The sequence below is a fragment of the Prionailurus viverrinus genome, chromosome F1, assembly GCF_022837055.1.
Source record: "Prionailurus viverrinus isolate Anna chromosome F1, UM_Priviv_1.0, whole genome shotgun sequence".
Taxonomy (NCBI): domain Eukaryota; kingdom Metazoa; phylum Chordata; class Mammalia; order Carnivora; family Felidae; genus Prionailurus; species Prionailurus viverrinus.
The window spans coordinates 64,989,060-65,122,887 of NC_062577.1; the positions used below are offsets into that span (position 1 = coordinate 64,989,060).

The 133,828-nt window shown below is 59.0% G+C and overlaps 6 protein-coding genes and 3 long non-coding RNA genes across 24 annotated transcripts in view; 3 read left to right on the forward strand and 6 right to left on the reverse strand.

The window, feature by feature from the left end:
- Nucleotides 1–12,704: 12,704 nt before the first annotated feature.
- Nucleotides 12,705–17,886, reverse strand: HAPLN2 (hyaluronan and proteoglycan link protein 2). Its single transcript, XM_047841499.1, has 8 exons — nucleotides 17,308–17,886; nucleotides 17,093–17,188; nucleotides 16,695–16,795; nucleotides 14,578–14,689; nucleotides 14,011–14,364; nucleotides 13,746–13,862; nucleotides 13,436–13,618; nucleotides 12,705–13,232 (listed from the first exon to the last, which is right to left on the reverse strand). Exons 4-8 carry the CDS (start codon nucleotides 14,663–14,665, stop codon nucleotides 12,952–12,954), a joined length of 1,023 nt encoding a protein of 340 aa, XP_047697455.1. The 5' UTR covers nucleotides 14,666–14,689; nucleotides 16,695–16,795; nucleotides 17,093–17,188; nucleotides 17,308–17,886; the 3' UTR covers nucleotides 12,705–12,951.
- A 5,206-nt stretch (nucleotides 17,887–23,092) lies between these two features.
- Nucleotides 23,093–30,138, reverse strand: LOC125155543 (uncharacterized). Its single transcript, XR_007148262.1, has 3 exons — nucleotides 29,395–30,138; nucleotides 24,866–25,572; nucleotides 23,093–23,311 (listed from the first exon to the last, which is right to left on the reverse strand). It is a non-coding gene; the product is annotated as an uncharacterized LOC125155543 (long non-coding RNA).
- LOC125155540 (G patch domain-containing protein 4) lies at nucleotides 30,129–36,282 on the forward strand. 3 transcript variants are annotated; one of them, XM_047840970.1, is made up of 8 exons: nucleotides 30,129–30,268; nucleotides 31,964–32,102; nucleotides 32,551–32,624; nucleotides 32,728–32,820; nucleotides 32,903–32,989; nucleotides 34,361–34,452; nucleotides 34,711–34,761; nucleotides 35,176–36,282. In XM_047840970.1, exons 2-8 carry the CDS (start codon nucleotides 32,024–32,026, stop codon nucleotides 35,909–35,911), a joined length of 1,212 nt encoding a protein of 403 aa, XP_047696926.1. In that variant the 5' UTR covers nucleotides 30,129–30,268; nucleotides 31,964–32,023; the 3' UTR covers nucleotides 35,912–36,282. The 3 variants fall into 3 exon arrangements, with proteins under 3 accessions (XP_047696926.1, XP_047696927.1, XP_047696928.1); XM_047840971.1 differs by lacking the exon at nucleotides 30,129–30,268 and adding an exon at nucleotides 30,312–31,169; XM_047840972.1 differs by lacking the exons at nucleotides 30,129–30,268; nucleotides 31,964–32,102; nucleotides 32,551–32,624 and adding an exon at nucleotides 33,753–34,003 and having other exon boundaries at nucleotides 32,772–32,820.
- A 203-nt stretch (nucleotides 36,283–36,485) lies between these two features.
- NAXE (NAD(P)HX epimerase) lies at nucleotides 36,486–38,785 on the reverse strand. Its single transcript, XM_047840974.1, has 6 exons — nucleotides 38,558–38,785; nucleotides 38,333–38,441; nucleotides 38,117–38,227; nucleotides 37,928–38,041; nucleotides 37,151–37,298; nucleotides 36,486–36,793 (listed from the first exon to the last, which is right to left on the reverse strand). Exons 1-6 carry the CDS (start codon nucleotides 38,737–38,739, stop codon nucleotides 36,591–36,593), a joined length of 867 nt encoding a protein of 288 aa, XP_047696930.1. The 5' UTR covers nucleotides 38,740–38,785; the 3' UTR covers nucleotides 36,486–36,590.
- A 7,420-nt stretch (nucleotides 38,786–46,205) lies between these two features.
- Nucleotides 46,206–53,993, reverse strand: TTC24 (tetratricopeptide repeat domain 24). 7 transcript variants are annotated; one of them, XM_047841354.1, is made up of 6 exons: nucleotides 53,750–53,993; nucleotides 48,308–49,026; nucleotides 47,910–48,113; nucleotides 47,174–47,302; nucleotides 46,965–47,077; nucleotides 46,400–46,648 (listed from the first exon to the last, which is right to left on the reverse strand). In XM_047841354.1, the coding sequence occupies exons 1-6, from the start codon at nucleotides 53,764–53,766 to the stop codon at nucleotides 46,541–46,543; spliced, it is 1,290 nt and encodes a 429-aa protein (XP_047697310.1). In that variant the 5' UTR covers nucleotides 53,767–53,993; the 3' UTR covers nucleotides 46,400–46,540. The 7 variants fall into 7 exon arrangements, with proteins under 7 accessions (XP_047697306.1, XP_047697308.1, XP_047697307.1 ...); XM_047841355.1 differs by having other exon boundaries at nucleotides 46,482–46,686; XM_047841350.1 differs by lacking the exon at nucleotides 46,965–47,077 and having other exon boundaries at nucleotides 46,206–46,648.
- Nucleotides 53,994–54,068: 75 nt separating this feature from the next.
- IQGAP3 (IQ motif containing GTPase activating protein 3) lies at nucleotides 54,069–89,689 on the forward strand. Of its 6 annotated transcripts, none has more exons than XM_047840261.1 (38): nucleotides 54,069–54,174; nucleotides 56,832–56,919; nucleotides 61,052–61,208; nucleotides 61,728–61,805; nucleotides 63,072–63,148; nucleotides 63,806–63,873; nucleotides 63,963–64,076; nucleotides 64,295–64,473; nucleotides 65,134–65,212; nucleotides 65,766–65,929; nucleotides 66,348–66,435; nucleotides 68,013–68,176; nucleotides 69,556–69,713; nucleotides 70,976–71,094; nucleotides 71,173–71,336; nucleotides 72,803–72,893; nucleotides 73,694–73,861; nucleotides 73,947–74,086; nucleotides 74,185–74,355; nucleotides 77,170–77,253; nucleotides 77,411–77,482; nucleotides 77,577–77,646; nucleotides 78,874–79,082; nucleotides 79,660–79,812; nucleotides 80,069–80,232; nucleotides 80,562–80,786; nucleotides 81,617–81,757; nucleotides 82,487–82,571; nucleotides 83,162–83,394; nucleotides 83,685–83,817; nucleotides 83,934–84,036; nucleotides 84,568–84,694; nucleotides 85,596–85,683; nucleotides 86,356–86,568; nucleotides 86,960–87,126; nucleotides 87,341–87,439; nucleotides 87,772–87,880; nucleotides 88,731–89,689. In XM_047840261.1, the coding sequence occupies exons 1-38, from the start codon at nucleotides 54,138–54,140 to the stop codon at nucleotides 88,842–88,844; spliced, it is 4,893 nt and encodes a 1,630-aa protein (XP_047696217.1). In that variant the 5' UTR covers nucleotides 54,069–54,137; the 3' UTR covers nucleotides 88,845–89,689. The 6 variants fall into 6 exon arrangements, with proteins under 6 accessions (XP_047696217.1, XP_047696215.1, XP_047696220.1 ...); XM_047840263.1 differs by lacking the exon at nucleotides 88,731–89,689 and adding an exon at nucleotides 60,487–60,554 and having other exon boundaries at nucleotides 54,117–54,174; nucleotides 56,832–57,666; nucleotides 87,772–88,721; XM_047840262.1 differs by lacking the exon at nucleotides 88,731–89,689 and adding an exon at nucleotides 60,487–60,554 and having other exon boundaries at nucleotides 54,127–54,174; nucleotides 87,772–88,721.
- LOC125155229 (uncharacterized) lies at nucleotides 72,514–73,636 on the reverse strand. Its single transcript, XR_007148095.1, has 3 exons — nucleotides 73,502–73,636; nucleotides 73,088–73,413; nucleotides 72,514–72,832 (listed from the first exon to the last, which is right to left on the reverse strand). It is a non-coding gene; the product is annotated as an uncharacterized LOC125155229 (long non-coding RNA).
- Nucleotides 89,690–99,345: 9,656 nt separating the features above from the next.
- Nucleotides 99,346–106,443, reverse strand: LOC125155030 (uncharacterized). The gene is made up of 4 exons (XR_007148032.1): nucleotides 106,324–106,443; nucleotides 101,556–101,646; nucleotides 99,488–99,576; nucleotides 99,346–99,397 (listed from the first exon to the last, which is right to left on the reverse strand). It is a non-coding gene; the product is annotated as an uncharacterized LOC125155030 (long non-coding RNA).
- A 4,406-nt stretch (nucleotides 106,444–110,849) lies between these two features.
- The window catches only part of MEF2D (myocyte enhancer factor 2D), a 29,796-nt gene continuing 6,817 nt past the window's right edge, over nucleotides 110,850–133,828 (forward strand). Inside the window, exons 1-9 of one of the 3 annotated variants that reach the window (XM_047839821.1) lie at nucleotides 110,850–111,192; nucleotides 127,177–127,251; nucleotides 127,806–128,009; nucleotides 129,103–129,240; nucleotides 130,153–130,363; nucleotides 130,542–130,598; nucleotides 132,091–132,281; nucleotides 132,707–132,727; nucleotides 133,780–133,828. The exon at nucleotides 133,780–133,828 is cut by the window's right edge and continues 81 nt beyond it. In XM_047839821.1, coding sequence (XP_047695777.1) covers nucleotides 127,198–127,251; nucleotides 127,806–128,009; nucleotides 129,103–129,240; nucleotides 130,153–130,363; nucleotides 130,542–130,598; nucleotides 132,091–132,281; nucleotides 132,707–132,727; nucleotides 133,780–133,828 — 925 coding nt within the window. In that variant the 5' untranslated portion in view covers nucleotides 110,850–111,192; nucleotides 127,177–127,197. Of the gene's footprint in view, nucleotides 111,193–127,059; nucleotides 127,252–127,805; nucleotides 128,010–129,102; nucleotides 129,241–130,152; nucleotides 130,364–130,541; nucleotides 130,599–132,090; nucleotides 132,282–132,706; nucleotides 132,728–133,779 lie in introns of all 3 variants that reach the window. The other 2 variants (XM_047839819.1, XM_047839822.1) reach the window with 2 other exon arrangements.

The window sequence follows — 133,828 nt, forward strand, 5'->3', positions numbered from 1 at the left end:
TGCGCGGGGCGCGAGGAGAGGCCGGGCCCGCAGGGCGCTCGGGAGAGGGCGCCGGGCCGCCGGGCGCCGCACAAAACCCCCTTTCTTCCCCCCGCCCCCGTCCCGCCCCTCCCCTCCCTTCCCCTCCCCCTCCCCTCCCCTCCCCGGGGCCGCCCCCGCCCCCTGGCCGGGGACGCGGGGGGCTCGGGCAGGTCACGCGACCCGCTGCTTCCTCTGCGTCCGTTCCCGGCGGCGGCAGCGAGAGCAAGGACGTGCGAAGTAGGACATGGTTCTGGGGAGGAGAGGCCGGGGACTTGGAGTGGGGGGGGGGGGGGAGGGCTCGCGGAGCTGGAGCAGGATGTTGCAGCGGGAGGGATGGGCGTTAGACTGCCGGCGGGACTTCCCGCGGGCAAGGGGCGAGGAGGAGGGACTCAGACCCGCACAGTAAGGGAAAGGATGACGGGAGCGTAAAAGGGGGGGGGGGGCGCTCATTCGGAGGCAGGAAGAGGTGCAAACGACCACGACCAAGGCCGCCTCCCTGTCGGAAGCTCTGATTGGGTCCCGTCTGCGGGGTGCTCCCACCGCCTGCGCGGAGGAGGGGCTGACTTTGCAGCTGGAGGGACGGAGGTTAGACAGCAGACTCGTGGGTGAAGCCGGGGCAAGTCAGGGGCTCTCTAGACGGGCTGTGGGGGAGCGACGGCACGGTGCGTGGACATACAGGTCATGCCAACCAATGTGCGAACCCCCGGCGTTGCCGGGAGCCCACAGGGCCCCCTGAGCGGGGCTGTGGCTGATGAATGTGCAGCCTGGTGCCAGGGGGGGGGGCCTCGAGGGCTGCCCAGCCGTGGGGGACTCCTCGGAATACCAATGATGCCCCCTCCCCGTCTCCAGGGCCTCCTCTTTCCTCTGCTTTCCCAGGCTCTCTCTGCTCCTCCCTCTCTCTTCCCCCCTCCCTCCCGGGACTAGAAGCAGAGCCCCTGGCACGGACCGTGGGCAGGACAGCCAGATGCCTGGATTCCTTCTCCTGGACACCAGTGGTGGCACCAGGGATAGCTTGTTGGGGGGGCGGGAAGGGGTTGACCCCCATCATCTCCAGCAGCACCCCCAAAATATCCCCAGTAACGTGGGGTGCCTGCAATGCGAATCAGCCTCAGGACAGGTGTCTGTCCTTCCATTTAGACTGCACCCAAGTCCCTCCTTCCTGTGCTGGAACCTGGACCGCCCTCTGCTGATGCCCCAGCTGCCCCAGTCACCACTGCCTGGATTCTACGCCCAGTGCCGTAGACTTGGTTCCAAAGGGCTTTCGAGAAGCTCACAAAAAACTGCTCCCTGAATCCTTGAGGATCTAAAGGTAGAATCCGGGCCCCTCCCTGGACGCCCATCTACTGTAGAGACAGGACAGGAACACCTGGGGGTGGTGGGTGGGAGGGTCCTTTAGTAAGAGAAATGACCCAGGCAGGGATGTGAGTCTGGAGAGGACAGAATAGGTGCCTGACAGAGTCTGGGGAGGGAGAGACCTCCGTTTATTCATTTCATTAAATAAATATTCACTGAATGTCCACTATGGACCATGGACCGGTTTAGGACCGAGTCCTCCGGTGGAGAGGGGGGGTCTGGCCTTGGGGCAGATCCGGGCAGCACCAGGCAGCCCTAGGCTCCCTCTGCCCCCCTCAGGCCTTGCAAGCCCGAGCCGAAGGATATCCCGCCTCCCCCAGGGCAGCCTCAGCACGGGGGCATGCATCCAGCCTGTCCCCACAAGTGCCTGCTCAGCTTCACATGGGGCTTGAGTCCAGCCAGGCGGGGCCAGGCAACCAAGGGGCTGAAATTCAATCTCAGTGGTGGTTTGTGCGTAACTACAGCTCTTTGCCACGGGGAAACCTGGCTGTGATGGAGGAGGAGAGAAAGTGACCTTTCTTGCCATCTCCCCTCATGACTAGAAGTGTGGACACACGTTTTGGTGTCTCCTGGGGGAGTCCAACCTTGACCGAGGCCAGCAGCCTCTGGGTCTGGACCAGGGCTGGTAGCAGACAGTCTGTTCCAAGAGGCAGACCCCTGGTGGGAAACCAGACGCGGTGCGAGAACAGGCAGCCGCTGCCGAGCGGACTGACGAGGGCCAGGCCTCCGCAGGCGTGGGCACCGAGGTCAGACCCCGGCTGGCCATTTGCGGCGGCCAGACCTCGGGACGGGCTTCGTTCCTCAAACCGTTTCCTGTTCTGAACGGGCCGCATAGTATCTATGGCACTGGGTAAAGACTACCGCCCCTGGCCACGGGTGAGCTCAGCAAAATCTAGTTCCTTTCCTTTGCTAGCCACACACGTGCACGCACACACACACACACACACACACCCCGTAATCTGCACCGATCTACTGGCCAGGAGGTCGGCAGGCCACTCCCCTGTGGATGGGACGGAGGGCTCATCGTTATCTGAGAAAGGAGTCCTTCCTGAGGATTGCCCAGGGGAGGAAATGAAGGCCTCCCCACATTTCCAGCGCTGAAGATCCACGCTGAAGTCTAACCAGCACCTGCCGATCAGGGGCTTTCTTTACTATCTTTACTAGCATCTTGTCCCTGGCCACACGATTCCTCCCCCCCCTCCCCCGACTTCTGTCCCTTTCTGAGAAGAGGCAAGAACCAAGAGCCCCTCGAGGTCTCCGAAAGGGACCCTCAGGGACTGGCTGAGAGCAGGAGGGTCAGACAGAGGCAGGAGGAATTAAAGTGAGATTTCAGGGAGAACTTCCTGCCCCAGTAACAGAAGGAGAAGGTGTCAGAAGTCGTCGTACCTTCTGGACAAGGAAACACACCCAGAGGTGAAGCGACTGCCTCGGGTCACACAGCATGCGATTGGCTGACCATGGCCAAATGCAAGTCTTCTGACGGACGCCCAGGCCAGGGTTCTCGCCCGGGCCCCAGCTGTCTCTCAGGGGACAGAAATGGTGCAGGCAGAGAGAGAGAAAGAGAGAGGGGAGGGAGAGCGAGGGCAGCCCAGCTGGCCGGCCTCCCAGCCTCCTGGGCCCTGGGGACTTTTGCAATCTCTCTGGATGAGAACAATCCATCTCCTGCCTCTCGCCCTCCCCCTCCCCTGACATCCCCTCCCCCTCCCCTCCCCCCCTCCAGGCCAATGCTGAGGCCGTGACCCAAGTTGAAGAAACAGAGTTCCCCCCAGTATTAGCCCCCAGCCTTCCTCAGTGGACTCCCTGCCACGGTGGCCCCTGCAGCCCCTTGGGCACCTGGCCCCACTTTCCCAGGCTTGGAGGTGGGGCCCGGGCAGCTCAGTTCCTCCCCAGGCCCTGCAAGTCTTAGAGGCACCTGGGCCCTCTGCCGTGGGGACGCGGGACAGGGGCTGTGCACACGCACTCCGGACGCTGGCACAGCTGTGCTGGGAGAATGGGGCTTTGATAACTTCTGAAAGGGGCCAGGAAGCACGGGACCCCAGCCAGACGGGGGAGCGGCCAGCAGTGTTCTGATGGTTCCTGCAGCTGAGGGCCGGGGGGCGGGGTGCCAGGGCAGGCGGGGGTGGCGAGGGGGCAGCAGTGGGACCTACAGGCTGAACAGCATCGGGGGAGAGCCCTTGAGCAGGAGCGGACAGATCTCCGCCCGGAGGGGAGCAAAGTCCTGTGTTCAGAGGGGACCACCAGACTGTTCCCCAAAGAGCAGCGGAAGGGACTGGAGAGTTGGACCCTGAGACCATCCAGAGCTCCTTCTAGAGAAAGGGGTCCCGTAGGCAGAGTCCTCGCAGCCCCTCTCCCTGCTCCTGGGAGGGAGCTGGCGAGAGATTGTTCACTTTTCTGTGGTGCTGGGGCAACGCTCGTGTCTGTGGGCCTCAGTTTCTTCACCTGTAAAATGGTAACAGCATCCTGTTTATGGTTTTGACATTGGTGCCACATAAACAATTTATACAATCGAAACATAAAAGCAGGGCACCTGGGTGGCGCAGTCAGTTAAGCATCTGACTCGTGATTTTGGCTCATGTCATGATCTCACGGTGTGTTGGGATCGAGCCCCGCTCCGGGCTCTGTGCTGACAGCAGGGAACCTGCTTGGGATTCTCTCTCCCTCTCTCTCTGTGTGCCCTCCCCCTGCCCCACCGTCTGTCAAAATAAATAAACTTTAAAAACACATAAAATTAAACTTGAAATAATTAAATTAATTTTGGATTAAATTAAAAGGAACACAGGGATGCAATCCCTATAAATCTGAAACAAAGTGGGGGCGCCTGGGTGGCTCAGTCGGTTAAGCGTCCGACTTCAGCTCGGGTCACGATCTCGCGGTCCAGGAGTTCGAGCCCCGCGTCGGTCTCTGGGCTGACGGCTCAGAGCCTGGAGCCTGCTTCCGATTCTGTGTCTTCCTCTCTCTCTGCCCCTCCCCTGTTCATGCTCTGTCTCTCTCTGTCTCAAAAATAAATAAAACGTTAAAAAAATAAAAAAAATCACCATGAAAAAAAATAAAATAAAAACATAAAATTAAATTTGAAATAATTTAATTAATTTTTGATTAAATTAAAAGGAACACAGGGATGCAATCCCTATAAATCTGAAACAAAGTGGGGGTACCTGGGTGGCTTAGGCGGTTAAGCATCCGACTCTTGTCAGACCCAAGCTGGTTTGACTCAGGTTATGATCTCATGGTTGGTTCATGGGATCCAGTCCCGTGCTGACAGCGTGGAGCCTGCTTCAGATTCTCTCTCCTTCTTTCTGCCCCTCCCTGCCCCAAAACAAATAAATAAACTTAAAAAATAAATAAAACAAAGTGAAACCAGTGTGCATAATTGTGCATAAAAGATGACATTGGAGGCAAAGCCACGTGGGGGGAACTTTCTTTCAAGTGACTATAAAACGCACCATTTTGACTATTCATCCCTCAGGACAAAAAGAACCACGAAGAAATCATAATGTTGGCATTGTTGTTTCAAAATGCATTATTCCTCTTAAGAAAGCAAATAAGTAATTATGGTAACGGTGTTCGGAACTAGGAGTTTCAGTGCGAGAAAAGGAAAGTCAAGCAAAACTGCCAATGTTTTCTGTGAATTGGAAACAACAGCACGAACTCGCGATTTGTACGGACAGCTCCCGTCTGCTGAAAAGGCTGAGCAACAGTGACCACCCAGTAACACTGCGTGGCCCCGGTGGCCAGATTGTGGTCTCTAAAGAGTACTCTCCACTCACAGGAACCAGGCCTCCTGGACGCATTCCAGTCAGGGACAGGATAGCTTGTCGTACTTGAGAATAAAGGAAGTTTTGAGACTCAGGCCAGGCTCACGTCAAAGGGACCCATGAGCCAATTTGTGAAGATTCCTGTTAGCCACGATGAAATGTCAGCTGTAAAATGAATATCGACTGCAAGGGATTGACGCACATCAGATATATAAAACCCAAGAGTTCATAATGATTCCAAAAGATAAAATCCCTGGGGTGCCTGGGGGCTCAGCCGATTGAACGTCCGACTTCGGCTCAGGTCATGATCTCACGGTTCATGGGTTCAAGGCCCGCGTCGGGCTCTGTGCTGACAGCTCGGAGCCTGGAGCATGCTTTGGATTCTGTGTCTCCCTCTCTCTCTGCCCCTCCCCCACTTGCACCTTGTCTCTCTCTCATAAATAAATAAACATTAGGGGCGCCTGGGTGGCGCAGTCGGTTAAGCGTCCGACTTCAGCCAGGTCACAATCTCGCGGTCCGGGAGTTCGAGCCCCGCGTCAGGCTCTGGGCTGATGGCTCAGAGCTGGAGCCTGCTTTGGATTCTGTGTCTCCCTCTCTCTCTGCCCCTCCCCTGCTCCTGCTCTGTCTCTCTCTCTCTCTCTCTCTCTCTCAAAAATGAATACATATTTTTTAAAAAATCCATGGGCACTTGGGTGGCCTCGGTCGGTTGAGTGTCCGACTGTTGATTTTGGCTCAAGTCATGATCCCAGGGTCATGGGATTGAGCCCCACATTGGGCTCTGTGCTGAGCATGAAGCCTGCTTGGGATTCTCTCTCTCTCTGCCCTTCCCCTGCTTGTGTGCACCCTCTCTCACTCTAAAATAAAAAAATTAAAAATGAAATAAACAAAATAAGGTCCCTGGTCACCCTTGGGCATTGATGGGGCAGCAACTCACAGTTGTGAGAATTAATAGGGTCTAGTGGGTCCTGTCAGTGTCCGCCTGTGTCCCCTTAGTGGCTACCCTGACAAGACAAAGGCTGCTGATTGGCCGAGGACTTTTTCTGAGCGTGCGGGTACGTTTGGTCCAAGTCATACGTGCGTGGGAGTTGGTGCCCTGGAAACAGGCCTCAGCCAGTGACAGAGGGAGAGTTGGTAGACTAGAACCCTGGTCCCCCTCAGGTGGGGACACCGTGAGGCAAGTCCCCCTGTCCCCCCTCACTCCCAGCAGCTTTGGGCTCCAGCTGTCCACAGTCATCACCTGCTCCTGTTTTTTGGGTCATTTACTCAATTTATGGGATTCCTTCCCTTCCCTGTCTCACTGTCCTATTAGATCTGGGAATTCAGGGCGCCCAGGTGGCTCAGTCAGTGAAGCGTCCGACCTCGGCTCAGGTCACGATCTCACAGTTCATTGGTTCAAGCTCTGCGTCCGGCTCTGTGCTGACAGCTCGGAGCCTGGAACCTGCTTCGGATTCTGTGTGTCCCTTGCCCACTCGCACTTTGTCTCTTTTGCTCTCTCTCTCTCAAAAAGCAAATACACATAAAAAAAAAAAAAGATCTGGGAATTCAGAGCCACCAAGTCATGAGCACGCGTGGGTGAACGTTTGTGCTGGGGCGTGAGTGCGTTCAGAGAGCACAAGCAAGCCCGCCTCCCATGTGCCTGGTCTGTGTCGTACCCGTGACTCTCTCTCAGCTCACCCAGAGCGTCGCGGGGCATCTCTGTGACCAGGCTTCAGAGGAGGAAGAAGTCCAGGCCTGCTTCGTGGATGGGTCGCTTTGATGCCCTGATGGGAGCTGATGGGGAGGAGGCTCCGCACGCTAGCCACGATGGTTTGCAGGGGGTTTGGCTCAGGGGAGGGGCAGAGAGAGGGAGACACGGAATCCAAAGCAGGCTCCAGGCTCCTAGCTGTCAGCACAGAGCCCGATGTGGGGCTTGAACTCAGGAGCTGTGAGATCAGCACCTGATCTGAAGTCGAATACTTGACCGACTGGGCCCCCTAGGCGCCCCGGATTATGCACATCCTGGATACGGATTTGCCTCCCTGCCCAAGTGCCTTGGCCAGCACCTGTATCCAAGGACATAAAGGAAACAATTTATCCCTATGAGATCCCATAGTATCACCTCTAACCAAGGGGATCCACTTTATAGTGAAGGAAAAGTGACGAGGACACAAGAGCACGGCATCCGTTTGCCCCTCGGCGTACCAGCCAGGTGAGGTGGCAGGGGACGTCCGTGTGGCCTCTTTACAGCACGTCTAAGTACCAGCTTGGGGAAGACATCCTCTGGGATTGGGTCCCGGACGTCGACACGCAGTATCCGTTTTGAGCCAATGGCCATTCTATGGCGCCATATGCCAGACGGCTGGGAATCGTGGGAAACGAGAAGGAAGCAGGAACAGTCCTGTCAGCATCAGCCCCGGTGGCCCAGCTCGGGGGGGGGGGGGGGGGTCTGTGCTTCTGTTCCCGTACATTTAGGCCCTGAGGGATCAGAAGCCCTAGCTCCCAGGGTGGGAGGTGGGTCGGCCAGCAGCCTCTGGTCCCTTTGGGCAGCTCACTGCCAACTGACCCACGGGCCAAGAAGAGAATTCTAGCGCCAACGACACTTGCTCCTGACCGTCCCCTGTCCGGTGGTCATCGTGAGCGGGCAGTTGCCACAACGTTGGCCCTTCAGGGGCGTGGTGATGAAAGGCCCTGGGGGGTGAGGGTCTGGGTTCTCCTGTGAAAGCCCCACAGACCAACGGATGAACCGTGGAGGAAGGCGAGGCGGGCTGCTGGGGACAGCCCCGGAGCCGACGCCAGCTGCCCCGCTCACCCTCCTGCCGTGACTTTCCTTCCTAGGACTAGAAATTGCACCCAGCCGCCGCCTTGAAGAGTTGGTGACAGGACAGAGCGAATATGGGGACACAGGGTGGACAGAGGCTGTGACCCCATCCTCCGCTGTCATCTCCACAGCCAGGAGGCTTCTCCGTGGCCTCTGCGACTCTGCCTGAGGGCGTGTCTGTGCTCAGGGCTCCCAGAAGCGGCCATCGACTTTCAGACAGGACGGTGACGAGTATGACCCTACTGTCTTTGCCCTGTTCTGCTTCACACCCTTCCCTGCCTCCCCTCCCCACCTCCTCTCCGGTTCTCTACCTCTCAGCATGACCCTCCCCCCCAATAAACTGCTCCTACTCAAAGCCTTGCCTCAACATCTGGCTTAGGGAAGCCCTCTGGTCTTAGTTCAGGCTGCTGTGACACGTCACCACAGGGGCACCTGGGTGGCGCAGTCGGTGGAGCATCCGACTCTTGATTTCAGCTCAGGTCAAGATCCCAGGGTCGTGGGATCGAGTCCCGCCTCGGGCTCCGTGCTGAGCGTGGAGTCTGCTCAGGATCCTGTCTCTCTCTCCCTCTGCCCCTCTCCCCGGCTCGTGCTCTCTCTCTAAAATAAAAACATAAAATAAACCAACCACCACAGACTGGATGGTTTCAACAACAGACATTTTGCTCCTGTCAGCACTGGAGGCCGGCAGATCTGTGTCTGGTGAGGGTCCCTCACTTTCTCATTGGTTTGGCACAGGGGGGGGGGGCGGGGGGGGCGGGGTGTTGCCAGGAGAGAAGCCAGATGCCCCAGACCTCTCTGATAAGGGCACCAGCTTCATCCTGGGACTACCTCCTAAAGGCGCCGTGTCCAAAACCATCACCCTGGGGATCGGGCTTTAACACAGGACTCGGGGAGGGGGCGCAAACATTCACCCCGTAGCACCTGTCCCATTATTCCTACCTTCCCTGAGTGCTTCTAAGCCAGGGTAACAATAATCGACAAGGGAAACTCTTCTTTTTTTTTTTTAATTTTTTTTCAACGTTTATTTATTTTGGGGACAGAGAGAGACAGAGCATGAACGGGGGAGGGGCAGAGAGAGAGGGAGACACAGAATCGGAAACAGGCTCCAGGCTCTGAGCCATCAGCCCAGAGCCTGATGCGGGGCTCGAACTCACGGACCGCGAGATCGTGACCTGGCTGAAGTCGGACGCTTAACCGACTGCGCCACCCAGGCGCCCCGGGAAACTCTTCTTTAGAGACAATTCACAGCTAATAATAAAGGAAGGAGAAATGACACAACTGGAGGGTCTCTGTTTGGGGCTCCTAACGATTGATAGGTCTAGACAATGGTCATCAGCAGCCATTAGATTGAAGGCGATGGACGTAGAGGGCTGCATGGCGGCCACGAAAAGATACGTCCGCATCCTAATCCCTGAAGCCCCGAGAATGTTAACTTGTTTGGAAAAAGGGTCTGTGTGGATGTAACTCATTACATGAATTCATTCCCGAAATTCAGTCGACGGTTTTGAGATGAGATCACCCTGGATTAGCAGGTGGGGTAAATCCAGTGACAAGCGTCCTCGTGAGAGACAGATGAAGAGGAGACAGACACTTGAAAAGGATGAGGCAACGTGACCTCAGAGGCAGAGACTGGAGCCGTGCAGCCGGAGAAGCCAACGAGGGCCGCCTGCCACCAGGAGATGGAAGGAGCAAGAAAATTCTCCCCAGAGTCTGCAGAGGGAGGACGTCACCCCCGGTGTGGACGTCCGGCCTCCAGAACCGTAGAACACATTCCTGGGGCGCCTGGGTGGCTCAGTCCGTTAAGCGTCCGACTCTTAATCTCGGCTCAGGTCATGATCTCACGGTGCGTGGGTTCGAGCCCCACATCGGGTTCTGCACTGGCGTTGTGGAACCCGCTTGGGATTCTGTCTCCCTCTCTCTCTGCCCCTCCCCTGCACATTCTCTCGTTCTCTCAAAATAAATATTAAAAAAGAAAGAATACATTTCTGTTGTCTTAAGCCACCACGTTTGTGGTACTTTGTTACAGCGGCCGTAGGCACCTAACGCAGCAAGGAGCTTTATAATGAATGGACCAGGCTGAAATTACCAGAACTTCCTGATCAACCACGGCATCGACAATCAGACACCGCGTGCCCCCTGATGGGATACACGGTACTACTTATGAAATATTCCTGGGAAAAAAAGAATGTATGTTTAAATATTTTTAAAGAATATTTTGTTTATTTGAGAGAGACAGAGACAGCACAAGGGGGGGGAGGGGCAGAGAGAGAGAGAGAGAGAGAGAGAGAGAGAGAGAACCCCAAGCAGGCTCTGCACTGTCAGTGCGGAACCCCACGCGGGGCCCAAACCCACGAAACCATGAGATCATGATCTGAATCGGAACCAAGAGTCGTATGCTCAACTAACTGAGCCACCCAGGTGCCCCTAAAAATAAATGTATGTTTAATCAAACTTCTAAATATAATTAGAGGGGACAGAGGACCACGTGAATTGTCATGACAGGGACACACTCAACTGAATCTAGAACATGGGGAACCTGACAGGGAAATAACCCAGTTTCTTTCAATATTCTTTTTTTTTTTTAATGTTTATTTATTTTTTTTTTGAGAGAGAGAGAGAGAGACAGAGCATGAGCGGGGGAGGGGCAGAGAGAGAGGGAGACACAGAATCCGAAGCAGGCTCCAGGCTCCCGCTGTCGGCACAGAGCCCAACATTGAGCTCGAACCCACGAGCCCTGAGATCATCACCTGAGCCGAAGTCGGATGCGTAACTAACCGAGCCACCCAGGTGTCCTAAGTATGGTTCATTTTCAAAGTCATCCTACGTTAGAAATACATAGTGAACACGTACAGGTGATTTGCTTTGAAATACTCCAGCAGACATGAACACAAGTGAGGGAATTCGTGGAACAAGGAAAGAATTTGGGGATGGTCAAGCCAGATGATGAAGGGTTCCAATGTTCTATTTTTTGTGTATGTTTGAAGTTCTCAAAAAAAAAAAAGTAGCAGCAGCACGGAGAGTAGTTGTAGAAATGAGCGGTCATGTGTATGCGTTTTCCGCGCGGGAAAGAACAAAGCGGTGCTGGGCCCAGCATCTTGGCTTTCTGACTCCATGACAGGGCAGAACTTAGAAAAGCCAGAAGGGCCTGGAGGAGTGGATGACTGCTAGCATGTTCCAGAATCTAGGCTGCCCTCCCGGGTGCTTGTGGTGAGGCTGCTGCCAGGTGCGGAACAATTAATTAGTTGCAATTTTAGGTCTAGGCCCGAGTAGGGTTGCTCTCTCCTGCCCCCTTGTGGTTGAGCGAGGTCTGTAACTAGTTCTAGACAAACAGCTGTGAACAGAAAGGGACAGGTGTCTCTCTGGGCGGCGGTGGCTAATTGCAGAGACAAGACCCTCCAGAGCTCTTTTTATCTTCTCCTCCTGGTGTGGGGACGGGCGGCATTTGAGACAGCGGCGGCTCTAGCAGCCTGGGTCCCTGAATAAGAAAATGAGAAGAGCCCCCTTGTTTGACCACCATGCACAGGTAGCCTAAGGGAGAAATGATCTCGTCTTAAGTCCCTGATACTCGGAGGTCGTCTGTTACCGCGGCATAACCGAGCTCCTCCTGGTGAACACAGCACCATACAGCAACCAGTCCTACAGGCTACCTGGTAAGAGCCTGAATAATTGCTGCGGTTGTTCTCTTACTGTTAGTATTCTTGTAATAACAACCGTCCATCATCACAGGTACCATTTACTGAGCACCTCTATGTGCCCCCAGGACGTGCCACCCGTCGTCTCAATTCCCGATCCCGGCAGACCCTGGAGGCAGATCTTCCTGCCCCGTGACCAAGATCAGAAAAGCAAAGCTTAGGAACTGCCACAAACATTCCACTTGCTGTCTGAGAGTCATCGAAGATGCCGTTCATTTGATCATTCGTTGTCCTTTATACAAAACCCCATGAGATGACGTCCCTTTAACAATTACAGCCAAGAACCCTCACGGAAAGCAGTTTTACAACATATATATCAAGCACCATTAGAAAGTTCATACCCTTTGCTCCAGTGGTTAGTCACCAGCCCAAGCTTGTTGCGGTGCAGTTAGATTGCTTGAGCAGTTAAATGAATAAACAAACGAATTAGGCAATTAATTAAAATAGTATACATATTAAAGAAAAACGAATTAATGAGAGTTGAGCTTGTGTCTTGAGTTCCCGGTCTGTTTCCCGCAGCCGGATGTTAAGCATGCTCCCGGTCCAGCTCCCCGCTTCGCCTCGCGGCTGCCGGACACACAGTCCCCTCAAGGCTCAGCCCGGCAGGTGGCTGGTGGCCTTAGCTGGTGCTGGTGTTGGCCGCCTCCTCCCCGAGCACGGGTCAGCTTCCCGTCGGCGGAACAACGCTACGAGTTTCCTACACAGGGTAGGAGACTGGCAGGATACAAACACATTGTGAAATCTGTGTAGGCTCATCTTTGCTCGTTCCGTGGTGCCCAGCGGGCAGGCCTGCGGGTTTGGAGCGCTCGGGCAGATCTGAACCACAGTCTCCGGTGGGTGCGTGGCGCCCCCGCGTGGCTTCCGGCGCAACAGCACCCCGCGTTCTCCCGCGTCGTCCCCGGGTTCTGCCGCCCGCGGTGCCCGCAGTCCCCCTCGACCTTTGGGGCCCCCTCCTCGCGACCCCCGCCGTCCGGCAGGCTCGCTCCCAGCGGCAGGGGGCGCACCTCTGACTGTCTCCCCGGGAGCGTGGTCGGCCGGATGGGCCCAAGGCCACCCCGTGCCCACCCCCACCCCCGCCCCGCCTCGACACACAAAGTCCTCAAGTTACTTAACTGCTGTGGACAGAAGTGGGTTAATGCCCCGGGCGCTCGCCTTCCCCCAGCAGCGACCGCGGGAGCGCGCGAACGGCCGCCGGTCCGGGTGCGAGCATCCGGGGGGGGGGGGTGTCCCCCCTCTCGCAGGGCGCCGCCACCTCCCCTCCCCCGCCCGGCCGGGACCCTGGGACCCCGGGACCCCGACCGTGGCAGGCTGCGGGACGGGGGCCGCGGCGGCCCTACTCCGAGTAGCAGTACGTCCCGAAGGCCGCCTGCTGCGCCCGCGGGAAGCCGAAGCTGCGCACGCCGGGGTCGGGGAGGCCCCCGCAGCGCGGCCGCGGCGAAGTGATGGGGAAGCGCACGCTGCCGTCCGCCAGCCAGCCGCCGTCGCACTGGTCCAGCCCCGAGAACTTCCAGGCGGCGTAGAGGTGCCCGACCTTGGCCACCGTGGCCCCGCGCCGCCGGCACGCCGCGTGCGCTTCGGACAGCGTCAGCCGCCCGGGCACGAAGAACACGTGGCCTGGGGAGCGGGGCGCGTCACCCCCTCCGCGGCCAAAGCCTCCCCGGGACCGAGGCCGGGCAGCGGTGGGGGTGCCGAGGCAGGCGCGCGGGAGGCGGGGGCGGGAGCCCGGCCCGCGCAGTGACGCAGGGACCACGCGGGTCCAGGTCCCGCCCCCCGTCACCCCTCCCCCCTCCCCACCCCCCCGCCGCCCGCGCGCTCACCTGCAGTCACCGAAGTGAAGCAGAAGGCGTCGTAGCGGTCGCGCTTCCGGTCGCGGGGCCCGTAGCTGCGGATCCCGGGCCGCCCCGGGCCACCGCACGGGGCGCGCGCGGTGAGCACGGGGTAGCGCACGGAGCCCTCGAGCAGCCAGCCCGCGTTGCACCAGTCCAGGCCCTCGGTCCACGCTGGCGGGCAGGGGGAGACGGGGCGGGGGTCAGAGGGGTCCCGGCAGGAACCTGACCCGAGCTCGCCCCCCGCGGAGCCGGGTGACAGCCCCGACAGGCCCGGGCGGTGCCCAGGTCGGGCGCTCACCCTGGTACAGCTGGGCGTAGGTGGCCAGACGCCCGTCCTGTTCCTCGCACGCCTGTTTCGCCTCGTAGTAATTGAACTGGTACCGGCCCCGGCTGGGCTGGTACGGGAACACCACACCTGGGGGGGGGGGGGGGGGGGAGGGGGACGCCGGCAGCCTGAGGAGGGCCGGCAGACGGGGGAGAGGGCTGGGCGACCCCGGGAGACCCGAGCTGGGGCGGCCAAAGCCCCACAGGAGAAGAGGGGGGCGGGAACCCAAGGGCCTCACCCTCCAGGCGCAGGGTCAGCGCCACGCTCTCGTCCTCGATGCCGTTGATGAGTTCACAGCGGTACCTGCCCTCGTCCTCCAGGCGCACGTCCGCGATGACCAGGGAGGCGTCCAGCCGATGCCCCCTCCGCATCCTGGCGCGCCCCCCCAGGGGCCCGTAGCCCCGGGCGTGCAGGCCGTTGGTGATGAGGATCAGCGTTTCCCGGAGCTCCCCGGGCTCCACTTTGCTCCAGCGGACCTTGTAGCTGGGAGGCGGGGCGCCCAGGACGCAAGGCAGCGTGGCCGTGGCCCCACGACGAGAGTGAATGACCTCGTGGATGGGGGGCAGGAGGTAGTGGGGGCCGGGGTGGGGTGCTGAGCAGAGGGGGCCACAGTGGCAGGAACCCCCTGACCCCCACTGCAGGTGCCCGTCCAGACGCTGCTCCCCAGACCCCCCCCCCCCTCCACTGCGCACTCAGCAAAGGCTCTCACTCCCTGAACACCTCAGTCGGCTGCCCTATCCACTTTACCCACCCCTGGAGCCGCTCCCCCACCGTCCCCAGAGTCTGGGCGGGGCTGAGGTCTTACCTAGGTCCCCCAGCGCTTTGTGGAAGATGGCGAGGGCCCAGGGGAGAAGGAAGTGGCAGAATGTTGGGAGACTAAGCAGGCCTGGCATGATGGAGAGTCAGCCCAGCGCCGTCTGCGGGGCACAAAGCAGGGAGGCAGTGGGGTTGGAGATGAGCTCCCATCTATCAGGGATCCCTGAGGGGTCCAGCTGGAAGGCGTGAGGGCAGAGAAGGGGGCTGTTGGGGGCAAAAGGTGATGGGGGAAGGGGCAGTAACACACTCCCTTCCCCCAGGCCTGCTGGGCCGCCCCTCTCAGACCGCAGGGCCAGACTTGGCGCCGCCTCCCCTCTCCCTCCCCTCCCAGGGGCCATCCCATCTGGGTCCTGAAACCCGGATTGCCTGGCCGGATTGCCGCCGCCGCCGCCGTCTCTCTCCTCTCCCAAAGCTACCCGCCAGCGGAACCAGAGTAACCAACGAAACCTTGTCACTCTCCTGCTTAAAGCAGTCGCTCCCTTTGCCCTAAGGATACAGTCTGGTCTGCTAGCCAAGGCCCTCTGGGATCCAGCCTCTCACCGTGCCTTCAATGTCGCCTCCCACCCGCTGTGCCCTCTGCACAGTCTTCCAGACACTTCTGGCTCCAAAAGTGCCCAGATTCACTCTCACCTGGTTCTCCCAGGCGTCACTGCGGGCCAAACCGCCTCTGGGAAAACCTTCCTCTTCCCCGGCCGGCGGCAGTGCACTGTGGCCTACCACACTGACCTGGACACTTGGTCTTAGAAGGACTTTTATTAGCCACTGAATTAACAGTGTGAATTTTAATACATATGCGCGTGTAGGCCGTATCAGTGAGGTTTCTGGCAAGTACAAAATTATAAGAACTAATTCCAAACACAATTGTCTATTTCAATAGTTGATTTTCCCCTTCTTTTTTTTTAAATTTTTTTTTCAACATTTATTTATTTTTTTGGGGGGACAGAGAGAGACAGAGCATGAATGGGGGAGGGGCAGAGAGAGAGGGAGACACAGGATCGGAAACAGGCTCCAGGCTCCGAGCCATCAGCCCAGAGCCTGACGCGGGGCTCGAACTCACGGACCGCGAGATCGTGACCTGGCTGAAGTCGGACGCTTAACCGACTGCGCCACCCAGGCGCCCCAGATTTTCCCCTTCTTTTTAAAAAAAATTATTTGACTTTAGTAAGTAGGTTCTACCCCCAACGTGGGGCTAGCACTCACGACCCTGAGACCAAGCGTCAATGCTCGGCCAACTGAGCCAGCCAGGCGCCCCAGTTTCCCCCCTGCCTTATTCTATCTGTTCTTTATCACCTTGACCATTTTTTAGAAGTTGGACTAAGGACCCCTTAGCCTAGCTTGACTCATTTTCTAAACCTGATTCCTCCACGCGCTAACTGCGTGACTCTGAACGAGTTCTTTAACTTCTCTCGGCCTCAAAGTCCTCATCAGTAAAAAGCGGGTAGTAATTCCCATCGACCTCACTGAAGTAACGTGTACAGTGCTCAAAATCGTGTCTGGTATGCAGTAAGCGCCATGCATGTGTTAGCTATCATCCGCAGCATCCAGCCTCGCTTCTGGCACACAGTGGGTGCTAAATAAGTGTGTGTGTTAGTGAATGAGCCCACACGAAGGATTCTGGGAAGGCGAGCCGGCCGGGACGGAGAAGGAGGAGACAGAGCTGGAGTCGGAAGAGGTGGAGCCGAGCCCCTCCTCCTCCTCCTGCAAACGAAGGCCTCGGCCGCGGGAGAAACGGGGGTCGGGCACGCAGGGCCTCGCGGTGGTTGGAGGGCAAGTGCGTGGGCCGGGGACGCGCCCAGGGCGGGAGGGCCGCGTGGGCCGAGGGCGGGTGGGAAGCCACGCCGACGCACCTGCGTGAGAGCGCGCCCGGCCCGCCCCTCGGACGTACGAATCCCCTTTTACGCATGCTCAGACAAAGGGCACAAATTCTAGGCGACTGGAGGGAGGTCGCACAGCTGGTAACAGGAGGGTTTGCTGGGATTTGAACGCGTGTTTGAGGTCAGGCGCAAGCCCACCGGTCTGTACTTCTGTCCTGGAAAGCAGGCGCACACATAACCCTCTTCGTAGCCCTTACAGAGAACCAGAGAGCCGACAGCCCCAGTTGCCTACCTGTTAGAAGTCGCTCTCTTCACAGGGACGGGAGCGACAGGGACTGGCGGCGTCTTGTCCTGCTCCCGGAAGAGGTTCCGGTGAAGGCGCTGCCTGGGCCCCTGCGAGATCCAAGCACTTCAGGGCCCTGGGACTTGGGCGCCTGATCAGCGGGGTCCCTCCTCTTGCACCTTTGAGGAAAGGCTTCTGCCCTGAGCTCGCAGAAGCAGCCAAGGTGCCGAGAGCATTTTTCCCCTCGCCACTCCACTAAGCCAGGCTAAGTGACCTGTGTCCAGCCCGTGACCCGGCACTGTATGCGCACTGCTCACGGTCCTGGGCCTGGGGAAGATGCGGCGCTTGGGGCCAGGGGTGGGGACCCCCAAAGGGATGCAGTAAAGGAGGCACCCGGGAAGGATTACCTGGAAGAACGTGGAGGAGGTGGTGCCTCGTTTCTTCCTGATGCTCGAGGGCCAGAGAAGGAGCAGACTGCCTGATGGGTATGAAGATGCTGGCCGCTGGGTGTGCGGACGAGCTAAGGTGAGCTCGAGGACCTGTGGCCAAGCCCCCGCTGTCTCCGGTTTTCCCCGAGGGCCTCCTCCAAGCAGCACCCTCCCCTCCCCCACCCAGTCCTCACCTCTGTCCTCCGGAGCCCGGGTGCGCATTGCCTGTGGGAGGAGGCTCTCAGGGTGGGACCCAGACTTCCAGGACCTCCAGCTGCTTCAAGAAACCTGACCCCTTCTGTCCAGCCCCCTGTCTGTCCGTCTGTCTGTTCTTTCCCGCTCCGTCCCCACCCCATCGGAAGCACAAGTTCCCATTGTCTCTGTCTTTCCCCCTATTGTTGAATAACAGGGGCCCTTTCTTTATCCTGTGGGCAAGGGCAACGAAATGTCAACAGCTGGGGATGTGGGATGCGGGACCGGCTGGCACACAGCACCGGAAAAAGGGCCGGGGTAGGGGCAGGCTCAGAACAGGACTGGACATCCCCAGGGAGAGGGGAGTGGGGGCGGGGAGAGCGGTGGTGAGAAGGTTGAAGTGGGGGGGGGGGTCCCCTCCAGGCCAGGCTTCAAGCCTCGGGAGAGATGTGGTGTGAGGCCAGGGGTGGCGGGGCCCCGTGGAGGGCAGAACGCGTGGTGGGAATAGCACTGGGAGCGAAGGCAGGAGGGCTTTCTGCGCCCGGGAGGGTAACGGGAGTATCCGAGAAGGACTTCGGAAAGCTCTCCAAAAGAGGGGTCGGTTTATTTGTCCCGCCTCCTCCTAGTGCCAGTGCTCCGGAGAAGGGAGGTCCTCGACCTCCCTGGGAGGACATACGCTTCTCCACAGCGCCCCCTGGAGTCTAAGCGGCTGGAGTTCACACGCCCAGTCCGGACCTTTCTGTCGAGGTACAATCTGCCCCCGACAAGCAGCAGGGACCTCCAGTGGACAGCTCACTGCACTTACCAGTATACACGCCACGGAACTAAGCCCCGGATCAGCATATAGAACGTTTCAACGCCCAGGATAAGCCTGTTTCTTTTTTGTTTGCTGTCAGGGCAGAGGGAGGACTCTCTCCAGAAATAGCCATTTAGGAAGGTTCCAGCTTCCGGTCCCTCTTAGCCTTGCTTTCTGTCTGCCCGGCAACCCCACGTCAGTAGCTTTGCGTTATTGGGATCGCGCGCTTTTTGGAACCGGAGGGGACCTCAGGACGCCCAGCTTCTTCAGTCACCGACCAAGAGGACCTGGTGAGAGAGGGCCTTGCTCAAGCCCGCACGGAAGGCAGCTGTGGAGCCTGGGACTTGCTGCTGTTCCCGCCAATCCCTCTTCGGAGCCTCAGTCGGATTCTCCGAGTCGCGGGCTGCGGGCTTTTCCGCTGGGGCCGCATCTCCCTAACAGGGAGCTCACGCCACCTGCTCCCTTCAGGGCTTTGGAGGGCAGTCTCCACCGTCCTGCATCACCATCCCCGTCCTGAGCCCTTCCCTCCTCCTCCCAGAGGAAAAGGACAAACGGCCCCTGTCTCGGGCCGAGGACACCCGGATCCGATCCCGCGCATCTGACTGGCCAACACCCAACTCAGACAAACAGCCCCCTGCAGCGGCTCGGAGGGGGACACGGCGGCTCTGCCACCGGCCTGCCCTCCCGCTTCCCCAGATCGCTTCTGAACCGTGGTTTGCAAGTCTCAGGTGTGTGAACCCACGAGAGGCTGAGTTTGGCAGGGAGGAAGGCCTGGAAACAGTTGATGGAGGCGGAAAGAGCCCTTTGAGGATGGAGCTGGGAAAGGGATGGCCCGGTGAAATGTGCGGTGAGCCAGACTGCACTCCCTTTGCCCGAGGTCCTCTCACCCCTGGTCCTCAGTCTGCCAGACACTCAGCAGACCGGGAGGGTTGGCTGCTGGGCTCGCTCTTCTGGGTGGAGGTCTTTGCCACCCACTGCCCGCAGACTCAGCAAGGTGACGGGAACGAGCCCGCACAAGCCCTGACTTCTCTTCCTCGAGCACCCAGACCTGGCGTCAGGCAGCCGGCCGACCAGCTTCTTGATCCCGGCTGCGCACAAGCAGGTCCCGTTGACTGTTGCATGAGGGACGAGGACGGTTGGCAAGGCAGCCCTTTAGGCGGTTGCAGGGAGAGGCTGTGGGTGACTGGCAGGACCCCCTGTCCTTCCAGCGAGGTTCACACACAGCTGCCTCCCTCCTCCACCCTGCGAGCCCCAGGCCACGCTTCTCTCTGGCCCAGGCGGAGCCTCCTGGGGGACTGGATCCCTGCATCCCTGTGGGAGGAGGTAGGGGGGAGGCTGGGGACGCGTCAGTCTTCAGGAAAAGGCACTTTTTCCATTCAGGACCGCTGCCTCCCACTCTCTATACTTCTGTCTGTCTGCGGAGCGTGAGGACGTCACCTCCGTGCCTCAGAGGCCCCACGGAGCCTTGGCAGGAAACTGTTCCTCATCCTGGTGGCCCGGCCCCACCTGGACGTCCTGGACGGAGCTCAGTGTCTTGAGCCCTTTTAAAGCTTGGGGCTCCTGAGAAGTGGGCGTCCCGGTGCCCACTTCAGTAGGACCGGGACCTCGAAACTGGGACTGACCGTGTCCAGGGGGAGGACTGGGCTGGCCGCGTGGGCAGCTCCTGCCTGGCTCGGCAAAGTCTCAAGGGAATGGAATGGGGGTGTCACCTGGTGCTCACCCAACCTGGCCAGTGTTCCGGTCCATCAGCCCTGTCTATTCTGAGGGCCTGCTGGGGGGCAGGGGGAGCTCCTCCTGTGCGGGAACCTTCTCACGGCACCAGAGGGCTGTCAGAGGAGAGCGGACAGAGCCTTAGAAGGCATGGCTGTCCCTGGCCTTTCCCTGAGAGACAAAAGGCAGCAGTCCTCAACTCAGCATTCTGCTCAATTCGACCCCTCACCTGGATTCTGCTCCTGACCACGGATGTACCCACCAGCTAGACAGACACCTGCCCTGTGTGTGCAGGACAGAGCTCCAGGGTCCAAACGTTACAGCCGCGGGGCACGGTTGAGCCTGCATCTGAGCCGGCCTTGGGGTCATGATTCTGCTGCAGGCTGTGTGTCCCCGGGGCGCGGCCTCTTCACTGGGCCTGTGTCCTCACCTAAACAACGGGACTGCGATCCATTTAAACTATTTTCTGGGGGCGCCCGGGGGGGCTCAGCCGGTTCAGCGTCTGACTCGATTTCGGCTCAGGTCATGATCTCGTGGTTTGTGGGATCGAGCCCCGTGTCAGGCTCCAAGCTCACAGCGTGGAACCTGCTTGGGATTCTCTCTCTTCCTCTCTCTCTGCTCCTCCCCAGCTCTCTCTCTCTCTCTGTCTCTTTCTCTCTTTCTCTCAAAACGAATAAACAAACGTTAAAAATAAAATGACAATTTTCTGAAGGGCCTCAGTGTGCAGAGAATGCTAACGGATGGAAGTTCCCAGTCTGGGGGTGATGTCTGGTGGAGGTGAGGGTAAGGTCAAATGGCAGGAAGCACAGAGAACAGTAAAAGACAAACATCTAGAAGCTATTTTCATGGTGGCAAAGATTTGACAATTATATTTTACTTTTTATTTTTATTTTTACATTTATTTTTTATTTTTTGAGAGACAGAGACAGAGCACAAGTTGGGGAGGGGCAGAGAGGGAGGAAGACACAGAATCCAAAGCAGGCTCCAGGCTCCAGGCCCCGAGCTGTCAGCAGAGCCCGACAGGGAGCTTGAACTCACGAACCAGGAGGTCATGACCTGAGCCGAAGTCGGACGCTTAACCGGCTGAGCCACCCAGGTGCCCCCTACAATTATATTTTACTTTTTAATAGTCATGTCACCTGTCATTCTGTTTGTTAATAGTCTGTTCGCCATTGTGTTCAAGGGGGGCATTTATTTATTTATTTATTATGTTTATTTGTTTATTTTTGAGAGGGGGAGGGGCAGAGAGAGAGAGAGAGAGGGAGAATCCCAATCAGGCTCCACGCTGTCATCACAGAGTCCGACACAGGGCTCAATCCCACGAACCGTGAGATCGTGACCCGAGCCGAAACCAAGAGTCAAACGCTCAGCCGACTGAGCCACCCAGGCGCCCCACGAGTGGACCATTGAAACTGTATTTCTGTTCAACTACCTCCTGCAAGTACCTTGAGACCCCGACTCCCAATTCATCAGCCGTTCTCATGGTGCGGGGCCTGGGGCTCTCCCACACCCCTGCTTGTGCTCTCTGCCCAGCTGGTCGAGGCTAGGTCCCACCGCACTGTGTGCAGACCCCCACTCCCAGGCTCCCGTGGATCAAACTGAAACCCAGAAGGACGTACCCATCTACCATTCTCAGACCAGAATTTGAATAATTTACAGAGTGAGCCCCATCCCAGAGCTCCCATCCTTTCCCACGGGAGATATACTGTCACAGCATCGTTCCCGTCTCGTGGACACAAAAACCAGTGTCCAGAGAAGGTTAGTAACTTGTTCGAGGTCATCTAGCCACTAGGTAACCCAGGTAGCTTATGTCCAAAGCTAGAGGAGTTCCTCCCTTCTGTGACAGAATAATTCCTCCAAACTTGGAAAAGGTAAACGGACAAGTGCTTGTTCCGGGTGTTTTTTTTTTGGTATCACTCTGGAGCATCGTCAAAAGCTTGCTTGACAGCCACCGGACTCGCCTGGAGAATGTACCTTTGTTGTTAGTCTACTTGATAAATGGTCCACAACCAGACATTTACAGTTCCGTCCTATTGGTGGTTAACCCGCAGAAGTGGATAAAGTAATCGGCTGTTGTTGCCCGATACAGAAGTTAACCATAAAAGTGTTTCCGTTTGGTTGCCTTAGAAAGTCGACCAGTCTCATATGTAAATTAGTAATCTTACTTTGAGATTCCTTTTTTGCCTTGTTCCCTCATTAATGAGTTAAATCAATGTTTGTTTTTTAAGTTATTTTTAAGTTTATTTGAGAGAGAGAGAGAGAGCAGGGAAGGGGCAGAGAGGGAGAGAGAGAATCCCAAGCAGGCTCCATGCTGCCAGCATAGAGCCCAATGGAGGGCTTGAACTCACAAACAGTGAGATCAAGACCTGAGCCAAAACCAAGAGTTGGACCCTCAAGCGACTGAGCCATCCCGGTGCCCCTACATGTTCTTATTTTCCTTTTATTTTTTTTATTTTTGAGAGAGACGGAGTGTGAGTGGGGGAGGGGCAGAGAGAGGGAGACAGAATCAGAAGCGGAAGCAGGCTGTCTCCAGGCTCTGAGCCCTCAGCACAGAGCCCGACGGGGGGCTCGAACCCACCAACCGTGAGACCATGACCTGAGCGGAAGTCGGATGCTTAACCTGCTGAGCCACCCAGGTGTCCTGCATGTTCTTTTTAAATCTACTTGAGATCATATCCTAGGAGCTGTTCCCTGCCTTGCTCTTTTCGCCTAATAGTGCATGGCATGTGTCCCATCAGCATGGGACATAAAGCTTCCTCCTTTGATTCTGGGTCTGAACGGTGTCCCAGTGGGTGACTGCAGCATATTTACCCTGACGCCCCCTGGTGGACATTCACGGTGCCACAGGTTGGGACAACTAGTTAGACATCTTGAGGGAAATATAGATGTATATGAGCCACAACCCTCTCCATAAACTAAATCAATTCCAGGAATCTTAGAGAATTAAATGTAACAGTGAAGCCAAAATGAATCCCAGACTAATCAATTTTTCCATTGGAAGGCAACTTTTATTGCTTTTTAAAAACACGATCACACGATGATACTTAATTGTATACAACTTAAAATCAAAACATTAAAAATGAAAATCTCCCTCAATCCCACCACATAGAGTAAATTGAACATTTTCTTGTTTGTCCTTCCAAACTTCCAGGACTGAGATCACGTGGGTTGAGTAGGGAGTCTGGGCTGCGGTGCTAGCGTGCAGGGCGCCCGAGGGCCAGCAGGGGGCGCGCGCAGGTGTCCGCTCGCCCTTGGGACGACCCTCGCTCTCTCGCGAGCCCGGGGCGCAGGGGGCGGAGTCCCGATTTCTCAAAGTCTCTTTCCGAGGCGGGGAGTTGGGGGCGGGGGCTTGCGGGGCCTCCCACGCCATCCGTTGCAGGACCGGTCCCACTGCTTTTCCACAGAGGTCTCTGGAAGGACTGCACTCTAAAAATTGAAAAAAAAGGCAGCTCTTCCTGCCCAGGGTCCTCCCTGTGCTTTAATAAAATCACCTTTTGCACCTAAAAATAAATAAATAGAAAACAAGCAACCCAAATGTGGATGCATCCGCTCCCCTGAACACTGTGCTTCTCCAGGGTGACTCTAGAGGTGGCCGAGAGCTGCAGAGGACAGAGGGCCCCTTGGCGCCTCCCCCCTCCCGCTCTCCGGGCTCACCCCACCCCAAGGCCAGCATTTCCGCGTTGGGGGTTCAGGCCCCTTCAGGGGGGACATGAGGCCAGGAAAAGGTCCACAGAAGCACTGGGGAGACAGCGATTGGAGTTCAGGCCTTGACCCCGAAGGGAGAGGAGGACGGTACCAAGGTCAGGTGACAGTGGCGTTTCTGGGATACACCTGTCTCCCCCTGAGACCGCGGTCCTCTCTCTCCATCCCCGTTTTGTGTGCCCTCTGGCCCTCCGCTGACTTGCCTGCAAATAGGGACAACTACATCCAACGCGGGGTCACGGTGGGGATCAAATATGATAATGTTTGTGAAAATGGCATTTTAAACTGTAAACCACCATTATAAAAACCATTAGTTTTCAATAGCAAAGCGCTGTACGCACAGGGTTGTAATGTGTTTATTGTCGCGAACTGGGTCAATGAGGTAGAAAAACGAGAGACTGCCTAGGCGAGGGATTAGGAAGTCATGTCGGTCTAAGGAAAACTGAGACCTGGCGCCTTCTTTTCCACCCGGAAACAAAAGTGAACAGAGGCTGTTCTGTAAACATGCGAGTGCTTGCGATACAGGCTTTTCAAAGCCCCACATTGTACTTGCGACCATAAGCTGTTTTGTCTGAGCTCGCTCTCAGGTTTTGTTTCATTTATTTATTTACTTACTCATTTTTGAGAGAGAGCAAGAACGCAAGCAGGGAGGGGCAGAAAGAGGAGGAGGAGAGAATCCCAAGCAGGTTCTGCACACGAACCCTGAGATCATGACCTGAGCCGAAACCAAGAGTTGGACGCTTAGCCTGCTGAGCCACCCAGGCACCCCAGTTTCAGGTTTTATCTGCAGGGGGAAAAAAAAGGGGTGACAAGAGCTGGGGAAGAGAAGTGACTCAGGCATTCATGAGCCCTCAGGCTTTGCTGGGGGAGCTTAAGCGCAGTACAGAAAATTAACCCAATACCTTGAGGATTTCACTCGAGTCCAGAAACACAGAAAGGAATTCGAGTCGGTAATCCCAGGGCCACGCCCACTTCCTCTATGTTTCTCTTCTCTGTGCCAAATCCCTCAGCACTGACTTCGGGCTGCACCCATTTGCTGCTTTAGAGTTATTTTCCAAGGGGCGTCTGGGTGGCTCAGTCGGTTAGGCGTCCGACTTCAGCTCAGGTCATGATCTCACAGTCTGTGAGTTTGGGCCCCGCGTTGGGCTCTGTGCTGTCAGTTCAGAGCCTGGAACCTGCTTTGGATTCTGTGTCTCCCTCTCTCTCTCTGCCCCTCCCCCACTCACGCTCTGTCCCTATCAAAAAATGAATAAACATTAAAAAAATTTGTTTATGTTCTGATAAAATAATATATGCTAACTCCAGAAAATTTGAAATTCAGGGGAAAGGTACAAAGAGGAGGAAACTCTTACCCATAATCCCTTCACCTAGGAACGGCTGCTTATAACATGTTCGTGTTCTTCCTTTGTTCTAGTGTGCCTGTGCATTTTCTAAAGGTATAATTCACATGCTGTAAAATGCAGTTCAGTTGTTTTTAGGACATTCACGAGTTTAGCTGCCACCACTATGTAATTCCAGAACAATTCATCAATCTAAAAAGAAGCCCTGTACCCAGATCAGTCACTCTTCATTGACCTCTCCCAAACGGACTTGTGTCTACAGATTTGCCTGTTCTGGACATTGTGTGCAGATGGAACCACACAGGATGAGGCCTTTGTCTCTGGTTTCTTTCCACCTGGCACGTTGCCAAGGTTTCTCCACATTGTGGCGAGCACCGGCCCTTCACTGCTTTTGACGGTCAAGTACTATTGCATTGCGTGCGCCTCCCATGTTTCATTTATCCATCCAGCAGTTGATAGATGTTTGGGCTGTTTTCACTTCTTGAATGTTACAAATGATGCTTCTGTTAACAATCACATACAAGTTTTCATAGGACATAGGTTTTCAGTTCTCTTTGGGCGCACGCCCAGGATGTGGGATGGTTGTGTCCTATGGTAATTCTATGTTTAACTTTCTCAGTAACTTTCAAACTGTTTTCCAAGGCAGCTGCCCCATTTTACATTCCCACCAGCAATACACGAGGGCTCCAATTTTTCCACATCCTCTCCATGTTGTTATCCTTAAAAAAAAAAAAAAAATTAGTTATCTTAGTAGGTGTGAAATGGTATCCCTTATGATTTTCATTTGCATTTCCCTGATGACTAATAAAGTGGGGCATCTTTTCATGAGCTTTTTGCCATGTGTAGATCTTCTTTGGAGAAATGTGTATTCAGATCCTCTGTCCACTGTAAAATCCTGTTGTCTTTTTATTGTTGAGTTGTAAGAGTTCTTTATATATTCTGGATATTAGAACCTCAACAGATATATGATTTGCAAATATTTCCTCCCATTCTGTGGATTGTCTCTTGAATTTCCTGGTAATGTCCTTTGGACCACAAAAGTTTTAATTTTAAGAGATTTAGAGAGGGGTGCCTGGGTGGCTCAGTTGGCTAAGCGTCTGACTTTGGCTTAGGTCACGATCTCACTGTTTGTGAGTTGAAGCCCGGCGTTGGGCTCTCTGCTGTCAGCACAGAGCCTGCTTTGGATCCTCTGTACTCCCCTTCTCTGCCTTTCCCAGGCTTGTGCTCTCTCTGTGTCTCACTCAAAATAAATAAATAAACAAAACATTTTTAATTAAAAAAAAAAAAAGAGCCTTAGAGATTTAGCTCCTCCATTGAGTTCTCTGATCCATTTGGAGTTAGTTTTTGCATGATATGAGGGAAGGGTCCAAATTCTTTTTTTTCTCTTTTTTTTTTTTTTGCATCTGGCTATCCAGTTGTTTCATCACCATTGTTGAAAAGACTATTCTCTTGGGGCGCCTGGGTGGCGCAGTCGGTTAAGCGTCCGACTTCAGCCAGGTCACGATCTCGCGGTCCGTGAGTTTGAGCCCCGTGTCAGGCTGTGGGCTGATGGCTCGGAGCCTGGAGCCTGTTTCCGATTCTGTGTCTCCCTCTCTCTCTGCCCCTCCCCCGTTCATGCTCTGTCTCTCTCTGTCCCAAAAATAAATAAACGTTGAAAAAAATTTAAAAAAAAAAAGAAAAGACTATTCTCTCCCCATTGAATCCTGGCATTCTTGTTGCCAAAAAATTGTCCATAAATTTATGGGTTTACTCCCGGACTCTGGATTCTATTCCATTGACCTGTACATCTATCCTATACCAGAACAACACTCTTGATTACTGTAGCTTTGTAGTAAATTTTGAAATAGAAAAGCATTAGTCCTTCAACTTTGTTCCTTCTCGAGAATGTTTTGGCTATTCTGGGCTCCTTGGATTTCCATATGAATGTCTGGATCAGCTTGTCAATTCATGCCAAAAAGCTGACTGGGATTTTGATAGAGACTGTGTTGAGTCTGCAGATTCATTGTGTTGAATTTGGAGAGTATGGTGACATTAAGTCTTCCCATTCATGAACATGGGCATCTTTCCATTTATTTAGATCTTCCTTATTTTCTTTCAGCAACATTTTGTTTTCATGTACAAGTCTTGTACTTCTTTTGCTATATTACTTTAGTGCTTAACTGTCTTATTCCTTCTGATGCCGTTACTTATGGATGTTTAACAAGGATGAGCCCTTACCTATGGACGCTTAACAAGAATGAGCCCTTCTGTTAAGTTTCTCAAGATCCACATATGAGTGAAAACCTATGTGGATCCTGGGAAACGTAACAGAAGACCATGGGGGAGGGGAAGGGGGAAAAAAGTTACAGAGAGGGAGGGAGGCAAACCATAAGAGACTCTTGGATACTAAGACCAAACTGAGGGTTGATGGGGGGTGGGGGAGGAGGGGAGAGTGGGTGATGGGCATGGAGGAGGGCACCTGTTGGGATGAGCACTGGGTGTTGTATGGAAACCAATTTGACAATAAATTACATTAAAAACAACAACAAGAATGAGCCCTTACCTATGGATGTTTAACAAGGATGAGCCCTTCCTATGGGCGCCATCTTGTATCTGCTCTTTTCAATTCAATTACAGCATAGACATTTCCCCCAAGTTATTAAGAATCCTTCTTCAACATCATATTTTAAGGCTGCATGTTAGCCCACCGTGTGGTCACACTAACTTACTTGGCCATTCTGTTGTGGGCTATTTAGGTTCTTTACAATTTTCCCATTTTTAGATATTACTGTAATAAGTATTTCCATGTACCATGCTATGTCTGCAAGTCAGATTACCTCCTTCTAAGTACTCGCGCATTCTTGTTCTAACAGCCTTTGTTTCTACTCTTGTGAGGAGGCGTGAGACTCCACGTCACTTGGAACTCCTTGAGGCCCACTTCCCTTGCGATCCCACACCGTCCCCAGGGCCAGGCCTGCACCTTCAAGGGAGGCTCCTTCAGAAAGCTTCGCCCGGGGGCCCCCGAACACGGGCAGGTGCAGCCATCTTACTCCCCACCCCCACCCCAGTACTGTGTCCTAACCTCACCAGAGCTCTTGTTCCTGTGATATAAATGCTTGGCAACTTGTTGTATCTCAACAAGACTGTGAGGGCCAACAAGACAGAGCACTTTTATACCTCCAGCCCTTGGTCTATAGAAAGCCCTTAATGGGGGCACCTGGGTAGCCTCCATCAGTTGAGGGTCCGACTTGCTTTTGGCTCAGGTCATGATCTCACAGTTAGTGAGTTTGAGCCCCGCATCGTGGTCTGCGCTGACAGCGTGGAGCCTGCTTGGGATTCTCTCTCTCTCTCTCTCTCTCTCTCTCTCTCTCTCTTTTTCTGCCCCTCCCATGCTTTCTCTCTCTCAAAATAAATAAACTAAAAAATATGTTTTAAAATATTAAAAAAAAAAGAAGACCCTTAATAAATGTTTATTGAATAAATGAGTCAGGCAGAACACAGAGCTCAAGGCCTTAGACCAGAATAGGGGCCCTGGGTCAGGGAATTAGGGCCACTCGGGTTTTAGAGTGACCCACAGAGTATTGTGAGCTGGGAAGGGCCCCTGCGGTTCCCTCATTCCGGAGTTTTCAAACCTCTTTTATCACCACAATATGATGTAAGACATTGGATAGGGAGAGGAGAGAGAAGAAATGGAGAGGGAGGTGGTGGAAACTGAAGCCCGGTCTGGGGATTCCCTCAGTGGCCCCCGAGAGACCACAAAAAAACCAAGTCTGTAAAGATGATTTAACTAGTCCAACATTCTAATTTTCCAGACAGGGAAAGGGTGCTCTTGAGCAGAAGTGACTTGTTCAAGGTCCCACAGTTAGTGGCAGAGAAAAGGACTCAGAAGTGACTCCCATTCACAGAAGATTCCAAAACTGAATCCAGTGTCTGAGGAGCATCTTCGTAGCAATCACGAAGAATTTCACTAGGCAAGCATCTAGAATTCCACTAACCGAGCGCCATTGTTTAAACTAGTGTTCCCATGTAGCATTTTTTAAAATGTTTATTTATTTTTGAGACAGGAGGAGACAGAGCGCTAACGGGGAAGGGGCAGAGAGAAGGAGACACAGACTCGGAAGCAGGCTCCAGGCTCCGAGCTGTCAGCACAAAGCCGGATGCGGGGCTCGAACCCACCAACCCTGAGATCATGACCTGAGCCGAAGTCAGAGGCGTAACTGACTGAGCCACCCAGGCGCCCCTCCATGTAGCATGTTTAAAAAAAAAAAAATGTGTATTTATTTTTGAGAGAGAGAGGGAGAGGCAGAGAGAGGGGGAGACAGAGAATCCCAAGCAGGCTCTGCGCTGTCAGTGCAGAGCCCAACGTGGGGCTCGAACTCACTAACCGTGACATCATGACCTGAGCTGAAACCAAGAGTTCAACGTTTAACTGACTGAGCCACCCAGGCGCCCCCCTCCTCCCTCCGCACCACATTTAGCATATTTTAAAAGTAAAGTTAATTTTACGGAGAAAATGTGATGAAGAGGAGTGTGACAAAGTGAGCAATTGTGACAAACCTTACCGGGACATGCCGGTTTTTCTCTTCCAGTTTCTGGAGCAGGTGCACCCTTAACTTCCCGTAAATACTGATAATAGGGAGGCCGATGGGCGGATTTTTTCAGGTTTTAGTTCTGCGGGGGGCTTGGCGAGGCCCAGGCACAGTGGGTGTGGCTGGGGGCATGTGCAACTTCTCCTGCTAACTTGTTAGCCAAGTGCAGCTAACTGCACAGTTTGCTCAGTAGAGCCACCTTGCAAGTGCAAAGTCCCCAGCTTGGCGCGCATTCCGGGACCCCGGGGCCCGGCGTCTCGCTCCGGGCCCCACCCCCACCTCCTCCAGCCCCACTCACGGTGTCAACGACCCCGGCCAGGCCAGAGGCTCCCGAGTCAGGGCATCATCAGTACCAAAGAGGCAGGTCCCGGCACAGCGTTTGATGAGCCTACTCAAACCTCCAAACGCCTGTTCCCGCAAGCTGAGCACTGGTCCCGCCGAAACCACTCCCGAGGGGCCCCCTCCCGACCCCTGCGCGCTCCCCGGAGACTCCTTCCCCACGTCTGTGGCGGGACTAGCTCAGCGTCGCAGCCAACGCTGTTCTCGGCGTTCCCGGGGCCAGTTAGGACAAGTCCCTCGGCCGCTCCGGGGCTATAGGCTGGCGGAGAGTAGAACACCCCCGAACCTCCGGACACGGGCGCGCGCGCGCGGGTTTCCATGGCAACCATACCCGCCAGGGAGCCTCCGCAACACCCACCAGGCCCCAAGGACCCGGGTTTCCGGGGCCCGAGATGGTCTCTATGGTTTCGGCAGCCTAGAGGGGCCGAGTCCCCGGCACTTCCGGGAAGATGGCGGCGCACTGGTCGGAGGAGGCACGTGTTCCTGCGGAGAGGGCCCCGCGGTGACGGTAAGGGGCTACCGCCCTCCGCGACGGTGGCATTCGGAGCCCGGGCTCGGGAGCAAAGGCTAGAGCAGGAGAGTAGCTTTGCCCGGCGGGACCGCGGCGGGAGGGCTGGGATTTAAACCTCACGAGGAAGGAGGCTAGGGAGAGGGTAGCGGCCCTTTGGAACTGCTGTCAGGAGACTGGCCTAGGCCACTTTCCCAGAAAACTCAGGTTGACACGAGAGGAGATAGTTCGTGAAGGCGCGCTCGCAGACTTCACAGCGCCTGCGGCGCGCAGCCTGGGATCTAGTTGCTTCTGTCCACAGTTATCCATGGGCAGCGGGCTAAAGCAGCCCCCACCTGTGTCATACCGGCTGGACGCATTCTCACTCCGGGCGCTGCGTTAAGTGCACTGGGGTTGGAGGACAAAGTCCGACTCCGATTTCCAGGGCGAATGGTTTCTGCCACGAGGGAGAGGGTGCGGTAAACCTTTCGTCGGGAAGCACAGAGAGCCGTAAGAGATCGAGGGGGTGTTAACACCAGTTCTGGGATGTCTGAGATCCCGGATCCACGACTTGCCAGCTCTCTGATTTGGGCGGGTAGCTAAACTCCTCAGTGCCATTTCTTCGTTTGCAAATGATGGCAACACTTGCTAGTAGGATTGTTCGGAGGAGGAAATAAGATAATCTGCGTAAAGCAATTAGCAGCATGCCGGCATCGAGTAAATGTGTTCGTGTTAGATGTTTTTATTATTGAAATTTGGGGGCTGATACATCAGCGATAACTTCTGGGAGGAGGCAGAGTTTTGAGGTAGCCTTAAAGGCCCCAGTGTCTTTTTACCATTCTTAAAAATTCAAGAAGCAAGACAGAGCCATTTCTTCATTCAGCGCTTTTCTGTTGGGATTCTCGGAGTATCAGGTTTTCAGGTAATCGTCCTTTAATCGTCCTTCACGGTAAGAACGTGAACAGAAATGGAAGTCATTCTGAGTTTGTTTTCATACCTAACCAGACTGGTCGTCATTGTTTTTTTTTTTGTTGGTTTTTTTTTTTTTATGTTTATTTTATTTTTTGAGAGACAGAGAGCGAGCGGGGGAGGGGCAGAGAGAGTGGGAGATCTAGAATCTGAAGCAGGCTCCAGGTTCCGAGCTGTCGGCACAGAGCGGGCCTCGAGCCCATGAACTGAGATCATGACCCAAGCTGAAGCCGGACGCTCAACCAACTGAGCCATCCAGGCGTCCCTTTGTTGAGTATTCTTATAACTCACGTTAAAAGCCTCTCAACTTTGTTTTTACATGGTAATAAACGGTGGGAGATGTTGTCAGGCAGTGGTGAAGAGCAGGGAGTCTGCAGACAAGATGTCTGGTTGCCGTCTACACATCAGCTGTGTAACCTGGAGCAAGTTGCCTAACCTCCTTAGGTCTTAATTTCCTCATTTCTAAAGTGGGGAGAGTAATACCTTTCTGAATGCAGAGTACTCTTCCCGGGCTGGGAAGATTGAGTGAAATTGTCATGTGGTGAGCTCTTGGTACATTTCGGTATCATTACTGACACTAGGATTTGACTTTTCGACTTGCTGACCTCTCTGTGGTCAGACAGGGAGCTCCCCAAAGACTGGGCCTCCTTCCTCTGTCTCTGCCCCAGGTTCGGAAAGGAATTTTTATGAGAGCAGCCAGGATGGATTCGATGGGTGATTTGGGCACTTTCTCCTTTTCTCTTGAAGGGATGAGAATGATGTCGTCTACTCTGCTGAGGGCCTGAGCTTAGTGACCCTCCCGTCACCATGAGTGTCACGCCAGAGATTAAGAGTCGTGGGATGAAGTTTGCCGAGGAGCAGCTGCTGAAGCATGGATGGACCCAAGGTCACCCCCGTGGCGCCCCTTCCACATCCCCCCAACTTTCCGCCCAGGGGAGCGGCGGCGTCCCGGGCTACCCATTTGTAATCCGTGCAGCTGGAGGAGGAAAAGCTAGTTTAAAGGGAAATTTACAGGTGAAAATTCCCAGCTTTTCCAGAAAATGGAAGAGTGGAAGAAATATTACAGTGGGTCCGTGAGAAGGAAGTGGTTGGGAGGACTGGGAGAGGGGGGAAGGGGCACAACCTCTGTCCTGGAGGAAGCAAGGAGGAAAAGACAGCTTGAGCTCAGACAAAGGCAGGGACGCTGTGTGCAGAAATGCCAGGAACAGTGGGACTGGAGGGCATCCGCCCGGGACGGAGTGTAGCCAGCGCTCCGTGTGGGAGGGCAGAGTGGCCCCTCCCAGTGGGGGCTCAGGGCAGGCGGCAGAATAAACGGGTCGCTCCCCGTCCTGCAGGCAAAGGTCTGGGCCGGAAGGAGAATGGCATCACCCGGGCCCTCAGGGTGACGCTGAAGCAGGACACTCATGGGGTAAGACTGGGCAGGCTGAGGGAGGGCAGTGTGGATGGGAGAGGGGGACTCTGGGGACAGGGCAGGGACAGGTCCTCGGGGTTCCCACTTCTTCCTCTGGCAGGTGGGACATGACCCTGCCAAGGAGTTCACGGACCACTGGTGGAATGAGCTCTTCAACAAGACTGCAGCCGGCTTGGTTGTGGAGACTGGGCAGGTAGGAGTGCTGACAGATGGCCGTTGGACCGTGGGGGCCTGGGACACGCCTGTGCCACCCATTGACTGACACCTTCCCCCAGGATGGAGTCCGGATAAGGCATCTTTCTAAGGAGACTACCCGTCGTAATCGTCCCAAGCCCAACTTGCTGTATCAGAAGTTTGTAAAGGTACCAGGGGCTGGGTGCGAGAGGGTCCATCCTTTTTCCCCCCTCCCGGGCCTCCCCCGGGGCCTGAACAGTTGCTTTGCATGCCTTGCCTGTTCTGGGGACCACCCTAACGTCGCATTCTGTGACCAGCCTTGCCATTGCTTGTCTAGACTGCCTGGCCCTCGGCCAGGACTGAGGTCTGCAGGTCCCGTGGATCCTACCATCTGCTGAGGGGCGGCGATAGAGGGTGGGGGGACAGAGATGCTGCCAGAGCAGGGTGAGAGGGGATGCCCAGTGTGAAGGACTCCAAATCCAGAGGGGACCTGAGAGAGGATCTGACCCATCCTGTGTGTTGTGCAGTTGTGGCCCAGAGCGGGGAAAGTGGCTTGTAGACAGGACTAGAACCCAGGTCTGCAGACTCCTGCTTTCCAGCATACTGATAGAAGGGAGCATCTGTTATGTGCTATGGGCTCTGTGTCATGTAGCAGCCCTTTCCCCTGCTCCTCATCACTGTGGCCGTTGTCCTTTCTGCTGGATTCTGTCCCAGCCGTACACGCAGACTCCTCACCCCGTTAGTTCAGTGCCACAGAGCGTCCAGAGTGCTCTCTGTAACAGAGTTCACTGGGGCTCTGGCTCGTCCCTGACCTAGGAGGACAGTCCTGATGTGTCACACTGGCTCATGTGCCCCTGCAGCCTGGTCCTGTACTCACCCTTGTTGAGACCTCTGCACTGTTAGCCGGATAGAATCAGTTCTCAGGAATGTACCATCTTCTTTCACCTTCAGGGCTTTGCACGTGCTCCTCCCGCTGCCTTTCCCCCTCTGCCTGCCAACTTTTGTTTGTCTTCCGGAGCTCACCAAGGTCCTGAAGCTTCCCTAAATCCTGAAGTCCGCTTGGGTTCCCCTCCTCTGGCACAGGCAGCGCTTTCACCACGATGGCCTGTGTTCTGCCATCTTCCCTTCGCCCCACAAGTAGATTTCACGTGGGCTGGACCTCTCGATCCTGTTCCACTGTGTACCCCAACCCTTGGCCCGTGGTAGGTTTTCAGTCTGGTTAAATAAAACCCTGTGTGTAGGTGTGGGGGAGGGGTGAGAAGCACCGTCTTTACAGTTAGCACCTTGAGGACCTGCTGGTCCGGAGCGCTCCCTCCTCCCTTCCGCCCACTGTCCCCCACCCCCCACAGCTGCAGCCCACCTCCTGCCCAAGTTGGAAGTATGCAGCTCGCACACCTCCCTGGGGGTCTCAGGGAGCCGTATCAGGGACTGGCAGATTTGTGCCTATGGCTACCAATTCCTGGGGGGGGGGGGGGGGGGGGGGGGGGGTTCCAGGAGGGGAGAGGGATTGGCAGTGGTGTGGAGCGGGCTTTGTCCACCCCCATGGTCACTCCTTCTAGACGGCCACGCTGACGTCAGGTGGTGAACAGCCAGACAAAGACGTGGAGAGCCACAGTGATGATGACAGCCAGGGGTCCAAGCCTCCAAAGATGTGAGACCTCATTTCAGTGGTTGGGGGGGGGGGGGTGCGGGAGGAGAGACGTTTGAACCTCCAGAGAAGGCACCAAGTCTCGTGCCTGACTGGGCTGCTTCGGGTGGAACCGCGTTGTACTGATCTTTGCATCGCCGGCACCTAGAAAGTGCCAGGTCCCGAACAGGAAGTCAGTGTTGAAGGAATGCCTTAGAGGGCAGGAGAGGGCAGGCCTTTCCACGAGCTCTGTGTGTAATTCTTGATCCCCCCACCCCACAGTCTGACCGATGAGATGCTGCTCCAAGCCTGTGAGGGGCGAACAGCACACAAGTGAGTAGTGTTCGGCTCCCCGGGCTCCCTGCCTTCCTCCCTGTCGCAAGCCCACCCTAGAGGATGGTCTGCGCCACTCTGTACTCTTCCCACCCCAGGAGGAAGGGTTCCAGCTGCCCGCAGGCAGCTCCGCGGCACGTGGGGGGGCTCAGTCACTTAAGTGTCCAGCTCTTCATCGTGGCTCAGGTCGTGATCTCACGGGTCATGAGATCGAGTCTCACGTCGGGTTCTGTGCCAACCGTGTGGAACCTCCTTCTCTCTCTGTCCTTCCCCTGCTCATGTGCGCCTTCTCTCAAAACAATAAACGTTGGAAAGAGAGAGAGGCAGCTTCTCCCCTGCCAGTTCTGCACACAATCTCAGGACTAGGCCTGCTCCCCCATACCTCACTCCGACCCGGGCCTCCATGTGTTTCAGGGCTGCTCGTCTTGGGATCACGATGAAGGCTAAGCTCGCTCGGTTGGAGGCCCAAGAACAGGCCTTCCTGGCTCATCTCAAAGGCCAGGACCCCGGGACCTCTCAACTACAGTCTGAGAGCAAGCCCCGCAAAAAGAAGAAAAAGAAAAGAAAGCAGGAAGGGGAGGAAGAGGCTACGGCAACTGATGGGGATGCAGGAGAGGAGTGCCCAGAGGACCCAGGCCAGAGCACCAGGAGAAGCCAGAAGAAGAAAAGGCAACAGCGAGAAAAGGCGGTTGCAGATGAGACAGGGGGCACAGCTGGCAGAGGCGGGGACGGGGAGGCCACAGGAACAAGTGAGCTGGGAGAGTGGAAGAACGGGGAGCAAACGGATGAGCCCTTCGGGAAAAGGAAGAAGCGGCGGCACCGAGCAGAGAAGGTGGGGGTGTCGGGTGGAACAGGAGGCATTGGGCCGGAGCAGGCGGAGAGCGGGGCGCACGCGGAGCCGGGCAGCAGACGCGAGCAGAGGCGGCAGCAGCAAGACTTGGGTGCAGAAGCCACGGCCCGGGTTGCCGAAGACAGCGGGGCCCAGGAGGCAGCAAGCAGAAGGCACGTTGACGGGAAAAGCAGGAGAAGCAAGAAGAAAAGGCAGCGGCCCCAGGAGGAGGAGGATGTAAGGGAGGGGGAGGGGGAGGGGGGCAGAGCTGGAGTCAGCCCTGATGGGAGAACAAGGAAGGAGAAACAGAAGAAAGACTGAAGGGCAGGTCAAGGCGGGGCTCTACAGATTCCTTTTCAGGACTTGAAGTCTGAGACCCCAGTGGACGAGGGCTCCTGCGCCCTCCCCGTGAGGAGTCCCTCCCAAGGAGGAAGCCGAGTGCCGGAGCACCAGCTGCTCACAGGACGGTGTGGGCAAGTGCTGGGGACTGTGGGGACAGGAAGGCAGAGGCCCTCTGGAGGGGCACCCTTGCTGAAGGCAGATGCAAGTGTGGGCAGAATGGACTCCAGCCCATAGCCTGCCAGTGTCAGCACTAGAAAAAATGGTTAGCTTGGGCTCCGGGCCGGGTCAAGTCCTGACTGGCCTCTCCACCCCCCGCCTGCTAACATCCTAAATACAAATTCGCTTCCTGAGATGCCTCTGAAGGGATTTCTTCTGTTCACCTCCATCTTGCTACCCTGTTAGTGGACGGAGAAAGCTCAGAGAACCTCACTTGGGTTTTTTTTCAGCACCTGAAAGTCCATTTCCATTGCCCTCAAATGCCACGGCCACCTCCCTTGCCTGCTCTGTTCTCCCAGAAAGGTGGCGCCATGTGTCATTCAGTTTGCTGTCCGGCTCCTGCCACCCAGTAACTTTTATTGCCAGAACAGCTCCCAGGACCCCACGGCGCTGGGAGGGGGGCGCTAAGTCTTTGTTGGGAAGGACGCCCGCCCGTCTCCCCTCACTGCAGACGGTAGACACACTCCGTGTCAGGGTAGGGCGGCAAGCTCAGCTGGTACTTCTTTTCCAGAGCAGGAGGCACGAAACGACCTCCCAGGTAGTGATAGCGACCGGTGAAGTGGCTCGCAGACTTTTTGGGTGCAGTCAGGGAGATGAGCAAGTCTGGCTGGATCCCTCCAGAATTTCCCTTCTCCACGTCCCATCCTGAAAAGAGGGTGTATTCAGGGAGAGAGAAGAGAGCAGGTGTCCATTCTTCCATACTTTGTTCTGCCCCTGTCCTGAACGAGGGGGGCCCCGTGTCTCCGCCTGGGGAACCCGCATCCTTGGAGCTCCATGGCCATGGCCTCCTAGGCTTTGGTCTCTTGGGTCCAGCACACAAAAGGTGCTCCCGGCCTGCCCCCTGGCCCTTTTGTGGAATCCCAAAAGCTGTGTTCTGCCCCTTTACGCTCAGCTTGTTTAGAGCTTGGTCTGAGCCTTGGAAGAATGAGGACTCCTGGGTACCTATCTCAAGAAAGGGCAGGACCCAGGCCCCATCCCGCCCAAGCTCCTCGGACCCCGCACCTGAAGGAATGTCGATACTCGCAATGGGCACGGTGAGCCCGCTCAGGACGCTCAGGATGCTCCGGAATGGCTCCCGGACGTCCCCTTTGAAGCTGAAGCCGAAGATGGCATCCACTACCAGCTCGTACAGTTCGTCGATCAGCATGGGCTGTGGTGGAGCAGGGAGAGGAGAGGGTGTGGGAGCCCCTGACCGGACAGGGCTGTCCCCTGCACACGCCACTCAGGGGCACACGGGTCATTTTCTCTCCCTCAGAGACTTCGGTGCAAACTGGTCAGTGACTTAGACCAAGCCGAGTCCACACGTGGTTTCTGTTCCGAGTGCCCGTCCGCCTGCCTGCCATTGGGGCGGGTACAGGGTGGGGCCGCCTGCAGCTGGAGGCAGGACAGACCCCTCGCTTTCCCTGCAACACCTCAGTCTCTTCACCTGTGAAATGCGTTAAGAAATTTAAAAAGCAAAGTTCTTATGTCCCATCCTTAGGTCCATGTCCCTGCAGAAAGGGCTTAGGATGAGGCAGTCACATCAGCCCCTTCTCAGGGGGTTACTGCCTGCCGAGCAGGCCCTGACCTCAGAAGTCAGAGGGAAAGGTGTGGCCATGGATGTGAGAGGCGGCCTCGGGCACTGCTGGAGCGGGGGCAGGCTCTTCACACTGTTCCTGGTCAAACGGTACACTTAGGCACCTGTGCGGGGCACTTCCCCACCTGCCCGGAGTCTGTCCTCCAGAGACGTGGGCGGGGGAGCTCAGCCTGGAAACAAGAGGGGAGAGCACAGCCACCTACCTCCGGGGGCATTTCACCAAGGAAGGGGATGTCCATTTTCTGGCACTGGGTCACCAGTGCACCGAAGAGTGGCTTGTTAGGCCTTTTGGGGTAATAGATGGTTGGCTGGTAGCCCTAGGGGGAAGGAGAGGGGTCGTTCAAAGTCAGACCTCGGAGCCCCCCGCCGCCCAGCCCTTCCCCGATACTCACAAACAGCTTGAGGTGCCGGGCACAGACCAGGCCGTCTCCTCCGTTATTCCCGGGCCCGCAGATGACCAGGACCGTGGGGGGGCTCCGGGACATAGACTTGGGGGGATAGGCCTGGAGGCGGAGTCAGGGGGCGTCACAGGGGCCCTGGGCGGCCCCAGGCCGCCCCGGGCCCCCCCCCCCCCCCCCCCCCCCCCGGGCTTGACCGGCGCCACCGACCTTGGCTATGGCTGTGGCGCAGCTCAGCCCCGCCAGCTCCATCAGCTGGTCCACGCTGAACTGGTACTCGTTGAACAGCTCCTCGTCCACGGCCTGGGCCTCCTCCTGGCTGCGGACACCCACGGCCTGAGTCCCGCCCCAGGGCGCTCGGAGCGCGGGCGCGCGGCCGCCCCAGTCCCGACCCCCGCCCCCGCCCCGGAGCGAGCCCGCCCGAGCCTCGCCTACCTCAAGTACTTCACCGCCGGGCTCGCCATGAGCGCCGGGTCCCCGCGGCCGCCCGACTGCGGCCGCCGCGTCCCCCACCAGGCTGGCCTCGCGCGGCAGACTCCGACCGGGCCCCGGACGCGCTGCAGGTGCGAACCGGCGGCCAGCAGACCGAACCCCAGCAGCGCCCGCAGGGCCCTCATGGAGCTCGCGGCGCGCGCCCCTCCCGCCTCGTCCGGCGCAGGCGCGGCGCTCGCCCCCGCCCCCTGGAGGCGGGGCCTCGGCTCGTCCCGCCCCCTCGCGAGAGCGCGGACGCCTGGCCTCGCGTTCCCTGGGGGCGGAGCGCTTCGCTCGCAGCGGTGTGGGCGGTGGCTGGTCGCCTTGCCGGTCCTGCCCAGAGGGCGGTCCGGGCACGTACCAGCTGCGAGTGCATGTGGCACGTCTGGTGTCAGTGCCCTGCGAGTACGCGCTCCACGGGCGCCAGCGCTTGCAGAGCCGGCCACCGCGCCCGCGACGCGGCGCTCGGTAAATTGGGCTAATGTTGTCACACGGCAAGCGGTTCCCAACGCGGGATGGACTGCTCCGGCTGGAAGAGCAGTACTCGAGAGACAAGTGATGGTGGGAAACGAAGGTTTGCTTTATTCAGGAAGAGAGTGCACTAACACCCCAAAAGCCATCTTCCCCATCCGCCCAGCTGAGGGTTTAAAAAAAACAACGTTTTTTTTTAATCTTTATTTTTGAGAGAGAGACAGAGACAGAGTGAGAGCAGGGAGGAACAGAGAGAGAGGGAGACGCAGAATCCGAAGCAGGCTCCAGGCTCCAAGCTGTGAGCACAGAGCCCAACGCGAGGCTCGAGCCCACAAACCGTGACATCATGACCTGAGCCGAAGTCGGAGGCTTAACCAACTGAGCCACCCAGGCACCCCAAGCCACAGGGTTTTAAACGGGAGGGCGGTGCCAGAAACGTGGGGGCTGGTGCAAAGGAAGCTGGTGCCTGGGCCCTTAGTCGTTTGTGGTCATGATCTTGGGCAGGCCTTACCTCCCGGAGAGCCTGATCCCTCATTCCTCAAGGCCAGTGGTCTAATCCCTAGGAAAGTAGGTGTTCTGCTACAGACCAAGGGACTTAGGTCAGCAAGCAAGGAGCCCCTAAGCTTGAAGTAAGTTAACCCTTAAGAGTGGTTGCAGTGCTGTTTACAGTATAATTTAAGACCCCTCTCCCAAATACATTAGCTGCCCCTACCTCTGCTTACCAGGATAGCATGCTTCATTTCTCTAATCATACATAATACTTGTTCCCTGTCATCAACATAATAGCTATGGAAATACAAAGTTATAAACCTTAAATAGGTTGAGAGTGTCATGGTTAAAAATGTAGTTGAAACCATAGACTCCAGATTCCAATAACATATCAAGAAACACCTGGAGGGGAAGACTGCAATTTGTACCCAAGAGGTTTTAAGAACGCAAATACAAAAATAAAAAAATAAAAACTAAAAAGAGGGGTGCCAGGGTGGCTGAGTCAGTTAAGCATATGCCTTTGGCTCAGATTGTGATCTCAAATTTGGTGAGTTTGCCGCTGTCCTCTTCAGATCCTCTGTTCCCCTCTCTCTCTGCACCCCCACTCAAAAATAATAAATAAAATAACTAAATAAATAGAATGCAAACACACACTCTCACATACTTAAGCGGCGGAGTGTGGGGGGGGAAGTCTTGGGGATAACACACCAGTTACCACTAAGACATTAAGATAAAGTAATTAACCAGGTGAAGGTCCTGTTTCCATGTTATTTTTCTGTGCCATGAATTGTATCCTGGCTAGTTCACTGAGAAAGGCAACAACTCCCCCTGCTTTTAATTACTCTTCTGCTATTCTCCTTTTGAATTCTAAAAGATTTATCATCTCCTGTAAGATGTACCCTTGTCCCCAGCTATGCTCGTTTATACACGTTTGTTGTATGTTGGGGAGCCTGGGTGGCGCAGTCGGTTAAGCGTCCGACTTCAGCCAGGTCACGATCTCGCGGTCCGTGGGTTCGAGCCCCGCATCGGGCTCTGGGCTGATGGCTCAGAGCCTGGAGCCTGTTTCCGATTCTGTGTCTCCCTCTCTCTCTGCCCCTCCCCCGTTCATGCTCTGTCTCTCTCTGTCCCAAAAATAAATAAAAAAACGTTGAAAAAAAATTAAAAAAAAAAAAGAATTTATCAGACTGCATTTGCGGTGGAAAATTGTTTTTGTTAGACTGTGTTTGTGGCTGGAAATTGGGTTTTTACATCTAAATTGTAATGTACCTTACAATTGGATAATCTTATGCAAGACCTCATTCATTTTATACCATCACCAGTATGTAGAAGTCCTTCCCCTTTTTGTTAGGATCTCTTTTTTTGTTTTTAAGTAATCTCTACACCCAACATGGGGCTTGAGCTCATGACCCCGACATCAAGAGTCACACGCTCCACCAACTGAGCCAGCCAGGTGCCCCCTGAAGATTTATTTCTGAAACACAATATGAAGCATGCTTTTTTGACAGAGAACATTTGAATACTTACATGTGCCACATGCTAACATGAATCAGCTCATTGTACCCTTGCAGCAACCCTGTTATCGTTCCCATTTCACAGAAGAGCAAACTGAGGCTTCAAGGTGTTGAACCACGTGCCCGATGACACAGCGGTAGCTGTTGGTGGAGGGGGAGCTAGGGTCCAAACAGCCTGACCTAGAGTCTGCACTCTAAGGCATTATTCTGTACTGAACTGCCCTCTCTGGTGTGGGAATAGGTAATTAAAGGGTTGTCATTGCTATCTTCATTCTGATGAGATGTTAAGTATAGGACAGTGACACAAGCATATCTCACCCCATGTCCCCAGGAAGTGGAGCCGAAGACCTACTCCATCCTATTTCTGCTTCCAGGCTTCTAGAGTTTTCTTTGAGAAATGCCTTCAAAACCAATTTATTAAAGGCTCATGGATCGAGCACTCCTGAGTTCCGGACGCTTACACATTTCACCCTGTCGATCCTACGATGCATTTTTATCCTCGTGTTATAGATGAGGACATTGACTAGCACAGAGAGAAGTCATTTTCCTAAGATAATACAGCTATTCAGTAGTAGAGTCAGTGACGGTTGACACGGGGTTGGCCTGACCCCGTGGTGATACTCCCGTGTGGCAGCTGCCGCCGCAACTCTCCTTTCTTCCTTCGGCAACAGAACCCCGGAGTGTTATGTGGCCACACGGCTGCCCGGCTACACACTACATCTTCCAGTCTCCCTTGCAGCAGCCGGGCATGTACATGTGACTAAACTCTGACCAATGAGGTCCGAGCAGAAATGACTTGAAACTGCCAGATGGCACCTTCGAAAAAACGCAGGTTTTCCTCCACTTCCTTTTTCCTTCTTACCGGCAGGAATGAAGGTGCTGTGCCGTGGGTGGGGCAGCCAGTTTAGGACCTGGCATGGGAATGCTCTGTTGGGGGCTGCAGAGCGTCCTGCCTGACTCCCTGAGCTCCAGGAAGCCACCGCCTCCATGGGGACTGCTTACGTGAGACAGGAGTAAAGTTCTCTCTGTTTAAAGGCACAGTTACGGGGCTCCTGGGTGGCTCGGTCGGTTAAGCGTCCTGCTCTCGATTTCAGCTCAGGTCATGATCTCACCGTTCGTGGGTCGAGCCCCGTGGCTGGCCTTGCAGAGCCTGCTTGGGATTCTCTCTCTCTCTCTCTCTCTCTCTCCCCCCCATCTCTCATAAATAAATAAATGGTAGATTACATTGGACTCTGTTACAGCTGGTGAACCTGCATCCAAATCAAGACACCCCCAACACCTGACGAGACAATAAGAAAGGTGAGCGGCCGTGTCCCCAGTGTCCTCAGCAGCTCGTGGCATGCTGGGCATATGGTAGGCCCTCGGCAGATATATATTTTTTTTAATTTTTTTTTCAACGTTTATTTATTTTTGGGACAGAGAGAGACAGAGCATGAACGGGGAAGGGGCAGAGAGAGAGGGAGACACAGAATCGGAAACAGGCTCCAGGCTCTGAGCCATCAGCCCAGAGCCCGACACGGGGCTCGAACTCCCGGACCGCGAGATCGTGACCTGAGCTGAAGTCGGACGCTTAACCGACTGCGCCACCCAGGCGCCCCTCGGCAGATATTTTAATGAATCCTCAAAATCTCACGGTGAGGAGTTCACGGTGTAGTGGAAACCCTCTTCTCTGACACGACCTGGAATGGGTTCTTTTATTTCAACTTAAAACAAAAAAATACATTCATCTGCCGTCTGTCAAAGAGTGGCCAGGGTCTCTTCTTGGAGAACAGGCCGCGGCTGACTTCTTCATCCTTCGCGCATAAATGGACCACCTGCGATTTCCAGTTTGCTCACGGGGGGGGCGGAACAGCGAGTGGCGTGGTTGAAGCAATCTAAGTGCAAAATTCATCTAGACTTTTATTATTTTGCAGCCAAATGTGATCATTGTCTTGGTCCCATCTAATTCAATAGTAGTTTTTGAATTGAGTCACCTTAATCAAGACTTCGAAGGATTCGACTCAGTTTTCATAGAAACGATGCTTGTTTTCACACTTGGTTCACCAGTTTGCATGATATTTAATTAAATGACAAATTGCAATAACACATACACCAGCGTAAGCACATTTGGTACCAACACAGTCAGCTCTTGGTAAGCACCAGCATGACCGGGGCGGGGGTGGAGGCGCGGAACTGCACCGCGTTCTAGAAGGTGTTGACGGCCTGGGTTTGAGTCCCGGCTTCCCCACTGCCTAGTGGTGTAGCCTGAGAGGACAAACTCATTAACCCTGGTGCTGTCTTTTCCGCATCTGGGAAAGGGGGTCATCCACTGTGAGGACTGCAGGAGGAAGCACCGTGTGGTTTGTGCCCTGTGTGACCGCCGTGTGACTGCTCATCGCGGCTGTCCCACAGGCCTGCGGGGCTGCCTCCCAAACCCGCAACGGTACAGCAGTGCGTTCAGAGGTGTCCTCTCTCGGGCTATATCCCCGTTTCCCATTCGAGAAAATAGACGTCTGGAGACGTCTGGAGACGTCAGGGACTGCAAAGCCTCTTGGCCAACATGTCACAGCTTTTGGAACTGGCAAGGGCCTTAGCAATCATGAGGTTTGGATCCAGAAGGAAATTCACCGTCCATGTTCCTCTTTCCTTTAGCCCCCTGAGCCCCAAACTTCCAGCGAGGAGCAAACTGGACATCTCAGTGCCGAGACCGCCAAGCCCTTGTTCAATGTGCACAACAGCCCATCTGTCGATGGTGGCACATCACGTGTCCATGCAGCGCTGAACCCCCAGGAAGAGGCTTGGTCCCAGAAACCCGGAACGTTTGAGTGTTGCGGAGGGAGCACAGAGGCCGCGTTCCGGGCCAGCAGAGTGGAGTCACATGATCGTACAGAAGCCAGACTTGGTGAGTCTCCTCTGAGGGTTCCTGCTTGGGGTTTCCCTGGGCCATCCGGGCGACCTGCGAGAGTCAGGGAGGGCTTGCCAGGGGCAGCGGCCGGGGACAGAGCAGAGGGCAGCCTTCACCTTGGCCACTGGGCCCCAGGGCAGGAGGGGGCAAGCTTGAGCTGCACGCCCCCCCCATTCAGTGGGACTCTCCCTCTCTAGGAGGCCTACGGTCAGGCTGTGCAAGAGACAGGGGACACCCAGGGCTCCAGAGTTGGGTGAGTGTTGTTAAGAGTGTTCGAGGGCTTACAGAGAATAAACTGAGGGTGGACGGGGTGGGGTGGGGGAGAGGGGAAAGCAGGTGATGGGCATGGAGGAGGGCACCTGTTGGGATGAGCACTGGGTGTTGTATGTAGGTGATGAACCTGGGAATCTACCCCCAAAACCAAGACTGTATGTTAGCCAATTTGACAGTAAATTATATTTAAAAAAAACAAAAAAAAAGATTTCTCAAGGGCAGACAGAGAGGGTCCAAGCACTATGCCCCCAAGTACTGGGCCGTATCTCCCCCACCCCCCTTAAAACCATCCAAAGCCACATCCTCTTCTATTCCTTTCATCCATTCCCCAGGCCTCTTCCCCTCCCCCGGGGACCCACCTATTGACTTGGGGGCCACTGGGGACCAGAATGCCAGGATGCTCCATTCGGAGGGGGCCTTGGCCTCCAAGCGGGAGATGGGCCCCGGATCCTGGACCTGGATGGAGAGGGACGGGCACACTCATCACAGGCCTCTCTGCGCCAAGAAGCACATGGTGCAAAGAGCAAACTTTGGGAGAAGAATAAGGAGGGTGCGTGTCAGGGTGCGTTCACCGGGTGCTGGCACGGGGCGCACGAAAGATTACCCTCCGTACGGGGCAGGCGCTTGGCAAAGCTGGGCCGCCCACCGCCCACCGCTGCCCGGAGGACGACACACTGAACGGAAGACAAGGAGTTCAAGTGTGAATAGCAAGTAGCAAACAGCTCTGGCCCCAGAGGTCGAAGTCTTTGGGGGACGAGGCTGGTATACAGTGAGCTAGGGCAAGAAAATCACTCGGTCTCCGTACCTGGCACGTGGTAGGCTTTCAATAAAACTTGGTGTTCTAAGATGCAAAGTTCTAGAAGTGAGGAAAGCCAAGGAAGCGGCCAGGAAGAGGTGACTGAGAAAGGGGTCAGGGAGACTGGGCCAGGGCCTTGAGAGGTGAGCAGGAAGGGGAGGGGGCTGGTCAGGCCTCAGCGGCAGACCCAGGGGGAGGAGGGGGCATCCAGGAAACCAACGTGGGGGAGAGACTGCTCCCGTGTCCAGGTAGGAGATGCACAGCTAGGGACAGCCTGCTGCCACTCACACTCCAGCCTCTGCGCCCAAGACGCGGGGGGGACATCCGGTGGGGCCTGGTCCTCTCTCTCCTCGTGGCCCTCCTCCAATTCCTCTTCCTCCCACCCACCCGAAGACCTGGAGGGGTGGGGAACAGGAGGCAGAGCAGCACCAGGGACACATCCCCCTCCCTCCCCGGGGTGCCTGCGTGGCCTCGGCCCCAACCCCACCAGTGTCCGCACCCCTGTGGAGCCCCGGAGCCCCGGCCCCACCCCACTCACCTGTGCCTCACTTCCACCCTGCCCCTTCCCGGCTCTCCTGGAGCCTGGGGCCTCCCTGGAGCCGAAGTCTGGGGATGGTGGGGAGTAAAGGGAACCCACTGTGACATATCCGCGAGCGTATGTTCCCTCCACACGCAGCGGCCCCACACAGAGCGGTGCTAGACGCTAACCGGGATGGGCCACGCCTCTGAGAGTGGAAATCCGTGACGAGGTCCGTGCTAGTAACGCTCAAGTTAGAACTCGGGCTCACGGACGATCAGACATGGCCAGAGCCTGGCCTCCACCTCATCCTGCCTGGGGCCTCCAGGGGCAAAGTCACAGGAAGTCGGTGGCTGCCTTCAGACGGACCCCAGCTCTTCCCCAGTCCAGTCCTCTGCCTGGACCAGGCTAATTTAGTTTCACTTGCAAATTATAAATACAGTGTCCTAGTCTTTAAGAGAAAACACGAATCCCATTAAATAAATATAATAAATAGTCGAGTATAATTTTAATTCCTGGGTGGGAGGTTCCCCGAGGTTATCTGGAGGGGTGAGAGGCTGGGAGGCCGAGAGAAGGTGGGGGGAGCCAGAGAGCCAGGGGGTGGTGGAGACGCAGGGAGAGCCGCCCCCGACCGGGAACCGCAGCACCGCCCCCACCGTGTGGCCTGTTGGAGAACTGCAGCCCGGGACTTGGTTTCCAGCTCCTCTGGGTAGGGCTCAGCCTCCGGGCTAGTGACCACCCAGGCAAAGGCCTGGCACTGCCTAGCGCTGGGAGACGGGCCACACCCCCCCCACCCCGCCCACCTCCCTACCCGCAGGTGTCCTCGGAAAAGCGACACGTGTCCACTCTGCGGGCTCTGGGGCAGGTGAACACACACACACACACACACACACACACACACACACACGAGCAGCCCGGGGCAGCAGCCCTGAGGGCATCAGCTCTGCTTTGCCACCACCCCCTTCTCTGGGCCACCTGTCCCCGTCCCCACTCCTTGTCTCAGGTGTCACCTCACCAGGGCGTGCGTGGGGACGAGCCCGGCCCGGGCCAGGTGGGTCCTCATGGCGTCCTCCAGCTTGGCCACCAGCCGGTCCCGCACAGAGTCTGGCTCCTTCTGGAGGGAGGGTGGATAACGGGGGTGGTGGGGGTCCTCTGGGGATTGGGGAGGAAAGAGACAGGAGGCGGAGGAGGGAAGGGGGCTTCGTCTTCCTTCTCTTCTACCGCAGCCCCGGGCCTTTGCCAGGATCCTGTCACCGCCTGTGCATAGTTGTGGACAGACGAACCCCTCCTGCCAGCAGTGTCCCGGGGCCCAGCACACTGTGCCCAGTGTGTCTGGTGGGTGACGAGTGGTGGGGGAGACAAGGCGAAGGCAGGAGTGTCAGCCGAGGAGGGGAGCAGGGAGAGTTAGATTCTGGGGCACGGGGTCTCACCTGACTCCGAGCCAGCGCCTCCTTATAGTACGTCAAGGCCTGGTCGTGCTGCCCCAGTCTGGCTGCGGCAGCCCCCAGCCCCTCGCAGGCCTGCCATTGGCCCTTCGTGTCCCCTGGGGAGAGAGCCCGGGGGTCCTCTGGCGGCTCCCCACGCGACTGACCCTCCCCAGCAGCCCCGGGGACCCTCCGCCCGTCCCCCTGCCACTCACCAGTGTCCCGGGCCGCCTGCAGGGCGTGTAGGTAGTTGTCTCTGGCTGCCCTGTGGTCCCCCAGCTGGCTCAGTACAAATGCCAGGCTGCCAAAGCTCCGGCCCTGCTCCCGCCGCTGCCCCCCGGAGCCTGACGACAGAGCCACCCCATCGTAAGCGGGGGCCTTGGCCTCTGAGGCGTATCCCCTGGTGGCCAAGGCCGGGCCCCCGAGAGTCCCGGCGCTCAGCCCCCGCGCGCCTCCAGCTGCACCGCGGAGGCCTCTCCTCAGGCCTGCTTTTCGGCCTGAATGCACCCCACCCCCCACCCCCGCTGGCCACCTTGAGCTGGGCAACCACCCTGCAACCTGACCCTGCAAAGCGGCAAAGTTCCCTTCCTGCACGTGCAGCAACCGAAGCTCGGAGAGCGACAGGGACTCACTTGCACACAACCACTTAATCAGAGAGGCACTGGCTTCCACGTCAGGCTCCTCTCCCGCCCGGGGCTCTGCCCTCTGCCCCCCCCGCCCCCGTGTCCCCCCAGCCCCAGGCCTCGTCTCCGGGCCCTCGACCCACCGTCCTGTCTGGCCATCCCATCTCCTGCTCCCCCAGCCCTCACCTCCTGGCTCCGGACTTCCTGGCCCCATAACCAGTCCCAAAGGTCCGTCCACGCTCCAGCCTCGGGCCCCGGCTGGAGCCCCCCCCCCCCCCCCCGCCTTAGTCCCTCGGTCCCAACGCAGCCCCCAGCCCCTGGTGCCCACCGTGCAGGTCAGCAGCCTTCTGGTGACACTCCCGGGCTTGCCGGTAGTTGCCGAGGGCACTGTGGGCCGTCCCGAGGTTTCTCAGCACCGTGGCCTCCTCTCCCGGCCCGCGACACAGGGGCAGGGCCCGCAGGAAGGCCTCCGCTGCAAGCGGGAACAGCCGGAGCTGGCAGTAGCTCAGGCCTAGGTCGTTATAGAGATGCCCTGGAGGGCGTGGCCAGGGTCACGGGCAGCCAGGTCAGCTGCAGCTGTCCCGGTGCGGCCCCTGTCCCCCTCTCCTGGGGTCCTCCGGCCCTTTCCCCAGCCCTCGGAAAAGCCTCCCCTTGCAGCCCACGTCTCAGAGCATCGCCCGGTCTGATCTCCCCAGACCCCGCTTCTCCTCTGCCCGCAGGCCTCACCCAGCAGTCTGTGCTCAGGGCTCCTCTCAGCGAGCCTCCGGCTCTCCTCCAGCACCCGCGTCACCGCGCCCACCCCATGCCGCCCGCTCTTCAGCATACACCCCGCCGCAGCCCCCAAGGCCAAGGCCGCAGCCTGGGGCTGCCCTGCTTGGGCATAGGCCCGGCTTGCCTCCTGCAGACAGTGGGCTGCCAGCTCAGGCTGTCCCAGAGCCTGGTAGCAGGCTCCCATTTTTGCCTGGACTTGCCCATGGTCGCCTAGTGGCTGGTAGTGACCCAGGGCCCTGTGGTACCAGGCCAGAGCTTGAGGCAGGTCGCCCAGGGCGTGGTAGGCCAAAGCCACGTTGAAACACTGGTCGCCGTGACGCCTGCCCTGCGCCTTCTCCTCAGGTCGGGCTCTCAGGAGCAGCTCGAGGCCCCGGGCTGGGTCCCCGGTCTCCACGTAGGCAGCCCCCAGGTTGAAGGCACAGGCCCGGAGAACAGGGGTGTCCCAAGTTTGCGGGGCCTCCGAGGCCAGGACGAAGGCCCTCTGGAAGCTGGTCAGGGCTTCGTGGTTCCGGCCAGCCAGGAGCGCCCCGTGGCCAGCCCTGGTGAGGGCGTGGACGCTGGCCTCCTGCTGTGGCCGCTTTCCCCTCTGTTTCTGCTTGGAGGTTGAGGGTTCAGGCTCAGACTCAGGCTCTCGGGGGGTATCCTCAGGGCCGGAGGAAGACATCGTGCTGACACTGGGGAGCAGGGGGGTCAATATGTCACCCTGGGCTTCCTCCAAAGCAGGCTCCCTCTCGGGTGATTCAGCTCTAACCCCGCCCCCAGGGCCGTAAGGACTTCTCGCTGCTGCCACCGAACTCTACTTCCGCACCCCTACTGGGCGCCACATCAGCCCTTACTCCAACGTCCCAACTCGTTCTCTGTCCTCCTTCAGGACCCAGTTCAAGGAACAGAAAGCCTCCTCCCTCAGCCATCTGGGTCCTTCCGGACCCCACGGCACCTTGTGCCCGTGTCTTTTCCAGCGTTTATCACACCGGGTGAAAGCTGCTGACTTTCTTGTCTACCTCTCCTGCCAGATTTGGAACGACGTTAGGGTCTGGCACGTAGTAGGTCCTCAATAAACGTCCATCGAATGAGATGGAGGTGGCTGGAGGCGATGGCTAATGCGTTAATGCGTGTGTACCCGCTGCCACTGGGCTGTGCGCTTAGAAACGGCTTGATGGGATAAAAAGGTATGTGTACCTTACCACAACACAAAAAACATTCACTGAACGAGCAAACGAAAGGGCACCTGAACGGAGCACGCGCAGGGCCTCCCCCCCATCATCTGTTCTCCTCCACCATCACTGTTCCCCACGGACACCCTCGCACTCACAATCTAGGCGCTCCTGGGTGTGGGTCGGGTCAGCTCAACAGATGCTCGGTGAGCACCTGCTGCACCCCGGGAGCCATACAGGGCGCCGGGGACGCGGAGCCGAGAGGGCTATTGAATCGGCAAGGAGTCAGCTTTCAGGACGGAGGATGCCGTCCGGCCATTCATGCCCACGCCCCACTTCGGGGCGTCTTGTTCCACAACTGGCTGGTTCTGGGCCCCCAGCCCCCTGCTCCAGTCATCGCATGTGCTTCCCTGTTAGGATCTCTCTCCTAGAAAGGCAAAGCCTTTTCCTGAACTCTCTTCCCAGGAGACCGGGGGGAGGGTGGTAAAGACTGGGGCCTGCACGCTCAGCACCCTCTCCCCCGCCATTTCTTTCCTTCTTTCCCCTCTTTCTTGGAAGAGGCAGGCAGAGATGTCTCTCTTTTCAAAGAAATTCCCCCTGCAACTAAGAACGCCTAGGCATCCTGCCTTCAAGGTCCTCATCCCTGGGACATTCCGCGCTAACCCCACCAGGTCTCGGGGCCCCAGCCACAGGATACCTTACCTCCCTCGATCCTCTCTGCGGCCGGCTTTCTGGAATGGTCCCTCTGGCTTGGGTTACCTCCCCAAGCCCTTAGCTCAAAGCCCCGGGGTTACCAGACAACCAGGCACCGCCCTCCACTCCTAGGGAATTTTTTGATGGACAGTTCAGACGACCTATCCCAGTGCTGAATCACTGATGGCACTTGGGCAGTTACCTGGATTCCATCGCCCTTCCTGCCCCACCACTGCCCACCTCTGCACACACCCCTCAAGTCCCTCACTTTAAGCAAGGAGCCAAAGCGTGACGGGCCTGTGCCTGGTTACAACCTCAGAGATCATCTGTGCCAAACTCTCATTCCGCAGAGGAGGGGACCAGGCTCCGGAAGCAGGTAGGACTTGCCTGAGGTCACAGAACCATGCAGCTGGGGTTAGAGCCCAGGTTTTCTGATTCTGGGCTGATTAGCCCAGGGTCCCTTCCACTGCACTGGGATTGCAAGCTTTAATGAGGCCTGGGCTGTCCTAGAAGTGAGCCCTTTCACACACACACACACACACACACACACACACACACACACACACTTATACACTGTGCTCCTGTGTGGGTACATTCCACATTTGGGAACGCGGGGAAAGGTGATGGTCAGGAAAGGCCTGGAGATCAGAAGAGTCTCTCTGCCCCCGCTCTGATCTGCAACATCCATGTTCTGCTTAATGAGAGGACAGCAGGCCCGTGACAGCGGCCCCTACTGTGCTAACTCGCTGAGGGTGGCTGGCATTAGAAAGCAAGTGTCCTCATTTACCTGGGGCAGAAGCCTTTTTATTTTTTTTAAATTTTTAATGTTTATTTATTTTTGAGAGAGAAAGAGCATGAGCAGGGAAGAGGCAGAGAGAGGGAGACACAGAATCCGAAGCAGGCTCCGGGCTGTCAGCACAGAGCCCGACGCGGGGCTCGAACTCCCAAACCGCGAGATCATGACCTGAGCTGAAGTCAGACGCTTAACGAACCGAGCCACCCAGGCGCCCCCAGAAGCCTCTTTTAAAGTAGAGAGGCCTTCGCCAGAAACCAAGTTACCAGGAAGTAGTCGGGCTCCCCCGAAACGGCTGGACAGTGTTTGCTGAACGTCTGCGGGGTGCACAGTGCCTTGTGCCACAGACGGGGCCCGTGCCCGCAGGCTTTCCCAGCTGCCTGCAGCTCCCACCCGTGGGCTGGCCTCCAGGACGCTCCCACAGCCCGGCCAGGGCCTGCCAGGCAGCTCCTCTGTGCCCAGTCAGCAGCCTTCCCTTAAGGGGAGAGGTTTTAGGGAGGTACAGGGACTCAAACTACTGTCACCGAGGTTCCAACGACCTCTCAATGACCCAGTGATCATTTCCGAATCATTTTCTTGTTTGACCCCCCACTTTATCCGACATCTCCTTGCAACTCCGTCCTCACTAGGGTTTCCAGGACCCGTGTCCTGGCTCTTTCTTTTCTTCGGACAGTTCCTTCTCTGTCTCCTTTGCTGGGCCCTCTGTCCACCCCTGAAATGCTAACGGTCCCCAGGGCTCTGCCCTCTGCCTTTTTCTTACCTTACGCACACTTCCACGAACACTGCATCCATACCTCTGATTTTCACACCACTGATAAGCCAATAATTTCTTTTATTGTTTATTTATTTATTTTGAGAGAGAGAGAGAGAGAGGGTGAGTGAGCACCAGCTGGGGAGGGGCAGAGAGAGAGAATCCCAGGCAGACTTTGCCATGTCAGCGCAAAGCCCCATGCAGGGCTTGATCTCATCACTATGAGATCATGACCTGAGGGGAAATCAAGACTCAGACGCTTAAGCTTAACCGACTGAGCCACCCAGGCATGCCCCCGCCCCCCGCCAATAATTTCTACATGCCTATCTCTAGGCTTACTTCGTCCAAGCAAAATTCCTGTTTCCCATCCGCTGACCCCATGTTCCCAGTGTTAGCTGCCCCACCACCAACCCAGTCGTGAACTGGGAACGCGGGGGGCATCCGTGACCCCTCTCCTCCGCTCTGGGTCATACGGTTCTACCTCTGAAACCTCTCCCCAGCGCGCCCTCCTCCGCTGTTTCATAGCCACGGCCAGGGAGGCGGCTTAGCGCACAGAGGTGGAGAATCCAAGCTTGGGGCTGCACTTGTGTCTTGGTGCCACCAGTTTTTAGCTGTATGACATTTCTAAGCCTCGGTTCCCTCATCCCTCTTGTGAAGATTAAACAAGATAATGCTAGATATAGTACCAGGAGGCAAGAACACCGGATGCGTGTCATTCTTGTGTGTTGGTCCCTAACCCTGGTATGCGAGAAATACCTCTCTGCTCAGCCCCTGTTTCAAGCCCCTGTTGCACTGGGATGGTGGAGACAATATGAGTCGGGATCTCTGTCCCCTCCTTTCTCCCAGGATTCAGAGAGTATGGGACGCTAAGACTTGAGAGGGAAGGCCCGTTGGGTCCTCAGCCATTTACTTACTATCCACCGACACCTCCTTTCATCTCACGGACCTGGCCCTGAAGGGGCCAGGGGCCCTCGTCCCAAAGTGGAAGTGAGGGTAACCCATCCGGGTGCTTCCTTTCTGGCTCAGCTGGGGAGTTTCTGCACAACCTCATTATGCAACTGCTCCTTGTCAGGGTCCTGTGCTGCCCGGAAAGCAGGGAGTGCGACCTCCATCACCAGGAGCCTAGATTCTCTGTGCTTTCCTGCTGGTGGAGAGGAAAGGGGAGCCCTTCTGATCTCAGGGAGCACCCCCTGTCTTCAAACCCCACATCTCCCAGTTTTGTCTCCGCCCTGAGTCTCTTCTGTCCCTCTGAAGGTTTGGATGTTTTCTGTTTCGTACCCCTTCACATCCCTCCCCTGAGGCTATGAACCTAGGCTGCCTCCTTGCTTGAATGAGGCAAGGGAGTGGGGAGGGGGGGAGGGCAAAAGGAGAAACACCAGATGGGGAAGCCTGCTAGTTAATATAGTAAAAAAATAAAATAAAATTCAGGACAGGTGTCAGAATTATTTTTACGAGTTCAGACTTTACTATCTCCACCTGTGCTACTGCCTTGCGGTCTCCACTGGCCTCTGCCCCTAGCCTCCCCCCGCTCCACGCCCGGCTGCAGAAGGAGTCTTTATAAACTCGGAATCTGGCGCTGCCCTGGGTCCGAAGTGTTCCTCGGCTCGTGACAGCCCCCCAGGGCACCTCCAGGCACGTCAGCGCCGCGCGAGGTACCGCAGCGCCCGCCGTGCCCCTCCAGGCTCTCTTCCCGCGTCTCCCCGACCGAGCGTCGTTCTCCGATAAAACCGAACCGCTTCTTATTTCCTGAACTCACCTCCGGGCTCTTGCACATGCTGTTTCCACGGACTGAAATTCCTCTTTCAGTCTGATGAATTCTTGTTCCCTTTCCAACCCAGATCAGCTGCCGCCTCCACTAGGAAGTCTTCCTGACCTTCCCTGCCCTTAGCTTCGCGGCAGCAGTGACCTCGTCCCTCTGAGTATCACTGACCTCTAATTTATTTGACTTTAGGTCTGTCACCGATTCCAGAACAGCGGCTTTTAAGGCACTAATCATGTTGATTTACCTCTGCATCCGCACCATCTAGTTCAGTACAAGCTGGCCCGCAAGTTAGCTGGAACCAAGACCGCTACAGGAAGCGGAGCGGGGTCCGTGGGGACACCGGGGAGAAATGACGGCGGCAAGGGCAGAGGCTGCCTTGGCAGCGGAGGAGCCCTAGAGGAACAAGGCGCCCACGGCGGGGCGGAGAAGGGAGGGCGGCTCCCCCAGCCCTTCCCCTGCCCGCGGCGGCCTCCGCCTCCGCCTCTGGCGGCGCTCCTGCGCCTGCGCGCGCGCGGCCTGGAACTACAAATCCCAGCGCCCCCCGCGGCCTGGCCGGAAGTGCGCTCCGGCCGCGGCGTCGGTGAGGGCGGTGGCCGGGCGGCGGGAGATTCAAACCTGGAAAGAAGAGGAACATGGAGCGGCGGAGAGCGGGCGCGGGCCCGGCGCCGTGTGAGTGCGGAGGGGACCGAGGAGGGCGGCGGGCCTGCGCTGCACGGGGAGGGAGCCCCCAGTCGCGTCTCCGGCGGGCCGCAGTGGCACCGGGAGCGGCGAAACGCCGGACCCCGCCGCGCTTCCAAGCTTACCGACCTTTCTGCCGCATCCCCACGTTCCGGGGCCCTGAGGCTGAGCGGGTGTAGGTGGCCTGGGTTGCCGCGTAGAAAGGCAGCAGTTACGGATGGCAGGCTTGCACGCCCAGCGCTACGCGGGGAAGGGGGGGGGGGGGTGGCGGGACGCCCAGAGACCTCGGCTTTTGATGCCGCTTTGAGATCAGGCCTCTCAAAGGTTAGGGTCAGAATTACCCAGGAGGCTTGTTTCAAATCCGCACTCCGCAGCCCTCTCCCAGAGCTTCAGCGCCAGCAGGTCTGGACTGGGGCCCTTCTCTGCGTTTGTAGCAAGCCCGCTGCGCTGCTTCCCGCACCCCACGTAATCAGGCAGGTAGTCCGTGGGCCGCGCTTGCAAATACACTGCTTGAGAAAGAGACCGGGGTCAGGAGGTTTGGTGGCAGAAAGGTTTCTGTTTGACCTTCTGAATGAAAGGCGAAATTTCCTTCTTCCGCCTCTTCCCCTTCCTGGCCGTTAGCGTTCAAAAAACAAAGTCCCCTTTCCCCGTTCTGTTGAAGGGAAGCTAGTTTCAGACCTTGGAAGGGCAGGAAGACTGTTTTTAAGACTCGGGAGTGTACAAAGCCCCGCCCATCTCACACAGCCCTCAGCTCGGGGCTCTGAGGTGAGGTCATTCGCTTACTGGTTGATTTTCCGTGCGTAGCAGCCAACACTTGTTCCTTGTACACTCCCTGGAGGGAACCGATGGATTTCCTATGATTGGCTGGGCCTTTCGGATCTGAACGGGGAGGTTTTGTGCGTGTGTGTGTGTGTGTGTGTGTGTTTTAACTTGCTCAACTGCCGGTTCCAACAAGCCCTGCCCCTCCTCCAAATCATGTTGCAGGATATGCACGATAAGGAAATGAGGTAAAGAGTAGGATTGGCATGAAGTGTTGAGTCAAAGACAGACTGATTCAGCTCTGTCTCTTTTCAGGCCCTCTGTGTTTATTTCTTGTGTGTGTGTGTGTGCGTGCAACTTTGTCTCACCGCGTCTGGTTTTGTATTGTCTTCCCTAAGGAGACTCCAGAGGTGGGGGACAGGAGGAGGGGGGCTGTGGGAGGGCACAATACGTGTGCTCTCTCACTTAAGGGACCCCAGTTCTCAAGTTTGGGGTCAGAGTATTGTCTGCATTTTATTGAGCTTGGAGATTATCCTCCTCCTCAAGTGACTTATACCAAAAAGGAGAGTAAAGGTAGCTTTGTGATCTTTTAAAACTCTCTCTCTTTCCACTTAATCCCAAGTGAGTGCCCTTTTCCACATGTTTCCCTTTGTTGAACTACCTCCCCCTCTGCCCCTTTCTGCCGGTTTGTTCTTAAAAATTTTTTTTAATGTTTATTTAAAAAAATTTTTTTTTCAATGTTTATTTTTGGGACAGAGAGAGACAGAGCATGAACGGGGGAGGGGCAGAGAGAGAGGGAGACACAGAATCGGAAACAGGCTCCAGGCTCTGAGCCATCAGCCCAGAGCCTGACGCGGGGCTCGAACTCATGGAGCGCGAGATCGTGACCTGGCTGAAGTCGGACGCTTAACCGACTGCGCCACCCAGGCGCCCCTTACTGTTTATTTTTTGAGAGAGAGAGAGCGAGAGAGAGCAGGGGAGGGACAGAGAGAGAGGGAGACACAGAATCTGAAGCAGGCTCCAGGCTCCCAGCTGTCAGCACAGAGCCTGATGTGGGGCTTGAACTCATGAAGCATGAGATCATGAGCTGAGTCGAAGTTGGACACTTAACTGACTGAGCCATCCAGGCGCCCCTGTTTCTTTGTTTTTTTTTAAGTTTATTTATTTTGAGAGAGAGAGCGTGTGAGCACGCATGTATATGAGCAGGGGAGGGGTAGGAGAGAGGAAGAGGGAGAATCCCAAGCAGGCTCCTCGCTATCAGCCTGGAGGGCTCATTCTCACAAACAGTGAGATCATGACCTGAGCCGAAATCAAGAGTGGGACTCTTAACCTACTGAGCCACCCAGGCACCCTGAGAATCTGTTTCTTGAGAGTAAGGGTCTGCTAGTCCAGGGCCTGACATGCAGAAGGTGGCACGTGAATGAGTGGCTGTGGGATGGTGAGTCCCGTTGGTCCTGTTAGCCTAAGTCTCTGGGAGGGTCCTTGGGGAGGATGACACGGGCCCAGGTCTTAGAGAACTCAGAGGCTATTAGGGATAGAATACGGAGCTAAGTTCCCAGCCACGGAGGGGTCTGGACATCTGTGTGGGGAGACCTCGAGGGAAGGGCTTGAAATGGAGGGGAAGGAGGGGTCAGGAGCCGGCTGTAGAGGAACAGGAGGGAACACCTCTGACACAGGGGAGCCCCCTGTTGCAGGTGGTGACCAGAGCGGTTTTACGGGGTGGGGGCTGGAGATGGGAGGCAGGGCTGTCGGGAAGAGGGGCACCGACGTGTGAGGTGCTCCAGGTCACTGGGCAGAGTTGCCTAAGAAAGTCTGTTAAGAAGCAGCTTCAGTGCTATGGCCCTTTGTCCTATACTCCCCGCCTTGACCTTATCCCCCTGACTCCTCAGATGAACGCCTCACAGCAGAGGAAATGGATGAGCAGAGGCGGCAGAACGTGGCCTATCAGTACCTGTGCCGGCTGGAGGAAGCCAAGCGGTAAGCGGAGGGGCTGCCTCCTCTGGAGCCCCGTCCCCTCCCTGCCCGCCCCAGGCACCTGCCCCCTAGCCAATGCAAAAGGAGTCCATTCTGTGGGAGAGGAAGAGTTGAAATAGCACCTCTCTCTCTCTCTCTCTCTCTCTCTCTTTTTTAAGTTTATTTTTTTATTTAGAGAGAGAGCAGGTTAGCGGGGGAGGAACAGAGAGAGAGTAGCCTACTCACTGACAGTTCGTAGCCCGACGCAGGGATCGAATTCACGAACCCGTGAGATCATGACCTGAGCCAAGATCAAGAGTCAGATGCTTCATGGACGAGCCCCCCAGGCACCCCATCTTTTTTTTTTTTTTTTTCTTCTTGTTTTAAGACTTTATCTTGCTAGAGCAGTTTCAGGCTCAAAGTTAAGAGGAGGATAGAGATTTCCCATATGCCCCCTGCTCCCACACATATGCAGCCTTCTCCACTATCAGCATCTCCAAGAGTGGTACGTTTGTGGCACGTGATCAACTCACCTTGACACATGATCCCCCAAAGCCCGCAGCTTACCTTGGAGTTCACTCTTGGTGTCGCACACCCTGTGGAATGCGTCACAAATGTAGGATGATGTTATCCGTCAGTGTGGTGTGTTGGAGTAAGTTCACTGCCCTAAACATCCTCTGTGCTTTGCCTCTTTGTCCCCGCATCCCGCCCCCTGGCAACCACTTATCTTTTTTACAGTCTCCATCGTTTCTCCATAGTTGGAACCGTAAGGTACGTAGCCTTTGCAGACTAGCTTCTTTCACTTAGCGACGTGCGTTTGAGATTCCTCCGTGTCTTTTCAGGGCTCGACTGCTCATTCCTTTTTTTTCTTTTAAGTTTATTTTTGAGAGCGAGAGAGACACAGAGAAAGCGTGATCAGGGGAAAGGCAGAGAGGGATCGCCTACTGAAGGACTTCTTGGTTGCTTCCAAGCTCTGCCATTTACCATCAAAGCTGCTATAAACATCTGCCTGCAGGGTTTTTATCTATCTATTCATCCATCCATCCATCCCTCTATAGAGAGCACAAGCGGGGGAGGGGCAGAGGAAGATAGAGAATCTTAAGCAGGCTCCATGCTCAGCACGGAGCCCAATGCAGGGTTTGACCCCAGGACCCCTGGGATCATGACCTGAGCCAAGATCGAGAGTTGGATGCTCAACCAACTGAGCCACCTAGGCACCCCTGCATGCAGGTTGTTCTGTGGTCATATGTTTCAACTCCTGTGGGCAATTACCCAGGGTGAGGGAGCTGGGTCGTATGGTAGGAAAATTCTGGGTTTGTAAGAAAGCACCAAGCCGTGTTCCAAGGCGGCTGCACCATTTTGCTTTCCCAGCAGCAGTGAGTGAGGGCTCCTGGTGCTGCACCTCCTTGCGGCACCGGGTGTAGACGGTGTGCAGACTGCGGTCATTCCAACAGGTGCAGTGGTATCTCATTGCTTCTATTTCATTTTCTCCCGGATGACATACGGTGTGGGGCAGCTCTCCTGTGCTTCTTTCCCATCTGTGTGTCTTTGGTGAGGTGTTCGTTAATGGGTATCCGTGGCCCATATTTTAATCAGCTGTTCTTTTATTGTTGACTTTTAAGAGTCCTTGCTTTCATTCATTCATTCATTCATTCATTCATTCATTCTTAATAAGCTCCACACCCAACACAGGACTCAAACTCACAACCCTGAGATCAGGAGCCACATGCTCTACCGACTGAGCCAGCCAGGCGTCCCGTTCTTTGTGTATTTCGGATACTGGTCTTTTATCAGATGTGTGTTTTGCAAATATTTTCTCCCAGAGCGTGTCTCGTCTTACTCTCTTGACATTGTCTTTTCTGGAGCAGAAGCTTTTCATTTTAATTAAGTCCAGCTGGCCAGTTATTTTTTTTCAACGACTGTGCCTTTGGCATTATATTTAAAAAGTCATTGCCAGGGGTGCCTGGCTGGCTCAGTCGGTGGAGCATGTGACCTTTGATCTCGGGGTCGTGAGTTTGAGCCCCACGTCGGGTACGAAGATTACTTATTAAAAAAAAGTTATCGCCACACCCAAGGTCACCTAGGTTTCCCCCGTGTTATCTTCGAGGGGTTTTATAGTTCTGCATTTTACATTTAAGCTGATGATCCCTTTTGAGTTGATTTTTGTGAAGGCTGTGAAGTCAGCCTCTGGATGGATTTCTTTTGTGTGTGGACGTCCCGCTGTTCCAGTGCCATTTGTTGAGGAGATGATCTCTGCTCCATCGGATCGCCTTTGCTCCTCTGTCAAAGATCAGCTGGCTGTGTTTACGTGGGTCTGTTTCTGGGCTCTGCATCCTGTCCCGTTGGTCTGTCTGTTCTCTCACACTGCCCTGATTCCTGTGGCTAAGTTGGGTCTCGTCCGTCTTCCAACTCTGTTCTTCTCCTGCAATGTCGTGTTGGCTCTCCTGGTCCTTCAGGCTCCGCATACAGGCTTTAGGATCGGGGTCTTGCTATCCACAGCGTAACTGGCTGGCAGATCGTTCGGGATGGCTCCGAGCGTGTGGATCCAGCTGGGAAGCGCTGGCGTCCTTACGGTACAGGGCGTGGGGCGTCTTCCACGTAGTGTGGTTTTCCGTTGATTTTGTTCATCAGGGTTTCATAGTTTTCCTCAGAGATCTTGTACGTATTTTGTTAGACCTAAGTATTTCATTTTGGGGGTGCTAATGGGAACCGTGTGTGTTTTTCAAACCCCACTGTTCGCTGCAGTATATGGGACAGTGGTTGACTTCAGCGTATTAAGCCCGCGTCCCGCAGCTTTGCTGCGCTCCTTACTGGGTCCCGGAGGCTTTGTGTCGCCTTTTTTCCGATTTTCCATGGAGACGGTCACACTGCGGACAAAGACAACACCCCGTCCTCTTATCCCCCTACACACGTCCTTGCCTATCTCTAAAGTGTGTGGACATCTGCTTACATACTAACCACGATGCCATTATAATAGCCAAAGAAGTCATCCATCGATCCCGGGAAGGTCCATACCCAGGCCATTTTCAAATTTTCCTGACTGTCTGAAAAAAATAGCCTATTTTTCAGCTGGCTTATTCAAATAAGGATCTGAAAACGCTCACATATTGTATCCGACGTTGTGTCTCTTACATCTTCTTTAATCCAGGATGACCCACCTCCCCTTTTCAGTTCTTTACGTCACGGACTTGGTGAAGAAACCGGCTCATGTGCCCCGTAGCTCATCTCCCCTCCTGGATTTGTCTGTTTTCTTCCTTGCTTCAGCCAGCTTGTTCCTCTGTACCCGTGTTTCCTGTAAATGGATGTGGGCTCTAAGGCAGCAGAAAATGCTTCATTCTGTCCTTTTAATCAATAGCGTATTTTTAATCTCCAGGAAAACAGATAGCATGAGTGGACAGGAAAGCAGGCATCTGTGGCAGGGAAGGCACGGAGTGCAGCGCAGTGTGACTGGCTCGCTCTGGAAACAGACACTTGCCTGTAGACGTCGTACAGGGAGAAGCCTGGAAAGCCCATCTGAAGAACGCTTACGCTCTCCCTTGTGCCCCTCGCGCGACCATCAGTGATAATGATGCTTTACGTTTCTGTCCCCAGCGCTTTCGCTCTCGTTAGCTCACTTACTGCCGAGGCAGAGACAGTACAGGTCGCGTTCTCTTCATTTTGTAAGTTGTACGAGGGAGGCTCCGAAGGCGAAGTGGGGGATGGTGGGGAAAGCGGGACTTCTGACTCCGAGGGCTGTGGCCTTCCTGGCCCCGTGTGCTGCTCCCCTCCCACCAAGCCTGGGGGTTCCCCACTACCCTCGTCGTCCTCCAAGCTGGGCTATGAGCTGTGTAGGTCGCTGGGGCGGACAGAACCCTTCAGTACCTGGGTTCCCAGAAAACATGCAGAATGACAGATGCGAGCAGGTTCGGTGTGGTCAGCAGGCCTGCGTGACCGGACCGAGTGGGAGGTTCTGGCCCACACCGGGGATGCGTGGGTTCAGGATCTGACCGGGAGGAGTTTCAGGGGTGGAGGGGGCTGAGGACTGGCCATCCCAGTGTCCGGGGCGGCTTGGGGTGAGGTGGGAGCACCCAGACAGTGGGCAGAGAGGGGAGCTGGGGGAGGGGCGGGAGCTGGGCCAGGGTGGGTGGCAGGCACAGCCCTGCTCTGGTGCTTTCAGCTGGATGGAGGCCTGCCTGAAGGAGGAGCTTCCTCCCCCCGTGGAGCTGGAGGAGAGCCTCCGGAACGGGGTGCTGCTGGCCAAGCTGGGCCACTGTTTTGCACCCGCCGTGGTCCCCTTGAAGAAGATCTATGATATGGAGCAGCTGCGGTACCAGGTGGGGCGGGAGGCCTCTCCCTTCTTCCGGCTTCCTCTTGCTTGCCCTTCTCCTTAGCAACAAGGGACTCTTGCTAGGTGGGCCCTGGGCTGCCCCTGCTATGAGGCTTCTGAGCAAACCGGTCTACCCAAGTCTACGCTCAGAGGCCTGGGGGCTTTGCCGCCGTGAGGCTACTTCCTGGACGCACCGCCCCTTCGCCACGCTCTGGCCGGCACAGCCCTGTCTCCTTCCCGCCTCACCTCTGGACTCCCCTTTACTAGGAAGCCTTACTAGGTTGTTGATCCCCCGTCTGCCGTCCTTCCCAAATGTCCTGCTGGGTCATCCATTCCTGGTGGCTTCCGTCTGTGACTCTCTCCTGGAGGGTCGGGGGACGGAGTATGGGAAATCTGCAGGGCAGGGTCCGCTGGCTCCCCACCCCCCACCCCGCCCTTCAGATCTCCAAGCCGCGGTCTGGGCTGTGCCCGTGGGGAGCTCTGAGAACTGTAGAAACAGATTCTCTTCTCTTTCCTTCCCTTTCAGGCAACTGGCTTGCATTTCCGCCACACAGACAACATCAACTTCTGGCTGTCGGCCATAGCCCACATCGGCCTGCCTTCGGTAACGCTGGGCCTCGAGACTGGGGTGCATCTTTACTCTCCACCGGCCCCCCACCCCCACCACGCACGCTTTGTCTCCCCGGATCCTTCAGCCCTCGTCATCATGTGTCTCCTTAGCTAACTTAACCTGAGGGTTTAAATTGCCTGCAGGTGTCTGTCTTTGAACCACGTTACTTGGTCTCTGCCCCTACTTCCTGTGGGTGAGGGAAGTGGAGGGAGGTGAAGGCCCCCTGACCTAAGCTGCACTGTCCCCATTAGTGAGCGAGGCCCCCGTGCAACGCAGGGGATGCATGTTTAGCCAGCCTTCCACCAGAATTTCGTGGCGTGATGTGGGCTTGCCACGGGCCATATCCCTTGGTGGTGGACTTGGAGGCCCGGGCCCGGGTCCCCTGTTGGCCACACACGGCACGTCCCCTTGCCCTTTGGATCTCAGCGTGTTGCTTGACTGCCCCGTGTAGCCCGTGAGGCTGTCAGGAGGACCGGATGATGTGCGTGAGTTCCCTTTATGAACCCTAAGGAACTGTACCAATTAAGGCACGATAGGACTCTGCAGGGTTCTTCCTACGGGCAACTGTGCGACAAGGAAGCAGCAGTAAGGGGACTTTGGTGGGAGGCAGGAGTAATAGGGGCTGGCTGTCCTCAGTGAGGCTGGAACGCTGTTAAGTCTCTAGATTGGGTCCTTCCTGTGAATCTGAAGTAACCAAGAGGTTTTGAGCTTCGACCTCATGGGAGTCGCCAGGCGGAATGGGACGCCGTGTCTTGGAGGGAGGACTCAGTTTTTCGAGGGGACCCCACTGATCAGAGGCCTGTGGCCCAGAGACAGGGATGAACGCCCTGTGCCCTCGGTGGTCCTGGACAGCGTGTGCCTCTTTGGGCCTTCTGAGGGAGCACGGCCGGCCCCCCAGCATGCTGCCTGCCTGGCGAGAGTCCACAGAGGCACAGGCTCGCTGTGTGTCTACGGGATGCATAGGGGGCCTCTTTCTCCTGGAGGACACGGCCTGCATCTTCTAACCGCAATAGTCTTGCCTGGGTCCCGTGAATCTGGCGATGTGCGTCTGCGCCTGGGCCTCGGCTCACTTTCTTTAACACTTGGTGTGTGTGGCCACAGTGCTGGCTGTCAGAGGTTGGGGAGACTGACTTCGAAGCCCCAGGCAACAAAGGAGTATCTCCCCGGGTCAGAGAGGAAGACCCATGCCTCAGCCCCTCTCTCCATAGCTGGTGCTGCTTCACGTTTCCAGCGGCAGTAACCAGCTGCTTTCCCCTCCAGACCTTCTTCCCGGAGACCACAGACATCTATGACAAGAAGAACATGCCCCGGGTGGTCTACTGCATCCATGCCCTCAGGTGAGAGGCCCCAGACTTCTGTCCTCCAGGTGGATACAGGAAACATGGCAGCAGGAAGGAAGGCAGGGACTTCTCAGGAGAGTGAGACTTCAGAGTTTTGCAGTTGTGCGTAGATTTATGCGCACGTTTGTGTGTGACCTGCAGGGGTGAAGGAAAAGGGCAGGAGGGAAGGGTCTTCAGTTTGTGCCTGGGGCCCAAAGGAATCAAAACGAGCCGTCAAGAGCGTCACATGCAGCTCACCTAGTGGGAATGTTCAGGCTGTTTGGTTCTTCTCGGAACCGGCCATCAGCATCCAGCTGGCTAGAGCTTAAAGTGGCCGACCAGTTCCTGCTTCTGTCGTGTCGTCTCGTCCTGACTTCATTTCCCACGTCCTTTCAAGCCCGCCCGGCTCTGCGGGTCTCTGCTTGCCTTACCCTCTGTGTCCATCTGGTAACTGCAGTGTGCCCTTCTCTGTGAAGTCCCGATGCCCCCTGGCCTCTCGAGCATCGTACTTATCTTCGGTAGCACTTGCCTCGGCCTGACTTCCAGTAACATCGCTCCCCGTGGACTGGGGGGACTTGGGAGCAGGTGTGGTGGGCTCCCTGTCCAGGTCCCTGTGGCATCTCCTGCAGACCGTGTCAAAATAAATAGGCCCCAACGCCTTCCATTCTTTTCCAGTCTCTTCCTCTTCCGGCTGGGACTGGCCCCTCAGATACATGATCTCTACGGGAAAGTGAAATTCTCAGGTGAGCCCAGCTCCTTCCCCAGCCGCTCGTGGCGGGCAGGGTCTTGGGGGCTCTGGCCCTGAGGAAAGGCACCTGTGGTGTCATTGCAGCCGAGGAACTTAGCAACATGGCCTCTGAACTGGCCAAATACGGCCTCCAGCTGCCGGCCTTCAGCAAGATCGGGGGCATTCTGGCCAATGAGCTGTCGGTGGATGAAGCTGCAGGTAGGGGTGTGGCTCTGCCCTGCTGGGGGGTGGGCTCCGCGTGAAAGGCCAGACTCCAAGCCTCCAATGCATTCTGGCTGTCATCTGTGACGTGACCTGGTTTGCCCGGCCCTCTGGATGGAAAAAGGGAATGGTGTCAGGGTGGCCTGTGGCTGGTCGCGCTGCGGCGGTCTGGGGTTTGTTCTGGCCTCCTGACCTTGTCTCCATGCCCCTCCCAGTCCACGCGGCGGTCCTCGCCATCAATGAGGCGGTGGAGCGAGGGGTGGTTGAGGACACCCTGGCTGCCTTGCGGAATCCCAGTGCTCTGCTGGAGAATCTTCGAGAGCCTCTGGCAGCCATCTACCAGGAGCTGCTGGCCCAGGCCAAGGCAGAGAAGACTGCCAGCGCCCAGACCCGAGTAAGGAGGAGCCTTTGCTGTGCAGGCGTGCAGAGTGGGGTGGCCCAGAAGGCCTCCGGCGGACAGGACTCCGGCACATCCTGTCTCCACGCCCCAGAGTTGCTGAGAGAAACGCTTGTTGGTTGTTGTAGAGAAGCAGAGGAGGCACCCAGGGATGAGGATTCAGGAGAGAAGGCGGGAGACGGGTTCTGGGGACTGGATCTTCTGGCCGGGCTGAGGTGGGGGCGTAGAGCTGGCCAAGACTGGACAGGAGATTTGACTTAACCGTGTCCATGCCGAGGGCTTGAACCCAGGGGTTCTCCAGATTCCTCCTTCTTCTTTTTTTTTTTTTAATGTTTATATATTTTTGAGAGACAGAGTGCAAGCAGGGGAGGGACAGAGAGAGAGGGAGACACCGAATCCGAAGCAGGCTCCAGGCTCCGAGCTGTCAGCACAGAGCCCGACGTGAGGCTCGAACTCATGAACCGTGAGATCATGACCTGAGCCGAAGTCGGACGCTCAACCGACTGAGCCCCCCAGGCAGCCCCAGATTCCTCCTGACCAGGCTGACCTTTGGCCTGGGAAGGCGCCCAGGGGAGGGAAGAACTGGAGACAGGGAGGGGGGAGCAGGAGAGGACTGAGCTGGTTTCCCAGGTCTCCCTTTCGGCATGGTCCTTGCAGGATGGTGGAGAAAGCTGGGACATATATGACTGCTACCTGACTCAGGCTGAAATCCAGGGGCACATCAACCACGTCAACGGTAAGAGACCTGGGCCAGGAGGGCTTCGGGGTGCTCCCAGGGCAAGCCCCCGCATCGGGAGGTTCAGGGATAGCTCTCAGGCCAGAGGCCCTGTAGCCTCACCTGGGCCAACCCTGGTCTCAGGGAAAGACCACAGTCAAACAGCAGGGTGTGTGCTGCTTTTCGGCTCTCGCTGTGCAGAGAAGTGACCCTGTCCGGGGGGTTTCTGTTTGAAGGGAGATCCATGGACGGGGCAGAGGCAAAGGACAGGCCTTCCAGCTCTTGCTGCTAGAAGGGCAGCTGGCCCGGGGTCCTGGGAGAAGGAGCTGCGAGGAATGGACGGGGTGGGGCGGACACGAGGGCAGGAGGGGCTGTTTGGAGGCCCAGGATGGAGTGGGCATCTGCCTGTTGGGGTCAGGATGTCCTCCCGGTCTGGGGTGGGGAGGAGGGGAAGGCTGCCAAGATCAAGGTTTAGGGCGGGGGGGTCATGCTGGGCAGGAAGAACAGGGCAGGTCTGGGGTGGTACCGGCTGGGCTTCTGCACATCGCTCATTGTGGGGTCTTGGTCTTTGCAGTCCATGGGGCTCTAGAAGTTGTTGATGATGCCCTGGAGAGACAGAGCCCTGGGGCCTTGCTCGAGGCCCTTCATGACCCTGCCCTGGCCCTGCGAGGAGTGAGGAGAGACTTTGCTGACTGGTACCTGGAACAGCTGAGCTCAGACAGAGAACAGAAGGCACAGGTCAGCTGATTACCTGCTCCCTGCTCTGTCTGTCTGCTGTGGGATGGGGACCGCCTCTTCCTTAGGCATCCCCTCCGTCCCCTCCTTGTATTCAGTAAGTGCTGACTATGTGTGTAAATGGTTATAGCACCCCAAAGCCTAATGGCCCAGACTGACCAAGGGGTCCCCGGGGGCAGCCGGCGAGCAGTGACGTGCTCCCCCATGGCTGAATGGGGGCCTCAGCGACGAGGGATCTCGTCCTCGCTGCCATTGGCTTTCTCCATGACACTCTCCTCGTGCTGCCTGTGTTGTTAGTTCAGTGCCTGCTGCGTAAGAAAGAGCCAGACCTAGAGGCAGGGAGGTGGGGGTGGGTGGGCCTGGGAGCCCGTGAGGGCAGCTCCTGTGAGAGCTCTCTCCTACGTCCTCTTCCCCTCCCCAGGAGTTGGGCCTGGTGGATCTTCTGGAAAAGGAGGAGGTCCAAGCTGGTGTGGCTGCAGCCAACGTGAAGGGTTATCAGGAGCAAGCCAGTAAGTCACTTCCAGGCTGAGGCCTGGTCCCGGGCCCATCACTGCGGCATCTAACCCTCGGCTGGCTTCTGTGTAGGGGTGTGTAGGGCGATGCAAACTGCTGCCCACGTTTCCAGCGAGACCTCTCCCCTCCCTGGTGTGCCCGGGCCCAGGCTGCCTGCATGCACACTACAGACGGGTTCCTTAAGGCCTTAGGGGTAACGACAGTCAGTCCTGCATCAGGCCGGCTCCTGGGGCAGACAGTTTTCTTCAGGGCACTTGCCCTGTATCTGGACGGTTTCAACCTGCTTGAGTCCTTGCCTCTCGACTGTAGTGAGAAACTCATGATCAGCTCACTTTCCCTTAAAAACATTATCTACAGGGACACCTAGGTGACTCAGTCGGTTAAGTGTCCAGCTCCTGATCTCAGCTCAGGTCTTGATCTTGGGGTCGTGAGTTCAAGCCCCCCACTGGGCCCCACGCTGGGCGTGAAGCCAACTGAAAAACAAAACATCACATACAAATACAATTTTTTATTAGAGGAGTGTGGCCTGGTGATCATGTCCCTCCCGGGAGGTCAGCGTGTGTCAGGAGTGAAGTGAAGCAGAGTTGGGGGGGGGGGGGGGCGGTGGTGCCGCAGCCTGTGGCCACCAGCCCTGTTTCAGCCGTGTAACTCTGTCCTGACCTGCCGTTAGAAGTCGCATACGGGTGTGAGACGCTCACCTCTGTGTCGCATGTCTTCGGGCCTTCCCGGCCTCTTCCCTGACTCGGCCTGGACTTCGGTCCCACATGCTCCGTGAGGCAGATGAGGCCTCCGGTGCCCCCTCCTCTTGTCACACGCCCATTCCGCCCGGCCGGACAGCCTGTCCTTCCCTCGCTCTCCCGCTGCCAGCCCTTCGGTCGTCCGGGCTGCTTTCCTTGTGCACTTTCACCCGTGGAAAGCGGGTGATGGCATCCGTCAGCGCCGCCTCTGCCCCTTCCGTCCCCCGTCTCCCACCAGGACCCCTCCTTCCCCGGCTGCCAGAGCTCTGGGGGCGGGAGGCAGCGCTGGCATGGAGTGGCCGGTGTCTTTGGACCCTTACTTCTCCCCAGGGGATGCATCCTGCTAGCAGGGCCTGCATCTGCTCAGCACTTCCCAAGCCCCGGTGTTTGAAATCGGAAACCCCGCTGGTGCCCCGTGGCCCCTCCAAGCTCGCTCCTGCCCCTTGTGGCCCAAGCGGCTCCACCTGCCCCTCTGTGCTGTCGGCGAGATGTGGCCCCTGGAGCCCTTGACTGACCTCTTCTTAGCCGTGCCCGTAGCCTCCTGCCGGTCTTGTGTCCACCGCCCCTGCGCCTCCCCCCGCCAAGGCGGCCGCTCTGCCACCCGCCAAGCTGCTCCGTCTCTGGGCCTGACGCACTGCTTCTTTCGGTGCCTCGCAAAGTGACTCAGCACCCCTCCCTCACACACACTTAGAAGCTCGTTCTGGACCTAGCAGAAGGCAGAACGGTTTTGAAGAGGCGTTTCCCCCTCAGGTACCCCAGCAGAAGCCAGTTAGCCGGGAGACTAGGACGGGCCCTGGACGCCCGGCCCGTACAGCCCTCTCCCCCCTCCCCTGCAGCGCTCCAGGCCGTGTGCAGGATCAACGGAGCCATCCGGAGGGGAGTGGCGGCTGACACGGTGGCGGAGCTGATGTGCCCAGAAGCCCGGCTGCCTGCGGTGTGCCCCCGCGCCCCGGCTGTGTACCAGCGGGAGCTGGCAGTGCTCCAGCAGCAGCAGGGAGGGGTGAGCCCCAGAAATGAGGGTCCTGCCCCCGCGTCCTAAGCAGTGGGGGGGCCCGGGGTGGTCCGTGCAGAGCACCCTCGGAGGGATCCTGAGCTCTCATAGTAGCTAGCACTCTTGAGCGGACGCTGCTCTACACGGTCACTGATCCTTGCTAGAACCCTGGCGGGTGAGGAAGATTTCCATTTAGAGGTGAGGGAACTGAGGCGCAGGGGTGGGTACGGTTCCTGACGGCCGTGGCCGGCAGTGCCGAGAAGGCATGCTAAGCCGGCTGCGTGGAAGTCTGTGCCTGTCACCTCTCTGTGTGCCCCCTCACCCCTGTCCAGACGGCTCCCGAGACACGGAGGTGACAGAGCCCTCCTGCAGGGAAGTCCCAGTCCCTGCAGGGGTTGGAACACACCTGAGGGTCCAGATAGTCACAGGGAGGGAGAAACGGATGGTGTCAGTGGCAGAGGACTTCAGACTAAGAAATGGAGGGAGCAGAGCTGGGGGTAAGTCCGGGAAGGCTTCCTGGAAGAGAGGAGACCCGTGGAGAATCATACCCACAGAGGGAAGTTTAGAGCACGACCCCAGTCATGGCCTTCGGGAAGGGCACGGTCTCCATACCGGTGACTGCGGTACGAGGCAGAGAAGACGAGCCCTAGGAGGTGGCGCACGGTGACCCGGGCCACGGACGGCAGAGCGGGAGTCGGCTTCTGGCTCTGCTGTGTCCTCACTGTGCGACCTTGGGCGTTAGTTCCTTGTCTGCCCTTCAATTCATGTGTGAAACGGGAACAATAACATAATTCCCCACGGGATTGTTGTGAGGGCTACACGCGTCACCGCACGCGCTTAGAAGTGACCCCGGTATGTGAGCTCAGCTGCTGTGACCCTCATCTGCGGTACTCCTTCTGTACGGGACAGGGAGGTGCTCCAGAAGGAGGGAACAGCACGCGCAGGTGTTTGGAAGGGAGGAGAAAGCTGGGCCGGGAAGTGGGGCGTGTGGTGCCGTGTGGAGGGGCCCTGTGTCCCCCTCTCTGTCTCCCGGGGCCTTGCGCCCTCCCTGGCGTGTGCCAGGAATCAGAAAGGAGTCGGTGCGGCTCTCTGGCTGAGCGTGGGCTCTGGAACCAGGCGGCTAGCTTCAACTTACGCTGTGTGCTCATCTGCAAAGTGGGGACATTAATGGTACCTCCCTCGCTGGCCTGTTACGAGGACAGAGTGAGTGTGTGTGGAGCATTTACCCACTGAGCACACGGTGAGCACACTCGGTGTTGGGCACAGTGAATTAGCGAATGAGTTGGGGCTTGGGATAGAGACTGGGATGTGGGAGGGCCTCGGGGGCAGGATGGCAGTGGCCCCAAGCCCTTGACCCACCCCACGGAATCGGTGCTCCCCCGTTATAGGAGCTCGGCCACGAGGAACTCTTTGTGGCCGTGGAGATGCTGTCAGCCGTGGTCCTGATTGACCAGGCCCTGGAGGCCAGGGATGTCGGCGGCTTCTGGAGCAGTCTGGTGAACCCCGCCACGGGCCTGGCCGAGGTGCAAGGAGAGAACGCTCAGCGGTGAGAAGCTTTAGCAGGTGTGAGCGGGAGGGGGCGGAGCCAGGACTCCACCCTCTGCTTGGGACCCAGCCTTCTGCTCGGTTCCCTGCTCCTGGGCCCAGGCCCCTCTCTGGGGCTGTTCGCAGCCCCTGGCCCGTGACTCGTCCTGGGAGTGGGGCTCAAGCATCCCCCCTTCCTCCATTCCTCGTGCTTTCGTAGAGGTTTGAGTCCCGCCCCGTGCCAGATACTATCCCGGGTGGTGGGAAATGGCAGTGAACAAAGCCAGGTTCCGGCTCTCATCCAACCCACGTGCTCGTAGAGGGGACAGGCAAAGCCAACGTGCCGGATGACTGGCAGGGAGGAAGAGCCATGGCAGAACCAGAAGGGGCCGAGGGGGTAAAGGCTGGGGACAGGCGGGGGGTTAGGGAAGGCCCCGTCGGTAAGGGGGCGTTGAGAGGGACCTCGGGGCATCTGTGGTTGCGGGGAGCTGCGTGGGGCACAGGCCCAGAGCAGGACATTGCTTGGTGTGTGCAGGGAGTGCCGTGGAAGCCGGCGTGGCCAGGCAGAGAGGGCCGAGTGGTGGCTGTGAAGCAGTGGGGGCCACGCCATAGCTTGGGAAGGGAGCCACAGGAGGGTTTCAGTGAGGAGGGGGCGATGTGACCTTTTGCCAGGCTCTCGGTGGCTGCTGCACTGCGGACGGCTCCAGGGTTGATCAGGACGGGCAGGCAGCCTCCAGGCCAGGCGCGAGGAAGTCGTGGCCGAGGGCAGCGGGCGTGGGTGGTGGCGAAGGGGAGTCTGCTCCTGGGTCTGTTCCCCAAGTGGCTCTGACGGGACTTGGTTGCGTGTGGATGTGGCTGTGAGGGGGAGAGCGTGGTCACCTGTGGCTCCAAGATTTCCTCCCTTAGAGATTGGAGTGTGTGTTGACAGGAGTGGGAAGGACTGGGGCACACAGGCCAAATGGAGGTGCAGAGCTCAGGCGTGAGCGGCAGGCGTGTGATCACATCCGGCATCCGCGGAAGGAGCGAGGAGGCCGCTGGCGTTCGCGCACGGGTGGCGGGTTGGGGAGACCTTAAGGTTTCGGCGTCCCGAGCCGTGAGGTCAGGGTATGAGTCTGGAGACCGAGCGGTGGGAGGCTGGGGCACGCGGGGCTCAGGCAGGGCGGGGAGCCAGCACAGGGGCCTCAGAACAGTGGACAAGGGGAGAAGAGGAGGAGAGCGCGGCAAGCCCCCTGACTTCCCGCTGGCGGGGCCCTCGCTGCCCACCCTCTCTCCCTCTGCTGCCAGTTACTTTGATGCGCTGGTGGCGCTGCGGCAGGGGCGTGCGCCGGACGGCGTCTTGAGCTGGAATGACCTGCAGGCCACCGTGAACCAGGTCAACGCTCAGGTGCAGGAAGAAACCGATCGTGAGTGGAGTCCAGGGCGGGCAGAGGCAGCCCATCCCTTACCCAGTCCCTCTGCCCACCGACGTGTGTCTTGCCCAGAGGTGCTGGCGGTCAGCCTCATCAACGAGGCTCTGGACCAGGGCAGCCCCGAGAAGACCCTGTCGGCCCTCCTGCTCCCCTCGGCTGGCCTGGACGACGTCCACCTGCCTGTGGCCCCTCGGTACCATCTCCTCCTTGTGGCGGCCAAAAGGCAGAAGGCCCAGGTGAGGTCTGCGTCGGTCGCTGGAGCAGAAAGAGCATCCGCCGTGGGCAGAGCTGTGCCCAGGATGCACCTGGGGCCAGCCCAGTCTGATGAGAGTCCCCTCTGGGAGTGGAGGGCAGGAGGGGCCGTGGGGGTAGGTGGCCCCACGGCCAGGGCGCTGGACCGAGCTCCGGATGCCAGCATGCAGAGAGTGGTGGGGGCTTGTGCGTGGGTAGAGCACAGGCCTGGGGGCCAGAGAACGGGGCTGGACTTCCTGCTCTGACACTCAGCGACGTTGTGACCTCCAGCAAATCCCGCGTCTCTGAGCTCTGATAACGCGTCCGTAACACGCTGCATGCACTGGTTCTACGTGCCTTCTGGAATGGGGGAATCACACGATCGGAGAGCGTGGTGGGGTCCTAAGCCTGTAGCGCCCTGAGCCCACGGTGGCGCGGGGGGTTGAGGGCTAGACCTGCCGGGCCAGACGCCTCAATGTGCATCCTGGTGGGCTGACCCTGCCCACGTCCTGCTGTTTCCTCACCTGCAGACCCGGCATGACAGTCGACGTGTCTCGCGGTCAGGGGTTCGGTGACATGGCGTGCTGGTAAAGCTGCCTGGGTTCTTCCTGGGCCGAGCATCGTTTGTGGGCAAAGCCGGTTCCAAAGAAAGTGCTTTAGAGCGCTGCCTGGAGCACAGCGGCCCGTCACGTTTTGTTTAGAAAGGTTCTCCCGTGGGGCGTCTGGGTGGCTCAGTCGGTTAAGCATCCGACTTCGGCTCAGGTCATGATCCCACAGTTCGTGGGTTCGAGCGCTGCATCGGGCTCTGTGCTGACAGCTCAGAACCTGGAGCCTGCTTCAGATTCTGTGTCCACCCCCCCCCCCGCCCCTCCCCCGCTCACGCTCCGTCTCCCAAAAATAAACACATTAAAAAATTTAAAAAAAAAAAGAAAAGAAAGTTCCTCCTGTCTGTGAGGAGGGTTGGCAGGGAGCGGAGTCTGGGGTTGGGGCTGGGTGAAGGGGGGTGGGGCCGTGGGGAACCAGCCTGACCCTGTGGCCTGCACAGACTCTCTCAGCCTGTGGTCACACGTAGCCTGCCACGCCTGGTGGTATAGAAGGTTCGGAGCAGGGATGGGAAGGACAGAGGGGAGGGCCAGGGTCAGGATCGGCCCGAGAAGGTGCGCAATGAGTCACAGGGGCGCAGGAGCAGGGCAGGTGCAGGGAGACTTTGGTCCGGGCTCTCCTGGGACGTGGCTGAGGCACAAGGGCAGGGTGGTGAGCTGCCCAGAGGGCGGAGGCTCTGGGGGTGCTGCGGCCAAGCTGCGTCGGTGCTTGGCCAGCCTGAGAGCAGGCCCGGACCGAGCCTTCTGAGCCTGGCAGCAGCCCACCGGAGCAGGTGACAAGGCCATGTCTGCACGTGGGTCCTCGCACAGCTGAGCTTGGGGCCTGTCTGGCCCAGCTCTCGTCTCTCCCACATTTCTTGACATCCCAGGCAACGGGGGACCCCGGAGCGGTGCTGTGGCTGGAAGAGATCCGCCGGGAGGTGGTTCGAGCCAACCAGGACACGAACGCCGCACAACAGAGTACGTGGGCCTGGGGGCCCTGCGGGAGTCTGGTGGCCGGGGGGGGGGGGGGGCGCTGGGGGAGGGAAAGAGGTGAGGGCTCCCCACCCAGGGAGATGGGCCAGAACCAGAGCAGGGCCTTGCTGCTCGGACTAGAGGGTAGGCTTCCAGCAGCCGGGCTGGCAAGTCTCAGGGGCTGAGAGCCCACAGCCCACCTGTGCCTCCGTCCACGGCTTCCAGTGGGTACTTGACCCCGAAGCCTGAGCGTGTGAAATTGGATGGTGGCCGAAGGTCCAACCCATACCGCCCGCTCTGGCTGGGGGGTGTTCAGGCGTGGGCGGCGGGGGTCAGTACACAGAGACACTTGCGTTGCAGAGCGCGTGCTGGTGGTGTCGGTCCGTACTGTCTGGAGTCCCTCTGTCTGTCTGTCTGTCTGTCTGTCTGTCTGCGTGACGGAAGGCAGGTGCTGCACTTCTCGGACTTTATTCTCTCCCTAAGAAACTGTCCTGAGCTTCTCTGCCCGTATCCTGCCCTTGAGCTTCTGTCCGAGAGAGATTGGAGCTGTCTTCTTACCCCGCCCCAGCCAGCCCCATGCTGCCTCCCTCCAGGAAGCCTTCCTTGACTGCTACCTTTTCCTCCAGGCACAGCCGCATGCTCTGTTTTCATCTATGTCTGCATCCATGCTGGGAGGTTCCCTGTCCCCTCCTTTAGATGGGCCTTTTGTGTCCTGTGAATCCCACCCCCGTAGGCAGGACAGGGCGCTTGGGAGGGACTTGGGGGAGGGGGAGGGACCAACCCCTGCCTCCTGATGCCCCTGTCAGTGGCTCTCGGTGTGGCCGCCATCAACCAGGCCATCAAGGAGGGCAAGGCGGCCCAGACAGAGCGGGTGTTAAGGAACCCCTCCGTGGCCCTCCGGGGGGTGGTTCCCAACTGCGCCGACAGCTACCAGCGAGTCCTGGAAGGAGCCATGGCAAAGAAGCGGCGCCCAGGTAATGGCCCCAGCCCCTCCCGCCGCCTGTCCCAGCCGCCCGCTGCCTCCTCTGAGCCTCGCGTCCTTACCTGGCTTCTGCTCAGGGGACGCGGCTCTCTGGGTCCAACACGACATGAAGGATGGCTCCGCCTACTACTTGCACCTGCAGACCTTCCGGGGAACTTGGGAGCCGCCCACCGGCTGCCGCCTGAACACGTCCCACCTGACTCGGGAGGAGATCCAGGTTGGCAGAGCCCCTGTGCAGGAGGGGCCGGGGAGGGCCTTCCCTGTAGCTGAGGCTCCGCCTGCCAGGGTACCACAGGCTCTCTCCTGCCTCCACAGTCCGCCATCACCAAGGTCACGGCTGCCCGTGACCGCCAACAGCTCTGGAAGGCCAACGTCGGCTTAGTCATCCAGCTCCAGGCCCGCATGCGCGGCTTCCTGGTTCGGCAGAAGTTCGCTGAGCGCTCCCGCTTTCTGAGGACCTGGCTGCCGGCGGTCATCAAGATCCAGGTGGCGGGCACTGGCCTTGGAAGTCCAGGGCCTGGGGTCTGGGCTTTGGGGTTTCCTTCCCGCCTGCTGTCTGCTGAGTGGGAGGCGGATGATCTTCCCGCCCCCGAGCGGTGGGGTTTGAGAGGAGCATGCGTTCCAGAGCCTGGGTTTGGGTCCCATCTCCGCCACTTAGTCACCACGTGACCCCGCCAGGCACGTACTCTGGACCAGCTTTCCCGTCTGCAGAATGGAAATGTGAATGTCGTAGCGCACCCCCCCCCCCCCATGCAGGGCTGTCGTGAGGGCTAAGCGAGGTGACATCCAACGGGCATCTGAACAGTGCCAGTCACTGTCATCACCATCACTGTCCCCAGGGCATGAGCTGCTTCGTTACCTCCCCGTGGGGAGGAGGGAGGGAGGTTTACTGAGCCATTGGGGTTCGGACATGAGGGGGGCATCCCGGGTGGGGGGTAAACAGGAAAGGGTGGACCAGCCCCAAGGGGAACTTTTGTCTCCAGCCAGCCCTTTCTACTTGTATCCTTCCGACCTGCGGATGGTCCCACGAGTAACTGGGGACAGGGGCAACTCGGAAGGTGGGCCTCGGGCCCGACCACCTTACGAGCCAGGAAAGATGGGAGTCGAGCACAGAGACTCCCCAGGTAGATGTGACCTGCAGGTGTCACGGGCACGTGTGCACCGTGAAGATACTTTACATAATGAACGTGCGCACACCCGGGATCTGCAAGGATGCCCGCCGGCCCGGGGCAAGGGCAGGAGACGGACGGGAGACACACAGAGGAGCGACCACATCTCCCCTGGCGGGGCCAGGAACACAGCTGACATTAGATGCTGTGCTGATAGGGACGCAGAGCAACCCAGAAGGGTCCCCCGGGGCGGGGGGGGGGGGGGGGGGGCGAGTGGTCCCTGAGTATGCGCTAGCCCGTGTGGGGGGTGGTAACGGAGGGCTTGGGCTTTAGAGTTAGAGGCTGAAGTTCGCCTCCTGGTCCTGCCATTTCTGGGTCGTACGAGGACCTGGGGCACCTTCCCTAAGCCCTCTCCAGCACCGTCCCCTCATTCACGACGATGGTCCTGACCTCACGTGTGGATCGTGAGGGTTGAGCAGGAAAGTTTCACGTAGCGCTGAGCTGGTGAGCACTCCACTGGTGGTGGCCGTGATACCAGGTTACCTGGCAGGGCGCTGGTCCCCGAAGTCAATGCAGAACCTTAGCAGTTAGCACCGAGTGGTCTGATCGCAGGGATTCCCCCCGCCTGAGCCTGGACTGGAATTTCACCCCAAAACTACAGAGCTGAGAAGCCACGGCAGCAGTGGCAGAGGGGATGGGGTCAGGGCGCATTTGCCACCAGCCCCGGAGCTGTGCGGGTTCCGGCCCAGGTCCTGGGAGGCGGGGGAAGGGAGAGGTGGCCCAGAGCCTCTCGGGCCACCTGTCCTCCAGCCGTAGAGAAGTAGTAAGGGTCAGCAATGGTGGTGGTGGGGCGTACGGAGACCTCCCTCTCTCCCGAAGGCTCTGAGCCTGGCTGAGAGCCAGACCCTGTCCTGCCTTTCGACCAGTCCAGACTGGGGGAGGGGCCTCTTTAGGAAGGAGCTGTGTGTGGGTGGGCGGAGGAAGAGAGGAGAGGGGTCCCCTCTGCTTTTCACCGCAGCAGGTATCCAGAGGGACAGTCTGTACCTGCAGGAGAGGAGGCAGCACCTACAAAAGGCCTGGGCTGGGGGCTTCCTGGGCCTGCAGGCTCCGGGGTGGACAGCTGCTGTCCTGGGGCCACCCTGCCTCTTTTACACCGTTACACAGGGTGACACGGTCAGCCTCAGGAGGGAGCCCGGCCCGGAGGACTGGCTCTGGGGAGGGCTGGGAGGGCAGTTAGTCGAGAAGGGATACTCCAAACGCACCAGCCCCAGTGTCAGCGATGGGGTATCGCCCAGGGCCTGAGCGCCCAGGACATGTTCCATGTGAGCCCTAAAAGACAGGAAGGGTTTTGGGGGTAGGTGGGGCTGGGGGTCGGGATGGGGGGCGTAAACGAAGGGTCAGGGCAGAAAGTCACCAGGCATGTTTAGAGGAAAGTGAATCGGCTGGTGTGGCTGGAATCACGAAGGAAGGAGCCGGTGGGGGGACGTGTGTGTGTCAGATGGTCGAGAACTTCTGGAAATTTGGGGCCGAGAGAGACACAGCCCGAGAAGTACGTTAGGAAACTAATCTACACAGGCTTGGCATGAAAGGGGAGAGGCCCCTGAGAGGGAAGGGGGCCGTGAGGTTTGGTTTTAGAGACCAAAGAGGGCCGGGTGCCCTGAATCGCTGTGCCCTGTGCAGGGGAGGCTGGCACAGGGTTGGGCGCGAGCGGGGTGGGGTTGTTGGGACAGGAGTGTGACTAGGGGAGCGTGGGCGGCCCGCGGCCCACACGGCTCTGGCTGTGTGCCCGTGTCTCTGCGCCTCCCCAGACTGGGCGTGGGGGATGGCGGGGCACGTGCGTGTGTTTGGGGGGACACAGCGTGTGCTCTGGTGACGGGGTGTAGACTGTACTACTACTGTCTTTTTAGCTCATTGCCTTGCAGTAGCGTCCCTGCGAGGAGGTGTTGGTTGGCCTGGGTGCGTGCGTGTGCATATGCGTGTGCCGGGACCAGGGAGGGCGGCAGGCGTTTGGTCTCCCCGTGTGGATGGAAGTTCTCTGACACCAGGGCTGGCTTTCCCTCCCCCCCCCTCCCCCTCCCCCTCCCCCTCCCCCTCCCCCTCCCCTTGCCTGCCTCCCTCCTGCTTCCCTGGAGGGCCTCTCAGGCTAGCGGGGACCAGCCGGGCTCTTCTCCTTTCCTGTCCTGACGCCCAGGCTCACTGGCGGGGTTACAGGCAGCGGAAGACCTACCTGGGACGGCTGCAGTATTTAAAAGCGAACTCGGACGCCGTAATCAAGGTAGCTGTCACGGTTTGGGCGGGTTCCTGTCTCTTGAAGGGCCCTCTGAGAACAATCGTTTAGTCCTCTTGCCTCGTGGCCTCTGGGGACAGCTGGACTGGCCCGGGCCGGAGGGTGGCCCCCGAGCCTGGAGCTCTGACGCAGTGCGCGTCCTCAGATCCAGGCCTGGGTCCGGATGTGGGCAGCTCGGAGGCGGTACCGGAGGCGTCTGGGATACTTCCAGAAGAACGTGAGTGTCCTCCTGCTGTCCCCGTGCCCGGCCTTCACGCATGAGACCAGGGCAGGGGCGGCCAGCAGCCCTTTCGCACCTGTGTTCACGGCAGGTTAACTCCATTGTGAAGATCCAGGCGTTTTTCCGAGCCCGGAAAGCCCGGGATGACTACAGAATGTTAGGTACGCGGCTTGGTCTCCTCTCTGTCGTGAGTACACGGCCTGCCCTCCCCTGTCCGCGCGAGCCCATGGCCCCCGAGAGTCAGCAAGGCAGAGGTCACGCCCCCCACCCCAAGCTTGCAGCCTGGGCTCTGGAGACGCCGTTGGCCCTTCTTGAGCCCCTGCCCTCGTCGCCAGCTGATGTCCCCGACCTTGAGCATGTGGCTCAGGACCCGGGGTGCGTGTGGGAGTGAAGACATGTGCTCTGCCTTTGGGGATCCCCCAGTCTGGTGGTAGAGACAGGAAATCCCCCAGGCTCAGACAGGTCCAGATGTCCCTCCTGGGGCCGCACAGCAGGGAGAGAGTAGGAGACGTCTGTGCAGAACGTCCGATAGGGGTTGTAGCAGGAGCTCCTGCCCACCGGGTAACATGGCCCGGTCCCCTGGAGGACTCCCCCGAGCACGTTCTTTCTGTGCCAGGCCTCCATTATCTCCCCGTCGCTACCAGCAAAGTAATCAAGGGAAGGGGCTTCTCCCCACACTCTTGCGTGACCCGTGGCTCCCCCAGCTCCGGCCTCTGGGCCGTGCATGAAGCCTTCTGCAGTGTCAGGACTGAGTGCCAGCACCTAGGGGTGCTCTGTCATCCTGCCCCTTGTCCCCTCAGCGGGGCACGCACCTAAAGCCTCAAAGGGGTCCTTCTGGGCCCTTCTTGGCTCCTGTCCTGAAAGTCCAGAAGCCCAGCCTTGGATGCCCTGCTCTTTGTGAAGTAGACCCAGGGTCCATTTCCAAGTTTCCTCCAGTCCTTGGGTTCTGGAACAGGTGGGCCCCTTTCCCTTCCAGGCCTGAGGCAGCATTCCTGGGCATCAGGTGGCCTGCACTGCCCTGGGACGTCCCTCCTACCCCACTCTGCCCGTCCTGCCCGCAGGGGTGCCGCCTGCCCATCTCTGACTCTGGGCACTCGGCCGATCGGAAGAACAAATTGGAGTAGGGGGTTCGTGGAGGCAGCTAGGGCTCTGACTTGGGGGCGGGAGAGGTCCCTGGCCTGGGTCCAGGGGCGAGGAGAGCAAGGGAAGGACGGTTCTTCCGTCATAACTGCCCATAAGAGACAAGGACCTCGGGGACAGGACAGGCCTGGAGGCGGCCTGTTGGCCTCAAGCAGGCTGGGGACCAGGAGGTGGTAAGAGGCAGGGAGCTGCTGAGGAAGCCCCCGCGAGGGCTCGGCTCATCCTGACGCCTCTTCCCTTCCCGCCAGTGCACGTGCCCCATCCCCCTCTCAGCGTGGTGTGCAGATTTGCCCACCTCTTGAATCAAAGCCAGGAGGACTTCCTGGCCGAGGCAGAGCTGCTGAAGCTTCAGGAAGAGGTGGTCAGGAAGATCCGGTCCAACCAGCAGCTGCAGCAGGACCTCAACCTCATGGACATCAAGATCGGCCTGCTGGTGAAGAACCGGATCACCCTGCAGGTGAGGGGCCGGGCCGCTCACCGCCAGACCCAGCTGCTCCCAGGGAGGTGGCTACTCGAGCACGTGTTACGCGTCGGATTTCATCACCTGGCTCAGGTCCTCGCTCCCGCGGCGCTTCGGGGGGCAGGTGACGGTGGAACTAGAATGCCTGCTTCTGCCGCTTCCCAGTGAGGGGGCCGCCAGCCGCCTCTTTCATCTCTGAGTCTGTTTCCTCCTCGGAGGCGGGAATAATCAGAGCGCCCACCTCACCAGGCCCGTGTAGACAGATAGGAAAGTACCTCAAACCGCCCATTACGAGGCCGCGCCGTGTGGGTAGAAGTGGCGGTGATGGCCCCAGCCCGGGCGCGCGACGTGAGAAATGAGCAAAATCCCACAGACGCGACGCCCGGGCTGCTGGCCGGCCCTCTCTGGGGACGGGACGCACCCTGTGGAAGCAGAGGTGCCAGACGGAGTGGCAGGGCGGGGGGCGGGGGGGCGCGCACCCTCGAACCGTGTGCGGGGGCTCCTGGAACCGCAGAAAGGCCCGGTTCCTCGAGGCCTGACTCTGACCCAGCGCCGTGCCCCCCGGCACCTGCAGGAGGTGATCTCCCACTGCAAGAAGCTGACCAATAAGAACAAAGAGCAGCTGTCGGGTATGATGGCTCTGGACAAGCAGAAGGGCCTGAAGTCGCTGAGCAGAGAGAAAAGGCAGAAACTAGAAGCTTACCAGCACCTCTTCTACCTGCTGCAGGTGAGCAGGAGCCTTTGGAACGAGAGGACCCCACCGTCCCCGAAGGGTCTGGGGCCCGGAGGCCTCTCTGTGCCCGTAACCCTCGTGCCTCGACCCCGGAGACTGCCCCCCACTGCTGCTTGTCTGGAAGGTTCCTCGCGCCTCCCAGGAAGCGGGCCGGTGCCTTCTCCTCTCCGGTCCCCATCGGGAGAGCCTCTAATGCATCACCGGCCCTCGGGGCCCATCACACGCCTCCTGTTTCCCCCGTTGCTTGCAGACTCAGCCTCTCTACCTGGCCAAGCTGATCTTTCACATGCCACAGAACAGAACCACCAAGTTCATGGAGTCCGTGATTTTCAGCCTGTACAACTATGCCTCCAACCGCCGCGAGGCCTACCTCCTGCTCCAGCTCTTCAAGACAGCGCTCCAGGAAGAGATCAGGTAGGCCTTCCGCGCCCAGACGAGTGGGAAGGGAACGGGTTGAGAGACGCCACCGTCGGCCCCTTCACAAGGGGGCGGTTTGTTGAGGTTTGAGGGCAGAAATGGAATCACGAGACCTCTTCTCAGCCTCACGTGGAGCGTCTGTAAGAGCCTCCGGGGACAGTACGGAGGGAGGATGTGGGCGGGCAAGTTAGCGCACAGGCTGTCAGGACAGGCCTTGGGAGGGGCCATAGCAGAGCAGGCTTTGAAGGGCCACAGTCTCGGAGAGGAGCAGCTCTTTGTCCTACACAGAGACAGGAGACCAGCTCCGGTGACCTCTCGAACCACAGGTCAAAGGTGGAGCAGCCCCAGGACATGGTGACAGGCAACCCCGCGGTAGTGGGGCTCGTGGTGAGGTTCTACCGTAATGGGCGGGGCCAGAGCGCCCTGCGCGAGATCCTGGGCAGAGTCGTCCAGGACGTGCTGGAGGACAAGACGCTGAGCGTCCACATCGACCCCATTCACCTCTACAAGAGCTGGATCAACCAGAGCGAGGCCCAGACCGGCCAGCGCAGGTGAGGGGCGGTGCAGGTGAGCAGCAGCAGAGGGAGAGCTCCTCTGACCAGCTCCGAAGGTGGCATAGAAATGAGCTGCTGATGTATGCAGATATGACGCCGGCCCCGCGGGATGAAATAAAGTAGCTTTTAGCGCCCCCTCTGGTGGTTAACGTGGAACTGATGTAAATGACGCGGACCTGGGTGTAGAATGAACACAGGTGAACGTGCAAACGTGTTTAATTGGCGTGTCGGTGCTTGCTTGAGAGCGGCCCGTCCGACCTGCCGGGAGTTGGGATACGGACGCCTCCTTGATGGGGGATAGCTGAGCACCCAGATTTGCAGGCGGATAGACAAGTGAGGTGGCAGGAGAGCTGGTCGGCCTTGTAGACTGGGGGTGCTACTCGGGGGCACGGTCCTTGGGAAGGGGGCCGCCGAGGAGCCGCCCGCGCTGGCGGCCTCTCCAGTGGCACACGGGCCTGCGTGTCGGGGCTGCAAGGCCGAGGCCGTCTTCCCGATCGCCCCAACCGCCAAAGACTAGCTGAGGGATGGCCCTGCCTCCAGCCCCGCCGAGGAGTCCACGCAGACTGTGGTCGTCCGCTCGTCCCTCCTCGTCCACCCCGTGGGCCCTCAGCTTCTCCTCCTTCGCCCTCCACCCACCCCGCTCCATTCCCTCTGAGTCCTTTCTCTTATTCCGGCCTGGTCCCCTCCAGCACGCGGGGCCGCCCTTAGCGCGTGTGTAGGTATACGCACGCGCAATCCTGTTAGATGGAGGAGGGTTGAAAGGGTGGAACCCGGGAGGGGAGGCCATGGGAGGGGCTCTGGCTGATACCTTGTCTCTCTGCCCACAGCCACCTCCCCTATGACGTCACTCCAGAGCAGGCCTTGAGCCACCCCGAGGTCCAGAGACGGCTGGACATCTCCCTCCGCAGCCTCCTCGCCGTGACGGACAAGTTCCTTGCAGCCATCGTCTCCTCTGTGGACCAGATTCCGTAAGTGCATCAGCCGCGCCCCAGCCCGGGCACGGGACCTCAAGAGGGCCAGGCCAGGCGAGCTGTAAACCTCTGTGTCCAGCACTCTAGGAGGCGGGACTAGGTTAAATTAGTAGGTGGCACATCTGTGGTAGGAACAGTGACGATAATAGAATCTAACACATTTGAACACTGTTCTGTCATCGTACGTTACTTCCACGACATAGTTTCACTTGATCCTCACAAAATCCCTGAGCTAGAGGGAGGGCACGAATGGGCATCTCCATCTTCCGGACCAGGGAGGGAGTCGGCGAGGGGGAGGGGGAGGGGGTGGGGTAAGCCCCCATCTGTTGTTCTCCTCGGGCCCCGCCTCCAATCCAGCCCCTCCCGGGTGCTCGGTGATGACAGACAAGGTTGGCCTTCCCAGAGCCTCCCAGGCTGTCCTGGGACAGGGTTCTGGCTGTGAGTGCCCCACACCCCAGGTCCACGCTGAAGGTGCTTCTGTGGGGGGAGGCAAAGTGAATATCGGGACCTGGGCTGCTCCCCGGGGGAGACTGGAGCAAAGAAGAGGGTCTCGGGCCAGGCTGAAGGCCGCATGCAAGCTTAGTGGGCAGCAGGGCACTGGTCCTGGGCACTGACACTAGGGCCGGGGAGGGGGCGGCAGGGAGCGGGCCGTGAGCAGCAGGGGGACACTGCCTGGAGCTCCGGCAGGGACGGGCGGACCGCGGCTCACGCACACTTTGTCCGCAGGTACGGGATGCGGTACGTTGCTAAGGTCCTGAAGACAACCCTGGCGGAGAAGTTCCCCGACGCCCCAGAGAACGAGGTCTACAAGGCGAGTGTCCCCTCCCCAGACTCGCGAGCTCCCTTTTGCCCTGCTGGTGAACCCCCGACTGAGACAAATGGAGAGAAGACCCGACGCTGTAAAAATCAAGCGGGGAGGGGCGCCTGGGTGGCGCAGTCGGTTAAGCGTCCGACTTCAGCCAGGTCACGATCTCGCGGTCCGCGAGTTCGAGCCCCGCGTCGGGCTCTGGGCTCATGGCTCGGAGCCTGGAGCCTGTTTCCGATTCTGTGTCTCCCTCTCTCTCTGCCCCTCCCCCGCTCATGCTCTGTCTCTCTCTGTCCCAAAAATAAATAAACGTTGAAAAAAAAAAAAATTAAAAAAAAAAAAAAAAAATCAAGCGGGGAAATCTCCACGCTGGCTCACCAGCAGAGCCTCTGCCGGCGGGCGGGAAGGCGCGTGGTCGTGAGCTGAGAGGCCGGACAGCGCCGCACGGGCCCAGGGCATCTGGGTTCCAGTCCCAGCCCCTGCCCAGCTTTCACCGCGTGACCTTGAGCGGGTCGCCAGCCTGGGAGCTGGGGGGCGGGGCAGGGGCTGCCAGGGCGGACCCCGGACGCGTCTGGGACGGTTTCCTCTGCCCGCAGGTGGTAGGGCACCTCCTGTACTACCGCTTCCTGAACCCGGCCGTCGTGGCCCCTGACGCCTTCGACATCGTGGCCGTGGCGGCGGGCGGTGCCCTGGCCGCCCCCCAGCGCCACACGCTCGGGGCCGTGGCCCAAGTCCTGCAGCAGGCCGCCGGCGGCAAGGCCTTCCGCGGGGAGAGCCGGCACCTGCGGGTCTTGAACGACTACCTGGAGGAGACGCACCCCAAGTTCAGGTCTCCGTCCCGGCACCCTGTCCCTCCTGTCCCCTTCTCTTGCTCTCGTCCTCTGCCGTGCCTCCCCTTCTCCCTCTGGGCCGTGGGGGAAGCGCGGCCCGGCGGGGGCGCGGCGGTCAGGGAGCCGGAGCGCGGGTTGTTGGAAGCATCGCCCGGCGGAGACAGAGGAGGGCCGTCCAGGGCAGTGGGCTTGAGGGGACAGCGGGAGGGGGGCCGGGCGGCCCCGCGGGGGCTCACAGAACAGGTGGGGGTGCCGTCCGCCCTCTCCCACACCCTTCCTCTGGAGACAGGAGGTTCGTCTGCCGAGCCTGCCAGGTGCCGGAGCCGGAGGAGCGCTTTGCGATGGACGAGTACTCGGACATGGTGGCCGTGGCCAGACCCGTGGTGTACATCACCGTGGGGGAGCTGGTCAACACGCACAGGGTGAGGGGCGCGGCTGGGGGGCGGGGGGGGGGGGGGGGGGCGGGGGGGGCGGCGTGGGCGGCCCTCGGAGGAAGGTCTGGCTTGGATCCGTAGCTGCTGTCTCCTTCCACCTGCAGCTGTTGCTGGAGCACCAGGACTCGGTTGCCCCCGATCACTGCGACCCCCTGCACGAGCTCCTGGAGGACCTGGGGGAGCTGCCCACCATCCCTGACCTCATCGGTGCGCGCCGTCCTTGGCGAGGGGGCCCGGCAGCGGGTGGGGCGGGGAGGGCCTGCAGGGAGGGAGGGACGGACAGACTGAATGGCAGGCCGGCAGGCTCTCTCCGGAGTTCCATGGTCAGGGACGCGTGCCGGAAAGCCAGTCCGCACAGCACCTCTCCTTTCCCTCTGGTCCGAGATGGACACAGCGTGGGAGAGCGGTGTGGATGAATACAGGTCCGTTTGGAGTCTCTAAGGGTTTCTCTGACAGAGCCTTGAGTCCATGGAGTGACAGGATGTGGCCCTGCAGGGGTGGAAGTTCAGGGTAGGGGTGGTGACACATCGAAAGCTGGGAGCCCCAACACCTGGGCAGAGGGTGTCGGTCAGAGGTTCATCCGCAGGAACCGGGAGGCTGAGCTCTATGGACGAGAGCCGTCCTGTGGGTGCTGCCCCCGGTGGACCCGCCTCTCCTGGCATAGAGGTGCCCGGAGCGGGCACGTAGCACGGCTGTCTGCACGTGGGCACGCTCGTCTCATCCCTCCCTCCACTTCAGGGGAGGGCGTGGCCGCGGACAGGAGCCTGGACCCGAGCAAGCTGGAGGTGTCCCTGACGCTCGCCAACAAGTTTGAAGGGCTGGAGACGGACCCCGGCGATGCCAGTGCCCGGAGCCTGCTTCTGAGGTGGGTGAAGGTGGCCCCAGCCCCGGCCCCTGCTCGGATGGGGGGCGAGGCCATTCCACTGTCTTCCTGGGCTCCTGTCCTTCGGGCGGGTCCCCCTGAGGCTCACCGGCACTGCCCTCGCCGGGCCTCCGCTGCCCACCTCGGCCTCTGTTCTGTGCTGAGCTGAGGCCGAGGGAGAGCGGGGGTGTTGGTAACACCTGACGTTTGTGTGTTTCTGCGCTGTGACCGTTTGACCCGAGGGACAACCGTGAGGTCGGGGATGGTCTCCCTGCTTTAGTGTAGAGACCCGGGGTGGGTGTCCTGCCGAGAGAGAAGGTCGGGAGCTTTCCACCCCCGGTCCTGTGAAAGCAAGGGGGATGCCCCGCAGGGCTGGCCGGCCATCTGGGCAGAAGAGGAGCCGAGTTGCCGCCTCGGCCCTGCGCTGGCAGGGCGGCCCCTCCCCACCCACTTGCCCAGTGAACCAGTGAGCTGGGCCCTTGGCCTCGTCTTGCCATCGCTCTTCTAGCAGGGCGGGGCCAGGCGTGAGCACGCAGCCAGAGCCACCAAGAGGAAGGTGGCCGTCAGGCACCCTGAGAGCTCAGAGAAGGGACACCTGAGCTGGGGAAGGTCTCCCACAGGAGGAGGCACATCCTTTAGCTCATGGACTCAGGACGACGGTTTGCGGGAGGGCATTGTTGGCAGGGCGCCGGGGGTGAGGGCAGGGGTGAGGCGGCCCGGTGTGTGTGCACACAGGGGGTTCTGTACTCAGGCCCTGCATCTCACCCTGGGGTCTCCCTCCTTGTTTGTTCTCCTGACCTCCCGAGGTCCCTGGCAGCCATGACGTGGGGCAGGGTGCACCCACCCTCAGCTCCTGGCCAGCCTCGGGCCCAGACCCTTCCCTGTCCCTCCCCTCCTCCTGCAGCACCAAGCAGATGCTGGTGGACATCATGCAGTTCCAGCCTGGGGACTCCCTCGAGGAGATGCTGTCCCTCCCGGCGTCCAGAGAGCAGGTGAGTGGCCGGGTAGCTCCAAGTCTGGTCTGTTCATCCCCTCCTCCTGGCACCGCCCGTTTCCTCCCCTAGACCCACCCAGGCTCCACAAGCAGACAGATGTGCCCCCCAGGAATGAGAATAGCACCCCCGTCCCGGCTCCCCCTGCAGCAAGAGTGAGCTCTGCAGGGACTCCAAAGGCCCTGATGTCCGTGCTGTGGGGGGCGGGGGGGGGGGGGGGGACGGCTCAGGGGCATCGCACAGCTACCCCAATGGGCGCTGGAGGGCAGGCATCCTGCAGGGAGAGCGGCCGCCTGAGGCCTGGAGGCAGAGAAGGTACTGGGTGGAGGTCCGGTTGGGCCCCCGGCAGCAAAGACTAAGCCGAGGGCCTTCCGGAGAAGGTGAGGATGGCCCGTAGGGGCAGGTCCCAAAGCACAGGATGGAGGAGAGGGGCGCCCCAGATACCCTGGAGCCATCGCGGTGTTGGGAGGTGTGTGTCCAGAACCCCTTCCGCTGCGACTTCCGCCCCGGTCTCCTTGGGCCCCTGCTCCCCTGTGGGGACCCCCGAGGCCCTCGCCCGTCTCTGACATCCCCACCGCACCCACCCCTGCCCCAGATGAGCTGGGGTCCGCCCCGGCCCGGGGGGCGGAGTGGCGCGGCCCGGCGGATCCCTGCAGCTCTTTTGCCCCTCAGGAAGCGGCCCACGAGCGGCTGACGAGCTGGCGCCGGGCCCGTGAGAGCCAGACCCCGGAGCCCCTGCGACGGCACCGCTCGCTGACCGCGCAGTCCCTCCTGCCGCTGGCGGACAAGCGTCGGCGCGTCCTGCGCAACCTGCGCCGGCTGGAGGGCCTGGGGCTGGTCAGCGCCAGCGACGGCTACCAGGGGCTGGTGGACGAACTGGCCAAGGTAGCGACCCCGGGCGCCTTGGGACACGCCCCCCCCCCCCCCCCCCCCCCCCACCCCGCACGTGTCCGCCCAGATCCTCACCAGCCGGGGGAGGCCAAGGCACGGCCAGAGGGTCCGTTTTGAAGGCGAGGTCGGAACGTTACTCAGGGCGCTCTTGTACTGAAAGACCAGGAGCCTTGGAACCGTGACTCCTCGGTGGGGGCGAGGCCCCGGCCCTGAGGGTTCGGGCTGGAATCCTCGAGACCCTCCTCCTCGTTGGAAAAGCAGCTGGGAAACCTCCCTCTTCCTGCTTTTCCCGGAGACCCTCACAGGGATTTGTTGTGGGCCCGCCAGGCCCCGAGGCGCTCCCGTCGCAGGGGGCAACTCCCCCTCCCTTGTCCCCCAACCCCAGGACATCCGCAACCAGCGCCGTTGCCGGCAGAGGCGGAAGGCGGAGCTGGTGAAGCTGGGGGCCACGCTCCGCGGCCTGGACAGTAAGGCCACCTTCTTCGAGGAGCAGGGCGACCACTACAGCCTGTACATCCGGGCCTGCCTGGACCAGCTGGCCCCCCGCCCCAAGTGGGTGCCTCCTCCCGCTCCCCGTGACCTCTCACCTCTGCCCACGTGACCCCTGAAGGGGAGGTCGCCCCGGGACGGCAGGGTCCCTTTCTGATTCTGGCCTTCGGTCCCCTCACAGAGCCTCGGGGCCTGAGTCGGCCGCCACAGGGAGAACTGGGGTCTTTGGTGTTGAAGACCCGGCTCCGTGAACTCCCTGGGCCCTTTTTTAAACCAGGAGCTCCGGGAAAGGGAAGAAGCCGTCGCTCCGTTACACTGCTGCCCAGCTCCTGGACAAGGGGGTCCTGCTGGAGATCGAGGGCCTTCCCACCTCTCAGTACGTGTGTTCGGAGGGCACAGTGTCAGACCCCCACCGGGCCCCAGCGTGGCCCCGCCTTGGAGGGGCTGCAGGGTGATGGGGAGACGGGACACCTCCAGACAGAAAGCCAAGGGCAGCGCACGTGGTCTGGCACAGCCCCGGACACACCCAAGGGGGAGGGCACCGGGGACCCGTCCTGGAGGAGGGGACAGCCGTAAGGGCCAGGCACGCCGAAGACAGAGGCAGCCGGGGCCCCGCGAGCACTGACGGGACGTCTGGGCTCCGGAGGAGGGGGGCCGGGGCCCTGGAAGGAAGCACTGAGTCCGCGTTTTGAATCCTGTCCCTGAAAGCTTCAGAAATGTGATCTTTGACATCAGCCCTGGAGACGAGGCAGGGAAGTTCGAAGTCAATGCCCGGTTCCTGGGTGTGGACGTGGAGCGGTTCCAGCTTCACTACCAGGTGAGAGGCCCCCCAGGGGCCCCAAGCTGCCGGCCTGGCTCGGGTGCCCGCCTGAGGACAGTGGGCCCTCCTCGCTCCTCTCAGCCGCGGAGGACGTCAGCTCCCCGCCCCGCCCATCAGCACCTGAACGGAAGGGTGAGGGTCTTGCGGCCCGAGCGCCTCTGTCCCCAGGCCCTGGCCCAGACCCCACTGCCAAGCACAGAGCGTGCAGCTGGCGGGCACTGTCAGAGCGGATGAGTCCTGATGTCCCAGCACGTGTCTGGGACCTCGCACACGCCGCCCTGCGGCCCTCTGCACAGCCCTGAAGCGTGACCCCTGTTCTCCAGGCTCTGAGGCTGACACAGATGCAACCTGAGACACAGGCCAGTGTTCAGGACAGCTGTGATTTTGTTTGTTTAGGTTTATTTATTTTGAGAGAGCACGAGCTATAGAGGGGCAGAGAGAGAGAGAGAGAGAGGGGATCCCAAGCAGCCTCCGCGCTGTCAGCACAGAGCCCAACGTGGGGCTTGAACTCACAAGCCGTGAGATCATGACCTGTGCCGAAGTCGGACGCTCAACCGACTGAGCCACCCAGGCGCCCCAGGAAGCAGTGACTTTAAACCCACGTCTTTTTGTTCTGCCCTTTGGCCTTTTGAATGAGAGAAGGGGTTTGAAGCCCTGACTCTGCTCAAATTGACATTTGGTCAAGTCCCTGTGCCTCTCTTGGCCTTGATGTCCTCATCTGTGAACTGGGGTTTTGATGGCCAGCGCCCCTGGGTGGGCGAGGGAGGCTCGGGGGCGTGAGTGTTGTGTAGACTGGCCGGGCCACCACCAGGAGCCCTCGCGCACCCCACCCCTGCCCTCCCCCCAGGACCTCCTGCAGCTCCAGTACGAAGGTGTAGCTGTTATGAAGCTCTTCAACAAGGCCAAGGTCAACGTCAACCTTCTCATCTTCCTCCTCAACAAGAAACTGCTGCGGAAGTGATGGAGGCAGGGGCCGCTCCGCGAGCCCCTCTTCCCTGCCAGGTTGCGGTCTCAACACTAACACTAGCTCACAGCCCTGCGGATGCCCAGGGCTCAGGGCTGGGCCGAGCTCCGGGAGCATCAGAGCATCACCCCCCCTCCCCCCCCCCCGCCCCAGCTGGAGCAGCTGGCCCACCGGGCCACACGGAGGCTCCCTGGCGACAGTGAGCCTTGCCCAGAGGCTGGCCGTGTGGCCGATAAGCCCCAGAGCCCCTCAGTGTCCCCGCCGGACCGCAGCGCAGGGACCTGGGCCCTGCACCCTGGCCCACCGAGGCCCTTGCTCTTTGCCCACTGCTGCCCTCCCACGGTCACCCCGATATTTGCAAGCACTGTCCTGGCCGCCTCTGCCTCCCTGCTCCCTGCAGGCCCCAAAGCCAGCTCCCGCTCCCTCCTCCCTCTCCTCCCCCCACCACCTCAAGTCCCGCTCTGAGGATATTTATTCTCCCCCCCCCCGGCACTGGGGGTCACCGTGTGGCCCTCCTCCTGGGTGTACCCCTTCATCTCTGAGCTCAGAGAAGGCGTTGCCATCTCCCATCTCCCAACAGTCCCAACGCCCCTCCCGCCGTGTGCGCAGGACGCCTTGGGTGGGGGGCAGGAAGGTCCCCGTTCGTGTTTCAGACTCGTCCTGTCCCCTTCCTACGGCACGAAGAGCGTCTTTCCCTCTGTTCGCTCACCCTTCCGGGCGGTCCCAGTCCCTGCATTCTTGTCCCTGCATTCTTGTCCCTGCCACTGTCTCTCCCCCACGTCCACCGACTTCCTGTCCGTCTGCCCCTGATGTCACTTGAATAAAAGCAGCCGTCACCCGCACATGTGCAGTTCACCACCCCCCGCTTCATTTCCTGCAGAGCAGGTCTCCGGGTTCTGAGACGGCTCTTGCCCGGGAGAGGAGAGCCGGGGGGGCGGGGGGGGGGGGGGTTGGCTCCTCGCTGCAGCCCCTGAAGTGCCCGCCTGGCTGAGCTCCTAAAAGCTTAATGAGACGAGGGTTGGTTCCTCTCACGCCTGCCCCGGGGCACGGGCACGGGGACGGGGAAGGAATGGTTAGGTTTTGGTGCTGTTTTTATCGCAGCTCTGGAGGCAGAAGCCAAGAGGAGGAGGAACCAGGCCTAGCTGCGCCCCACCCGCTCCGCACACACTTCCAGCAGCTTCTCCTCATGTGCTCTGGCCACAGCTGCTCACGTGTGCTGCAGCCCCTGTGCTCTGAGCAAAACCCCCTCTCCGCGACAAGAGCCCCCCTCCTTTCCTCCTTGCTGTCCGGGAACAGGGACAAAGCCTGGGGACGAGGGAACAGTACAGAGGCACCCGCCCTGACATCCCGCCCAGAAGTCCCTGCTGGGCACCCCCGGTTTGCCTGGCGGGTCTGTCTTCCGCTCCATCACTCAGGATCTATCTCGCTGTCACATCGTCTCCTTCCCGTAACGTGTCACAGCAGAGACTGGCGGTACTGCCTCACTCTGAGTGACAGTGACACACACAGTGGATCCGGGTTCCCACACACCGTCAGCCGTCACTGAAAAGCTCACACTCGCCCGACGGCTCCAGCACCGGGTGCCACCGTGATGCTCCCCGGCAGCCGCGTGGGCTCAGCCGCGTGGAGCACGCGCTGGCTCGTCACCGTGGCTACTGTCACCAGGGCCTGTGTGGCAGGGCTCTTTGCAGGCACTTCTCACAGCAACTCCGCAGAGGGGAGCGCCCCGCCCCCGCCCTCTGCCGGGCAGGTGACAGAGCCGAGGCTCGGAGCTCTGGGTCACAGCCAGCAAGGGGCAGAGCAGGGCTCTCAACTCGGGCCCACCCCCTCCGGGCTCACCTTCCCCCACCTCGTGTCTTATCTGAGAGAAACATTTCCACTTCCTTCAGCCCACCCTCTCGTGCCGCCCTCTTTCGAGCCCACTGCTCAACCCTCCCGGTGGCCCCTGACACGCCCCGGTTCATCACTGTCTTCCTGTCAATGGCCAATGTGACACAGAGGCACGTAGGTCCTATGGGGGAGTACACTCTCTTCAGGGACAATTTGGCAACATCAGAAATGGGGAAAGAGAGGTCTTTCTACCAAACGGTGTTGGGACAGCTGAATATCCACGTACAAAAGAATGAAGCCGGACCCCTACCTCATACCGTATACCAACATTGAAACAGATCATAAACCAAAATGTAACAGCTAAAACTATAGCATTCTTAGAAGGAAACGTAAATTTGCATGACGTTGATCGGGCGATGGTTTCTGAAGACACCAGAAGCACCAGTGGCAAGAATTAGATACACTGGAGCCTCAGCAAAGTCAAAAACTTGTGCTTTAAAGGACCCCTTCAGGAAAACGCAGACAGGGGCACCTGGGTGGCTCAGTTGGTTGAGATCGGTTCAGGTCATGATCTCACGGTTCGTGGGAAGGAACCCCGCGTTGCACTCTATGCTGACAGCACTGAGCCCGCTTGGGATTCTCTCTCTCCCTCTCTCTCTACCCCTCCCCTGCTTATGCTTTCTCTTGCTCTCAAAATAAATTATCTTAGGGGTGTCTGGGTGACTCATTCGGTTAAGCATCAGACTCCGGCTCAGGTGATGATCATGCAGTTTGTGAGTTCGAGCCCTGTGTTGGGGCCCTACGCTGACAGCTCGGAGCCTGGAGCCTGCTTCGGATTCCGTGTCTCCCTCTCTCTCTGCCCCTCCCCCACTCACACTGTCTCTCAAAAAAAATAATAAACGCTAAAAAAATAGTAAAATAAACTTTTAAAAAGTTGAAAAAAATGAAAGGACAACCCACAGAAAGGGAGAGAGATGTTTGCAAATCATTTGTCTTTTTTTTTTTAATGCGTGTTTTTATAGAGAGAAGCACCGGTGGGGGAGGGGCAGAGAGAAGGGGAGACACGGAATCCGAAGCAGGCTCCGGGCTCTGTGCTGACAGCAGAGAACCTGACACGGGGCTCCAACCCACGAACCACGAGATCACGACCCGAGCCAAAGTCAGGCGCTTCACCGACAGCCACCCAGGCGCCCCACAAATTGTGTTATCTTGTAAGGGACTTATTTCAAAAATAAAAAGACAACCCAATTACATGGGCAATTTTGGTGGCCATTTCTGTAAAAAAGAGATGCAATTAGTTAATAAGCACATGAAAAGATGCTCAGCATCATTAGTATTAGCATAATGCAAATGAATTTTTTTTAATCTTTTATTATTTACCCTTGAAAGAGAGACAGTGTGTGAGCTGAGCGGGGAAGGAGCAGAGAGAGACACACAGAATGCGAAGCGGGCTCCAGGCTCCCAGCTGTCAGCACAGAGCCCGACGCGGGGCTCGAACCCACGGACCACGAGATCATGACCTGAGCCCAAGAGGGACACTCAACCCACTGAGCCACCCAGGCGCCCCGCAAATGAAATCTTAATGAGATGCCACTTCATCCCCAACGAGGATGGCTGAAGTCAAACAGCTAACAACAAGGTTTGCTGAGGATGGGGAGAAACTGTAATTGCTATAGCGCCCGGGGGGTTGGAAAACAGTGGAGCCACTTTGGAAAACAATTTGGCGTCTCCTCGAAATGTCAAACATACGAGCCAGCAACTCGCCCTCCTGAGCACGTACCCGAGAGAACTGGAAGCCGATGTGGCCAGGAAAGTCTGGGCACAAATGCTCACCAGCTGATGAGCGGATGAAGAGAGGGCGATATATACGAAGGGAGTACCGTTTGGCCATCGAAGGGGACGAAGTCACGACACACGCTACCACACAGAGGGCACTTGAAAACACGCAAAGTGAAAGACCCGAAAGGTCACGTATGTCTGATTCCATTTGTGTGAGGGTCCAGGACAGGCCAATCCACGGGAACAGAAAGTCGATCAGTGTGCCGGGGTCTGGCGAAAAGGGAGAACAGAGCAAGTGCTGGTGGGTGTGGGGTTTCTTTTAGGGGTGGTGAAAATGCTCTGTAATTAACTAGTAAGGCTGAAATTCCTTTTTTTTTTTACATTTATTCATTTTTGAAAGACAGAGAGAGAGCATGAGCAGGGGGAGGGGCAGAGAGAGAGGGAGACACAGAATCCGAAGCAGGATCCAGGCTCCGAGCCGTCCGCACAGAGCCCGACGCAGGGCTCGAACCCATGAACCTTGAGATCGTGACCTGAGCCAAAGTCGGACGCTCAACCGACTGAGCCACCCAGACGCCCCTAAAGGCTGCAATTCTGACCATAGTGAAACCACTCGATTTCGTATCTTCAAAGGGTACATTTTATGGTATGTGAGTTATATTTCAATAAAGCTGTACTTTTTTTTAATGTTTACTTATTTTTGAGAGAGAGAGAGAGAGAGAGAGAGAGAGCAGGAGCAGGGGAGGGGCAGAGAGAGAAGGAGACAGAGAATCCAAAGCAGGCTCTGAGCTGACAGCGCAAAGCCTGATGTGGGGCTCGAACCCCTCAACCGTGAGCCGGCCTGAGCTAACCTCACTCAACCAATGGAGCCACCCAGGCGCCCCCAAGCGGTTACTTTTTAAGGCTGTAATTGCACACACCCAGCAGGGGATGCTTCCCGTGAACACACCTGGATGGGGCAAGGATTGTGCGTGAGGGCAGAGCAGCCCCACGACGGGACATGGCACGGCCAACGGCGACGATGAGTACACACGAGCGGACTGGTGTGAAGAGCGGCCCCCGTGTGTGCTGTTCCGGACGATGCCCGGGGGACTCGGCGGCGGCCGCCTTCTGGGACTAGAACTGGGGGGGGGGGGGGGGGGGGGGGGTGTCTGTGCTGCTACTTTGATGAGCTTCCGTCACTCTCAGGAAGGGGAGAGCCAGCACACGCTGAGGACCAGCGTCCCTTGTTCCAGGGCGGCAGCTCCCCGCGGGCCCCACGAGCTGTTCCTTCTTGGCCCCCAGCCGCACGCAGAACCTGAGACCAAGCGCTCGGAAACTTACAGCCGGCCGGCAGGGGCCTAACCCCCGAATCTACCGAGCAAAGATGGAGCTTGGATTTCACGGGACTTTTTCGCTGCATTTTTCTAGTAACTAGCGTTTGTGGTATTTCACAAAAATGTCGGCCCGGCGGTGCTGGGCTGGCTCAGCTGGTGGAGGTGCGGCTCTTGGTCTCAGGGTTGTTTGAGCCCCACGTGGGTGTGGAGCCTGCTTAAATAATAAAAATAAAAATAAATTAAAAAGTTAAAAAAAAAATATGGGTGCCCGAGGGGCTCAGTCGGTTGGGCCTCCGACTTCAGATCTAGAGGCTCAGGTCACGATCTCACGGTTCCTGAGGTCAAGCCCCGCGTCAGGCTCTGTGCGGACAGCTCGGAGCCTGGAGCCTGCTTCGGATTCTGGGTCTCTCTCTCTCTCTGCCCCTCCCCTGCTCAGGCTCTGTGTCTCTCTGTCTCAAAAAGAAATAAACATTTAAAAATAAATAAATGTGGGGCGCCTGGGTGGCTCAGTTGGTTAAGTGGCCGACTTCGGCTCAGGTCATGATCTCGTGGTCCGTGAGTTCGAGCCCCACGTCGGGCTCTATGCTGACAGCTCAGAGCCTGGAGCCTGTTTCAGATTCTGTGTCTCCCTCTCGCTGACCCTCCCCTGTTCATGCTCTGTCTCTCTCTGTCTCAAAAATAAATAAAACGTTAAAAAAATTTTTTTAAATAAATAAATAAAAATAAAATAAAAATAAATAAATGAAATTATTGTCGCTGTTTCCCAATTACATATTCATTGTAGAAAGTTTGGGAAATATTTACAAAGCAAAAAAGGGCCCATAACAATTCATGACACTGTCACAAAATGATAACCACTTGTAACATTTTGATGTCTTTTCTCCCAATCGTATTTGCAATTAGAACCACGCTATGCATCTTATTTTATAACCTGCCTTTTCTATTTACATTGTAAACAGCCTCCCATATATTTTTTTTAATGTTTATTTTTGAGACAGAGAGAGAGACAGAGCGCAAGCAGGGGAGGGGCAGAGAGAGAGGGAGACACAGAATCAGAAGCAGGCTCCAGGCTCTGAGCTGTCAGCCCAGAGCCCGACGCGGGGCTCGAACTCACGGACCGCGAGATCGTGACCTGAGCCGAAGTTGGGCACTTAACCCACGGAGCCAGCCAGGTGCCCCCGCGCCTCCCACATTAAATGAGACAAACCAGGGGTGCCCGGCTGGTTCAGCAGGTGGAGCGTGTGACTCTGGACCTCAGGGTGGTGCGTTCAAGCCCCACACTGAGTGCAGAGATTACTTAAAAAGAAACAACTATCTAGATGCTTTATGTTCTGGCAAACGAATGCTGTGTTACAAACCCTTTGCCTGTCGGCATGGGTCTCTCTGGGTCTCCTCCTTTGGGGAGCTGATCCCCCTCCCTCCGCACAGCCGTGGGGCTAACAGCGGAACTGCCTCCCACCAGGACGTTGGGCTCAGGACTCCAGAGCAGACACTCAGACTTCCTTCCCCTCGGCCGTGGGAACTTGAATTCTGAACTCTGAGGGCGGCACCCAGGAAGCGAAGCCGGATGGGGCTGAGTCACCCGCTGGCAGCACCCTGCAGAGACGGCCACCAGCTTCTGGCCCTGGGGTCCCCGGGGTCCCCGGGGGGGGGGTCAGACTGTCACCTCTCCCGGGTCAAGTCGCTCTGCTCCAGACAAGCCTGGAAGCCTCTCGTCACGTCTTGCTTGACGTTCCTCTCTTGCTGCTAACCAAGACCGCTTTCCCGATTCGTCCTGGCACCTAGATCCGCGTGCCCGTGTGTATCTCCTTGGACTGTTTCTGCTTCGCAGGGTGTGCACTTTATAAAGGATCTTCTCACCTGCAGCCAAGCGTCCAGAAAACCTGCACCAACTCACAGAAAGAGGGCACAGGAGGCGAGAGGAAGGGGTGCACGCCGGGGTCAGCCGTCCAGAGTCCGGAAAGGAGCCCAGCCTGACTCCTGCGAATCAACAGAACCCGCCCTCGCCGGGTCTTGTGAAACCCGTCCACTGCCTTTGCGCCAGGGAGGCACAAGAGGACTCCTTTCTCTGCGGGGAACACACACGTTTAAGAAGGACGGCTCACCAGACGCAGTGTGGGACCCTGGACTGGATCCTGGGACGGGAAAAAAGGGCCGTTAACGGGAACACCGGTGACACTGAGCACTGGAGTTGAGTTGGTCAATACTGGTTTCCTCGTGTTGACAGATGGACCGCAGCAACGCGGGGCGCTAACCTCGGGGAGACCGGGGAGTGCTGTCCGGGAACTCTCTGTCCTGCTTTTGCAACCTTTCTGTAAATGTGACGCTGCGCCCAAATTGAAAGTTGACTTAAAACGACAGTTTGCACCAATCTGTAGTCCCGCCGAAAGGGCACAGAAGTGCTAGTCTTACCGCAGCCTTGCCAGCGGCTGAATTTTAAGAAATTCAGTCCGTCAACAAATATTTAGTAAGTGCCTGAGACGGCGAGGCCACGTGGCACGCTACACTGCCACGCGCTCCGTGGCCTCGCGATCTCAGGCACTTGGGACGCACAGTAAACAAAGCCAACCTGAATCAGTGTCCTCACGGAGCGGACAGTGGCGGGGCGGGGGGGGGGGTGGGACAGATACTCCGGTATGTCCAAAGCAGTAAGTGTTCAGGAAAACAGAAAGAGCAGAACAAGGGACATCCCGGGTGATGCACGGGAATGGGGGGGGGGGGGTGGGGGGGCTGCAATTTTAAATAGCGTGATCAGGAGGGGCTTCCCAGTGGAAAAGACATCTCAGCACTGACAAGGAGGGAGAGGTAAGCCGTGGGGACGCCTGGAGGAAAGGTGGTGACACAGACCACGTGTGGCCTTCCAGGTGCCAAACAGGTTGGGGCAGAGCCCCCCCCCCCCCCCCCCCCCCCCCCCCCCCCCCCGTTTACTCTGCTTCGTCTCCCAGCCTGGTGCAGTTAGGCGGGGCCGTGCCACCGGCCCGGCCACGTAAACGGGAGTGGAAACGCACCAAGTTACCTTCGGGCTCAGGCAATAGAAGTCCCGCTTGTGATTCTCTAGCCTTCCTTTCCCTGGTGTGGTATCTGTGCTCCAGGGGGAGCAGCGACGACAGCCCTGGAGCCTCCATCAGCCTGGGACCCGCCGTGTGACCCGTGTCCTGAGCCCAGTCACCGGCCGGTAGCACCCTACAGAGACAGCCACTGTCTGGCACTGAGACTTTTTTTTCTTTTCGTTTGTTTTTTTTTTTAATTTTTTTTTTTTAACGTTTTTATTTATTTTTGGGACAGAGAGAGACAGAGCATGAACGGGGGAGGGGCAGAGAGAGAGGGAGACACAGAATCGGAAACAGGCTCCAGGCTCTGAGCCATCAGCCCAGAGCCCGACGCGGGGCTCGAACTCACGGACCTCGAGATCGTGACTTGGCTGAAGTCGGACACTCAACCGACTGCGCCACCCAGGCGCCCCTCTTTTCGTTTGTTTATTAATTAATCAATTAATTAATTAATAGTAATCTCTGTGCCCAGTAATCTCTGGCTCAAACCCACGACCCTGAGATTAAGAGTCGCACACTCCTGGGGCGCTCAGCAGGTGAAGCATCCGACTTCGGCTCCAGTCACGATCTCACGGTCCGTGAGTTCGAGCCCCGTGTCGGGCTGTGTGTGGACAGCTCGGAGCCCGGAGTCCACTTCGGATTCTGTGTCTCCCTCTCTCTCTGCTCCTCCCCTGCTCACATGCTGTCTCTCTCTCTCAAAAATATTACAAAAACATTAAAAAAAAAAAAAAAAAGAGTCGCACAGTCCCCTGCCTGGGTCAGCCGGGTGCCCCCGGGCACTGAGGCTCTTGCTCTGGGATTGGGGCGCCTCCCACTGGAGCACAGCTTAGCTCATGGCCTGACACAGAAGGCCCGGCTTTTACCGCATCAACTGAGTCCACTGTTCGTTTGAAAAACACAAGCATCGCTGTTTACCTTTAATTTCCTTGATAATTACTGAACGTAGGAGACTGTATTTTCTGTCTTTAAAAAAAAAAATTTTTTTTAATGTTTATTTATTTCTGAGACAGAGAGAGACAGAGCATGAGTCGAGGAGGGGCAGAGAGAGAGGGAGACACAGAATCGGAAGCAGGCTCCGGGCTATGAGCTGACAGCACAGAGCCCGACGCGGGGCTCGAACTCACAGACCATGAGATCATGACCTGAGCCAAAGTCGGACGCTCAACCGACTGAGCCACCCGGGCGCCCCAACGGACTGTATCTTCTAAGGTGGACAGGACAGAATCCCCGTGCCCATGCGTTTGCTGTGACAGCAGCACGGCTGCCACTGAGAGGCGACATCGGTGCTCCCTCCCCTCGAATCTGTATTCACCCTGAGAGCGAGGTTGTTGACTTCTACGGCAACGTCGTAAGAAATGTGGTGACTTCTGTCTGGTCCTGGGGGACATCCTCTTTTGGAAGCCTCCGGTCACGCGGTGAAGAAGCCGAGGTCTCGTGCAGAAGCGTCAGTGTCCAGGGACGTTGGCGGTGGACGCCCCAGCTGACAACTGAGCGTGAGCGGAAGCCTCTGGGGGCCCTCCAGCCACCGGAGCGGCCCTGGGAGAGAGCCGCCCGACTGAGCTCGGTCAGGCCCAGAACCATAATCATACCCATCACGTTGTTATTGTTGTTCTGAGCCACTACGTTTTAAGGCGGTTCGTTACATAGCAATACACAATCGCGAGGGTGGAGAGGAACATCTTCACTATTTTTATTTCATATATACAGACACACGTTTAAAGATTTTTTTAAAGTAGTCTGTGCCCCCGGCGTGGGGCTCGAACTCACAACCGGAGATCGAGAGTCGCTCGCTCCACCGCCAGCCAGGCGCCCCGATTTTTATCTAATACGTTGAAGTCTTTTTACATCCTGACGCCATCTCCTCGACAGGACCCACTCTTCTGTTTCCACGTAAACGTGGGGAGCGGGACCCGGCCATGGAGGGACCTAGAGAGATGTCCCTCAAAGCTAACTGAGACCCGCTAACAAGATGTCCCGGGTACGGCCGCAGCAGGCAATAAATGTTTGTTAAAGGAGTGAATCACGCTGTTCTCGGGGGCAGGGGTAGAAATGGCGGATGTTAGTCAAAGGGCACAACCTTCCGGTCAGGAGAGGAGCCAGTGCTGAGCGTGTAACTCACAGCGTGGTGACTACAGTTAGCGACACGTGAGAGTTGCTGAGAGCAGGTCCTAAATGTCCTCCCCACGCACACCCGTGCGCACACGATGATGGTGTGAGGTTGTGGAATGTTAACTAACCCTACTATGGCGATCCTTTCTCAATAGGAATTCGCATCGAATTGTTACACTGCACACCTGAAATTGATATAATGTTATATGTCAATGATATCTCAATAACGCTGAAAGATAATAATAACTCTGTCCGCATTTCTGCATCTTACTTAAAATGTAACCAACCTGGGGCGTCGGGGTGGCTCAGTCGGCTAAGTGTCCCACTTCAGCTCAGGTCAGGATCTTGCAGTCAGTGAGTTCAAGTCCCGCGTTGGGCTCTGCGCTGACGGCTTGGAGCCTGGAGCCCGCTTCAGATTCTGTGTCTCCCTCTCTCTCTGCCCCTCCCCTGCTCACGCTCTGTCTCTCTGTCTCCCCAAAATAAATAAACATTAAAACAATTAAAATAAAATATAATAAATAATAAACAAAACAAAATAAAATAAAATCTAACCAACCTGAGGCTACTGGCCGGCTGGGTCGGAAGAACCTCCAGCCCTTGATCTCGGGGTCATGAGTTTGAGCCCCACGTCGGGTGCAGAGATTCCTAAAAAAAATGAATAAAACATAACCAACCTAATGAAATGCGCTCATGAAATTCAGATGCCTGGTGCCACAGTCTCCAGAAACACCAATCTATCAAACCTGTTACGATGAAGGGCTTGCAGCCAACTTTTACCTGGTGTCTCTCCCTTTTTTCTTCCCTTTCCACTCAACAAAATAACGTACATATCATCTCCAAGTAAAAGACTCAAGTAATGCATACGAAGGTAGACAGAAGGCACCTGCACCCCGCGCCCTCCACAGGTAAGCCTTGCTGATATTTTCGTACAGACCCTCTGGGGCCTTTTTTCTATATATTTGCATCCACGTGTGCAAACATACTGTGGCAGAGTGCGGTTTCCAGAAACGGGCAGGCCACTTCCTATCCCACCGCTCTTCCAAAACCTCGCCCTGTCCACCGGTGGAGGCTCCGTCCCCACCCGGGCGGGGCCCGTGACCGCCTCACTACCGTGGCCCAGAAGCGACACTAGGTCACTCCCAAGGCCAGGTCCTAAGAAGCAGGACCGACCCGCCGTGGCTCTCTGTGCTCAGACACGTCAATTCTGGAGCCCTGAGCCCCCCTGGAAGGATTCTGAAGGCCCCGTGCTGGAAAGACCACAAGGACGGGCTGGACAGAGAAATCAGCAGAGCTTTCCTGGAGCCCGCCCGTCTGAGTGTTCCCAGCCCGAGTCCAGACACGTGAGGCCAAGAGGACGCCTTCAGCCCCGACCCGGTCAGAACACGAGCCGCTGAGTGAAAACCACCCAGCGGAACCCAATCAATCCCGGAAACCGTAAGTCACTGTAACGACAGTTGCCATTCAGCGGGCCCGGCTCGCCGTGTGGCCGTGCGGCCTTCCTTCTGCGGCAGAGACATTCCACAAGGCAGCACGGCTGGCGGGGAAGGGGGGTTGCTTTGGTCCGGGGAGGGGGCTTCAAAGGAAGGCCTACTTGGGAGCCCGTTGTGCGAAACGAACAAAGGAAGCCGCCGGGCCCTGCGTGGAGCTCCGGGAGGGACCTTGACGAGCTCCTAGCCTTCGAGGCCACCCTTAAAGACCCCTGCCCTGTGCACAGAGTCCAAGCACCGGGCACAGCAGTGATGCTCCGTCTTCCCTCTTTCCCTGCGAGTCCACTACCCTCTAACGGTACACCTGCTTTGGGCGCACGACCAGGCGAGGCCGCCCGTGGGTTCGGGGCACAGTGGCTGATCCCCATGTTGCACACAGGAAGTCACGGATGACTGGGCTGGGGAATCTATTGTCATCCTTTCTAGAACTTCCATTCTCTCGTCTCCACTTTATTTATTTATTTATTTATTTATTTATTTAAAATGATTTGCCCAAAGTCATATTGGGCTTTCTTTTTTTTTTTTTTTAAGTTTATTTATTTTTGAGACAGAGAGAGACAGAGCATGAACGGGGGAGGGGCAGAGAGAGAGGGAGACACAGAATCCGAAGCAGGCTCCAGGCTCCGAGCCATCAGCCCAGAGCCCGACGCGGGGCTCGAACTCACGGACCGAGAGATCGTGACCTGAGCTGAAGTCGGACGCTTAACCGACTGAGCCACCCAGGCGCCCCTCTTGTCTCCACTTTAAATATCTGTCTTGGGCGGCGCCTGGGTGGCCCAATTGGTTAAGCATCCGACTTCAGCTCAGGTCATGATCTTGCGGTGCGTGAGTTCGAGCCCCACGTCAGGCTCTCTGCTGACAGCGTGGAGCCTGCTTGGGATTCTCTCTCTCCCTCTCTCTCTCTGCCCCTCCCCTGCTCTCTCACTCTCTCTCAAAATAAATAAACTTAAAAAAAATCTGTCTTAAAGGTGAGAAACAGGAATGGACATTGTGTCCCCTCTGTCACCTGTCATCATTACTCATCCCTCCAGCAGAGGACAGCTTTTGGGCCCTTTCTTGATAACTCTTGCTTCATACATCGCTTCCCTGCTGCCCCCGCCACGAGAGGGGGAGACATCTCAGAGACCTTCCACAAACCTCTGCGAGGCTCCCCCAAAGTACTGTTGTCACTCGGCCACCAGGCTTGCGTGGGCCTTTCAATGTGCCCTTGGTCACCCGCGATCTCCTCCTGCAGGGAAAGGAAGGAGAGGAGAATTATTGCAAGGCACCACACATAGCCCTATGTAATCTCTGCAGTTTTCCAGGAGTGTCACCTTCACGCTGAGGAAAGTGAAGCTCAGAGAGGGTCAGTGGCGTGCCTAAGGCCACACAGCTAGAAACGGCCGAGCTGGAACTCCATCTCCGGTCTGCCCGACCCAGCCTTCTGCACTGGCTTTCTCTAAACCTGCGCGATTCCGAGGTCCCCGTGTGACCACGCAGGATTTCTGAGTGCCCGCTGCTTCTTTATTAGTTCATGGGGGTACTGCCTAACCGTGCTCTGAGGTCTCCCCTCCCTCTGGGGTCCTGGGCCCCTCCAGTGTCCCTGTGACCACATAGTCAGGCCAACAGGGAAAGTGTTTTCTCCCTCGATCGTTTACGGGGCAACAGACAGGCCTGGCTTGGAATCCCAGAGCCATTTCCTGCTGTGTGACCATGAACATGGCTCCTCGACCTCTCTGAGCTTCTGTTTGGTCATCTGCACAAGGAGGATGAGGATTCAGACATCCGTGGGCTTGTGGTGCGATGCTGAGAACATATGCCTCATGCCTTCCGGGGTGCCCCCGTGAGGCGGGCATGAAAACAAAATGAGCCTGTACCCTTTTATTCCCAGGTTTTTCTCTTTCTCGTGGGTCAGCAACCAGGAGGCCCCTGCGTCTTCCCAGCAACACGGCCCTTGGGGGTCGGTCCGGAGCACGTGCAATGGCGGCGGCGGGGGGGGGGGTGGGTCTCGCGACTTGCCAGCGCTTATGGAGAGGAGGGGGCGAAGCACAGGCGGTCCCCTGCAGGGTTTGGGGACCATCCCGGGAGAGACCGCAGGTGCGGGGGGAGAGTCCACCGGGCCCACCTCTCGCCGCTTCCCCAGGACTCCGGCACAGGTGCACAGCAAATGCTCGCCCCATGAAGGTGCGCTTTCTGGATGGGAGCTGAGTCCGTGGGGAGCCACCAGCCACGCGCGGGGGCGGTCGTGTGTCCACACTGCGGATGGCCTGAGCGGCTTCCTTAGCCTGGCAGGGATGCAGGTGTGTGGGCCACAGGGCTCCCTTTGATGGTTACCTCTGTCAATCTCCAGCCCGCCCCCCAAATATGCTGAAAATAATAGATTAGAAACGATGAAATACGGTGGACAACACGAGCCTTGAGAGCACTTGGACTTCAGGCGGCCTCGCCTGTGTAGCCTGTCTCACCCAAGCTGCCCCCCTCCAGCCGCAGCATCTCCATAGGGGCGCTCCCTTCAACGGACAGGCAAGCCCTCCCCCCTCCCATAACCAGTGAGAGATGCTGACACTGTCTTTCGGCCCCTACCCCCAGCCCGGGCCCCGCCTGCCCTCAGAGAGAGTCCCACGGGGGCCGTGTGCAGTGGCAGCCCCCCGGAGAGGGGCCACACGCTTACACATTCATTAACACACTTACTGGGTGACAAGTGCGTCCCTCCTCTGCCGCTGTCAGGAGGACGATGGCAGAGGGAGCCTTGAGCTTTGTCCACCCACCCAGGCCTTCCGCGGTCTCCCCACCTCCCTGGCGCCTGCGATCCTTGCCAGGGCCCCCTCCCATGCCCTCCAGGTACACAGCCTCTGGTTGCTTAGCAACGGCCAGCCTCTTCCCCTACCTCAGCACCTTCCCCTGCAGCTCCAGTAGAGCCGAGGCAGGGGTGGGGGCAGGTTCGCTGCCAGGGAATGTGTGGGAACAAGCCCCCAGACAGGCCGAGGGTAAAACCCAGGGCCCTCTCTAACACTTGGGTCCCACACGGTCTCTTGGAAAGTCCTGCCGGGCTCCGCCACCCCCCAGCTTCTCAAAGCCCTAGTCCTCTTGTCCATCCTGTAAGTCTGCCTCCACCTGCATCAGTCCCAAGGGCAGGCCCGGCCTCTCCTTCGGCCCCTCCTGCTCAGGCGGAGCGAGGCCCAGTCCTAACACCCCCCCACCCAACTACGCTCCCCAAGTTGCCATAGCAACTGTGGCCACACCCTTTGTTATCACCTCTCTAGGAAAGGCCTAAGGGGGGAGGGGGGATCCCAGAACAGACCCCCAGGGGTACCCTGCTTTCCGCACCTCCCACCGACACCTGCAACCTGGGCTTCAGTTTCAATGGAAACTGACATTGAACTTCTGGGCGACCAGAAGAGGATTAGGCCCAGAAAAACAAAGTCCCTGCTGCTTTCCCTCTGTCCCTTCAGCTACAATATCAGAGTCCCCAAGAGAAGCCCCTGAAGAAGCTCAGCACCTGTGACAGGAACCTGCCCCACTCAGAAAAGCGTCCCCCAGCCCCCCCACTGACAGAGTGCCCTCCAAGGGCCCAGTGTCCATCGCACTGTCCACCTGACTTGACCTCTTTTTTTTTTTTTTTTTTCCAACGTTTATTTATTTTTGGGACAGAGAGAGACAGAGCATGAACGGGGGAGGGGCAGAGAGAGAGGGAGACACAGAATCGGAAACAGGCTCCAGGCTCTGAGCCATCAGCCCAGAGCCCGACGCGGGGCTCGAACTCACGGACCGCGAGATCGTGACCTGGCTGAAGTCGGACGCTCAACCGACTGCGCCACTCAGGCGCCCCCTGACTTGACCTCTTTACCTGCATTTCCTGCCACCCCACCCCCTCAGTCCTGGATGCTTGGGTCTGATAATAGGATCTGGGGGATAAGAACCAGGGCTAGGAAGCAGTGAGCGCACGCTTCCAGAGTGCGGGCTGGAGCCCGGCTCCCCGGCAGGACGGGCTGCCACAGAGCCCACAGAGCCGGAGATGCAGGGAGGGAGGCCTGGCCTCTGCCTTATAGCAGAGGAAGCAGGGAAACAGCAGATGGAACTTTCAGGCAGGAGACCGGACCAAGTGACCTCACCCAAACCATGTGGCCCTGTTGGTAATGCAGCCTGGCGAGCCTCCCAGCTCTCCTGGGTCCCCAAGTAGGAGAGCTTTTTATAGTTCACTCCCCAACTTGGGTTTGAATAATTAAACAAGATGGACAGAAATAGCAGCTGGACAGCAAAGTTGGGTTATTTTGGGGTTTTCTGGAACACAGAATGCTCCTGGACAGCACCCTACCCCGGCAGGGGGTGGAGCCGGCACCCAGGCAGCGGGGAGAGTCCTGTGGGGACCCATCCGTGCCCCTCGCGGTTCCTGAGCTGACAGGGTTGCTCTCCCCCAGAGGAGGGTCACCCCACTTCCTCCTGGTCTTCAGGGAAGGAGAGGGCTCTCAGAGCTCCTCCCCTGGCAGGAAGTTCCTTCTGTTGTCTGAAAGCCCTTCTGCTTCAGAGATGGTGACAGATATCGAAAATCAGATCGATAAGCAGCTACGAGCCAGGCCGAACCAGGATGAGGTGGCTCTTGCTCCTCTGGCCAGCGAGCTGGAATCAGGTGGTAGGAGGCCTTGTGCCCCCCTCACCCCCCACTATAACCGCGGGGAAGCTGTAGAAGGAATGAAGGTTGGGGTGGGGGATGGGAGGCAGAGCCGGGCACAGGACAGACAGGGCTCCGGAGAAGGAGAGGCCGAAGATGGACCCGTGTCTGGGCTAAGAGACTCTGAAGGGGCAAGAAACTCCCCTCGTCCAGCTCCATTTAGTGTCCTCTGCCCCTGGCAGCCCAGCCTGGGGGTCCCGGGTCAGGGTTCTAAGCAGCAGAGCTGGGGTGGGGAGGCCCCCTCAACTCTCCACTGCAGACCCATCACTTCTGGCTTGTTTGCATAATACTTTTGGTTCGACCACAGTGATTAGGGCCTCACCCCAACCTCTGCCACAGAGCTGAAAAGCTGGGGCACAGAGCGGGGCACTTGTAGTGTTTTCTCCCTCTGGGTAACAGCTTCAGGGGTGGGTTTGGAGGTCAGATTTCAGGAAATACTGAAATCACTCATTCACTCATGTTTATTCACTCAGCAAACATTTTTAAATCACCAACCCTAAACCCTGCATGGTGTGGGTTCTGGGAATAAATTAGTGCGGCATGGTCCTCGCTCTCCATAAGCACACAGTTTGGTGGGGGAGGGAAGCATGCTAAAACGCACTCCCCACCATCATTGAGCGGCTTACAATGAAACAGATACCATGCAAGAGGGGCCGCCTCCTTCAATCCCGCTAACATGTGGTCCAAGCAGCATTAGCCCCATTTGACACTTAGCAGAGGTAAGATGAACACACTTGTTCCAAAGTCCCTCAGCCACTAAACAGTACAAAAGGGGATTCGACCCCGTGTCTACATCACTCCAAGATCTGAGCGCTTCAGCACTGCCTCGTGGTCGCTAATGCAAGGAAGGAAGACGCAGGTTCATTGAATGCTGTGGGCGGTCCGTCCTTAGCAGCTGGGACGCGCTAGCCCGCCGGTGGGGCATTCAGGGAGAGCCTCCTGAAGGAGGCGACTTTGCACTGGATCCCATTGGTTCTACAAATACCGAATACCTGCCTACCAGGAGCTTTGCTCTCCGTGCTGGAAATGCACCGTGCTGGAGATGCAGGGGAGAACGAGTTCCTTGCGTTGCGGACATGCGGGGCAGGGACGAAGGAAGGACTGACATTATAACTGGGCGAGTCTTAAGTGCCAGCCTCCTCTACTCTCAGAGCTGTTCTCCTCCAGCGCTGCTCTCCCGGGCGCAAACCCCAACCTTCTGGGGAGTCTAGAGGAAACGCCTGGCCCTCCTACTCTGGGAAGGAGCACAACTCCTACCTGTCCTTCCTAACGTCTATCCTGCATGTCCTCTCGCTCCAACAGATTTCCCCACCTCTCATTTCATTCCTCCTTTCCAAGGCCAAACTCACAGCTGCGACCCTGCCGGCCGAAGGCGGCTGGCCCTTTAAGGCCACCTTCTTCCCCCCACGTGCCGTCTGGTTGGGCTGGCGACGCTGACGCACGCGTGACGTCAATGGCAGCTGGCGGAGTCTGGGCACGAGGAGCGAAGTTGGGATGGGGGCGGGGGGGCGAGAGCGAGAAGGCGGTTCATTTGCATTTAAAGGGGCCACTCCCGAATTGGTGAGCAGGGCTTTAAAGAAATGTGTATCTGGCAAACTTTCTGTCCTGGGCTACGAGGCAAGAAAAAGGCGTGGTACCGCTGAAGTCGAAGGTGACTTGAGTTTGCCATGTCAATTATGTCCTTCCGCAGAAAGGGAGAAATAGTCCGTCGGTGCCCGGGCTAGAAGCACGTGACCTGGAGGGGGCGGGTTGGGGGGGGAGGGAAGGAGGGAGGAGCTGGGGAGGCGAATGTCAGGCTTCGTTTCAGCTGCCCCCACCCCCACATCCTGCCCACCCTCTTGCAGCTGCCACCACATCCTGCCCAGCCCGGGGCAGGGAACTCTTGTAGGGGGGGCACGGACCGAGGACCCGGCTTTGGCACCCCTTTCCTGCCCCCTTCAGATCCAGGGCGGGGCCTCTGCCCTTTGCCCCGGGGCCTGGCCCCAGACAGGGCACCCTGGCACTGAGCTTGGGGCACAGCTTTGCCAGCACAGCCTAGGACAACTCTCTGCTTAACTCCTCCCCCCCCCGCCCCCCTTTCTGGCCTAGAGCTGGACTTGTCTGGGCCCCAGATCAGAGCCCCATCCCTGGGCCAGCACAGAGTAATCAATGGACAAATAGAGGAGATATCCATTAAAGTTTTTGTAATCTTAACTGAGATACACAGCTACGTACACAGATATGCCCAGATTCATGTAACAGACATTGGCTGAACGCGTTCCACTCCAGGTCCTGCAAAACCAAAGCTAATTTAACTGCTGCCCTCAAGGAGATCAGGACCCGGTGCAGAAGAGTAAATTGGAAACCAAAAATGTCAGTCCAGCCCGATGTGTACTGGCAAGGTAGCCACGTGGCTTACAGAGCACTCTACACAAGCAGATGATACACAGGCCCTGGTGGAGAATGTGCACACAGGAGGGCCCCCAGACCCCCGCTGATGGCCCCTGCCCTCACAAACAAGGTGGAAGGTGTGGGGAGAGATTGAAAAATGGGGAGGAAGAATGATCAGCCCAGTAGAAGGGATGAAATGGAGGGAGGTGGGGGGCGGGGATCCTCCAAATGGCAGTGAGGAAGGAGAAAGGGGTCAAACCAAGCAGCCAGAAGAAGGCTGGAACAGCAGCAGTGGCTTCCTAGGGTTCTGGAACAACAGGCAAGAAGGGAAGCAGCCCTTGGGGGTGAGGAAGACTTTTCCCAATTACCATGGCGGTGTGAATAAAGGGTGTCCCTTTGTTGTAGAAACTACGAGGGCCCTCGAGGGCCACGCTGTTACGGAGGAGCCACACACTTTACAGGCCTTTGGTGGGCACTTGTCTGCCTCCTCGGGGGTTTTATAGCAACTTTGGGCTGTAAGATGACTTTTCTCTACAAAAGATGGGTTGGGAGCCAGAGGGGGAGAAGGAAGAATGAAAACCCAGGCCCCTGAGGCTGCCAGGGTATTCTTCCCCCTAAAGGATCCTGGGATGGGTAGTGCAGGGGCTAGAAGACAAAGATGCGGTGAGTCAGTTTCAGGAAGTCTTTATTATAATCTAACTCCCAGCAACATTTCTCCCTGGATCCTTTCTTAGTCTTTCTCGGAAATGAAGACCTTGTATTTGTTACTTTTCTTTTCCATGAATTTCTCCCAATAAATATATGTAAATTCTATCCCTCTTGTAACGTCAGTCTCTGCGACTCTCTCCTACTCTGTTCTCTAGCGAATTATCATTCAGCATCGCAGGGTTCGGGACACTCCATCTCCGTCACTGAACTGTTCCCTCGCTCCTTTCTCTCTCCAGCTCCTGGCCCTTTAACACCCTCCCAGGTGACTCACCTTCCTTCCTCATTCCTTTGTTAAGGACCCAACATTCCAAGGCAGGAGGACTAGCCAGCCAATCACAGCCCTGGCAAGCCGGCCTCCGGCTTGAGATTGGCTGGAGCTGTGGTTGGCGGGAGGCTCACCGCGCAGATCTATCAGAGGTTGGGGAGGGGGTTTCTGGGAATCAGCGGTCAGGGAGAATTTGTTCTGGGGGCTGCCTATGTTCTTGGAGAAAATCCTTCAAGTAGAGCTGGGGCCATAGGGGTCTCTGGCTTGGAGAGACTCCAAACTGGAGGCAGGCTGAGAACCCATCTCTCGGTCTCCTGGGGGCTTGGCTGCCCCGTGCCCACTTTGGTTTTTAACTACGATCTTGGGACCCAAAGGTCTGAAGGCTGAGTTCCCAGGCCTGTTCCTAAGAAGTCTTTTCCAGCAGCCCTGGATCTCTCCAGTCTCAACATTCTGCTTTCCCGACGTCGGAAACAGCCGGAAAATAAACACCCTGATGACTAAACGGTTTCTCCAGCGAGAGCCTGGGGAAGCACTAAAAATAGAGGCCACAAGTGAGGGGAGGTTCCCCACTTGAGGGGGGAGGCACTTTCCCATCTTGCTACTGCCACAGCCCCAGCCCTGGCACAAAGGCTCTGCTCCTCTCACGGTCCTCTGGGACAGGACAGATGGGCTCCCCTAGCCTCCCCTGAGTGAGGTCTTTGGGGCAAGCTAGCCCTGCATCGCAGGGAAGACTGACATCTTCTGGTGCTGGGGCCCCATCTCCCAGATCTGATGGAGAACGGAGAAGCTACATTTGGGGACAAAGCAGGACACTGTTTAAATCAGGTTTCCCGAAGGAGGGGCCAGGTGGAAGGGTTGGAAACTGAGGCCAAGGAAATAGGAGCCTGCTGGCTTCCTGTTTTAGGACATACAAGATAAACCTCCAACCTATTGGCAAAGCAGCTCCACTGATCTTGCCTCCTTTGAGGCCCGAATGGGACAATGGGCCTAAAGTTGTCTTGGGAGTCCAACCCTTAAGTTATTATAATGTAGCGTGAGGCACTGTTCTAAGCAGTCTACTTGCATACGCTCATTTAATCTCCACACCAAACGTGGGGGTTAGGCACTGTTATCACCATCTCCATTTTAGCCATGAGGATCACGAGGCTCAGGGAGGTTAACCCATGTACCCATGTTCACAGGTAACATACATGGGGGAAGGTAACGCAGGGTAAGGTGAGGACTCGAACCCAGGCAGCTCCACTGCTCCACTGTTGATGCTTTCGATCACCACGACTAGCTGCCTCTCTCGTATGTATCAGTCTCTTCACCCAGAACTTAACCCAACACTTCACGCAGAATCTTGTCTTTGTTCAGTAAATCAGACCCAGCCAGATAGAAATCAGGGTGTGTGAAGAACTGAGCGCCCCTCTGTTCTGCAAGGTTCTTAGAGATCGAAGCCGGATTCCATCATTTCCTAAGGCTGCAGGTAGAAAACAGCAGGATCCGGAGGTGATAGGTTTGCTGGAGAAGAAGTCTGCCGGGTCAGTGGGGTAGGCAGGCATGGCACCCACACTTCTGTTGTAGGGCACGTGAAGATTCACCACGCCCTGGGGCAACTAGGGATTTTTTAATTTTTAATTTTTTTTTTTTTAAGAGCTACTACTGCTTCTTTAATAAGATGCTTTCGGGCGTTTCCTGTGCTGGGGGAAATTAAGGTCCCGCCCCTTTAAATTGCCCCCCTCGGCTGTAAGTGCTCTGGGACCGCAGGCACTGGGGATTAGGTCACCCAAGAACTATGAGCTGTCGCTTTAAATTGCTGGGCGTCTGCCGAACCGGGCCCGGGGAGGGAGGCGCCCGTCACAGGTAGAGGGGCGGGCGAGCTCCCCAGGTAACCCCCGGCAGAGAACGTGCTCCTCTGCGCTCGGCTTCGGCGCACACTAAGTGGGGGAGCCGGAATCTTGTCGCCATTTGGCGTCCACCCTGAATTTGTCTACTTAGACCGCCACCTCCAACTCTCCCGGGGCTTGGGGGCCGAGGGGGGCCGCTCGTGTGCGCGGGTGCGCGGCGGCTGTCGCGCCTGCGGGGAGGACCGCGGCAAGCGGACGGGAGCAGCAGCGCCGAGGGGCGCCCCGCGCCGGCCGGCCCTCCGCGATCGGCTAGCCTCGCCTCCCCGCGCCGCCAGCCCGGCCCCCTCCCCATCCCTCCCTTCGCCTCGCCTCGCCTCGCCTCGCCTCGCCTCGCCTCGCCACCCCTCCCCTCCCCTCGCGGCCGGCGGAGGGATCCGCCGCTCCCGGCGCCGCAGCCTAGCCTGGAGGGCGGTGGGTGGGGCGCCCGGCCCGCCCGGCCGGCCGCGGGAGGCGCGAGGCGGGGCCGCGGCCAGATCCGCCCCCTCCGGCCCCGCCCCGCCGCCGCGGGCTCCTCCCATTGGCCCCCCTGCCTGCCCGTCAGCCCCGGGCCCCACCCCTCAAGCTAGGCTGAGCTGTGCCTACGTCGGCCTCGACTCCCGGGGGCTGGAGGAGTTACCTTTGGAGCCCGAAAGGAGGAAGGAAGCAAAATATCAACAACGCCGAGGCGGCTCGGGCGCTCGGCCCCGGTTCCCCCTGCCCGCCGCGCGCCTGTCCGCCCCCGCGCCCCCGGCGGGGGCCCAGGCCCCCCGGCGCCGCCCAGGGCCCGCGCGGACGCCGGCCTCATTTGTTATTCCCCCCGCCCGGAGCTGCGGCTGCCCGGTGTTGAAGATCCCCCGGACCGGGGGCGAGGGCCACGCGTCCCAGCCGTGACACCCCCTTCCCCCAGCGGGGCCGGTGAGTAGGGGAAAATAATGCGCCTGCCGCTTTAAGAGGCCCCCTCCCCCACCCCGTCCTGGGTTTGGGGTGGAGGGTGGTCGGGACCGTCCCCCTGAGGGGTGGGATGGGGTGGCCCCCGGGTGGGAGGAACTCGCGGAGCTGGCTGTTTCCGGGCGGCGTCGGTGGGAGACGACGTGGGGGGCTGCTTGTTTGTGTGGGGGACGCGGCCGGGGGACAAGTGCAGGGGGCTCATTCCCCTGCGCGTCGGGGTCGGGGTGGGGACCCGCGCTTGGGGACGCGCCCGGCTGCGGGTGTCCGGGGTTACGACGGCCTCCGAGTGGTCTGCGAAGGGGCGCCATCCTCAGAGGGGGTCTCCGGTGACAGCCGGGAGCGACTGACATTTTAACAGGCGGCCCTCCCTCCCTCTCCCTCCTCGCGCCGCCTGTTCACTCCTCCTTGGCCCGAAATGGTGCAGAAGGGGGCCTGGGAGGGCGGCGGGAGGGTGGGGGCGGGGGGGAGCCGCAGCTGTTTGGGAAGCGGGGGAGGGAGGGGGGACGTCGTTCAGATGACACCGGGGTGGTGGGTTGGGGTGTGTGAGTGTGTGTGTGTCCGGGGCCCGGGTTTGCCGGGTGCCTGTGGAGTTGGGACGCGGGGCCGCCGCGGGCGTGGGCACGCTCGACCCTTCCTGGGGACCTCCTACCTCCGTTCCGAGACCCCTGATCTGGTTCGGCAGCAGCCCCAGTCGGAGAAACCCTGGCCAGAAGTTTGCAGCTGTTCAACATCTGGGCACGAGTTCTCCAGTCCCTCTCTCCACCAATGGCAGGCTGGACTGGTCTGGGAGTGGGGGTCGAGGGAGAGTTTGGGGGGCTTTCGGGGAGGGAGGGCCAAAGGAGACTGGGATGCATCCTGTGTCTCGCGCCCACGCCAGCCCCCTCCTGTCAGGTTGGGGTCTTAGGGGGATGAGCAGAAGGCTCCTTCTTCGTGATTCCGGCCGACCTCTCAGCAGCCTCCAGAGGTCTGTCCCTGTGCGGGGAGGGTCCTGGTTGGGGGCACACTTTGCACCACGACTGGGTTACCTCGGGTTTGTCCTTCCGAGTGGGAGGCTCTCTGTACCTCCTCCTAAACGGTGCATTGTTGGTGGGTTGGGGGAGGGTACAGTGGGTGGATCCTGTGTCCCCCTTCCCTGTGCCCAGTCCCCTTTGTGAGGGTTCCCAGTTGGCCTGGTTTCTTTGGTTTGGGGGGTGGCGCTCCCCCCCTCCCTCAGCCCCTCCGCGGGTCTCCTAGGCAATTCGGGGGCCAGCCTGGACTATGGGAAGTTTGCCGTCTGGGGCGGTGACCTTGGGCTGCTCTGGCCTCAGAGTAGGAGGGGAGCCCAGGCCAGCTGGAGATTGGGTGTATTGAAGTTAGGGAGCTGTCCGCCTCCCACTTGTCCTCAAACCCCGGACAGGGAGGTCCTGGTAGCCAAGGAGAGCATTGAAAAGGCACATGTCAGTGTTCACAGCTGTCCAGCCCGCCTGTGGCCGCTGGGTCACACCCGCCCCAGGACTTAGCCTGGCTGTCCCAGCTCCCACGGCCTGCCTGGGAATGAATTTCCTTCCTGTGGTTTCCCAGTGTGTTGGGCAGGAGGTGGGGGCGGGGTGGGATCAGCGTGAGGGTGGCTGAGGACCCGTTCATGTGGGGTGACTGGGGGGATACTAGAGCTGATGTGTGGCTCTTTCCCACTTTGTCCTAGCACAGGCGGTTGGACCTTTAAGTGTCAGTGCTCATATTCTCTTTGTTGTCTCTCCCCCACCCCCCACCTACTCTGTATGTGCTTGTGTGTGTGTGTGTGTGTGTGTGTGTGTGTGTGTGTGTGTGTGTATGTATGTGTGTAGATTTGTAAGGGAGGGGTCTCTGGTTTCCCTGGAAAAGGAAGAGTTTTCACTCACACTCCTCTAGAGACCAGAGAGGTTGAGCCTTTTGCCTGAGATCACACAGCAAGTCTGTGTCAGAGCTTCAGTCTCACTGTGCTGTTTCAGGCATGGCTTCATAGTAGGGAGAGGCCATAAGAAGGAAGCCACAATTCTTGCTCTTGGAACCCCCGTTCCAAGGGAAGAAGTGGGACCTGGTCAGAGAGCATCATAACCCTTGTGTTGGGGGATGGGCGTGAGAGGTTCCTCCGGGGCTTCTGTGCCCTGGACCCATTGGCTGGAGCAGAGTGGTGGGGCATTTAGAAGGGTGGCTGTTACTGCCCATTGCCCACCCCACTCTGTCCCTTCTGCTTCGGGGCTGGAGGGGCCTGGGCTTCCCAGCTCTGCCCTGGCTCCTGGCTCTTCTCACAGGCTGGGAGATATGATAGTCTTTCTGGCTGCTGTTATATAATCTTTCTCCAGCAGGTTTTTTTTTTTTTTTTTTTTTAATCTTCCCTGGTCTTTCCTGGGAGGTGTGTGCTGGGGGGGGCGGGGGGCAGCGTGGAGGATACACTTAGGTGGGGTCTAGAGTATCAGAGCAAGGAGGCGGCGGTGGGGGGGGGTAGGGCCACTGGCCCCTTAGGGGAGAGGAAGCCTGAGGTTAGACCCTCACTGATTGTGACCTAACCCTTCCCACTGTTCCTCCTCTGAGTCTGCCCTGGGAAGGTGTCTCTGAGCATCCTGAGCCCTCGTGCCCCCAGAGAGGCCTGGTCCTCCGCTCATCTTGCTGACCTTCTCCTGGCCACCTGGGCCTGCACTTGTGCCCCCCTTCATCAGCCTTCCCGAGGCTGGCACTGCGTCCAGAATCTCGGCGCTCACGCTGGCCTGGTGTGGGTGGGCCCCGTGCGGGACACCTTGCCAGCCCCTTCTCTGCCTGTGTGGGCGCAGGAGGAGGCAGGGACAGACGGGTGGGGCCGGCATTTCCCTACTTGCCTTTGGAGCCAAGGCCCCCGTTTCTCTGCCCTTCTAGTGCGGGCGGCCGTGGCCTTACCAGAGAAGGGGAGCTGATGGGGGTTGGGTCGTGGAGGCCCGACCTCCGGGGCACGGGTCGTAGCTGGCGTCCGTTCAGTTTCCGTGGCGGACGTGAGGATCGGACGTGGGCCTGGAGTCCGCCGTCGAGGGCCAGATCCTGGGTCTCGTGGCACGGTGGTGGTGGTGGGTTCTCCCCATCCCTGGGGACCACGGCTGGGACTCTCCGGGCTCTCTGAGGCCACCTGGTCTGAGGCAATTGTCTCCCTTTTTACAGGGAGGAGGAGGAGGTGGCGAGCCGGCCGAGCCTCAGCATCACTGTAATTGCTGGTGGCTTTTATGAGCCAGTCATGGGGCCGGAGTCCGGCCAACCGACCGTCCTTCTGTCCCAGTTTGGTGACTTACTCATGGCGGGAGGGGGAGGTGTGAGGCGCTAGCCGCTCTGCGCGGGACGCAGGACACCTGGCCGTGCTGTGGCTGATGCCGCCCGGCCTGTCCACCCCGGCAGCATGCGGGGAGGGACCCGTGGGCGGAGCTGGCTCAGGGCACAGAGGTGGCTCTAGCCTGGCCTGGGAAAGACGGGGATCTCCAAGCACTTGCTTCTCTGGTGGTTCTAGGCGGCTCTGCTGAAAGGCCTCGCACGGCGGCCTTGTGAGGACGGGGTATTCAATTTCTCTCCTGCTCCCTTGCCTGAAGCCGAGGAGAGTTTGTCTGGAGTCTTTGGGCCCCTTCCCCCCGGCAGGGGTGCTGGGGGAGGAGGAGGGTCTCCTACAGACTGCTGTGCCCAGACGCACGTGGCACGTCCCCAGAGTTCAGTGGTGCACACGCATGAAGGTGTGCAAGTACACACGCGCGCACACGAGCGTGTGGACACCCACGGAGCAGCTGCCGGTCCGAGGGGGGCGGGGGAGGGCAGCAAATGGAAAGATGATTAAAGGCTCGGAGGCCTGGGACGGGTGGGGGACGAGGGGCGAGAACATGTAAGAGGGAGGGCTGACCAGAGCAGGAGGCACGGAGGTGAGACCACAGCTGGGCAGCCCCCCCTGGCTGACCTCTGTCACCACCCCTGCAGCATCCCCACGTGCCCCTCCCCGAGGCCCTGGCTCGCACCGCCTCTGCCCCTCATGCTGACCTGTGCCCTGGGGTAAGTCAGCCCTCCAGGGATCCAGGAGTGTCACTAGCCTTGTGATCAGAGCACCCGGGAGTCCTGCTCTGGCTGTGGTCCCTGTCACCCTCCCCACTCACTCTGATGAGCAGGGTGGCATCTGAGTCCTCAGGCATTGTGGGGGTAGATCCTCAGCCTGGCTGGTCCCCAAGCCCCTTTGCGTCTGATTTTTCCTTTTCCCGAGGCTGTGGCCGCAACCCCACCATTCCTGGGAGCCTAGCTATGCTTCTGGCTGGTCCTGGCTGGCGTGGAGACCCGAGGACGTGTTCACGGACTCTGCGCGGGACCCTGACAGCCTTTGCAGGGATGGGGAGTGCCCGCTGTCTGGGCTGTCTCCCTCTGCTGCAGGCTGCGAAGGGAGGGACTTGTCCAGAGCTTGGCCTGTTGCTGGCCACACCCAGGCGGGACCATATTTACTCATTTAAACGCAGCCTCCCGGGAGGCTCCGGGCTCTAGGCCTGGTCACTGACCTTGGCTTGGTGCCCCTGGCCGGGTGCTCCGGCCACTCCCCTAGGAGTTGGGCAGACCAGGGAAGCATATAGGAAAGGAGGCGTTCTCGCCCTCTGGTCAAGGGAACTTCACCGTCGGCCGTACCCCTTTGCTCTACTTTCCAGTATACTTTGGAGACCTAAAACTGAAAGTTTTGAGATCCCTGGGCACTGGAGGAAGGAAACTTCCATTTGTCGTGTCCCTGTGTGCCAAGCTCTGTGCTGGGCATGGTGACACAGAGACTTGCGTTTGTCTGCACGACTTCTTCCCAGTTGGGGAGCCGAGTTGGAGGTTGAAGCCACTTGCTTCGGGGGTCGTCTGCTCCACACCCCTGTCTCCACATCACTCGATCCAGCTGGAGTAGGGAGACCTCACAGGCCCCTCTTCCCAGTTGGCAAGTGTCAGGGGCCCTGTCTGAGGCGAAGGGAAGGGTCCCGCCCTGCGGCCGGGGCCATGTAGCCGGGGGCCCCGGGAGGCCAGGGAGGAGGAAGAGGACGAGTGGAAGGACTCCCTGGCAGAGGTCAGAGGTGCGTTTGGTGGCACACTGAGGGACATGTTGCTTCGGTTCCCTGGGGAGGTGTTGTCCCCCGATGGAGTGCCACGGGAGGAGGGCCCCAGGCAAGGAGTGTGAGGGCAGGCCCCAGTGACCCCCTGCTTGTGCCCCCTCGAGCTGGGTACAGCGAGACCCCAGTGCGGGAAGGCGGGCCGGGCCAGAGCTCTGGCTTGTGGGAAGGCGGGAGGCCTGGCTGGTGGGGCCTGTGCCCTGGGAGGGGTTGCTAGAACCCCCAGGGGGAGGGAGGTGTGGTGGGCCCACCCCTGTCGCTCCGCTCCACCGCTGACCTGCTGACCGGGGGGGGGGGGGGGGCCTGTCCCTGCCCGGCTCTGAGTTGACTTCCGTGGGGAGACGCGAGGCGGTCCGGAGAGCGGGGGCTTAGACGGTGTGCCTCTTTTCTTCTGGACCCCAGTTGCAGCCTGGCCTGGACCTGCCGGCCCTGGGCGGCCGCCCTGAAGGCAGGGTGGGGGCAGGCGGTGTCCTGGCAGGGGCTCGGTTGTGTGGGAGGTACTGAGGGGGCCCTGCGGGGGCCTCCGGGCCTAGGGCTCAGTCTGGCTCTGGGATGGGCTGGGGACACTGAGCGGAGCCCTGCCTCCCCAGCCGGCTGCCTCCTTGCCTCAGAACCGGCCCCTCCACCTCCACCTCGCCGTGAGTTTGAGTCCGAGCAGATCCCTCTGGCCGCATGCTCCCTCAGTCCTCATGATTGCCCCCTGCCCCGCCCCCTCCCAGCAGATACTTGGGGTTCGGTTTGGGAGAATACGGAGTAAGAGAGCTCATCCCCAACCTCAAGAGGAAACAGTCGGTGGGGGGGGGGGGGGGAGAGGAGGGGTCTGTCTCCTTTCTGGAGCCTTCCTGCTCCAGGCTCCAGGCAATCAAGTAACCTGGAGGCCTAGAGAATGGAGCTGATGACCTCAAACCTCGAGTTTTCTCCTTTAAAGCGTGTCTGTGTTCTGCGTTTGGTGAAGGGTCACGGTTGGGGTGGACCAGGAGGAAGGGCTGATTTTGGACAGGGTGGGGGGGACTTTGGCCTCCCCCCTCACATCTCTTCTTGACCTTTGAGCCCCTTTCCTCCAGCCGGCACAGTTGCCCCCCCCCCCCCGCCTTTGCTGACTCCCCGGTGCACCCCCCCATGGCAGGCCTGTGGGGCCCGGACTGACTGGGTGGAGACAGGTGTCCTGGCCCAGCTGTTCCCTCTTGTTTCTCCCACCTGTCAGCCCAGGGGGGGAAGGGGTGAGGGGCTGGCCGGCAGGGGAGGGTAGGAACCCCTCTGCCCCCTGGGTGGGGGTGGGTCCCAGTGGTAAAGTGTGGCAGAAGGGTTGAGAGTGGACAACTGGCCGGACTTCCCCCCCGCTCAGAGGAAGGATTGCACCAGATCACAGGCAGAGAAAGCTGGTCGACAGCCAGGGGTCCTGGCCGGCGAGCAGAGGGTCTTTGCACAGAACCTTCACGCGAGGGCGGGATGCGGGGTAGCGGGGAGGGGTGCGACTTGAATGTGGGGTCAAGTGTTTGCATAGCTGTGTGGAGGTACCCCCCTCCACCCGCCGGGCCCCCTCCATCTGGCTGGGCATCTTAGCCCCACCTGGCACCTTTCCTGAAAGCAGCAAGCTAATCCTGTAAGAGCTGCCTGGCTGGCCGCCTCAGCAGGCCCACGCAGCCGCACTGCCCGCCCTCCCCTGCCAGGGGCTTAGAGGACTGTCCTTCCAGTCCGGAGGAGACCCAGCCGCCGCCCTGAGCGGCCCCTTTAAATCCCCCGTGGCTCCCTGAGGTCGTGATGTCTCTAGGAGGATTTGCCTTCTCTGATTGGATTGGCCTCTTTCGGCCCGGTGTGTACTGTGACTGTAGGTGGACAGTCACATTCTGACCCCCACCTTGCCCGTCATCAGGATGGGTCCCACCCGGTGTGAGGGAGGGCCCAGGCCTCGGGCCTTCTCTTCCTCTCTTCTGGCCCCCAGGTTCTGGCAGTCAGGGCCCAGACCCCCTCCGTCTGCTTCAGCCGGGCCCCTGCCCTGTGCTTGGGAAGGAAAGATCTAACCGCTTTAAACAAGGGACCAGGCGCCGCCCTGGAAGAGAGTGCCCTTCCGAGACTGCCCCCCGCTCGCTTTCCTCCATTGTTTCCTTTTTAGCCTGCTCTCCCTTTGGTCGGGGGCCTCCGGTCCATAGTTACCCCACGCCCTCATTCCCACGGGAAGTCCCTCCCCTGGTCTAACCATCAGCCCACCCGTCGGCTATGGCAGGCGGCCCAGACACGGCACCGGTGGCGTTATGCTCACCCAACGGCTCCCAAGCTGACCCGCCCCCAAGGCCCCAGCTGCCACTTTCACTTCTGTCTCCTGAGACCCCAGAGGGAAGTTGGGTGGGGAGGTGGAAGGTGACACACTAACCGTCCCAACCGCTTCATCTGGCCAGGGGCCCTTGTCCACCACTCTCCTCTAGGCGACTGAAGCGGCTTTAGGTTCCAGTGGAAGGATGGGCCACTGTGGGAGGGAAGGAGGTTAGATAGCAGGAAGGACTGCCCGAGGATAGGAGGCCACTGCTGGGCTTCCCGTGTTTCAGAGGGCAGGGCTGGAAGCGTCGGCACTGTAACTGGACAGGCAGAGGTCAGCTTGTCCGACCTCCTCAGGGCAGGCAGGGGACCGGTGGCCCTGGGGCGCCCATCGGTTGGAGTGGTGTACTAGGTCCCCATGCTCTCCTGTACGTTTACCCACTGCCCGTGCTTGGCTGGGTGACTTTTCTTTTTAAGCTTATTTATTTTGAGCGAGTGAGCGAGAGAGAGAGAGAGAGAGAGAGAGAGAGAGAGAGAGAACACAGGTGGGGAAGGGCAGAGAGAGGGAGGGAGAGAGAGAGAGAGTCCCAAGCAGGCTCAGTGCTGTCCGTGCAGAGCACGGTGTGGGGCTCAAACCCATGAACTGTGAGACCGTGACCCGAGCCAAAGCCAGACATTTAACCGACTGAGCCACCCAGGTGCCCCTGGGTGACTTCTAACAAAGCAAACTTGAGCCCCAGAGACTATTTTGAGGCCAAAACTTCAGCCCTGGGAAGTCCTCTCGGTAGCTTTGCATCTGTCTTGCCTGCTGCGCTGGACCGCCCCCTCTCGTTCGGAGTGTTGGAAATGGATTTTAGAAATAAGGACGGGGCGGAAGTAAAGGACAGCCCGCCGCATCCTTCTGCTGCCCCAGCCTTGGGGCCTTGGTGCTCAGCCGTGGGGCAGGGCTTTTCTCCTGGGGAGCCCCGGGCAGCCGTGCGGCGGGCACGCTTCACTGCCCGAGTCTCTCCTGCTGCAGCCCTCACTCCTCACTACACCTGCTCCCTTGTCCTCACCTGGACAGGCACCTGGGCACAAGTGGGGGACCCTGTTGCCTGAGAACTCAGGACCACCAGGATTATTGATCAATCCAGGAGTGCCTTCTGGAGGAGAAAGATGGCACTGGAGGTCTGAGGTACCAGGAACGCCATCCGAAGTGCCTAGGGATGCTGGGGGGGGGGGGGGGGCAGTTCCTGGAATGGGAAGTTGAGCCCAGATGGAATAAGGTCAGAGACACTATGCAAATCCTCATGCAAATGAGTGGTAGTGAGTCATTCCTGATCAGTCCGCCCCGGTAGAGTGTGAAGCAAGGCTCAGGCTCGGGTTCCAGAACTGACCCCACTTATGACCATGACCGTGACCTTGGGCCAGTCATTACTTAGTAATCAGCAGTAGGACCCCAAGCCCTGGGTCCGATAGGCATTCCAGGTGTGCTTGGGCAGTGCGGTAGCTGACTCTCGGCTGCCAGGGCCCTGGCGTCCCCTCCTGGCGTCCCCTCCTGGTGTCCCCTCCTGGTGTCCCCTCCTGGCGTCCCCTCCTGGCGTCCCCTCCTCGTACCCACCCTGGCTGACCCTGGGCCCCCATCGACCCTCGCCATCTGTTGTGAGGATGACTGTTCAGAAAACACCTTCCCCCTTTATCAGCCCCATCCCTACTCTCTTCTGGCCTCCACGCTGTCCTTCCCTCCAAGCTGGAGGACAGTGGACCCAACCGGGCCATCTCTTCTGTTACGTCCCCATGGAATAAGCCACTCCGACCTCCCTTTTGGGCCTCTCCAAAGGGCACGGGAACCAAATGTCCTGGCTGGAAGGGCACTCAGGTGCCTAGTCCCTGCCACCCACCCATTGTACTGGCCAGCGGTGTAAAGCCTGGAGGGGGCAGTGACTTCTTCAAGGTCACGCTGCGATTTAGGGTCAGAGCAGGGACTAGAACCCAGGCATCCAGAATCCCTGTGTCCAGAGACCCCATGCCTCCCTGGGCTGTTGATTGCCCAACCGCACCCACCCCTGTTCTGCTAAGATTCAGTCTCCTGTGACCCCCAGCTTCTTCCTGAGATCAGACTGGGTGGCTCCAGAAACTGGTGAGGAACCGGGTCCTCGGAGCCAGCCCAGAGGCCTCCAGGGGAAGGCCAGAGCTGCGGTGGGCGGTGCTGGAGCCTGGGGGGTGGGCTGGCCGCTGCCTGTGTGGGAGCTGGACACCGACAGCTGCCGCAGGAAGGATGGGAGCTAGACTACAGGAAGGACAGGCTGGGGGGAGCAGCGGAGGAGGCTCGGGAGACGGACCCTCACTGGAGAGGCATCTCCTGGGCAGAGAACAGGATGACCCCATCCCGGGAGATTTGCCCAGCGGGAAAGCCTGGGGTGGGGCGCGGGAGAGGTGTCCAGCGGAAGCCGCGGGGAGGGCGCCCGGGGAGCGGCCACTCCGGTCGGTGCTCCTCTGGCGAGTCCATTCCTGTCCCTTCAGCCCGGGCTGCAGAGCCTGCCTCCGCTTGCCCTCCTGGGGCGCCTAGGACCCGAGACCACCCGTGCCCGGGGTCCAGCTTTCCCCAGACCGCTGCTCCCCCTCCCCCCAGCTTGCCAGCCCGCCCCCAGGTCCCTGTCGGTGAGTTAAAATTAGCTCAGTGCCCAGGCTAAAAATAGCCCCTGCCCAACCCTGAGGCTGCCGGGCTGGGGGAGGGGAGATCCCGAGGGAGGGGAAGATGGTGGGAACCGGGGGTTTGGGAATCGAGCCTGCCAAACAGAACTTTGAGGGGAGGAGGCTAGGGACTGGACGGGCATCGCCTGTGCCTTTGAAAGCAGACGCTGGAGCCCTGGGTTGGACGAAGAGGCTGCCCTGGCTGGGGGAGGGGCGGGACCGAAGAGGGACACCAGAGAGGAGCAGGGGAGCGGTGAGGGGAGCCGGCTGGGGGCGTGAGAACTGGGCACTGCCCCCCGCTGCTGGCAACTTCGGAGTTTGCGGAGGAAGGCTCCCTGTGTGTCCTCCAGGGGCCCCGAGCCCCCGCACCCTCTCGCTGTTTGGGGCCGTCACTGGGCTCACCTGCCCACCATACCTTCCAGAGGGTACTTCCACATGTCCCTGCTTGGGGGGAAGAGGGCTGCAGGGCCAAGAGGGTGGCCAGGAGGGCTGTAAGCTCCAGGTTGGGGTGGGAACAGAGATGGTCCCCAGGGGGACCCACAGGGCTCCTGGGCCTCGTGTTCACCTCTGCCCGCCGTGGGGGCCTGCCCGCCCTCAGGAGCCCAGATGCCCCATCCCAGCGGGGTCTGGGCCCAGTCCAGGCCCCTAGGGCCTGCTTGCCTCGCCCTGCCCTTGCCCTGGGTGGGACCTGCCCTTCCCGGGCCCGTCTCTTGGCTGGACTGCAAGTATTCGGAGGGCAGGCCTGGCGGCCCATCCCCTTGTGCCCACGCACCCAGCCCCGCTCCGGGGCGCTGTTGAGCCTGCTTCTGTTGTCTGCCCGCTTCTCTGACTCTGGGCTCCAGCCTCGCCCTCTGTCCTCTGGCCCTCTGGCCCTCTGGCCTGTCGCTGCCTGCTGCCTCTGCCCCACACTTGGCCTTCCTCTTGGCCTCTCTGCCTCTTTTTTCGCATCTGTGTGTCTGTCCCCTTCTCCCACCCCCCTCTGTGTCTGCCTCACCCACGCCTCCTCCCTCGTTAGTGAGCAGGCTGCTTGAGGCCGCCTGACTGTGGGGGTGACAGGTGGATTGGATTGTCACCCCCTCCCCCAGCGCCTGCTGCTTATTTCATGCCCTGCAGCCCAGCCACGGGGAAGGGGCGGGAGGAGGGATGACAGCTGTCTCCAGCGCCTCCTGCCTTCCCTTCCAGTCCACAGCCTGCAGCCTGGAGCAGCCTGGGAGGAAGGGTTGGAGGGCCCGCCTAATGAGAGCTGCCTTCCTTGCCGTGCGAAGCCCAGTGCTCTGTGATGGGAGGCCGCTCGCTCAGCCTCTCTGGGCCTCTGCTCCATTTTGACCTGCACCGGTACGGCAGCTCTGGAGGCAGGCAGATAGGGGCCAAGGGCAGGCAGATGTGGGCGGGAGGCTATGGGGGACGCGAGGAGGCAGGAGAGGGGCTGGAGGCTGGCTGCTGGAAGGTACTTCTGGGCTCCCCAGGAAGGCCAGCCCTGCCACGGCTGCCCTGACCGCTCCCCCCAACTCTCCCCACTGGCCCCAGGCCACCCTCACACAGGAACTGAGATAGCATCATTCTGAAACCCGAGAATGGCTTGAACATTGCTCAGGTACCAAGAGGTGTTAAATTGGGGGAGGCAGGGGCCTGTTTTTTCTCCCTTGCCCCTTCCAGACTGAGACCCCCTTTGGGGTGCGTTTTGCATATTGTTTGCACCTCGTTTGCATGTGGATACAACCCTCTGGCTTCCCATTGGGTCTGGATCCCGCCTTGGGCTTGGGCCTGGACGAATGTCTGTCTGTGGGGTCCTTCTGGATTTCCCACCATCTCTGGTTCCCTTAGCCCCTCCTTCTTGTCTGGGGTGTTGTCAGATGAGCTCCTGCCCTGCGTCCCTCTCTGTTCTCCATTTGCTAAGGCTTCTCTGCAGCCACCCTTCCCCAAAGAAGGTGGGTCTGTGCCTGCCTCCCCAGGGCTCAGCCCAGCTGCCATCCTCCCCCTCTGCTCTTTCTGTCCTCGCTCCCCACCCCCAGGAGGCCCACCCTGCCCAGCTCGGTCCTGCCAGCACTGCCTCGAGTGGGAGAAGCAGAAGCCGCAGCGGCCGGAGCCTTCCAAGGGCTGCTTTTGGTGACCCAGATGCTGCCAGCCTGAGGAGTCCTAGCTGTGGCCTGAGGTCAGGCGGGCCCTGGGGCCACTGGAGCCGGAAAGCCATCCTGGCCAACCCCTTGTCCTCTTGGCGTCTTGCTAAGCCCCCTCAAGCTCTGGGCTCCAGGAGAAACAGCCAAGAGCCAGGTCTGGGAGGGCTTCGTAGAGGAGAAGGCCAGAGAGGAGAAGAGGAATGGGGGCAGGCCGGGCCAGGGAGAAAAGGTACACATCTGGAGAACAGATGCCCAGGCCTCTGGCTCCTGGCAGTTGGTGAGGTAATCAGGCAGAGGGCTCATTAAGGAGGTCCAGGTGTTCATTAGGCTCTTCCTAATTGAGTAGGAGGGAAGCGGGACAGGATGGGCCTCCGTACCTCGGGAAGGGTCTGTATAGGGTCCTTTGTGCCCACCCAGGCCCCAGCGCCCTTCTTCCAAAGTGTGTGCCCAGTTCCTCCCCTCGCCCCAGGGCTTTCAGACTGCGGCAGCATAGAAGGGATAGAAAGGATGGAAGGGGAAAGACATTATTACAGACAGCCTGCTCTGTAGGAGGGCTCCTGGTTGGATAGGAGGAAGGACTGCCGATTCAGGGGCATCTCGTGCTCTGGCAGGTGTTGTTGGCACAGAGGTAGGGGCGGCAGTGGGCACGGGGCCCTGGGGACATGGGCGGTTGGTTATAGAGGTGCTTGGGGTACCTTGGCAGAGACCGGGGATGGATGGAGCCTGGTCTGTTCATCCCTGACTCCCCTCTGCCGGAGGACGCTCAGGGGGTCTCTGGCTTCCCTGTCTTCTCAGCCCTGATCCCTCTCACATCCCAGCTCCCCCAGCATGAAGCGGGGGTGGGGGGGTGGTGTAGGAGATCAGCCAGGGAGCTGGTTGCCAGGCGACAGTTGCCTAAGCAACCCCATCCATGTGCTCAGGGCTGCTTCTTAGAAGACTTCAGAGTCTCACCCTCTGCACCAGCCGGAGGGCCGGGAGAGTTGAGGCCTGGAGAGGCCGGCGTGGTTGGAGGGTAGACGGTATCCAAACGTACGAGTTCGGGGCGGTTGGGGGAAGAAGGGTTCTGCCCCCACGGAGGACAGAGGGAAAGGAGCTGGTCCCGCAATAGGACTGACCGAAGTTAGACCACGAGGAGCACTTCTCACAGGGTCACAGCAGTGACAGAATCTGCCCTTTCAGCAGACATTTCCTGAGCTGCCCCTTCCAGGGGTGGAGTAGTGGAAAGGACAGATGTGGGTCCTGCCCTCACGAAGCCCCAGCAACTTGGGAGCCAGGCATGAAACGGAAGCGCAGACTTGGACTAACGGACGGTCGTGACGAGCGCTAGAAGGGAAGGAACAGGGCGCCCCGAGGACCACAGGAACAAGGTCAGGCTGCAGGGGGTCGTGGGAGCAAACACAGGGTTCTCTCTCCACTTGGAGGAGGAGGCAGAATTGGCCATAAGCTGATGGAGGCCGCGTCTCCGCGAGAACCTGCTTACGCACAAAAGGGGGTGAGAGGGAGACGGGAACAGGGGTGCTGGAGGGAAGGTGGGTGCTCTGAGCCACAAGGGCAGCAGTGACAGCATTAACCAGTCTAGATTGGGGTTTTCATGGCCAGGCCCCAGAATCTAGTTGAAAAAGCCGTCGTCTTCGCCCCCTTGTCCTCCGCGTTCCCTCCCCACCCTCCTGCCAAGCTCGGGTCGCCGGCTCCGGAAGACACAGCCTTGGGGTCGCACGGGGAAGCGGCCTAGCCGTAACCCTGGGGCAGGGGCCTTTGAGGTGGGGCTTTGGCTGAGACGGGCATCAGAGGCGAAGAATGGGGTGTCTGTTGGGCCCCCTGGGCCGTGTGGGTGTTGTCCAAGGGGGGCAAGAAGGGGGGCAGTAGGAGGCCCAGGGCCCGGGGAGCACCTTGAGGGCAAGGAAGAGAGGAAGAGGTTCTGGGATCCTTCTCTGGGGCGAGAGGGGGGGCGGGAGCCCTCTAGCTGTTTCCCGAAGGTCTCAGGACAGAGCAGAAACGCTCTTTGAGGCTGGGCTGGAGAAGGATGGGAAGAGGCATCCCTGGCTCCTCCCAAGTCCTCCGACCCCCTCCTTCCCTGCCCTCCGTGGCCGAGATGCCGGCAAGGGTGAACTTTGGTTTCTGCTCTGGCACCTTGGGGGCCACGGTTGAGAGGGGCTGGCAAGGCTCCAGGAAAACTCAGCAGCCATTGGAAATGGGGGTTGGGGAGGGGGTTCCTAAGTAACAGGCATGTCTATCACCTCTGCCCAGGCCGGGGGGGAATTGAGAACCCACCTCCCTGGACTCTGCAGTGGGGTCTCTGCCTGGGGCTCTATGGGGGGGAATCTCTGGAGGGGAGGCCTGGATTCCTAAGACCTAATCAGAGTGGCCTCAGGACGCACGGGCCTTGTGCTCACTGCCCGCTTGCTCCGCCCCCAGTTCTCCTGGAATCACAGAGCTGAAGGGGTCCAGGGGTCGTCAGCTGCCTCCACCCCACCCAGGGCCCTTCCAGGCCCCAAGGGCTCACCCAGCCTGTTAGGGCACCAGCCTCTCCCACACCTGAGAGCGCGTACCTTTTCTGGGTCAGGCTGGGTTTCCATCCCCGCGCCCCCTCCCGTTCTGGAAGGGCTCCGTGTCCCGTCCTCCGTCCTGGCTGTGGAACTGGGACTCCTCACCCGTGGGCCATGACTGGTTTATGGGTGTGTGAGATGGGGCGCCCTCTTCCCGGTGCCTGCCCCGGCCTCCTCCATGCACACCCGCGGCTGTGAACCTGGGTTCTAGACGTGGCCCGCTCCTCCAGAGCAGGACTCGGCACACTGTGATCTCTGGGCCCTATCTGACCCGTGCCTGTTGTTATAAATCTGGTTTTGCTGGAGCTCAGCCACGCTTATTTGTTTATGTGTCGTCTGCTGCTGCTTTCCCGCCACAATGGCGGTCAAGTAGTTACAACAGAGCCATGTGGCCTGTGAGGCCTGAAGTAGTTGTTATCTGTCCGTTTACAGAAAAAGTTTGCAGACCTCTGCTCTAGATTGGGGGGCGGTGGTCACGTATTGACTCATTTTAAGCAGCAGAACCCTTTCTTCTAACGAAACTTGTAGGCCGAGGCCCACCGAGTAGTGGCGATGGGTGTGGAGCAACCCCTGGCGGAGGGGAGACAGCCCTCCCAGCCGCCCCAGCCCCGTCGGGGACTCCAGGCTCCGGGGTTCCGTGAGGCTGGTGCGAGGACCAGCGCTCTAGCCCAGCTCTGCTGTGTTCCGGACCGGGGGCCCCAGAGCCCTGCCGTCTCGGCAGGTGCACCGTGGTAGCCGCTCACGGCCTCAGTAGGTGCCCTCTGCCCACCGGGCTCCAGGACTGCAAGTGCCGTTCTAGGCCAGAGGGGCAGCCGGCGAACCCCGATGTCTCTATTCTGGGCAGGGTCTGGGGAGAGGAAGGGGTGCAGGGCGTCCTCCAAGACCCAGAGCCCTGGATACCGGCTCTGAGTGATCTCGAACCGGAGCGCGGCAGGGCTGGTGTGGACAGAGCCTGGAGCGGAGCCTGGGTCCTGGGTGCGAGTTCCAGCTGGTACCTGGCTGCGGCAAGCCGTCGTCCCCTCAGGACATCACCATTTCCTCATTCTGAGGATGGGGCTGGGCGCTGCCCAGCCTCCCCCGGGGGTGCTGTGAGCCTGGCCTGCGCGCCTGTGTGCTGGCACTCGCCGGGCTGACAGCCGTCTCCTGGCCCTCCTCTCCCAGGAGGCTGTGCAGAAGGTGTCCTGCAGACCATGAACTGAGCCCTGGTCCCAGGCCGTTCATGAGCACAGTGTAAGGCGTGCCGAGACCCGCCACCCAGCGATCCCCTCCCCTCCCTAGCACTGAGGATCCCCGGAGAAGATGGGGAGGAAAAAGATTCAGATCCAGCGAATCACTGATGAGCGGAACCGACAGGTGAGGAGGTCTTGGAGCCACGTAGAGTGGGGTGAGGAGGGCAGGGAGCTGGCCTCTGCCTCCACTCCTTCCCTCCAGTCCAAGAGGGCTTCCTGGAGGAGGGGGCCTCTGGAGGCTATCATGGAAGGGGAAGGACTGAGTTGGGAGGAGAGGAGCCCCCACCTCCCGCAGCTCTTGGAACCCTGTGTCTCAGAACTCTGAGGCTCCTCTGTTGCTGCAAGCACGTGGACCTGTGCCCCCCACTGCCCACCCAGGAGCCATACCCGAGCTTCAGGCCATCCCTGGGCACACCCCCCTTTCCCCAAGAGGAATTGTTCCCCTCCTCCTACTCCAGGGGAGGAGCTGGGAAGCTCTCTGTTCTCCTTCCCTGACCTCCTTATAGCCCCCAGCACAGAGGTGTGGCGTTCTGTGCGTCCACACCCCCTCCCTTCGGCTCTCCGTCTCGGCCCTGTGTTGGCAGAGAGGCGCTGGCCTGTTTCTTCCCCGGGGCCAGGGGCTCCTGGGCGGGCTTTGACTGAGCCAGACCTGGCCACCCCCCTCCCCGCCACCCGCAGGTGACGTTCACCAAGCGCAAGTTCGGGCTGATGAAGAAGGCGTACGAGCTGAGCGTGCTCTGTGACTGCGAGATCGCGCTCATCATCTTCAACCACTCCAACAAGCTGTTCCAGTATGCCAGCACCGACATGGACAAGGTGCTGCTCAAGTACACGGAGTACAACGAGCCGCACGAGAGCCGCACCAACGCCGACATCATCGAGGTGGGCCCGAGCGCGCGCGCCTGCCCCGCCCCTGGCGGCCCCTCGCCCGTGGGACCCGCGTCCTCTCTCGCGCTCGCTCGAGCCCGGAACGGGGGAGGCGGGCGGGACCGGGATGGCGAGGTCCGGTGGGGGCCGCCCGCTCGGCCTCTCCGAGTTCACGCTCAACTCGTTGGGCTCTGCTCTGGCTTCTCGGGCTCGCTCGCTCGCTCTCTCCTGCTCCGTCTTTTGGGCTGCTCCTGCTTCCCACTCTTCTGCCTTTGTCTCCCTCCTTGTTTCTGTCTCCCCTGCTCCGCCGCGGCCCCTCTGTGGGTCCCTGTGGCGCAATTTTCCGTTTCACAAAGAGCCAGTGTTGCGAGCCGTCCAAGGACACGGGCTCTGGGATCCAGCTGTGGCCCTGACCGGCCACACGGCCTTGGGTGGGTCAGCCTCCCAGGGCCTCGGAGCCTGCCACGCTCAGGTGCCCTCCCAGGGCACAGAACTGCCAGTGAAGAGGTGCCCGGAAGCCACGGGCTTGCCTTCCCCGAGAGGGACTTTAATTCCGAGATGGGGAGGAAATTGCCTTAGTTTTCTGTTCGAGAAAACAGGTTTGGTCTAGGATGGAACATTTACACTCGCTATTGACTTTAAAGACAAACCACATCTGTGAAGATGTTCTGACAGGAAGGCGGCAGCCCTGGGGTCTACTCCAGGCCTACCGGGCGTGCCCCGACCTCGTGTGGGCATGTGCGAGGAGCCCCCGGCCTCTGGGCAAGGACGGCACTCGGGCGTCGCATCGTAGGGGCTCAAGAGACGCTGCTTTCCTCCTGGCCTTTCTCCCCCTCCTTCCTCTGCCTCCGTCTCCCTCTCTGCTTCTCTCCCAGAGCCCAGGGGCCACGCGGGGCACCACCAGCCCTGGCTGCCGTCCCCCCCCCCCCCCCCCGTGGCGCTTCCTTAGGGCCCCTCCCCACCTGCCACCCTGGAGGGAGGGGTCTGTGCCAAGTGCATGCCGCATTCTGGGGTAGGGCCCCCCCCCCAGCACGCGTTCACACCCCCCACCCCGGGGTGGGGTTGGCTACCCCCCCTCCCCCCAGCTGACACAGTGGTGCGCTTGCAGACCCTGAGGAAGAAGGGCTTCAACGGCTGTGACAGCCCGGAGCCCGACGGGGAGGACTCGCTGGAGCAGAGCCCCCTGCTGGAGGACAAGTACCGACGCGCCAGCGAGGAGCTGGACGGGCTCTTCCGGCGCTACGGGGTGAGCCCCACTCACTGTCTCCCTGTCGGCCCCTCCGGCCCCCCCCCAGGCGCTGCACAAGAAACACAGGGAATGTGAGAGCCCTGAGGTGGACGAGGTGTTTGCCCTGACCCCCCAGACGGAGGAGAAGTATAAAAAGATAGACGAGGAGTTTGATAAAATGATGCAGAGTTATAGACTGGCCGTGAGTAGTCGCGTGGAGGAACGCCTGCCCGTGCTGCATGGTGTGGCTTCGCGCCGGCCCTCGGCTGCCCCCGACGGACGCCCGCCCTGCGCCGTGGGGGGCGCCGGTCGCCCCCGAGCAGCCGCTGACCTTGCTTGTGAAAACCCCGTGACCCTTGCCGAGACGCGCGTCGTGTCGGACGCAGCACAAGCGGGAGAGGCCTGGAGCGTCCCTCTCCCCGGCGAGGCGTGTGTAGATGACGTGAGGGCTTCAGCCGACAGGAAGTAGGGACCGCGCTCCTTGTCCACGGCGCCGGAGGGCAGGGACCCTGTCGGGCCAGCGCCGACACCCCCTCCAAGTAGGGAGGGCGGCGAGTGGGGTGCCGGGAGACGACAAGGGACGTGGTGGCCTGGCCGGTGGTAGCGGGCCCTTCCCAGCTGTGCGGGTGCGTTCGGGGCTGTACTCAGGGCCTCTAACCTGCTCCCTGTGTGTCCCGCCTGGCTGAGGACTAACCACCTCCTCTGGGGGCCTCGGGGCGTCCCTGGGCCTGTCTGTGGTGAGCGTGGCTCCACCCCACGGCACCCCGCCCGCGTACTTCCTCTGAGAGGGCCCAGGGCAGAGAGGTCGAGCTGCTGGCCCTCGGACACACAGCCCAGAGACAAGAGGAAGCCTTGCCTGCCCCCCTCAGGCAGAGTGGGTCGGGGCAAGGGGTCACCTGGCCTGACCCTGCCTCTCCGTTTTGTGTCTAGTCAGCCGTGCCGGCCCCCAACTTTGCTATGCCCGTCACGGTGCCCGTGTCCAACCAGAGCTCACTGCAGTTCAGCAATCCCAGCGGCTCTTTGGTCACCCCCTCCCTGGTGACGTCATCCCTCACGGACCCCCGGCTCCTGTCCCCCCAGCAGCCAGCGCTGCAGAGGAACAGCGTGTCTCCGGGCCTGCCCCAGCGGCCGGCCAGTGCAGGTGAGGTGGGACCGAGCCGTGCCGGGGACCTCGGGATTCCGTCTTCAGCACTGGGTATTTCCCTGCAGCCAGTGCAGCATTCTGCCGTTTGTGTGGCTCCTCCCGCCGCGGGGTCCCTCGGGACATACCGTGGAAGGGGGCGTCCTGCCGACTCATCACGGTTCTGCTTGTCCCCCAGGGGCCATGCTGGGGGGAGACCTCACCAGTGCTAACGGAGCCTGCCCCAGCCCTGTCGGTGAGTGCAGCTGCCTGCCTGCTCGCGGCCTCGCGGGCCCCGGGACCAAGAGGGACCCCCGTTAGATGAGAGGAAGATGCCGGGGCCTGAGTTGGATGGGTCTCTTTTGTCCGTAGCAGTGACTGGTGTGGACGATCATCAGAGACGTAGGCCCAGGGCGTTCTGGGCAAAGTGGGGGAATGAACCAACATTTCTAGTTGGATGAGAAGATCCAAGTCCTTTCAGTTGAGTGGGGGCACCTGGGTGGGATCTGGAGCGTATGGTGCTGCCGATGGACTCCCACCCAGACCCCCGGCAGCCGACAGCCTCTCCCGCCCTGTGCTGTTGTCCGACTGGTGATTGTGACTTCGAATGTCACCATTGACGTCACCCTGACATTCTTGCCATTCCCAGAGTGATCCGGGAATTGGGATGAAGGCAGCCCCCACACTTCCAGGGGAACAGTGTGCTCTCAGGGGACAGAGCAAGGTGACATGTCTGACTGTGGTCATCGCCACTTCTCTGGGCCTTAGGATCCTCCAGCTGAGCCCCAGGCACCACATAAACACCTTGGTGGCAGTGATTGTGTGTTGGGGTCAGAGGCGGGGATGGCGACTTCCTTTTCCTCTCGAGGAGAGGGCCAGAGAAGCAGCTGCAGACTCCCGGGCACTCCCGGTGGTCCTTGCAGGCGCCCAGGCCCAGCGTGTGGGGTGCGGGTGCGAGCCCTGGCTTGGCCTCCGCCCGGCCGTGCTGCCCCGGGCCAGTCCTCACACCTCTGGCAACCAGGCCTCGAGTCTGGTCTTTCGTGAATAGGGCTGATGGGCCACGTCCGGTCTGCCTCGCACGGCGGGCGTGAGGATTAAATGAGATCATGTGCACGTGAAAGTCCCGTGCGGTGTCGAGCGTGGGGCAGACGGAAGAGGTAGTTATTATGCCTGTTGTTGCCACCGTAATTGTGGTGGTGGCTGTGTCGTCCGTTCCCCATTACCAGTGACGCCACCGCCGCCAGTGATGGCTCGTGTGCCCCAGAGCCGCGGGCGTGTTGTCACGCACTCACCCAAGTCGCCGCACCGTCTCCTGGCCAGAGGCGCCGCCGTCTTGCCTCGATTTGCCTCGGGGGCCGGGATCCTCACTGAGGGCAGCTCCGGGCTGCCCGCCCCTTCTCCAGCTGGGGCCACCGTGAGCCAGTCGGGGCAGGTGGGGGGATTGGCAGGACTTCCCTTCTGAGACCAATGAGACCAAGCGGAGGGAAGGTGGGAAGGGCTGGCCGCAGGGCGTGGCCGCTCCTTCCTACCGGCCTTAGGGCCTTAGGGCTCCGACCGCGAGCTCCATCGCACATCACTTAGAGGCAGAGGAACGAGCCCGGCGATGCCGGAGTCAGGGCGGTTTTAGGGGAAAACCGAGAGCTCGGCACCCACCGGCAGCCTGAGCGTGGAGTCCTGGTGCGGGGGGAGTTAGCAGGGCTGAGGGCTGGGTCCGCATCTCTCCTTTTACCCCCGTCTCTTTCTCTCAGGGAATGGCTACGTCAGTGCCCGGGCTTCCCCCGGCCTCCTCCCTGTGGCCAACGGCAACAGTCTAAACAAGGGCATCCCTGCCAAGTCTCCGCCCCCGCCCGCCCACAGCGCCCAGCTCGGAGCCCCCAGCCGCAAGCCCGACCTGAGGGTCATCACTTCCCAGGGAGGAAAGGGCTTGATGCATCACCTGGTGAGTGGGTGTCTGCACCGAGGGGTAGGGGCTGGGGAAGGGGGAAGAGCCTGAGGCTAGCCAGCAGGCGGGACCTCCGGAGAGAGACTGTAGAGGCTAGAGGCGGGACTTCTCCTGAGCTTTCTCTCCGAGGGCCCTGCAAGAGGTTGGAATGTGCAAGTGCCACCCACAAGGGCAGTAAGAAGGGACAGGAGGTGGGAGAGAAGGAAGGGAGGGATTTGACATCCCCGTGGAAGCATGACTGGATTGTGAAGGTTTCGTACCTGGTGGTCGCTGGGATATAGCGTTTTCTGGAGTCCGAGGCTGGAGAGCCGTCCCGCTCCTGTGTGAAGAGGTAGATGGGGTGGCCGTGGGGACAGGGGTCTGGGGGTGGGGTGCAGAGGTCAGAGACTGAACCAGCCCCTTGGTTTTATTTCCGCTGCCAGACTGAGGACCATTTAGATCTGGTAAGTTGAGGCTGTGAGGTGTGTGCTGTGGCTTTGAACTCCGCGTCCACCCGTGGCTCGTGCCCCAGCATGGAGTGTGCGTGTGCCCCCTGCCTCCCGCCTGCGTGTGTCGTGTGTGTTGTTCGTTTACTCGGTTGTTTGCCAGGAGCTGTGCTCAGTGCCAAGCGGGGTATAGAGGTGAATGGGGCAGGGGGCAGGGTTAGACATGCATGTGTTTGTACCTGTGTGGACGTGGACGTCTTTTTGTGATGCGTTCACACAGACACCCCTTAACCCTGTGTGTGTGTGTGTGTGTATGTGTGTGTGTGTGTGTGTGTGTGTGTGTGTGCGCGCGCGCGCGCGCACGCACACGCGCAAGGGGGTGGGCCGGCCCCTGGCCCTGGAGGGCCCGTCTGGATGTGCCCCAGGACGCCTGCATTGGCGGGGCTGGACCATACTTGCCCTCTGACTCAAGTCCCACTGAGCACTCTTGGAACCCAGGACAGGGACCTCCTTGGGAGGGGTGCCAGCCAGACCGTGGCAGCACTTTCCCAGAGGCAGCTGCGGCCCAGGGCCAGGCCAGGGGTGTCCTTGGTAACTCCCTGCCTCCTCTCGGCCTCCTCGAGCTCAGTCCCGCTCGCAGCCCGCCTCACCTGCGCTCCCAGGCGCTCGCAGCCGCGCACGCGCGCTCACGCTTCCATCCCGGCCCCGAGCCAGGAGCGGGGCGGGGGCTCCTCCCTCCCCAGCTCCCTGACGGGAGGCCAGAGAGGCTGGAAAAGGCAGGCGGGCTTTGGCGGCCAACACGGCGGCAGTTTCGGCCCCAGCGTGGAGCTGGAATAAACAAGTGACTCAGCGGCAGATGGAGCTGACAGCGCCACACGCGTGTGTGCTCACACGCAGGCACACGCCACGCCTGGCAGATGCGGGCGCGCCTTCCTCCCTGCACGCGTGCATGCGCCCCTCGCCGGGCCCCGGCGTCCCCGTGACGGCGTCGGCGTGCGTGTCCGCGCCGAGGCGTCCCGCCAGGCGGGCCCCCCTCCCGCCACCCGTTGACACCCGCTTCTCTCCCGCAGAACAACGCCCAGCGCCTTGGGGCCTCCCAGTCGACCCACTCGCTCACCA

Excerpts from the sequence above, each read along its gene's own strand:
- HAPLN2 (XM_047841499.1), bottom strand. The coding sequence starts at position 14,665 with ATGCCAGGCCTGCTTAGTCTCCCAACATTCTGCCACTTCCTTCTCCCC. Across the intron at positions 13,863-14,010 it reads GCTGACCCTGCGCCTGGAGG|GTGTGGTGTTCCCGTACCAG; the intron begins GTGAGGCCCTTG and ends CCCCCCCCCCAG. Across the intron at positions 13,233-13,435 it reads CTTCACTTCGGTGACTGCAG|GCCACGTGTTCTTCGTGCCC; the intron begins GTGAGCGCGCGG and ends CCCGCTCCCCAG.
- NAXE (XM_047840974.1), bottom strand. The coding sequence starts at position 38,739 with ATGAGGGCCCTGCGGGCGCTGCTGGGGTTCGGTCTGCTGGCCGCCGGT. Across the intron at positions 38,442-38,557 it reads CCGGCGGTGAAGTACTTGAG|CCAGGAGGAGGCCCAGGCCG; the intron begins GTAGGCGAGGCT and ends GGGTGTCCGCAG. Across the intron at positions 38,042-38,116 it reads CCCGGCACCTCAAGCTGTTT|GGCTACCAGCCAACCATCTA; the intron begins GTGAGTATCGGG and ends CCTTCCCCCTAG.
- IQGAP3 (XM_047840259.1), top strand. The coding sequence starts at position 54,138 with ATGGAGCGGCGGAGAGCGGGCGCGGGCCCGGCGCCGT. Across the intron at positions 54,175-56,831 it reads GGGCGCGGGCCCGGCGCCGT|ATGAACGCCTCACAGCAGAG; the intron begins GTGAGTGCGGAG and ends CTGACTCCTCAG. Across the intron at positions 77,254-77,410 it reads ACTCGGACGCCGTAATCAAG|ATCCAGGCCTGGGTCCGGAT; the intron begins GTAGCTGTCACG and ends GCGCGTCCTCAG.
- LOC125155540 (XM_047840970.1), top strand. The coding sequence starts at position 32,024 with ATGAGTGTCACGCCAGAGATTAAGAGTCGTGGGATGAAGTTTGCCGAG. Across the intron at positions 32,103-32,550 it reads GAAGCATGGATGGACCCAAG|GCAAAGGTCTGGGCCGGAAG; the intron begins GTCACCCCCGTG and ends CCCGTCCTGCAG. Across the intron at positions 32,990-34,360 it reads TGTATCAGAAGTTTGTAAAG|ACGGCCACGCTGACGTCAGG; the intron begins GTACCAGGGGCT and ends CACTCCTTCTAG.
- TTC24 (XM_047841350.1), bottom strand. Across the intron at positions 48,114-48,307 it reads CCCTGAGCACAGACTGCTGG|GGCATCTCTATAACGACCTA; the intron begins GTGAGGCCTGCG and ends CACGCCCTCCAG. Across the intron at positions 46,649-47,173 it reads GCAGGCGGCCCGGGACACTG|AAGGAGCCAGACTCTGTGCG; the intron begins GTGAGTGGCAGG and ends CCCTCCCTCCAG.